Below are 115,000 nucleotides of genomic sequence, written 5' to 3'. Positions count from 1 at the left end.
AAAAAAAAAGTAATGAATATTGGAAAATAGTGTTTTATAATGAATAAATGAACGAATATGGCTGCGTTGTCTCTGTTGACACTTGTGGTGAACTATGTGTGTGTTGCTTCCAGTGCGTTCAGTCTGTTCTATTGTCCAGTTAGTAATTTGTTTCTATAAATCTCTGTCTAGTGCAAGTGTTCTTAGCTTTTGAATGTCATCACGTGTGTTAAGGAGCTGAGGCAATTGGATGTTTCCTTGTGTTGTTGAAATCAGTTCTTGGATTGTTGTTTCTAAATATATTTGATATGTTTTTAGATCTTGATTCAATGTTGCTGGAAGTGAAGTTGGTGTACAGACGCCCTCTGTATTTGGCTCCTTGTTTGAAGAAATCATACATCGAGGTTTCTGATGGAATATTTACATCTCGTCGGAGCACATGACCGAAAAGTTTCCATCTTTGCTGCTGTATTCGCGTACTGACTAGTTGTACTCTGCATCTGTCATATATACATCCTCATTACCTGATTTTGTATCCCAATAACTCGTCTCAATTGCTTGCGATGAAGGGAGTCCATGGTGTCCAAATTCTTTTTTTTTTTGTTTTTGTTTGTTTGTTTGTTTGTAAGACCCCACATACCACAGATGAGTGTTTTATAAATCCGTGAAGATATTAAAAAGTTTATATACAGGCAACATTCATTGAACATTGCCATTATCTAGGACATGAGTTCGAATTCTCATCGCCGCAAAGTTTTTTATTCTCTATTGTCTTCTGGCACTTTTCTATGCATTTCATTTCTTGTTCTTATCAACATAATTGCCTGCTCCACCCATTTTTATCTAAATAAACATCTAGGACGAGACATGTCGCCTCTTAGGCGCTATTAAAACGATTTGTTTTTCGACAGAGACAATTATGTTAACGGCCATGTAGATCATTCACACACGCACGTACGCTGCAGTACCTAATCATGGTAATGCGCTATACAAATGCTATATATCATGAGAGAATGTGAGTGAAGAGCCTTTTCCAAGGATTCAATTTTGCGCCGCTTTCAGTCGGACTCGACAAAAGACCTATTGGTGGTTCGCGAAGTTCCAGGTTTGAGAGTTTTCATCTGATTATAACAATTACGAATCACAAAAACGACGATGGTATTTTAATGTTCTTGATGTTCTGATATTAGTTTTTATTAAGTTATCAGATGAAAAATGATCATTCGATAAGTATGATCGTCATTATCATAATGATGAAACAGAATGAAGAATGAATCTTGATACAGTACATTCGTAATACTATTAAATAATATTGCAGTCAATACATTTGGTATTGTTATTGTCGTTACGTCTTACACCTCATAGAATTATAGAATGAGATAGAACTTTAAGAGTTGTTGTAACCCATTGATCCTAAATGAAAATGTTATAGAATGAGATGGAATATTAAAAGTTGTAATCCATTGGTCTTAAATGAAAATGTTATTGAATGAGATGGAAGATTGAGAATTGTAATCATTTGGTCTTAAATGAAAAGAATATAAAATGAGATGGAATATTAAAACTTGTAATCCGTTGATCTTAAATGAAAATAATAAAGAATGACATGGAACATTGAGAGTTGTGATCTATTTGTCTTAAATGAAAATATTATAGAATGAGATGGAACTTTGAGAGTTGTGATCTATTTGTCTTAAATGAAAATATTATAGAATGAGATGGAACATTGAGAGTTGTGATCTATTTGTCTTAAATGAAAATATTATAGAATGAGATGGAACTTTGAGAGTTTTGATCTATTTGTCTTAAATGAAAATATTATAGAATGAGATGGAACTTTGAGAGTTGTAATCTATTTGTCTTAAATGAGAATGTTATTGTTTAAAGAATATTTCCATATAATCAAGATAAATCATTTCATAGTAATGTAATGTTGATGTTAATATATTATTAATGAAATTCTGTCATCATTGATGTGCGATAAACAATGTATTGGAATCACTTCTAAATGGGTCAATAAAATATTATCCAAGTTATAGAATAAAAAGTCCACATTGTCATAGATTATACGTGATGATGACGAATGTTTGTACTTAGAAGTAATGGGACAATAACAACGTTTAGCAACACGAATCAAAGCGTCGTTGAGATCACGTGATACATAGATAAATAGGTAGAAATCCTGAGGTATCACGTGATCAATACTATGCATTGATCCATCTTGCTTAAACTTACTAGTGCTACTAAATGTTACTACGCGTAAAAATCTTCTTATCTTCCAAGCAGGGATTTTGCCAGAGGCCATGGTTGTGCTACGAGTTAACAGTAGCGGTTCAACTTTGAAGGCCCCGCATGAAATACAAGACACAAAAAACGTCTGGAGCACAGACCTTTTATCGAAACACTCGGGTGTTTTTGAAGATTGTCTGTACAATGTTTGTACACGAAATGTTGTCTTTTTCATGCGTAAAATTTAAGACTTTACTTTTTATCGTAGCGGAAGCAAGTACCAAGCACACCATTGAAAAGCGAACCATAATATTCGCCAACTGACCTCCTGGTGTTGGTAAAGTAAATTCCATCCTTTGGATGAAAAATATAATATAACAGTTGATGATGATAACCAGTGAGCACATTTTAAGTTGTAGGGTTGAAATATCTTATGATATTATCATGTCAAATAAAAACAGTCTTGTTTGATGATAACTCTCGTCTATGTTTTGGATTATTTCAAAGTTGTCATGATGACGTCACAACGATACAACGGATTATGACTATTACGTAGAAAGACTTTGATGGGAATGAATCAATAAACTCTGCCAACGTCAACGGTAATGAACAGTTACAGGTACCCCTTTGTTATAATGCCACATTTTATGAGTTGGAAACCACACGACAATAATTAACATTAAGGTTGCCCATAATACGGATAGAAGTAAAGTTTGTCTCATTGGTACAAAATAAAACTTCAGATTTTAACATCAGGTGGTTATTTGACGCCTAAAAATTCATACAATTTTTATCCTTGTTGGGTCTTCTCTTTCTCTTCTTTAATTGGTTTCTTTTCTGTTCTATATCATCCTACTTTCGCCCCAACCCCCCCCCCCCCCCCCTATTACTATTTGTCTCCCCTCTTCCCAGAATTCAACACATCACATCATCCTTCAGAAGGTCTTACTGATGGTGTGATGATAACCTCATTGGCATCATCGAAATCAGTCGTGTACACCTCATGGTCATACAAGTTACGAATCGAGAACTCCTTGGCCACCCACCATTCCGGGGTTTCCGGAAGTACGAAATTACATCGGGCCTTCAGCGTGCCCAGAATGCTGTGCTCGCAAACGAGCCCCAATCTGCAGTCCAGGCACCAATTGCACGCGCCGACTCTCATTACGGGGGCTTGGGATATCGGTCGATCGCTTCTGAAATCCTGTCCGTGTTTGAATTTACGCTCACTATCGCTTCCTTGACTTTTTTTCGTGGATGATATGTCCGTTCTAATGATCCTCCCGTCGGCTGTTCTGGTAAATGGTGCATCCGGCGTTCCAACGATCCTCCCGTCGGCTGTTCTCATGAATGGTGCAGCCGGTGTTCCTACGATCCTCCCGTCGGTTGCTCTCATGAATGGAGCATCCGATGTTCCTCCGATCCTCCCATCGGCTGTTCTCATGAATGGAGCATCCGGCGTTCCAACGATCCTCCCGTCGGCTGTTCTCATGAATGGAGCATCCGATGTTCCTACGATCCTCCCGTCGTCTGTTCTCATGAATGGTGCATCCGGCGTTCCAACGATCCTCCCGTCGGCTGTTCTCATGAATGGAGCATCCGATGTTCCTACGATCCTCCCGTCGGCTGTTCTCATGAATGGTGCATCCGGCGTTCCAACGATCCTCCCGTCGGCTGTTCTGGTGAATGGCGCATTTGCTGATCCGACGAACCTCCCGTCCATCGCTCCCCTAAACGTTTCCTCAATTGGTCCGACGTAGCGCTCATCTCTTGATGTTCGGTCAAACGGTGCGTGCGCTTCTCCGTAAAATCTACCATCGGCTGTCCCCATGTAAAATGTCGACTGTGGATGCAGTTGAGACGACATTCGGAGTCTTCTCTCTTGTTGTTGTTGTCGTTGTCGTTGCCTCTCTGCCTCATCCATAGAATCGTCATAAAGGTCATACTTTTCTTCATCAAAAAGAAATCCCGAATCATCGTAATAATAGGGATATCCATCTTCATATGGCCGCGACTCGGTATATTTTTCAGTTGCATCTTTATAACCTCTACCGTCTTTCTCCTCGTCGACACGTCGGCGACGACCTCCACCACTATCACCATCACGACGACCACCACTACCATCACCATCACGACGACGACCACCACCACCACCACCACCACCATCACCATCACGACGACCACCACTATCGTGATATCGCCTTACCACACCATTGTCATCAATGAAGAGACCAAAATCACCGAGACTAGCCCCACCCTGATCATATCTTCTACCACCACCACCACTACCAGCAACACCACCACCACCATCTTGGGTACTGTCGACACTACCACTACCACCAGTTTGATCCAGATCCTTGTCGCCCCTGTTAAAATACCTAGCAACCCCACTACTAACAGGACGACCCCGAGCGCGATGAACAACAGCAGGGAAATGAAGAACGCCTTGAAACACCGGACTTTGTTTAAAATTTCGCATCTTTTTTAGAATCGCCCCATCTAAATCAGTGCCCTTCTCGAGTTCTCGTAACATAAATTCAGCCATCCTTTCCGTCTCTTGTTCGATTTTCATTCTAACAGCCCTGATTTCTTTCCGGATAGCAGCCATTCGCTTCTGCCTCATGGCTCTGTCTTTATCCAACTTCAGCCGCAAAAGATTCATGTCACTGATGAAGATGGACTTCTCGTAATAATACAACTCTTTATCCATATACTTGTACAACCAGTGGGCAATCCAATCGATGGGATCCGAGGGACGAATTGCAACCAACTCGGCCAGGCATTGGGCCAGGGGAGTTCCTACTGTACTTGACAGGAATAGAGAGTCCATACTCTATGGGGAATAGTCGGCAATCTGTGATTTAATATTTTTTATTTTTTTATTTTTATATTTACTCAAGGCGCTTTACAATGAAAATCAATGAATATCAAAGGTTTATTTTTAGGCAATTGCCAACATTATTATAACTGATACATGAATATAATACAATCTACAAATCAAAATAAGTAAAATCAGTAATAAAGCAAAGCAAACAATGATGATGATGATGATGATGATAATAATAATATTAATAATAATAATAATAATAATAATAATAATAATAATAATAATAATAATAATAATATAATAAAATAATAATAATAATAATAATAATGGTGATAATAATATAATATAATAATAATAATAATAATAATAATAATAATAATAATAATAATAATATAATAATAATAATAATAATAATAATAATAATAATGGTGATAATAATAATAATAATAATAATAAATAATAATAATAATAATAATAATAAGAAGAAGAAGAAGAAGAAGAAGAAGAAGAAGAAGAAGAAGAAGAAGAAGAAGAAGAAGAAGAAGAAGAAGAAGAAGAAGAAGAAGAAGAAGAAGAAAAAGAAGAAGAAGAAGAAGAATGATGATGATGATGATGATGATGATGATGATGATGATGATGATGATGATGATAATGATGATAATAATAATAATAATAATAATAATAATAATAATAATAATAATAATAATAATAATAATAATAATAATAATAATAATAATAATAATAACAATAACGATAATAAAATTATTTTTAAAATGTTATTAATAGATTCATTCTTTAGGTCCCAAATAAACTATCATGTTTGAAGAAACAACAGTTGTCTTGGTTTTCTTAAATTTCTTTTCCACAGAGGCAACAATGATAATGATACCGGCAAGTGCTCATTTTAAAGGAGGGGGGGGGGGGGGGCGAAGTGGCCGAGTGGTAAAGGCTTTGCATTGTGACCCGGAAGGTCCCGGGTTCGAGCCCCGATTCAGGAACTTTCGTTTTTTTCCTTGAGTAAGATTATCATCCCCCAATTTGCGCACTTGGACTACATGGGTGATTCCTGTTGACATCAGACATCTTGTTTGACGAATTGTCTATAGTCCTTCGTGGAATGCCTAGGCGACGATATCTTATGATGTCGTGGCGAACGGGCAGAATTTTTTCTCTCCTCATTTTAAACCTGATTGCATTAAAGGAATATGATTTAAAGAACATTTCCCAATGACTCAACGTTGCGTCTCTTTCAGCGGGACTTGAACCTACAGCTCAGAAGCCTTGTGTCACATCACAAGGCCACAAAGCCCCAATAATTAATGAAGAATTATTATATATGGGGTGGGGGGTGGGGGGGGGGTCCCGATAACTCACTTGGTAGATCACTCACTCCACACGCAAAGTGACCGAGATCGACCCCTGGTGCAGTATAGATTTTTTTTCTCTGACCCCCCCCCCCCCCCTGTTCACTCAGCGTTATTGGGTAGCTGGGTTTGTTAGATCTGGCGGAAAGTACTTTGCTGTAGACTAGCGTCCTATCCAAAGGATAGCAAGCAACTGCCATTGTCCGTTTCACGCTATAGAAACCGGGATAAACTCCGGCTCCATGGGCCTAATGGTTCTGAAGGACTACTTTTTAAAATGTATATATATATATATATATATATATATATATATATATATATATATATATATATAAATAGATTATAAATATAGAAACCTTGATGACATCTCATATTATATATATATATATTTATATATATATATATATATATATATATATATATATATATATATATATATATATATATATATATATATATATATATATATATATATATTTGCCTCTCCCCACCCAAACCCCCTACTAGATTTAAAAAAAAAAAAAAAAAAGTTTCCCCCCTCCCAAACCCCTTAAATTATTTGGGTCCCCGAGTTTGCGGTAGTACCGTTTTTCCTATTAGAGTTAGTTTAAAGGTACTACGTTTTATTTTTTCTTAGGGTTAGTTGAGGGAATATTTGGGTTGTTTCCATTAGACGAGGAGCTTTTGGAAGGCCTCCCAATATTATGTCAAAGAGGATCTGTCTATATCAATATCAATATTACCTTTGATGATGTTTCGATTTAAGGGATTGGTGTTATTCACCTTCACATTAATGATGAGACATAATTTAAGCGTTCAGGAAATGTTCTCTCTAGATATTGCACTTCATTGCGTGACGTCTTCCGGTTTACCTTTTTGGGTGTGATTTAAATACTATTGAAAACATTCTGCAAACCTAGAATGGAAATAGCAAGAAATGAAGTAAATAGGAAAGTACCAGAAGACAGTAGAATCACTTACTTTTCTGATATAGAATGAAAAAACTGGGTAATGTAAATGTTGCTGCTCGAAGCTCGAAGAAATAAATAATAATGTGAAATTGAATGTAAGCTTCCATTTAACTACAAAAACAGATCAAATGAACGTTTCGGGTTTCCCCTTTATCAACAAAACAGGATGAATGAAACACTACAGATGAATGAGATAATGTGGTAGTGTGTAGTTCATTTGATCTGTTTTTGTAATTAAATTGAAGCTTACATTCAATTTCACATTATTATTTATGATATAGAATGATGAAAATGTTGCTGCTTGAAACTCGAAGGGGACAAAATAACGATAAGGGTTGAAATGTAAGCTTCCATTTATTTATTAGACGAAGACAGATACTGTGGTCGTTCCTAGTTTCCCCTTTATCAACAAAGCACGATGAATGAAACACAAAGGACGAATGAGAGATGTGTGAATGGCGTTGCTACGGTGAATAAAGTTACGCCATTCACACATCTCTCATTCGTCCTTAGTGTTTCATTCATCGTGTTTTGTTGATAAAGGGGAAACCCGAAACGTCCCCAGTATCTGTCTTCGTTTAATAAATTGAAGCTTACATTTCATTACTTATCGTTTTTTGTTGTTGTTGTTGTTTAGCATAGAAAGAAATAACAATAGGGAAATTGAATGGACCGACGTGCACGCAATTGTAGGTCTGATAGCCCAATTCATTGTGGGCTCATTGTTGTCATTGAACTCTAAAATGTTCAAAATGACACAAAATATTTCCCATTACAACAATGTTAAACTCAGACCGATAATTGTGTTCGGATGTCAGACCTGCATATAAGTACACGTCGGAATGGAAGTTTCAATTTAGTTAACGAAGAAAGATAATGTGGACGTTCCGAATTTCCCCTTGGTCAACTAAAACGCGATGAATGAAACACTTTTCGTCTATAGTTATTATTATTTGTATTTCTTGCTTCGAGCTTCGAGCAGCAACCTTTACAAATGTGACCCATCGACTAAAAACGGTACATATTATATTGGGATGAACGAGACCCCGAAAAGTCAATTTTAGGATGAATAATATGATCATAGACATGGTTATCTAACTTCGTCCATTGTCCTTCAGAGCCATTAAACCCATGTAGCCGGAGTTTATCCCGGTATACTACAGCGTGAAACGGACAATAACAAAGTAATTGATATCCTTTGGATAGGGATAGGACGCTAGTCTATCGCAAAGTACTTTCCGCCAAATCGAACAGACCCAGCTACCCATTCACTGCTGGATGGACAGGGGGGTCAGAAAAAATAAAATCTCGACTGCCCCCGGAATCGATCTCGGTCCCTTTTCGTGTAAAACAAGTGCTTTATCAACTGAGCTATCGGTACCCTAACATAAAATGAGCATGAGCATAATTTGTCCATTGTAAGAGAGTATATTTATTCTCCACCATAATGTATAGATAGTATGCAAATGACGTCATTCAGGCCTTTGTTATTGTTTTTGCCATCCGCGTTTGTGAGTTGTTCTCACTAAACTGTATTAACCAGACTATAAAAGTTCATGGTTACACAGAGTTTGTGTGTTTGTCCGTTATACTTCCGGGTGGCAATGTTGTGAACTCCTTGGCCAAGCGCATTCTATCTATAGAAATTTGATATTTGTGGCTGTAAACTCAATAGGATTCAATAGTCTGATGTCACGTCCGCCCAATAACCAGCAGCTTGGTGCTCCTTATTCTTCATGCTGGCTAGAACTTTTTCACATGTCATGTGATCAGAATGTATAAAAGTCAAAACATGATCAGATTTATTTATCATGTTTTTCTCCCCTGGATACGCTTTTATGCTCGTCGGAGAAGTATTTCATAAGGGTGTCCGCCATTGTTCTGATAGTTTAGAACCAGTTACTAAGTTCTATGCGGCATTACGAGGGAAGTGACGTCACGACTATTGAGTCCATCTCGACAGACTACCACTTTGACACGGTGGATCACAAATTATATAGAAAGGAAAATTCAAGAAGAAATTAGCCCTCTTCGTGTCTTCGGATCGAACCTCGGACCCCCTGGTTACCAAAATGGCATTTTGTAGCAGTGCTTGGTAACCAGTAAAAAAAAAAAAATTATTTATTTATCTATTTTAACTTTCAGTTTTATATCCAGTCCAGTCCAATCCAATCCAATCCAATCCAAAATACATAAATGAAAACAAAGTGTAGGAAGCAATAGACCCAAAACTGGAAATAACGATACGTATAGAAATGGAAACTTTGATTTCTTGAACGAAGGCAGATAATGTGGACGTTTCGGTTTTCCCTTATATCAACAAAACACGATGAATGAAACACAAAGAACGAATGTTTGTTTGTTTGTTTGCTTGTTTGTTTTTGTTCTGGGTTTGTTTGTTTTGTTTTATTGTTTGTTTGTTTGTTTTTTTTTTTATATTTTCTCACTTCTCGTAAATGATAAATTATTGGGCACAAACGCTGTTGCTTAGAAGCTAGACATCTCTCATTCGTCCACTTTATGTTTCATTCATCGTGTTTTGTTGATAAAGGGGAAACCCGAAACGTCCATGTTATGTCTTCGTTCAATAAATTGAAGCTTCTATTTCAATACGTATTGTTATCATAATGGTAGAGGCTCCCTAGACACTTCCTATTATAATATATCCCTGCGAGTTTCAAGCAGCAACATTTTCACCGACACTCACGATCACAGGCTTCAGGCAACCCCTACCGTTTTCAACATTTTCACCAAGACTGCCCAATGGCCTGTTTTGATGGATTATCATTTATCACTCGTCGCGTCAATCCAGTATTAGATGAGGAAAATTGAGTCAAATTTCATAACAATCAGATTTTGAAAAGTTTGGTTTTGTTGGGGTTTTTGTTTTATTTGTTTGTTTGCTTGTTCGTTGTTGTTTTGTTTGTTTGCTTGTTGTTGTTTTTTTTTTCTTCCTTACTTCTCACAAATCCTAAAATTTAATTGGGCACAATAAATGCTAACGTTGGAAGCTAGAACTTTTTTAAAAAGAAGAAATTAGAATTAAGATATAGCGTTGTGTTTCGGATTTCCCCTTTATCAACAAAGTAGTCGATGAATTTGACATGGAATTTTAGAACTTTCAGTTTGTTTGTGTCTAAATGCTATCTCTTCTAACAGTGAATACCAACGTTGTTGCAGGGAAGGAAAGGAAAGAAAATAACTTTATAGTAAGAGTAAATAAGATAGTAATCTCACAGGAATAATCATTAGATCATCTTACATTTGTCTTCAGTATTGTGTGAAAAATCTGTCTACAATATTTTGTTTACAATAGGGAAATCACAGACATCCATTATACATAAAGGAAGCTTTTATTTCAAACTTTTCGCTTTAAACAATAAAAACTTTTCAAGACCTTAACTGGATAACTGTCGTGCTGTGGAAAAAACCCCAACTCGAATTGAAAAATTTGGCCACAAAACTCTTCCTTCAAATATCGATTGATCTAAATGACCCTCATCTTGGCAAAAACTCTCAAACCTGGGACTTCGAGGGGAATTCTAAAATGGCCTGACATATATGTGACCAACTATTTCAATCTGATGTTATGCCGGGATAAATCAGTGGTTAAAGCTGGGTTTGAATTGTAGATCGTAAATAAAAGAGAGAAATAAAAAACAAACAAAATAAAAACCCAGCTTTCTGGGCGGCGCGGTCCCCACGATGTCATGTATTCACTCGCTACTTAGGAGCGCTCTCTTTTGTTTGACTATTAATTGTGCGTCCCTGACATAATCAATCGCATGGTGAAAACTTTTGTTTTGCGTTTTTTTTTTTTTTTTTTGTTTTGTTTTGTTTTGTTTTGTTTATTTGAAAGTCCAATGTCTCCTGATCATTTTAATCTTTATTTGAAGCAAATCGGGTGATTTTTCATGAAGTTATGGTCAGATGCATGGGCTAGGGTGTGAAACCCAAGTTTTGACAAAATCGCTTCCAAAGTTGACAAGAGTTGATATTATATAATAATTACCTTCATTAAAAAAATAATATTTAGGAGTTGATATCAATTAAAATATTTCATCATAATGTAGAAAAATGTTTCATTTAATGATTTTTGATGAGAACTCATTTTCCATAAAAATTGACCTCTTGACTAAAATTGTCAATATCTCCGGTCAAAGCTTTTCACCATGCCACTGATTATCTCAAGGACGCCCAATTTAGTGAAACGCATTGTTTTGTACTTTTGACGGGGATTCTCAAGTTATGTAAGGCACCACTTGATTGTGTGTCGAATTCTCACTGCTCGGTGTTACAAAAAGTCAAGATGTCAAGTCAAGAATCCGAGAAATCGAGAAATTTGGGAAAGAAGGGCAATGGAGTTGAGATAGCCCAATGTTCCCCTTCTTTTACGATACAAATGTAAAAAATATTCATCTAACGCAAATATACTGAATTGTAATAAGGTGTGTTTGAAATTATTGCTTTCATAATACACTAAGCAGTAAACAAAGTTAAGATTTGAGATTTCTCTCACTCCAACAGTCAAGTCAGTATTTTAATTTTGCAGTCTGCTGGCTGATCATCAGTGACGACAGAAAACAAACTCAAAAACTGCAAAGACTCTAACAAGGGTGAGCCATGTTGACTCAATATTGAGAGCTTAGAGTTAGATATGTGATATGCGAGTGTAAAGGTTTTATTCTTCAGTTTTAAAAAATGTTGACATATTTGGCTGTCATCCCCAGACACCTGTCTGGGGATAACGAAATTTCGTTATCCGATCCCCAGACACATATTTGAAACTACACTCTTTTAAACAATTATCTACATTCCAGAATATGGAATGTTTCCAAAATGCACATAGAAATAAGGAAAGTTAATAAAATATCTATAAAAATAAAAACATAAAATTAACCAACATTAAATCAGTTGTTGCTACATATACACAATATGCGTCGACTTCGAAGTGGGTGTCATGGCCGAATGGTTTAGTCGTCTGCCCTGGAAGTTTTACGAGAATCGACGTTGTGGGTTCGAATCCTGGTTCCGCCATTTTTTTTTTTTTTTTTTTTTTTTAATTCCTTTTTTTTTAACAGAACGTTGCAAGGGAAAAATGTCGCATCCATCCTCCCCCCCCCCTTTAAAAAAAAAAATCTCTCTCTCTCTCTCTCTCTCTCTCTCTCTCTCTCTCTCTCTCTCTCTCTCTCTCTTAGGTTCCTTTCTAGTTTCTAGCAAATTGTCATATTCGTCCCCACTCCGATCTCAAAAAGTGTCTAAAAAGAATAAATAAGTAAAAAGCAAACAGAAATATTCAGAGAGTGACCAATTGGTCAGATAGAGAGAAAAAAAAAAAATAAAAAAAAAAAAAAAACAATTTTAAGAAATTCATGCTCAGAAACTGAACAAAAGGCCAAACAAAAAAGGAGAAAAGAATAGACTCGCACAAAAAAAAAAAAAAAAGGTGGGTGGGGGGGGGGGAGGATGGATGGGACATTTATCCCTTGCAACGTTCTGTAAAAAGAAGACGGAATGTTAAAAAAAAAAGGGGGCGGAACCAGGATTCGAACCCACAACGTCGATTCTGGTAAAACTTCCAGGGCAGACGACTAAACCATTCGGCCATGACACCCACTTCGAAGTCGACGCATATTGTGTATATGTAGTAACAACTGATTTAATGTTGGTTAATTTTATGTTTTTATAGATATTTTATTAACTTCCCTTATTTCTATGTGCATTTGGAAACATTCCATATTCTGGAATGTGGATAATTGTTTAAAAGAGCGGAGTTTCAAATATGTGTCTGGGGATATTGAAATTTTGTTATCCCCAGACAGGTGTCTGGGGATAACGAATTTTCATTATCCCCAAGACAGGTGTCTGGGGATAATCACAGCGGACATATTTTGTCAACAACAGACTTCAGTGACGTTAGTTCCGTGCCGCTGTTGTGGTGTGCATGGCTAATAGTATAGTAGCAATCTGAGTCTGATTGACAGTGAGTTGAAGTCTATATAAAGTGTACAATGCTGGAATATATGTATCTACTGATTTGGTTGAGAATAATTTTTTTAAACATATATATTATTATAGTTTAATGCAGCACATTTATCTTAGATAATTTATGAAGATGTCTGTTGTTATCGCCATCCTAGTGATAATTTTAGAGAACAGAAGGCAACTTTAAAAAAACAAACAATCATTTCTCTTAGAAATGTTATTGCTGATATCACTAGATTACAGTGCAACCTCTGATAACGACACTGATTTTTTTTTTCTTCAATATACTCTATTAATAATAACCCCCCCCCCCCCCCAAAAAAAAAAAAATAGCGACATACATTTTTAGTAAAAGTATAAACCTCTGTTTAGCGACATCAAAACAACAATAATCGGCAGTTGACACAGATGCTTGATTAAAAAAATCTAACCATATACTAATAGTTAGGCAACCTTGTTTCCTACCAATGTTAGCTCGTCCTTTTAGTCAATAAAAACTTTTCCATTGCAACTTAATAATGTTGGAGTATTTTTGTTGCGAATGTTGGGAAAACGACCTAATGGCACAGCCTCAAATTACTCAAATGATCTGATTTCTGGCCCCATCACCTCCAAAAAGGCAAAAATTATTGCAGCACAGCTTGGAGTGGTGGATTTCCAAGCAAGCAATGGTTGGCTCAATCGATTTAAACTGTGACAAGGCATTGTCCTTAAAATTAAAATATAGATCTAAAAAAATGTGTATGAAACATTACCCGACGTTTTTTTCCCGATCTTATAATAATAATAATAATAATAATAATAATAATAATAATAATAATAATACTTTATTGCATCCCAAAAAGGAAATTTTTTGTACAGACGTGTTATAATTTACACATAAGATAAAAATACAATGGAAATAGGATGTATATATATAAAAAAGGAGCAGCTCTATAACCAGAGCTGCGCTTTATAATATGAATAATTTCAACACTGTAAAATAGTTAAAACTGTCACTATAAATTGAAAATTGAAAAGATTGCAAAACAAATAAATTAATAAATTAATATTTATATTTTTAAAAAGTAAAAATGAGAAATAATTATATAAAATGATTATTGCTTGTTGTTATAAAGCCTAATACTGGACGGCAGAAAAGATTTTCGGTGTCTCTCTGTTTTCGTTGAAATAGAGAAAGGGCGACCACTTCTTTCTGACATAATAATTGATGGTCTTAGTGGATGATACTGGTCATTTAATATTTTAGTTATTTTATTTATACAAAATTTCTCGTATAAAAGATCTACATCGTCAACATCATTTATATAGCGTTTAATGGATTTTTTAATATTTGAATTTATTTTGTTCCTTTCCACTGCTAAGCAATTGCCTCCCCAAGCTGTTATACAAAATGACAAAACACTTTCGATTACTGTTCTATAAAATAATGTGCAGAGGGTTTTATCTATTCTAAACTGAGAGAGTTTCGATAAAAAATATGTACGTCTGCACATCTTATGCCTAATTATTTTCAAGTGTTCATCCCACTTGAGCCTGTCATCAATCGTTACACCAAGGTATTTGTAGTGAGGAACTCGCTGGACGAATTGGTCCTTTAATTTTAACGGTTCTATCGGTTCCTTCACTCTCCTAAAGTCAATCACTAGCTCCTTTGTCTTGCTTATGTTAAGCTCTAGGTGGTGGGCATCACACCAAGACACAAATCTATCAATTTCTTGCCTATAAGCCACTTCGTTGCCATTTGTTATGAGGCCTTGAAGAGCGGTGTCATCTGCAAACTTTATTAAAGGTACACTCAGGTTTTGACTTCTACAGTCATTCGTGTATATTGTGAATAATACAGGGGACAATACACAACCTTGAGGAGCGCCAGTATTTGTAGTTATACAGGAAGATTTGTTTTGCCCTAATTGAACATATTGTGCTCTCTCCGTAAGAAATTCGAGCACCCAAGCAATTATATACTTGTTTAAATTCAGACTAGTCAATTTTTGAACAACCAACTGAGGTTGCATTGTATTGAACGCTGAAGAAAAATCTGCAAAAAGCAATCTGCAATAGCTCCTAGCGTGATCTAGATGCCTGTAGATGTTGTTTGTAAACAGCAAAATGGCATCCTCTACGCCACGTCCTGGTTTGTAAGCAAATTGAGACTATCACTCAATGGCATAAACTGATTCCTAATTTTAACAAGAACAAGTTTTTCTAAAGATTTCATGACTATTGAAGTCAGTGCAACAGGTCTGAGATCGTTCATAGTTTCAAGTTTTTCTTTTTTTGGAACAGGAATAATTTTCGAAGTTTTCCAAATTTCAGGGATTGAAACGCATTGGAGGGACCAGTTAAAAATATGTGTATAAATGGGGGAAAGCTGGTGGGCACATTCTTTTAATAGTTTTCCTTTCAATCCATCCGGCCCAGCAGCCTTCCTCTCGTTTAGTTTCGAAAATACGAATCTCGTTTCCTCTTCACTGACCTCAACAGCCATTTCATCTTCCAAAGCCCTGTCTAATTTATGTTTTTCATTTTCAATATCAAATTTGTTTGCTGTGTCGAAACGTGAATAAAATTTATTTAAAGTTTCAATTTCGATATCTTCTGATATAATCGTGGGCTTTGGATTATAGTTTACAGCAGTTTTAAGCCCCCGCCACGTGTCCCGTATATCCCCAGAAGAAAAGCATTTTTCAATTTTATTTTTGTACTTGTCTCTACAACTAGATATTACCCTCTTTATCTCTTTTTGTTTTGTTTTCAGATCTTTTTTGTTTCCACTAGTATAGAGAGTTTTCTTTTGGTTCAATAAAAGTTTTAGATCTTTTGTTATCCAAGGCTTGTTGTTAGGATAATATTTTATTTCTTTTTTACAAGACACTAGCTGTTCACAGAATTTTAAATACTCACTCACACAGTCATTCAGCTCATCCACACTATCACATGATTCGATAAAAACATTCCAGTCAGTGCATTCAAAACAACCACGCAAATCTTCACACACACTTCCGTTCCAGATCTGTACACTTTTCTTTACTGGTTTTACACGTTTAAAAACAGGGCGGTAGGTGGGGAGTAGCAAGAGCATGCAGTGGTCAGATAAACCTAATGGGGCACGGGGTAAACATTTATAACTATTTTTAATATTACACAGGAATAAATCTAATGTTTTTTTGTCCCTTGTCTCGCAGTCCACGTATTGATGAAGTCCCGGGAGAGTAAAATCGTTACATTGGTTAAAATCGCCAGTGACCATCAATACGGCATCGGGTGACTTAATTTGAATGTCCTGTATTTCTTTCCTCAAAATATTTTTCGCTGTGGTGTTGTCTGATGATGGTGGAATGTAGACGTTGATGATGATGACATGAGTATATTTCCGGGGTAGGTAATATGGTCGTGACGAAACAGTAATAAATTCAATATAATCGTCACAATACATTTTCTTTATCTGACAGTTATTGGGGTGGCACCATTTGTTGTTAATATATGTGCACACCCCACCCCCAGTTCGTTTATTTACATTAGTCCGATCTCCTCGAAATAGTGAGTATTGTTCAATATCAAAACATGATGATGGTATGTGAGGAGATAGCCAAGTCTCTGTTAACGCTATTATGGAGGCTTGACGATAGTCACTATTAAAACGACACAGTGAAAACAGTTCATCAATTTTATTTTTCAGTGATCTTACATTACCTGTCACTACCCAGGGTAAAAATGGACGAAAAGGCCGTCTGTTAAATTTTGTTTTTATTCCTCCCTTTCTCCCCCTCTTTCTTACTTTAATAAACGATGTGTCAATAGTGGGTGGTGGGGGTGACACGGGTTGGAGGGATCGGAGAGTCTCTGGAGTATAAGTTATCGATAGGCTTATTTTGGCAGTAAAATCACAGGCTAAAACACCATTTATGCTTATAAATATACTAATAAATATAAAAATCAGGAACAATATATACTTCACATCCATATTGAATAAAAATTAGGCTTAAATTCCGACGATTGAATGATAAATGAATAAAAATATGTGTAGAAAATAGGTAAATATTCACAACACGTCTGTTGTCGTCTGAAGCCAGCGCCAAATCTTTAGCCTATACCAGTGCCTGCTCCGTAATTCATCATGTTCAATTATCTTTAAAGTAGCCTGTAACAAATCTGATGAGCACTGTTTAAGATTATTAAAATGACAATAAATCATTTTCTTAATTGAGTTTTTATATAGCGCAATATCCGCTAAACATGCTCAAAGCGGTTTTCAAGGGGTCCCCGGCCAACAGCAACACTTAACATTTAGGACGGCGGGGCGTGTGATGTCTGTTAGGCGATGTTGCAATTTTTTTGGACAAAGACAATGCTGTTAATGGCCAGGTACTCATTTTACACCTGAGTACGGTGAGAGAATGTGAGTAAAGAGCCTTCTCCAAGGAGAACTCAACTCTGCGCCAAGTGAGGCTCGAACCCAGGACCTTCTGATCCGAAAGCGAGTGTCATACCACTAGACCACATAGCCACAGACTATACATCAGAGAGTGGAACATATAACTGGTAAAACCTTTGTTAAGAGGAAAAATACACATTCTAACGTGGTTGGTATGTTTCTTATCACAGGCACTGGTTGACTGCCCATCTCATCACTATATTATATTCATGGATCTCACAACACCCCTGGATAAAGACATCGTTTTCTGCTCCTTGGTCATATCATTTTTCAGAGGTAGCACTAAGCGTAGGAACAGTATTTTGTTTTTTTATAAAAAATGTTCATTTTTTTTATTCTCAGCAGAAAATGGACCAGTATCTACATGGAGAGTTAAGACCTGATGACCAGGATAGTGATGACCAAGAGTTTCGTCTCTCTGATGATAATAATGAAGATGATGATGATGATGATGGTGATGTTGGTGAAAAAAAGTTTTGGCATTCATACAATGAAGAAGAGCAGCTATGCTCTAAAGATTATAAAATTGCCCCAGAATCAATTGACAACAATGGAAGCATGTTGAACCAAGTTTTGTCTGACGTAGGAGGGTCGCAGTCTATGGATCACACGGATGGAACTGATACAGGTGAGTTTGCATAGTATATTTTTGCTGTGCTGTCATGTAGATGTTTTGTACAATGGAGGGCCAAAACTTTTAAAGATTTTTTTTTTAATGCGTTCAACCCTTTAAAAATTAAAATTAGCTCTAAAACTAAAATTGATAATGGCAATTAGACCATACTTGCAAAATTAAAATCGATATTTAAACAAATGAATAAAGTCCCTCTTATTTATAGACTGTGTAATGTTATCTATAGCATCGACTACCATTATCCACCTATAAATCTGATATGACATTGCCAGATAATATTATATTGAACTATCTATATGAACATCTGGTTTAAGTACTCTAAAAGAGTGTATGGAATCCTTTTATAATAATAGAAATAGAAATAAGAAGATGCTTACAATCCTCAGCAAAATGCGTGTAATGAAGGAAAAAGTTTAACAATACGCATTTTTTATGTAAGGTTTGCAACACTGTATTGGTTTAATACAGCTAAACTACGATGCAAGTGGATTTTTAAATTAGTCATCGGGCTTTATTCATTTTCCAAAAGACAGCAGCTTCTAATGGTTTACAAGACAATGTTATGACAATCTATAAAATCTCTGAAATCTTTTCTACACTTGTTAACCATTTCGAAACCAAGCTGGTTGTTTCATCATAATGTAATGCTTTAACCGGACGCTCTGCAGGCTCTGGACCAATTTCTGATACCCTCTGGAGGTCAAGATCAACAATACTCTCTTTTTCTCTCTCTCTCTCTCTCTCTCTCTCTCTCTCTCTCTCTCTCTCCTCTCTCTCTCTCTCTCTCTCTCTCTCTCTCTCTCTCTCTCTCTCTCTCTCTCTCTCTCTCTCTCTTCTCTCTCTCTCTCTCTCTTCTCTCTCTCTCTCTCTTCTCTCTCTCTCTCTCTCTTTAAAAAAATTGTAATAACCACATTTTGAGGAAATTCTCTCTACAAATCAATCACAATTTTCCACACTATGTTTCAACCTCTTATTACTGATTTTTATGTTAGAGAATCTAATAAATACAAAGTTGCTGGAAGTGGTGGACTCTAAAAACCCTTCTTCAGTCAACAACAATAATAATTATTGGAAATATCAATATGAGCCATTTAGAAAACAGCCAATGTGATTAAAAATCTATTCCACCTTGCAGATCCTGCATATCAAATAATAACTTTTAATTTTTATTTATTTTTTTTTTTTTTGTTTGGTTTGTTTTTGTTATAGTCATTTTAATTCAACACTTATTATAGCAAAACCAAGGTTTTTTACTGTGCTGGGTCAGCACATCTGTTGTATATGGAATAAGTCTTGTTCTGCTCAAAAGCTTTTGTAAAATATTTTTTTCTTTATATTTTTCAGATGAAGTTTTCCAATGTCCTCTATGTCATGTTACATTTTCTGGGGATGAATATTTACAACGGCACATAAAAAGTAATCGATGTCCACTTTTGTGGAACAAAAACATGTTACCATACGATATCAAAGTCAAGAAGAAACCAGTAATTTGCAAGGAAGAAACTGAAGCCACAGCTTACATTAAAGAAGAGTTGATTGATGAGGAAAGCATGAAAAAAGAAATTTTGATTGATGAAGAAAGTGTGAAAAAAGAAATTATAGAGTACAATGATGATGGTGATGCAGTTGAAGAAACTGATGTCAGTGATAAACCTTCTGCACGTCACATGGACTCGTCAGTGGATTCTAGTATTGATGCAGATACTAATATTAATAGTGATGACGGAAAATTAGACAAGACAAAACAGCAAGCAGATGATGATCCCAAGACACGGTTTAAATGTGGAGTTTGTGGAAAAGCTTTTCAAGCCAACTATAAACTTGAAGTGCACATCCGGATGCACACTGGGGAAAGGCCGTTTCCTTGCCCGACATGTGGCAAGGCTTTTACAAGCCATTTCAACATGCAAACACACTTGTCAACTCATTCAGGAGAAAAGCCTTACAAGTGTACTGTTTGTGATAAAAGCTTTGCCAAGAGTAATTATCTAAACATGCACCTCAGGCGACACACAGGTTACAAACCGTTTGAATGTGAAATATGTGGGAAGCGTTTCCATCAGCAATCTCATTTACATTTGCACACTAGGGTTCACACAGGAGAAAGGCCTTACAAGTGTACGACTTGTGGAAAAATGTTTGCTCATTCATCTCACCTCAAAACGCACAACAGAATTCACACAGGCGAACGTCCCTACAAATGCTCTGTATGCGGCAAAGATTTTATCACAAATAATGATATTATGATGCATATGAAGAACCATACTGGTAATAAAGAATTTAAATGTGAAGAATGCGGCAAAGCATTTGGCAGCAATAGTAAATTAAGAGATCACATGAGAAGTCATTCAGATCTGCGTTCATATCATTGCCAGATATGTACAAAGTCTTTTAAAAGTAACAGCACTTTGAGAATGCATCAACGAATACATCTGCCAGAAGATTTATTAGACTGTCCAAAGTGCAATAAAAAATTTCAAACAAACAGCCATCTTCAGGAACATTTCATGATTCACTCCAAGGAAAGAGACAAACCTCATCAGTGTTCGGTTTGTGAGAAATATTTTTTTACGAAAACTCATCTAAGACAGCACCTGATGATTCATAGCGGATTGAGACCGTTCAAATGTGACATGTGTGGATCAGCTTTCACAAAAAAATCCACTTTACTGTCTCATCTAGGTACTCATACCAGAAATATGCCTCACAAATGTACATTCTGTGGGAAATCATTCCCATATGCTTCAGGTCTCAATGTCCACATAAGAGGACACACTGGTGAAAAGCCTTTTCCTTGTTCAATGTGCGATAGAAGTTTCAAAAGCAATGCCAGTCTAAAAGCACACATTAAAACACATACGACTGAAAAGCCGTACGAATGCACAGTATGTGGTCACAAATTTACAACCAGCAGTTCTCTTAAATCCCACATGCGTTTTCATTCGGGTGAGCGACCATTTCATTGCGAAGTATGCGACAAAACTTTTCCAACTGGCAGTGCAGTCACGAAACATATGCGTGTTCATACTGGAGAACGCCCTTATCCGTGTGAGTTGTGTGATAAAAAGTACACCAGTAGAAGCCATCTGAAGGAACACATGAGGAATGTACATGGCAGAGAATTGGATTCCTTTTCATTAGACGCAGAAGAGGAAGATGGCAATGATCCACAGGACTCCATTGATGGAACTTTTCAAAACACCTGACTGTAAGAAAATGCTAGAGTTGATTTTGTATAAGTACAAGTTTGAAATAGTTTTGTATAAGTTAATTTTTGAAGTAATTTTGTTTAAGTGCAAGTTTTGAAAGCAACTGAATGTAAGAAAATGGAAGCAGCTGATTGTAAGAAAATGAAAGCAACTGAATATAAGAAAATGGAAGCAGCTGATTGTAAGAAAATGAAAGCAACTGAATATAAGAAAATGGAAGCAACTGATTGTAAGAAAATGAAAGCAACTGAATGTAAGAAAATGAAAGCAACTGAATGTAAGAAAATGAAAGCAACTAAATGTAAGAAAATGAAAGCAACTAAATGTAAGAAAATGAAAGCAACTAAATGTAAGGAAATGAAAGCAACTGGTTTTATGTCAGAATGACCTATCCAAATGTTACAGATTGAATCCATTGTCCAGATATAGAAGGAAGGAAATTGACATCACTCAGCTCTTTGTTATTGTTTTTAGACAACAAAGTTAATGATCGGTACTCACTAAACTCTATCAATCATACTGTAAACGTTTAAGGTTATACGTACAAAGTTTTCTGTATTGGTACGCGATATCGGACTGGCGGATGTCATAAGTATTTTTAACTAAATGCATAGCAAAATAGAACTAGACCAGGAACTTTTTAAACTGTAAAAATGTTGAAATTACGCATATATATATATACAGGGCACCTGGTCTTTTTGATTTTCATTTCACTTCCCAGCATCCCCTAAGACAAGTAGTCCGTCAGAGCCATTAGGCCCATGGAGCCGGAGTTTATCCCGGTCTCTATAGCGTGAAACAGACAATAGCAATTGCTTGCTTCCCTTTGGATAGGACGCTAGTCTATTGTAAAGAATTTTCCACCAGATCTCATTTACTGCTGGATGGACAGGGTCAGAAAAAATCTAAACTGCATCCGGAATCGATCTTGGTCCCTTTGAGATCACTGAGCTATCACTACCAGGACCCCCTGCATCCTCCCATAGTGGGCAGGTAGGTACATACTGTGTCTTCTATCCCCTTATATCTGTTTTCCAACATGCTTTCTGTCTTTGTCTTGGAATGAGATAACTTGGTTTTGTCCTGGCCCTGGCTGGGAGGGAAACAGTTAAATGCATAGTTACTGTTTTGGGAGATGATATTTTTTTCCTTGTAAATCATCTCTCTGTTATGCATTGTATTATGTTTAGTTAACATTTTTATTATATGTAGACATTTGAGTGTATTCCTCTTAGTTGGGACCTGTGCTTCTGTCTGGATGAGACTTTTACTTTTAGGTGATCTCAAACTAAGTACTTTGATAGTGTGCTTTTGGAATCTACATCTGTTCCCTATTTGAACCTTTTCTTTTGTGCTTTAGTTGTAATTCTGGAACTTTTTACTATCCCATTTTCTTCCTTTTTACTGGTGCTGATATGACCTTAACCCATAGAGGCCCGGTGTTTACTAAAAAAAATTCCCCTGAGGCCCAGTGTAAGGGGCATAACTCTTAACAAAAAAATACCAACACAAAGTTAAAAAATTATTAAACGAGAACCAAATGACATAAAATTATAATTTTAATTCCTTTTTATAGCCAGATAAATTTGCTTTCGAATGATATATAACATGACATGTTTTGATTTCAATAAATTGGGGAAAAAAATATTTTAAAAAAAACTCGTTCCCCGCACCCCCATTCCGTCATTTTCGTCAATCTCGGACTCCGATTCAGTGTCCGAATCACCTTGATCGGGTGCTAATGCCTCGTCTTGTCCATCCCCACCATCGTTTACATCTTCTCTTTCTAGTTTGATATCGCTTTCATTTCCAAAATCCTCTTCATCGTCTACACCACTCTCCAAAACATTTCTAGCGCCACGCAACAAACTCGTGAGGTACGGGAATGCCATTTTTCTGAATTCGATTACTCACTTGCTATCAACGATATAAACGTGCGGTAAAAAGGAAACGGAAATAGAACGATCGCATTACGTTTACGATGTTTCCGGTTTAGAATAAAAACGAAGTGATTCATTGCAATAACAAAGTAAACATGATCCGTTTTTTCTCGGGGGCCGCGGGCGATGACGGGCGATGCGGGCCTCAACGGTCGCGGGCGACTCCAGGGGAAGCGGGCCTCTATGGGTTAATGTGTTGCAAGCGCCGTAAAACCCTTAAAAACAAAAAACAAAACATAAACGACCCCCTGCATCCCCTGATAATAAACGGAAGTTGTTTTCTCATATGTTTTCTCTGTTACTTTGGATGCGCTGCAGAGGATAACAATGAGGGGATAATAAGCCACAGCAGCATCACATCATGGTTGAACTTCTTGTCTTCAAATTCCAGAGAGTTTTTGTGAAGCCAAGGATCCGGAGATAATTTTGATATATCCTGATTCAAAGTTTTGTCCAGTGTATCTCTCTTGTAGGGGTAAAATGATAAAATAAGGTAAAGAGTAAGAGTAAAATTCATTGCATCATAAAATCTATTTTTAAAAACAGCAAAAAAAAATTTAAAAATTGACCTTTTATACAGCGCAATATCCACTAAATATGCTCAAAGTGCTTTACAAAGGGTCCCTGACCAACAGCAACACGCAATATATAGAACGAGATGTGATGCCTGTATTTTCTGACAGAGACAACGCTGTTAACGGCCGGGTACTCATTTTACACCTGAGTACAGTGAGAGAATGTGAGTAAAGAGTCTTTTCCAAGCGCTGAGCGAGGCTCGAACCCAGGACCTTCCGATCTGAAAGCTAGTATCATGCAATTTTTTTAGACTAAATTATTTTCCTCTTAATTGGAATTATAAGATTTAAATTACTTTGCTCATCCATTGTTAAGGAAATACATATTTCATTGTACTCCCTCTCCTTTCTCTCTCTTTCTCCCTCCCTCTCCTCTCTCTCTCTCTTTTTTTTAAAAATTGTAATATTATAATATAATATATATTATGAATCTCTGCAGAATGTCAGTGTGTCTGATTGTTTTTCTCATGCGTAATATGGTTTGATACCTCATATATAATGTATTAAAAGTCTTGAGGCCTGTAACTCGAGTGCATATCCGTTAATACCACGCTATCTTTCTTTATGCAAGTCTTGCTATCAGGGCCTGTGTAACTTGTGGCCCAAAAGTGCTGCAAGTGCAAGTGCAAGCTCTCTGAGCTACGCTGCCCATGTGGCTGGGGAGAGAGATCCTCTCTTTCAGTACATTATTTCATGATAAGAGTACTCCACAAGCGCCCTTTCATAGTGGCTTTATGAAGTCGATTTCTGACAACACCCCCCCCCCCCTCCTGTGTCTGCCTAGAATTGGGTGGCTTGGTCAGAAAGTACTTTGCAATAGTCTAGCGTCCTATCCAAAGGATAACAAAGCAATTTGCTATTGTCCGTTTCATGCCATAGATACAGAGATAAAATTTGAGTCCCATGAGCCTAAAGGGTATTTATTTTCCATCGGATCAACTTCTATTCATTACTATGTCTTCTATACCCCTAAATCTGTTTTCCAACTTGCTTTTTGTCTTTGTCTTGGAATGGGATTACTTGGTATTATCCTTTCCCTTGTCGGGAGTCCTTGGCTGAAAGGTAAACAGTCAAATGTTTTGGGAGATGAGATTTTTTTTCCCTTGTAAATCATCTCTGTTATGTATTGTTATATTTGTTGTTTTGAATGTATAAGCATTTGAGTGTATTCCTCTTAGTGGGATCTTGTTGCTTGGATTTGGCTGGGTGGGGTTCCTGACCTCCCATAGTGGGCAGGGGGGTACATACTGTGTCTTCTATCCCCTTATATTTGTTTTCCAACGTGCTTTCTGTCTTTGTCTTAGAATGAGATTACTTGGTTTTGTCCTGGCCCTGGTCGGAGTCCTATCTGGGAGGGAAACAGTCAAATGCATAGTTTTTGTTTTGGGAGATGATATTTTTTTCCCTTGTAAATCATCTCTCTGTTATGTATTATTATATTTGTTATTTTGAATGTATAATGTAAGCATTTGAGTGTATTCCTCTTTGTTGGATTTTGTGCTTGTGTCAGGATGAGACATATGTGATCTCAAACCAAGTACATTAATTGGTAGTATGCTCTTGGAATCTACATCTGATCCCTATTTGTTCCCATTTCCCCTATGTCTTTCTTTTTCTTGGGTGCTTTAATTGTAATTCTAGAACTTTTCACTATTCCATTTTCTCCTTTTTACTGGCGCTGATATAACCTAAATGTGTTGCAAGCGCCGTAAAACCCTTAAAAACAAAACAAAACAATGTGTCTGGATGAGACTTTTAGGTGATCTCAAACTAATTACATTGGTGATGTGCTCTTGGAATCTACATCTGTTCCCTATGTTTACCATTCCTCTTTGTCTTACTTATTCTCCTGTGCTTATAATCCAGATTTTTTACTTTCCCATTTTCATCCTTTTTTTCTGGCGCTGAAATCACCTGAATGTGTCACACGATCTGTAAAACCCTTAAAAACATAAAAACATTTAGTGGTTAAAATATTGCACTGTGACCCAAAAGGTCCCGGGTTCGAGCAAGATTATTAACTCACTAGACCCTAACACCGACTATATCCGTAGTTAAACTGGTTTAACCCCATGCCTATTCATTACATTTTTCTGAGGCAAATTATAGACGTAGTATCAAAGCTAATGTTTTTAGTTTTTACATGTTAATGATAGTTGAATAAAACTATCTATGTACTATGCCCTGGGTGGGGTTCCTACCTCCCATAGCGGGCAGGGAGGTACATACTGTGTCTTCTATCCCCCCATATATGTTTTCCAACATGCTTTCTGTCTTTGTCTTGGAATGAGATTACTTGGTTTTTTCCTGGCCCTGGTCGGATACCCTGGCTGGGAGGCGGTCAAATGTATAGTTTTGGGAGATGATATTTTTTTCCTTGTAAATTATCTCTCTGTTATGCACTGTACTGTTTAGTTAATATTATAATTATGTATGATTTTGTAAATATTTGACTGTATCCCTCTTAGTTGGGACCTGTGCTTGTGTCTGGATGAGACTTTAAGGTGATCTCAAACTTAGTACTTTGATTGTGTGCTCTTGGAGTCTACATCTGTTTCCTATTTGAACCAATTCCCCTTTGTCTTACCTTTTCTTGGGTGCTTTAATTGTAATTCTAGAACTTTTTACTATCCGATTTTCTTCCTTTTTACTGGCGCTGATATGACCTTAATGTGTTGCAAGCGCCGTAAAACCCTTAAAAACAAAAACATATGTACTATGCTCATTTTTAATACATTTTTTCCAATTTTGAAAAGTAGCAAAAATCTCTGGGATTGAGTGAGTTAACTCCCAATTTTTTTCACTCTGGACAAGAAAGGTGATTCCTGTTGACATCAAATATTTGTTTTTCGGATTGTCTATATTCCTTCATGGAATGCCTAGGCGACAGGGCATAATTTATTTTGTTTTTATATATATTCATAATAATAATAATAATAATAATACTTTATTGCATCCCAAAAAGGAAATTTTTTGTACAGACGTGTTATAATTTACACATAAGATAAAAATACAATGGAAATAGGATGTATATATATAAAAAAGGAGCAGCTCTATAACCAGAGCTGCGCTTTATAATATGAATAATTTCAACACTGTAAAATAGTTAAAACTGTCACTATAAATTGAAAATTGAAAAGATTGCAAAACAAATAAATTAATAAATAAATATTTATATTTTTAAAAAGTAAAAATGAGAAATAATTATATAAAATGATTATTGCTTGTTGTTATAAAGCCTAATACTGGACGGCAGAAACGATTTTCGGTGTCTCTCTGTTTTGGTTGAAATAGAGAAAGGGCGACCACTTCTTTCTGACATAATAACTGATGGTCTTAGTGGATGATACTGGTCATTTAATATTTTAGTTATTTTATTTATACAAAATTTCTCGTATAAAAGATCTACATCGTCAACATCATTTATATAGCGTTTAATGGATTTTTTAATATTTGAATTTATTTTGTTCCTTTCCACTGCTAAGCAATTGCCTCCCCAAGCTGTTATACAAAATGACAAAACACTTTCAATTACTGCTCTATAAAATAATGTGCAGAGGGTTTTATCTATTCTAAACTGAGAGAGTTTTGATAAAAAATATGTACGTCTGCACATCTTATGCCTAATTATTTTCAAGTGTTCATCCCACTTGAGCCTGTCATCAATCGTTACACCAAGGTATTTGTAGTGAGGAACTCGCTGGACGAATTGGTCCTTTAATTTTAACGGTTCTATCGGTTCCTTCACTCTCCTAAAGTCCTGGGTGGGGTTCCCTACCTCCACAGTGGGCAGGGAGGTACTTACCGTGTCTTCTATCCCCGTATATCTGTTTTCCAAATTGCTTTCTGTCTTTGTCTTGGTGTGAGATTGCTCGGTTTTGTCCCGACCCTGGCCGGAGTCCTTGACTGGGAGGGAAACAGTCAAATGCATAGTTATTGTTTTGGGAGATGATGTTTTTTTCCTTGTAAATCATCTCTCTGTTATGTGTTATTTTTAATGTATAATGCAAGCATTTGAGTGTATTCCTCTTTGTTGGATTTTGTGCTTGTGTCCAGATGAGACTTATAGGTGATCTCAAATTAAGTACTTTGGTGGTATGCTCTTGGATTCTACATCTGATCCCTATTTGTTCCCAGTTCCCCTATGTCTTACTTTTTCTTGGGTGCTTTAATTGTAATTCTAGAACTTTTTACTATCCCATTTTCTTCCTTTTTACTGGCGCTGATATAACCTAAATGTGTTGCAAGCGCCGTAAAACCCTTAAAAACAAAACAAAAACAACTCTCCTAAAGTCAATCACTAGCTCCTTTGTCTTGCTTATGTTAAGCTCTAGGTGGTGGGCATCACACCAAGACACAAATCTATCAATTTCTTGCCTATAAGCCACTTCGTTGCCATTTGTTATGAGGCCTTGAAGAGCGGTGTCATCTGCAAACTTTATTAAAGGTACACTCAGGTTTTGACTTCTACAGTCATTCGTGTATATTGTGAATAATACAGGGGACAATACACAACCTTGAGGAGCACCAGTATTTGTAGTTATACAGGAAGATTTGTTTTGTCCTAATTGAACATATTGTGCTCTCTCCGTAAGAAATTCGAGCACCCAAGCAATTATATACTTGTTTAAATTCAGACTAGTCAATTTTTGAACAACCAACTGAGGTTGCATTGTATTGAACGCTGAAGAAAAATCTGCAAAAAGCAATCTGCAATAGCTCCTAGCGTGATCTAGATGCCTGTAGATGTTGTTTGTAAACAGCAAAATGGCATCCTCTACGCCACGTCCTGGTTTGTAAGCAAATTGATGACTATCACTCAATGGCATAAACTGATTCCTAATTTTAACAAGAACAAGTTTTTCTAAAGATTTCATGACTATTGAAGTCAATGCAACAGGTCTGAGATCGTTCATAGTTTCAAGTTTTTCTTTTTTTGGAACAGGAATAATTTTTGAAGTTTTCCAAATTTCAGGGATCGAAACGCATTGGAGGGACCAGTTAAAAATATGTGTATAAATGGGGGAAAGCTGATGGGCACATTCTTTTAATAATTTTCCTTTCAATCCATCCGGCCCAGCAGCCTTCCTCTCGTTTAGTTTCGAAAATACGAATCTCGTTTCCTCTTCACTGACCTCAATAGCCATTTCATCTTCCAAAGCCCTGTCTAATTTATGTTTTTCATTTTCAATATCAAATTTGTTTGCTGTGTCGAAACGTGAATAAAATTTATTTAAAGTTTCAATTTCGATATCTTCTGATATAATCGTGGGCTTTGGATTATAGTTAACAGCAGTTTTAAGCCCCCGCCACGTGTCCCGTATATCCCCAGAAGAAAAGCATTTTTCAATTTTATTTTTGTACTTGTCTCTACAACTAGATATTACCCTCTTTATCTCTTTTTGTTTTGTTTTCAGATCTTTTTTGTGTCCACAAGTAAAGAGAGTTTTCTTTTGGTTCAATAAAAGTTTTAGATCTTTTGTTATCCAAGGCTTGTTGTTAGGATAATATTTTATTTCTTTTTTACTGGACACTAGCTGTTCACAGAATTTTAAATACTCACTCACACAGTCATTCAGCTCATCCACACTATCACATGATTCGATAAAAACATTCCAGTCAGTGCATTCAAAACAACCACGCAAATCTTCACACACACTTCCGTTCCAGATCTGTACACTTTTCTTTACTGGTTTTACACGTTTAAAAACAGGGCGGTAGGTGGGGAGTAGCAAGAGCATGCAGTGGTCAGATAAACCTAATGGGGCACGGGGTAAACATTTATAACTATTTTTAATATTACACAGGAATAAATCTAATGTTTTTTTGTCCCTTGTCTCGCAGTCCACGTATTGATGAAGTCCCGGGAGAGTAAAATCGTTACATTGGTTAAAATCGCCAGTGACCATCAATACGGCATCGGGTGACTTAATTTGAATGTCCTGTATTTCTTTCCTCAAAATATTTTTCGCTGTGTTGTTGTCTGATGATGGTGGAATGTAGACGTTGATGATGATGACATGAGTAAATTCCCGGGGTAGATAATAAGGTCGTGACGAAACAGTAATAAATTCAATATAGTCGTCACAATACATTTTCTTATATGACAGTTATTGGGGTGGCACCATTTGTTGTTAATATATGTGCACACCCCACCCCCAGTTCGTTTATTTACATTTGTCCGATCTCCTCGAAATAGTGAATATTGTTCAATATCAAAACATGATGATGGTATGTGAGGAGATAGCCAAGTCTCTGTTAACGCTATTATGGAGGCTTGACGATAGTCACTATTAAAACGACACAGTGAAAACAGTTCATCAATTTTATTTTTCAGTGATCTTACATTACCTGTCACTACACAGGGTAAAAATGGACGAAAAGGCCGTCTGTTAAATTTTGTTTTTATTCCTCCCTTTCTCCCCCTCTTTCTTACTTTAATAAACGATGTGTCAATAGTGGGTGGTGGGGGTGACACGGGTTGGAGGGATCGGAGAGTCTCTGAAGTATAAGTTATCGATAGGGCAAAATCACAGGCTAAAACACCATTTATGCTTATAAATATACTAATAAATATAAAAATCAGGAACAATATATACTTCACATCCATTTTGAATAAAAATTAGGCGTAAATTCCGACGATTGAATGATAAATGAATAAAAATATGTGTAGAAAATGGGTAAACATTCACAACACGTCTGTTGTCGCCGGAAGCCAGCGCCATTCATAATGCATGAATAAATTATGATCCACACACCCTGGTGCCAGTGTTGAGTTCTCTTTGGGGGGAAATCTTTTTTTTCCCCAATTCTATCAATAAGGTTCAACAGTCGTGATGTCACTTTCCTCGTAATGACTCGTAGTAACTTAGTAATGGGCTCTAAACTATCAGAACAATGGCGGATGCCCTTATGAAATACTTCTCCGGCGAGCATAAAAGTGTATCCAGAGGAGAAAAACATTATAAATCTGATCATGTTTTGACTTTTATACATTCTGATCACATGACATGTAAAAAATTTCTAGCCAGCATGAAGAATAAAAAGTACCGATTTTCTTTGTTTAGAACCAAGCTGCTGTTTGCAGGGTGGACGTGACATCAGATTATTGAATCCTATTTTTTAAGGAAGATGAAACTATCCATGGGAAAGCCCCGATTATTTTGGTATGGTTGTCATTTTTCAACGATTGTTATGATTTAATAAACATGATGGCGATAATGGGTGTCATAACGACCTTGATGATTATTTCAGTGGTCATTGTGATGTGATGATGATAAGAAATGGTAAGAGATGATCATGACCATGAAGAGGAATGCAACTATTTACTGACAAAAAAAACCCCAAAGGATTTGCTGACTTAGAAAAAAAAAACATAGTCCTTCAGAGCCAATAAGCCATGAGGCCAGAGTTTATCCTGATTTCCATAGCGTGAAAAGGACAATATAAATTGCTTGTTACCCTTTGGATAGGATGCTAGACTATCTCAAAGTACTTTCCACTAGATCTAAGCTAATCAATTGCTTGGAGTGGACAGGGGGGTGGGGCGTCAGAAAAAAATCTTGATGCACCAGGATCGATCTCAGTCCCTTTGTATGTGAAGCGAATGCTCTACCAACTGAGCTATGTACTACTGTTAAAGTTAAAGAAAAACAGCCTTCATAAAACAGCAAGTATTGAACAAAAATGATTCAGAACAAAACAACAAATGCAGAACATTTCGGGTTTTGAGCTCCTGTGCTATTCCATGTTTGGTATTATGTTGGGGTTTTTTGTTTTTTTTGTAGCCGATATAACCTCCCATAGCGGGCAGAGAGGTACATACCGCCTTCTATCCCCCTATGTCTGTTTTCCAACATGCTTTCTGTCTTTGTCTTGGAATGAGATTACTTGGTTTTGTCCTGGCCCTGGCTAGGAGGGAAACAGTTTTGGGAGATGATATGTTTTGTTTGTTTTTAAGGGTTTTACGGCGCTTGCAACACATTTAGGTTATATCAGTGCCAGTAAAAAGGAAGAAAATGGGATAGTAAAAAGTTCTAGAATTACAATTGAAGCATCCAAGAGAAAGTAAGACATAGGGGAACTGAGAACAAATAGGGATCAGGTGTAGATTCCAAGAGCATACCACCAATGTACTTAGTTTGACATCACCTATAAATCTCATCCGGACACAAGCACAAAATCCAACAAAGAGGAATACACTCAGATGCTTACATTATACATTAAAAATAAATATAATAACAGAGATGATTTACAAGGAAAAAAATATCTCTCAAAACAATAACTATGCATTTGACTGTTTCCCTCCCAGCTAGGACTCCGGCCGGGGTCGGGACAAAACCAAGTAATCTCATTCCAAGACAAAGACAGAAAGCAAGTTGGAAAACAGATATAAGGGGATAGAAGACAAGTATGTACCTCTTTTTTCCTTGTCAATCATCTCTCTGTCATGCACTGTATTATGTTTTGTTTACATATTATAAATGATTTGTAAACATTTGAGATATACCTCTTAGTTGGGACCTGTGCTTGTGTCTGGATGAGACTTTTAGGTGATCTCAAACTAAGTACACTGATAGTGTGCTCTTGGAATCTACATCTGTTCCCTGTTTGAACCAATTCCCCTTTGTCTTCCCTAGTTTTGGATGCTTTAATTGTAATTCTAGAACTTTTTACTATCCCATTTCTTCCTTTTTACTGGTGCTGATATGACCTTAATGTGTTGCAAGCGCCGTAAAACAAAAACAAAAACAAAAACAAACTTGATATCGTTCTATTCCTACTTGTTAATTACTTTTTCCAATCCACATCTTCTTGAAGCTTAGTATCACTTCAAACTTAATACACAATACAACAAGTCTGTAGAAACGCTTATCCCTTTTGGGAATGGGCAACCTTTCCACACATACAACAAGTCTGTAGAAACGCTTATCCCTTTTGGGAATGGGCAACCTTTCCACACATACAACAAGTCTGTAGAAATGCTTATCCCTTTTGGGAATGGGCAACCTTTCCACACATACAAGTCTGTAGAAATGCTTATCCCTTTAAAATATATCCCTTTTGGGAATGGGCAACCTTTCCACACATACAACAAGTCTGTAGAAATGCTTATCCCTTTTGGGAATGGGCAACCTTTCCACACATACAACAAGTCTGTAGAAATGCTTATCCCTTTTGGGAATGGGCAACCTTTCCACACATACAACAAGTCTGTAGAAACGCTTATCCCTTTTGGGAATGGGCAACCTTTCCACACATACAACAAGTCTGTAGAAATGCTTATCCCTTTTGGGAATGGGCAACCTTTCCACACATACAAGTCTGTAGAAATGCTTATCCCTTTAAAATATATCCCTTTTGGGAATGGGCAACCTTTCCACACATACAACAAGTCAAGATTAAGATTAATTATTTTATTTTATTTTTAAAAAATCATTTTATTTATATACTTCAGGATCTCATCATTGTACTCTCTCTCTCTCTCTCTCTCTCTCTCTCTCTCTCTCTCTCTCTCTCTCCCCTCTCTCACTCACACTCTCTCTCTTTCTCTCTCTCTCTCTCTCTCTCTCTCTCTCTCTCTCTCTCTCTCTCTCTCTCTCTCTCTCTCTCTCTCTCTCTCTCTCTCTCTCACACACACACACACACACACACACACACAATCACATCATCATCTTTTCTCCTCCCACCATTTATGTACACAAGATTGAATATCACCCAAGTTACTTCCCCTGATGGAAAATTTCATCACCGACTGCTCCACATTCTTAGAAGCCATTTTACCCTTGACAGGACCACATGTTTGCAGCAGTTCCAAAATATCTGTCATGTCTTGTTCTGGCGTGTTCTGTGGATTGTAGTAGTAGTAGTAGTAGTATTAATAATAATAATAATAATAATAATAATAATAATAAAATAATAAGTAATTATAATAAAAATAATGATAATAATAATAATAATATTAATAATAATAATAAGAAGAAGAATACTAATAATGAAAATATTAATAAAATAATAGTAATTATAATAATAAAAATAATAATAATAAAAAATAATAATAATAATAACAATAATAATAATAATAACAATAATAATAATATAATAATATATATAATAATAATAATAATAATAATAATAATAATAATATTAATAACAATAATAATATTAATAATAATAATACACTCGAGCACGGAAATCTCGAACAAGTCCAAGTCGGGACCGGGCCTGTTTGTGATTTCCGTGTTTTGGAGTTTTCCGTGTTGATTATTTTACAGGGGATATGACTGAGGTAAATGTGGGTGGTCTTGATAACAGTCATATTGTAATGATAACCCTCCGTTATTGTAAACTCTGTCAAGGGTCGATAATGAGACAATTCAATTTCTTTTTCTCTGCCGTCTTTTACAAAATTTCGAAGAGAGTTTTCACTGGTGTTGTGTTTGGTGCGTCTTGTCTTGTTCAATTACAGAAATTGAATGACAATTCCCACTGCGTGTGCTTGATAAAAAGACAAAGCCAGCATATTGCATTGTGGATTACACAGTCAGCACGCGACGTCATTACCTGCGAATCCAGTACCTAAAACTAAAATCACTACTATCACTATCACTCCTCACCAATGCCCTCTCTGATTGCTATGCTCCTCACTTAACACCCTCTTACCCATAGCAGGCTAAAGAGAGAGGGAGGGGGAGGGTATTTCTCTCACTCCACCTTCCCCACCCCTAATTGTATATTTTTAAATAGGTGACAGTTACTGCCTAAGGTAATCACTGCTAAGTCTCCCGTCCGGTCATTTTGCAGTGGTACTGGCACCTCAGATTAAGTAATATAAAGTGAGGTAACAATGGAGATGTCGCTGAGTCATGGGCGTGGGACGCTGGTCAAACATGCTTCTCAAAATTGCCTCTCAGTTCAGCATACGCACACACACACACACACACATAAAATATGCCACACACACGCACACATAACACATTAACTGACACTTAACGAACAGGGAGAGACGTGGCATCTTTCGTTTCTGTTCAACACAAACAATTCGTGAAAAAAAATTCAACAGACCGCAACGGAATGTCCAGTTTGTTCGAGATTTCCGTGTTGGCCCCAGAAAGTCTTTGAGATTTTTGTGTTGCCAATACTAACGAAATAGAGGGATTAAAACGGGGGAATTGTACCGAGTTTGAGATTTCCGTGATTCCAAGATTTGCGTGTTAGAGATTTCAGTGCTCGAGTGTAATAATAATAATAATAATAATAATAATAATAACAACAATACAAAGCTCACTTTAACTGAGTCACAGGGTAAACTAAGAACGATATTCCAGTCTGGTTTGCCTTCCTGTAACAGGATGAGTGGTTTGATAGATTTGTGTTTGGTTAAAACCTTGAGTACCTGGAAGACAAAATAAAGGAAAAACATTGACATTCTACAGTCAATTTGTATTGAATTAGTTCATACAGGCTGATTTGAATTTTTATCATGATTTTTTTCTTGTATTTTTCATTCAGCTTTTCTGGTACGATTTCATAAACAGCTTTTGAATTGAAAAATCCAAACAAAACTAATGAGCTATAAAGTGGAACAGGGGGTCCCGATAGCTCAGTTGGTAGAGCACTCACCACTCCACACACAAAGGAACCAAGATCGATCCCAGGTGCAGTCAAGATTTTTTCTGATCCTCCTGTCCACCCAGCAGTGAATGGATGTGGCAGAAAGTACTTTGCGATAGACAAGCGTCCTATCCAAAAGATAGCAAGCAATTGCTATTGTCCGTTTCACGCTATAGACATCAGGATGAACCCCGACTCCATGGGCCGAATGGCTTTGAAGGACTACAAAAAAAATGAATAAAGTAGAACCCATGTATAACAGGTCAGGATATAACAGATTTTAAAAATCCTCCTTTTTTCTCCGGCTATAGCAGGTACTTCTACATTAAAGAGCCTAATCGGTTATAAAAAGGATGCGGAAAATCACTCAATATCTCCAAATACAATGCATTCATCCACATTGTGCTAAGTCCATTTCGTGAATACTGTGTTTGTGAGAAAGAGAGAGTGGGGGGGGGGGGGGGGGGGGGGGACAGATAGAGATGGTGATTTTAGGCCATTTGGGTTATTTCCCTTGAAATTTGGCATTAACAACAGGAATTTTAGGCTGATCACACCATCACTGTTACACTGATGTTCCACTGTACATTCAATCTTCCAACTCAAGCATGGAGTTAAAAATATGTCATGACACGACTTACTTCAATTCCATGTTTTAGTCCCTTAGTCACATAGTATATGTCTAAGAAAAAGAAATAATAACCATCCGAATTTTATTTCAAATGTTTGGTTTTGTCTTCTCATAAATGAAAAAAAACCCTGACCTGTCTGGGATTCATATCTGGGTCAACAGACACAAAATTAGGTCTGACGTCATATCCGTCTTTCTCCACTTTGTGCAGAATCTGAAAAGATACAGAATAGACCTGACCTGCAAATGAGCTCTACAAAAATAGACTGAAACTCTTCGTAATTCGTCGTAGCGGAAAAATCCAAAGAATCGAAATGAATAGTAAACAGCAAGCCCGCTTGAGCAAAACGATGGCAGAAAACTAATTTGCACGGGAATTAATTATGTTACTTGCCAATATAATTAGGTACCCAATCAGTGAAGAAACTAGAAATGGTCAACCAGTTTGTTTACAATGTGAGGCAATCGAGATGTAGTGTAGCAATCCCTAACTTTCGATCTGAAAGTGCCTACATAACGCACTTCGGCTTTCGCATTTTACTTTTTTCATACTTTCCCTCCAAGTAAATGTGGTCAATTTTGGCTTAGACGAAACAGTGAAATTTATCGCTCAGCTCAGTTAAAATTGGCTACCATTGGGATCACGACAGGTTTGGAAAGTGAAAAAATAACTTCATGAAAGCTGTGTGAAAATACACTGGGATGTGTTCAGATACGGCAATTCTAAAAAGTGTCACTTAGCCTTGGCAACATATCCATCGTTAATATAAACGGCCCATGAGCTATACGTAGCGCTGTGGAACATTCCTAATTACTTTACGGTCATTTGACTACAATTGATGAATTCTTTCTTTCTTTCCTTTTTTAAAATATTTGAATTTGACGAATTGACTGATTTCAGTTAATTGACTGAGAATTTACAGGTCTAACAGAATTCAATTATTTTTTCAAATGCTCTCAGTGCCTCCATTCCCTCCCCTCCTCTATGCAGCTTTGGGGTCTTGCGGTGATACACTTGGCACCTGACCTTTAGATCCCTGGCTCAAGTCCTGTTATGGGGCTGCACAAAGTTGAGTTTTTGGAGGAAACTCTTCGCTCACACTCTTTCACCTTCTTCTCTTCTTCTAGGTTCCATGCCTGGTCCAGGCTTCGGATACTGCATGAATTATCTCTCTCCATTCCTCCCTGTCTCTTGCTTTTTCAAACAGCTCTTGGATTGTTAGGTTGGTGAAGCCCTTCAGTTGGTCTATGAGTGTTTTTCTTTGTCTCCCCCGGGCGCGTTTACCAGGTATTTTTCCACAACTTGCCAGGTATTCATTCTTATCTTTCCTTACTATGTGTCCGAAAAAGGATAGTTGTCGATCCACTATTAAGGGCATTAGTTTCCTTTGTTGGTATGTTTGTTTTAGCACTTCTTCGTTCGTTTTGTGTGCGGTATACGATATTCTCTGCATCCTTCTCAAGCACCACATTTCAAAAGCTTCAATGTTCTTTTGTGTTTCTGCATTTGTAGTCCAGCTTTCGCATCCGTAGAACAAGATTGGCCACACGTAGCACTTCAAGACTCGGAATCTAATCCCGAACGACATCTGTTTGTTTTTCAAAATGTTTCCCAGGTCCATGAAGGCCTGTTTGGCTTGAGTTATTCTTGCTCGTATGTCTCGGTTACATCTTCCATCTGTTGTCACTATTGAACCTAGGTATTTAAAACTTTCTACGTTGGTAAGCTGCTCGCCGTGAATCGTTATATTGCAGGTGTTGTTGTTTTCGGGGTTTTTCTGTATTACCATGCATTCTGTTTTGGTGATATTCACTTCCATTCCCTTGGCTTCACTATCTACTACCACTTTGTCAACAATCTTTTGAAGTTGGATTTCTGATGTTGCAATGAGTACCGTATCGTCTGCGTATCTTATATTATTTATGTTGTGACCTCCTACTTTTATTCCCTCCATATTATTTATGCCCTCATGATTGTTTCTTGGTATAGATTAAACAGATCTGGTGAGGCAACACACGCTTGACGGACTCATTCTTAATAGGAATGGAATTTCCTGTAGAGTTTCCGATTTTGATAGATGCCTGCTGGGTGTAGTATAATGTTTGCATGAGTCTGAGGTCTTTCTCATCAGCGCCAATGGAGTGCAGTTGTTTTAGTATTTCTTCGTGGCGTACTCTATCAAAAGCTTTTTTGTAGTCGACAAAACAGAGGTATAGTGGGGTCTGAACCTGTATAGCTCTTTCACTTAAAACACGGAGGTATATTGCGTTCCTTGTCCCTCTGTCAGGTTGGAATCCATATTGTTCTTCTGCGATTTCGGGGTTAATCTTATTCCTTAGCCTGTTGATAATTATACGCAACAGTATTTTGTTGATGTGACTTATTAAACTTATAGTTCTAAAATTTTCGCATCTGACTGCACCTGCTTTCTTTGGTATTGCTATGAAAATAGAGTTACAGAGATCTTCTGGAATTTTCCCAGGTGTAAAATGAGTACCTGGCCAGTAACAGCGTTGTCTCTGTCATAAAAAGATTGTAATATCCCTAACAGGAACCATGTCTCGTCCTACATGTTAAGGCACTGCTGTTGAATTGGGCCACCTTTTGTTTTAACGTTTTTTTGTAGTTTAAACATTTTTAATCCAGTAAAGAGAACACTTGTCTGTGATGGACAGGCTGCTTTTTGTTTGTTTTTTTAGGTCTTTTGTTGTTGTCAAAGGTCCTTTCTTGTTTTTAGATATTTTTTTTGTGGAGCAAGATGTATAAATACCTACCTTTTTCAAATCAGCAGCCTTGTTAGCGTTGACCAAAGCCCGTACCTTGTGTTCCATTTCCTGCACACATGTGTGTATGGTGTGTCGTGATGTCTTGGGAAGAAGCTCCAAGTGCTGGCACTGGAAATAATAATACACGACAACCTCAAACTTAAAAAACAAAACTGAACTCAGAATTGGAAAAGAAACAAAGAACGTTTCATGCTCAAATTACTCGAGAGAAGAAATAACATGAAGTCACTTAATCACTTAAATTTATCTTCTTAACATATAAACTTAAAATTCATTAACTCTCTCCTTACCAGCCATTTTCAGAATTTTCCCTGAAACTTCACACCCACTCAACACAAAAACAGATTTTTTTCTACTCAAACAGAAAAGCAACAAGTCCATTCCATACATATAATTGTCCAGTGTCTAATTTTTATCGCTATAACAAAATATTTTCTTTATAATTTGTGATGTACAAAGGATATCAGAATGAGAAAATTGTTGGTTGCATCGTAACAAATGTGACGATTTTCCTATGGATGGTAAGGAGAGCGTTAAGTAAATTTCTACCATGGAATCTGCATAAAGTCAACACGCTTAAAGACAACTTCTGCTTAAACTTAAAGACAACAGATATCATTGGTCCCAAATTTTCTGCTATAAGTGTTCCATTGATATGGATAAAGTCAATCAATCTTTCTGTTCCAGCCGTTTCAAGATTCCACTGTACCTGTGTTTCAAAACTGCAAACCGTATTTGTTTCAGTGCAGCTGTGATGGGAAACTAGAGACAAATCAACATGCCAGTATTATTATTATGTAAACCTATTAACATTATTGATTTTCTTCATCCAAATAGTAAATAATAATGTGAAATTGAATGTAAGCTTCAATTTAATTACAAAAACAGATCAAATGAACGTTTCGGGTTTCTTCTTTATCAACAAAACAGGATGAATGAAACACCAGATGTGGTGTTTCATTCATCCTGTTTTGTTGATAAAGGGGAAACCCGAAACGTTCATTTGATCTGTTTTTGTAATTAAATTGAAGATTACATTCAATTTCACATTCTTATTTATTTCTTCAAGCTTCGAGCAGCAATATTGACTTCATCCAAATAAGAGTGATATTAGACTGCTAGAATCTGTGGACTGTAAAAAGTCATCAACAAAATGACTAGAACAGCTTCAAGAAAGAACAAAATACAAAACACGGAACGTTTCGGGTTCAAAATCCAACAAAAAACTAATAAAGACATAAATACATTATTGAAATTTCTTTGTCGTCGATCTGGAATTTAGTAATGTATTTATGTCTTTATATTTTTATATTTTTGTGCATTTGCATATATTATATATGTATACGTTGTGGACATAGATTCTCAACTTTGTGTTTATACATTTTCATGCATGCCACGTCTGTAAACGAATTTCCATTTTTTTGGATGAATAAAGTATATATTATTATTATTATTATTATTATTATTATTATTATTATTATTATTATTATTATTATTATTATTATTATCATTATTATTATTATTGTTATTTGTTGTTGGCCCAAAACGTTCCAAATTTGATATTTTGTTGGGTTTTTTAAATCTGTTCTATTCATTTTTGTTTATGACTTTTCATCCAAATAAGATGAACAAGATACATTTATTTTTTTTAATCTGCCCAAAAATTATCTGAAAGGGATAGGGAAGAACAAACATCTGACAAATAGAATAAAGTCGGCAATGAGTATTTTACCTGATGGATAGTGTCCACTAGGAATTTCATGACACTAACACATTCCTTTGTCTCCAATGGTCTTGCCTGAAGGGGCCGAATTCCGCCGTGTAATGAATCTAGAATTGGTAAAATCTGTCAAGAGGAAGATAAAAATATATTATAATATTTATATATGAACATATTTTAGGCCATGTCTATTGTAAAGAAACCTGGAAAAATTTAGGAGAAAAGACAAGGTGGAAAACAATTAATGACTTAGCTACACACACAGTTTACAAGATCCATTTCCTTCCCTCACAAAATAGTCTGTTTAAATGTACTTTCTGCCATATCTAACAGACCCAGCTACCCATAATCACTATTGGATAGATGGGAAATCAGAAAAGACAACCCCTATTGATTGACATTGACATCACGTCCCAATGTTTGTAGGGTGGATTTTGACATTTAAAGTAATAACAATCACCATCCTCAAATCAGTCACAATTTATTCCAACTGGGAAGCGTATGAGTTAAACTTAAAATTCAATTTCAACAACATAGTCACCCAAATATATCACTATTTTAAGAAGATTGGTCACATTTTTACTTAATCAAACTGTATGTCGTTTTAATTATCTTATGCCTCACTTTCTGAATATCTTCTTTGGTGTTGTCAAAGACATCTGTGCAATCGGCCATCATCTTTAGAGAGGAGTCCTTTAACTGAAATAAAGCACAAACTGATCATAAGGTACATTTTCTCTTGTACAATTTGATTTTTTTCTTTACTATTTTTTTTAATTCCCAAACCTCGCTCTATTTCAAAACTTATGATTATGTGCCAAATAAATTTAACAACAACCACACTAACTGCGACAAAAACAATAATAATAATAATAATAATAATAATAATAATAATAATAATAATAATGAGATGATGATGATGTGATGATGATGATGATGATGATGATGATGATGGTGATGATGATGATGATGATGATGATGATAATAATAATAATAAGAAGAAGAAGAAGAATGATAATGATAATAATAATAATAATAATAATAATAATAATAATAATAATAATAATAATATAATATTTATCTCTTGACATTGGTGTCTTTGTTTTTATTATCATTTTGAAAAATCTCTTTGCCAATTGCATGATAACAAAAATATTCACCTTTTCAACCTTAGATGTGAGGGAATGAGTCATATCGATGACTGCGTCAGAGTCTGTGTTACCATGAATATAAGTGTGTAGTTCTTGTAACAAACTACACATTGTTTTCACGACATCTCCATTTTGGAATGCCTTTAGGAAATGGGGAAGAGAGGAGTAAAGAAATAGTGAAAATGATACATTAAATGAGGAGGATGATAATAATAATGATGATGATGATAAGGAAAACAAGACAGGCAAAAGTCATGGGACATAATACGAGAAGAAAAAAGTTTGGGAAAATTTGATAACTACAGCAAAGTTGGGACAGAATAAGAGCACCTAGCTGGCAGCAACAAAAGATATTGAAAGATTCGACAAAATGGATGGGGACAGAAAGGAACAGCACACACATTGCAGAAGATGTCGGAAATAGTGGAGTGGAGAGCCTTGATTGTCTTAAAAATTGAGCTTTTATATAGCGCAATATCCACTAAACATGCTCAAAGTGCTTTACAAGGGGCCCCTGGCCAACAGCAACATTTAACTTATAGAACGAGACATGACGCCTGTTAGGAGATATTGCAATTTTTTTCCGACAGAGACAACGCTGTTAACGGTCAGGTACTCATTTTACACCAGAGTGAGAGAAGGTGAGTAAAGAGCCTTTTCCAAGGACTCGACTATGCACCGAGCGAGGCTCGAACTCAGGACCTTTCAATCCGAAAGCGAGTGTCATAACACTAGACCACATAGCTTGCACAATGCCTTACATGCTTGATGATGACGATGAAGACAACAGTATCAATGTCCACTTACGAGTACAGCCTGAGGTCCAGTCACACAAGTGACCCTCTGGACATGTTGAGACTTTGCACTGAGTCCAGTGATACAAAAATCCATCAGGTCTGCCGTGTTGACGACGTGACTGGAAATGGAAAACAAATGCATATCGAAAATGTCCATGTATAAAAATGGTGAGATTATCAAATTGTTTACCGGTTATCATTTGGAATGTTTGTTTAACAAAATGTATCTGTTTTGTTAACTAAATTTGAAGATTCCATTCCCTTTGAGGATCCCGATAGAGATAGCTCAGCTGATAGAGCACACACACCTCACATGCAAAGATTGATCCCAGGTGAAGTTGAGATTTTTTTACTGACACTGACACCCCCCTGTCCACCCAGAAATGATTGGGTAGCTTGGTCGGTTAGATTTGGGGAAATGTACTTTGCGTTGAACTAGCGTCCTATCGGAAGGGCAGCAAGCAATTGCTATTGTCTGTTTCATGCTACAGAAACCGGGATAAACTCCAGTTCCACGGGCCAAATGGCTCTGAAGGACGACTTTTAAAAAATCCTATTCCATTTTATTATTGTTATTTATTTCGTTTACAGCTACTTCATGCATGTACAGCAGTATTATTTAATACAGAGTGGATAAATACATTGTTACGACTTTTGAACCACGATTTCGAAGTTTGGTTTTTATAAAAATTAATTTACAAATTTCAATTTTGCACTTCTTAAGTCGTTGATACACACATAAATATCTTAATGTTATTCCATTCTGTTTGCTTAATTTTTGTGTCAAACTCTGCTGAGCAGTGCAAGCACAATGTGAAGGAGGTAGAGGAGAAAGAGAAGGGGGAAAAGTAGGGTGTGTGTGTGGGGAGGGGAGAAGTAAAAGAGAAAATTAAATATAGCTGAGTGACATCCTGATATCTGACCCTGTGTCAAAAGTCTACCAAGTGTTAAGGTAACAAATTTAATATCAGGCACTAATGTAAGATGAAGGCCTGATCAAGTGTGTATGAAACACTGGCAGGCAAAGCTGAAAATAAATACAAGACGAAGAAAAAATCAGCCCAACTCGACTTTTCTCTTTGCTTCATCTGGGACTGTCCTATACACACTTTTCCAGATCTTACTAAGTGTTACTGCCCATTCTTGTATATCTACAAATGATCTGTCATCATGACTCAATACTCACGTGCCACCACACAGTTCCTGTGAAACACACCCTGTGTTACAGACCTTGGATCCAATTGTGACGACTCTCACATGGTCTGGGTATTCCTGGGAATGGATTGAAATGTTTGATGAGACTGTAGGGTGCATATATTTTATGTATGGATTAAGTTACGTTAAAGTATGGAGTCACTTCAAATGTGAAAAGACTTCAAGGGAAAAAAGCTCTCTCACCAACTGAAAAACAACAACGATAACTCTTTATTTTCTCTTCTTAAACTTACATCCTTCTTTCCATAGATAGTATGCACTTGGCTAAGAAGCTCACAACATTGCCATCCGGAAGTATAACTGACCAACACACAAAATTATGTGTAACCGTAACCGTGTATAGTCTGGTTAATACAGTATAGTGAGAATTACTCAGAAACGCGGATGGCAAAAAAACAATAACAAAGACCCGAGTGACGTCAACTTCATTCTATCTGTAATTCATTTATCAAAGTTATCCTGTCTTTCATCCACTGACAATTCCTGTGTCCTAAATTGGTGACCCCGACCCTGTCATAGGGCAAAACAAACAAACAATGATGATCTGTTAAGCCTTTTACAGCAGTTTTTCCTTCAAACCCAAGGGGGCGACCTTTTTAAAATTGCCAGGATTTTGGACCAAGTCCCTAAAGTTGGGTTTATCTGCATTGAGTTGCACGTTAACACTCGTGGAACCACTCAAAACCAAACAAAATAATAATATATTATCATATATTGCTTGGACCCATGTGCTCCTGTGAGTGTGAGAACTACAAGGACAAGTTTGTTTTTTTTCTTCTTAAACTTACATACCTGTTTCTGTGATACAAAGCTGCTAGAAGCTGTGGACTGTAAAAAGTAATAAACAAAAATGATTATAACAGCTTCAACAAAGAACAAAATACAAAACACAGAATATTTCGGGCTCAAACCCTTCTTCAGCCAACAATAAAAAACAATAAAGACACAAATACAATACTACATTCCAGATAGATTCCTATCTGGAATTTAGTAATGTATTTATGTCTTTATTGTTTTTTTGTTGTTGGATAAAGAAGGGTTTTGACCCCGAAACGTTCTGTGGTTGGTATTTTGTTCTTTGTTGAAAGCTGTTATAATCATTTTTGTTTAATACTTTTTTCTGTACTTTATTTATCAAAGTTAAATGTTACAGTGAATGACATCATCAGTCGGATGGTGAAAAGGTTTGAACTGAGATATTGTCATGTTTAGTTAGAAAGTCCAATTTTTATCAAAAATGAGTTCCCCTCATAAATGATTAAATCAACCCTTTTTGTACATCTTCGGGAAATATCAAAGCTTAATTTCACTTCTAAATATTGTTTACAGCTAGTCAAGTTGATAAAGTATGAAATTTGAGAAAAGTTGCTGTATACCTTTCACATACATCAATTTACTTCAAATAAAGATTAAATGCTCTGGGGAGCATATTCTTTCAGAAAATGCAAATCCAATATTTTCACTTTCCGACTGATTATGTCATGCACTGACACGTATATTTGTCCATGTCGTCTTCTGTCCACTGACAGTATAGGACACAAGAATCAAACAATGATCATCTGTATGGCCGTTGACAGCAGTCTCTCCTTCATCAAACACAAGGTACAACACCAAGTAATTTGTGCGACTATCTAGTCAAGTGGTGTCACCCTCGCCTACGGACAAGAAGGTCCAGTGTTCGAGTCCCGCTCTGTGCAGTGCATAGTTGTCTTGGAAAAGGCTCTTTACTCACATTCTCTCACCATACTCGGGTGTACATATCTGTTGTTAACATCGTTGCCTCCGTCCAAAGAGAATTGTAATATCACCCAGTTAGCCTCATGACTCGTCGTCCTACATGTTAAGTTTAGCTGTTGCCAGGAACCCCTTGTAAAGCACTTTGAGCACGTTGAGTGGTTATTGCTCTATATAAATGTTCATTTATAAAAAAAAGTATGCATTATTTAAAACTGCAAGAATTTTGGACCGAGTCTAATACAGTAGAACATGAAAGTAACGTACTCGGAAATAGCGAGAACTCGGAAATAGCGAGTAAAATCTAAATCCCCATTTTTTCCCCTTATTTGAGTCAATAAAATTAGCATGAAAGTAGCGAGTATGAAAAAGAGGTCAACTCGGAAATAACGAGCATTTCCTGCCCCAGCCTAGGACTGCAACGAAGTAAAGCAAAACAAGAGACAATGGCAATTTAAATATTTTTAGCCTCCTTTTCTTTTCTTATTTTTCGTTACGAGTAATATTACATAGTAGCCTAGTCTGTAGTAGTACATAATAGGCGAAACAAATTTGGGTGGGGGTTGGGTTTGTGTGCGTGTGTGTGTATTGGGGTGGGGGTCAATTATTCACCTAATGTGGTGCCACGCGACGCGCGAGGTAAGCACATGTCAACATGCCTCACTTCGCAGCATCGGTCAGCGAGTAGCATCGTTAACGAACGACACGATCAGCGAGAGAGGGGAGTGTGGAACCATATTTCAATGGGTCAGTGATTGAGTGATGCGCTTGCTTACCTCATCAAACATGCCGAGTGCATACAAACACTCGCGCGCACACGCACACACACACACTTCTATGTTCTTGTTTTTTTTCTAGTCATGATTTTACTTGAAAATAAAAACAAAAAACCAAGCATTCTGCCACTTCTGTGAAGAAATTGAAATAGGGGCGACGGCTTTTACTCGAATTACACACTGAGGGGAATAACCAGCAATATTATTATAACCTTTCCTGGCAACTCGGGAATAGCGAGAACTCGGAAATAGCGAGTAATCAGGAGTGGACCCGTCGAACTCGCTATTTCCGAGTTCTACTGTACTAATAAAGGTTGGTTTGCCTGCATTGAGCTGCAATTCAACACGTGTAACACCACACCATTTGATGCTAATACTTACCTCATTCTTATTCCAACCGATCTCTGGATTATCCTTTGCCTCTGTCAAGGTCATTTCAGTGCATGTCACAGAATGACCTTGCCTAATAATGTCCTTGACCTTTGATTGAACGGCCTCCACATCATCTATCTTGGACTAAGAATGAAGATTAAAATGTGAGAAAATATTTGTAAACATTAAACCGTCTAAAAGTTAAAAGTATTGATTGATAATGTGATGTTACAGATTTGTAACAAAATACAAGAAAAAGTCATTTTCAATTTCATATTCTCTACCTTCGTATATATTTGACGAAAGTAACAGATTGCAAATGTAAAAAAAAAAAAAAAGAACAAAACATTTTATACAAACGTACTAATAAACATCATTTCATGAGGCAATCTAAATGGCTTTTGTTTACTTTTGAAGATAGCACGGTATTTGTTTTTGACTGCTTGTAAAAAATTAATAGATTGTTTAAATTTGATATTATCTTTAAATCCTTTTAACCAAATGAAGGAATTAAGATTCATCCAGGTTAAAATCATTGAAATCTGTTTAATCACTGCACACTTTCTCTAATAAACTGCTTCTGGTTGCCTTATGTCTTCTCTGTGTAGTTATCGGAGAAATGAAAATTGGGGTGTGAGCAACACAGAATATTGCTGCAAATTTTTTTTAAAACATTTTTTAAAATATTGAAAAAAGAAAAAAAATTAAATAAATAAATGCCAATATGACAGTTACCAATGCTAAGAAGTCAAATGTGAATCTGTGAGGGTTGATGTTAGATCCTTCTTGCTGCGTCGTGGATAACACATCCAATAGAGCTGTGTTCACCAAGTGTGTTCCTGTGTGATTGCGCATGTTGCCCTCTCGACATGACTTTACACAAAAACATAAAAGACTAATAAAATAGAAAGTGGAAATGGATGTATACATTTTTTTTTTTTAAGTAGTCCTTCATTGCCATGAAGACCATGGAGCCAGAGTTTATCAAAGTTTCTATAGCGTAAAATGGACAATAGTAATTGCTTTGCTTGCTACCCTTTGGATAGGATGTTGTCTATTGCAAAGTATTTTCCACCAGATCTTACAGACCCACTGCTGGGAGGACAGGGGAGTCATTGTAAAAAATCACTTGGGATTGATCTCAGTCCCCTTGCGTGTGAAGTTAGTGCTCTACCAACTTAACGATCAGGATCCCAATATTTCCTCTAATCTAATCAAATAATGATTTCTCTAAATAATTATCTTAATATGTTCCTAGATCTACCCACTTTGATCAATAGACGGCCATTGTAGGTCAATTTGTGAGGGAGGTTAGGTCTCTGAGTAATAATAATAATAATGCATCATTACTGTCTCTGATATATCTTGGAAGGGAGTTCCAGATAAGGGGTGCCGAATATTCAAACGCATTGCTCGCCAATTTTGCAAGTCATTTTTGGCTTCACAAGAATGTGATTAAGACTTTGATCTCAGATTTCTGGATGGGATGTAGAGTTTAAGCATGTCATTACTGAATCCAGGACAATCAGAGTACAGTGATTTAAAAACAATAATACAGATCTTATATTCTATACATTTGTCAACGGGAAGCCAGTGGAGTTCTCTTAGCAAACCTGATGCAAATTGATTTCTCCTCTTTCTATAAATAAGCCTGGCAGCATCGCGTTCTGGGCCACCTGAAGGGATTTTATTCTGTCTTTATTTATAGAAGAGAGGAGAGAATTGCAATAATCTAGCTATGACAGGATTAGAGAATTAACTAACAAGGCAGAGATGTCTCTTGTAATGAGATGTCTAATACTACATATTCTTCTCATTTCCTAACGATAAATAACTGGGAAAATCATTATTTGATCAGGATAGAATACACTCAAACCTTGTTGATAAAGGAGTAAGTACACATCACTGTAAAATGTATAAATCTACAACAGAAGGAAAAATAAAACCTTTCCATGGTGCACAGTGTCTAAAACATCTGCATTACACTTCAATATTCTGGGTTTGATTCCAGGTCAGGTCAGACTCTTCACTATTAAAACAATTTTTGAAATTTCCTACAAGGGAATTTGTCACGACTGAATAGGGTTGTACTTACAACAGATATTTCAGGCACAATGTCTTGACCAATGGCAATATGACCCTGTGTCACCTGACCAGAATGCACCACGTAACCTTTGTGGTCCTGGACATCCTCTACTAGAAACGTTCCTGTCTGAAGGAGAAACAGACAAAATAAATCTTTATCAACTGATTGACCAAAAGCAGTACGAAGCCGACTTGTTTTTTTCGAATTTGAAAAAGATTGAAAGGTTTGTATTTTCAACATATTAATAGAATGTAGCAACAACCAAATACCACGAATCACACATCATTATTCCTCACTCTTGCATATTCTATGGTCAAAAAAAAAAAAGCGATTTATCAACATTTCTTTATGAAATTGAGAAACTTGAAAATAAAGACGCATTTAGTAATATTCAGTATTCCTTGACGCAGTTAAACTAGTGGAAAAACACAATTTCTGCTGTAGATGTGCCACCCTGTCTTTGACACACAAAGGATGTTGTTACACACATTGCTATTAAAACAAATCCTCGAAAATCAGGGGCTTGTCAGATGTGCCACCCTGTCTTTAACACACAAAGGATGTTGTTACACACATTGCTATTAAAACAAATCCTCGAAAATCAGGGGCTTGTCAGATGTGCCACCCTGTCTTTGACACATGATGGATGTGTTACACATTGCTATTAAAACAAATCCTCGAAATCAGGGGCTTGTCAGATGTGCCACCCTGTCTTTAACACACAAAGGATGTTGTTACACACATTGCTATTAAAACAAATCCTCGAAAATCAGGGGCTTGTCAGATGTGCCACCCTGTCTTTGACACATGATGGATGTGTTGGTACACGTATTAAAACAAAACCTTGAAGTTCAGAGTCTTGTCAGATATGTCACTCATCTTGGGTCAGCAGTATATATATCTAGTCAGCTGATCCTGCGTAGGACGTTGCTTCCCGAACTTTCTTGCGAAACAGATTACGGTTTTCCGCCAGTCTACTTGCTTGAGTTGTTGTCATTCCCAGCCATTCACATATATCGTGTTCCCAGCTTCTTGTTGGTCTACCTCTTCCTCTCTTGCCGTCTACCCTTGTCTGCAGAATGTGCTTTTCTAATGATTCGTGGCGAGTCGTGTGGCCAAAATAGTTCAGTTTCAATTTCTTTACAGTTTGAAGAAGAATTGGTGATTTTATTCCGATCCTTCTCAGGACTTCTTTGTTTGTTTGTTTTTCAGTCCATGAAATTCTGAGTATTTTTCTGTAGCATGCCATTTCAAAAGCTCTTTGTGCTCTCTGCTTTGCTGATAGTCCACGCTTCACAGTATAGTACAAGATATTTACAGTCTATTGCACTGGCACTGTGCAGCTATGTAGTCTAGTGGTATGACACTTGCTCTTCACTTAAATTCTCTCACCGTACTCAGGTGTAAAATGAGTACATTGGCAATGTGCAGCTATGTAGTCTAGTGGTATGACACTTGCGCTTCACTTACATTCTCTCACCGTACTCAGGTGTAAAATGAGTACATGGCTGTTAACAGCGTTGTCTTTGTCCAAAAAATTGTAATATCGCCTAAAAGGCATCATGTCCTGTTCTAAATGTTAAATGTTGCTGTTGGCATGTTTAGTGGATATTACGCGATATAACAAAAAAGCTCAAAGCTCAATGTGTTCTTCCTTATTAACCCTTTAACTGCGGAATTTTTTCACTAAAAAGTTATGTATATATTTTCATGTCCGAAAAGGGCATGGGGGTACACCTAATATAATGACATTGTGAGAACTGTGTTGGATAAGAAGACCGAAATGTTTGGTACCAAAATAAAGATGAATGAATGGACAATATGATACTGTGTAATAGATAATGATTAGATGAGACTAGAAGGGACACTGCTATCTATCACACCTTTTCTCCTCCTCCCCCCATCTTTCCTCCTGCCTGCCACACCCCCAAAGCATGACGACAATGATGATAGCACTGATCGTTCTCTAGATCTAGATTCAGACTCACTTTCGTCACTACTACCACTGTTACCATATTCTAGATCTGAATCTGATAAATCAGTATCACTATCATTTAGAGTTTGAAACAAATCAATAGCCTGTTCAGCTGTGAGGCGTCTAGGTCTACCACACGAACCACTCGGACCAGCTGTATCTGGTCATAAACACATAAACACGCGAGGTCACGATCAATGGAAAATCGTAAACAATCGTCTAAAAACGTTCAGTAAATCAGAAAAACCGCTTTCAACTACCTTCAAGTCAAGAACGACCACTCTCAATGACTAAGTAAAAGGAAAAATGTGGAATAAAAAGTCTAACCTGCTAAAATCTACGAAACTATAAAGAAAATGCAAACAACGCAGTCTACGTTACTCCGCACAGAGCGAAGAGACCGATCAACGCATGACGCGTTGCTCAGCAGCTATTGTTTTAAGCAGGTAAAAAGTTTTTTTTTTGTTTTTTTTGCTGCCATTTAAAAAAAACATATGAAATACTAAAAACAGGATTGTGACCTGTGAATGTAGAAATCCCCTGTCTGCTTCCTGTCCGCCAGCCTCTGCATAGAAACATGTATTGTCAAGAACTATCTCCCCTTTGTGGCCTTCCTCCAACAGGTGGCGTGACGTCTGTCCTTGGTTATATCCCAGCATGCCTTGGATAGAACATGGGGAAGTTTTGGCCGCCATGACTGAAAAATCTAGGAGAAAAAAAACAAACAATATTTCGATTTTGAATCAACATCTTTCTTTTTTTTTTCTCCTTTTAAGTTTTATTATCTTTTGTTTGTTTGTTTGTTTCAATACAGAAAAGTGAGTGGAGCAGGCACTTATGTTGGTAACAACAAGATATGAAGTGAGTAGAAAAGTGCCAGAAGACAATAGAGAATAAAAATTTTTCGCGGCGGTGGTGGGGTTTGAACCTGCGACCTTATTGGTACGACAACTCCGCCTGGCAGGTGAGAGCGTGGCTCTACCGTGTGAGCTATCCACGAACACAAAATATTCGTTTCAAACCCAAGTCATTTCTAGATCCCTCTCTCACCCCTTCTTGAGACCGCCGATTCGTTCGCACACCACCATCGCCAAGTAATTTTGACCAGCAGTTAAGCTTAATAGCCAATATTCTCAACACAAACATATAACATAGAAACGATTGAGACATTGAGTATGCTCCGGTGTATGGGGTGAATTTTTAATTCAGAAAAGTGAGTGGAGCAGGCACTTATGTTGGTAACAACAAGATATGAAGTGAGTAGAAAAGTGCCAGAAGACAATAGAGAATAAAAATTTTTCGTGGCGGTGGTGGGGTTTGAACCTGCGACCTTATTGGTACGACAACTCCGCCTGGCAGGTGAGAGCGTGGCTCTACCGTGTGAGCTATCCACGAACACAAAATATTCGTTTCAAACCCAAGTCATTTCTAGATCCCTCTCTCACCCACTTCTTGAGACCGCCGATTCGTTCGCACACCACCATCGCCAAGTAATTTTGACCAGCAGTTAAGCTTAATAGCCAATATTCTTAACACAAACATATAACATAGAAACGATTGAGACATTGAGTATGCTCCGGTGTATGGGGTGAATTTTTAATTCAGAAAAGTGAGTGGAGCAGGCACTTATGTTGGTAACAACAAGATATGAAGTGAGTAGAAAAGTGCCAGAAGACAATAGAGAATAAAAATTTTTCGCGGCGGTGGTGGGGTTTGAACCTGCGACCTTATTGGTACGACAACTCCGCCTGGCAGGTGAGAGCGTGGCTCTACCGTGTGAGCTATGGTGGTGTGCGAACGAATCGGCGGTCTCAAGAAGTGGGTGAGAGAGGGATCTAGAAATGACTTGGGTTTGAAACGAATATTTTTGTGTTCGTGGATAGCTCACACGGTAGAGCCACGCTCTCACCTGCCAGGCGGAGTTGTCGTACCAATAAGGTCGCAGGTTCAAACCCCACCACCGCCGCGAAAAATTTTTATTCTCTATTGTCTTCTGGCACTTTTCTACTTTGTTTCAATAGTTTTAGCATTAAAAGAAAAAAATTATATTTTCTTTCTGTTTCCAGCTTTAATTTACACCCTTTAAAAAAGATGAGCTTTTATAAACTACAATATCTACTAAATGTGTATCAAGAACACTAACAATTGAGCTAAAATGTAGATCTTTAGTCTTCTTCTACCATTTATTTAAGAAAATATGGATAAAATGTGACAATTAGCTGATACCCGGGTGCATCAATTAGCAGGTCTAATAACCGAATGCAATTAAGGGCCTGTTTTAACATTGTTGTAATGGACAATATTTTTCTGTCGGTTTGAGAGTATTTTCATGACAACAATGAGACAATAAATATTTGGGTCATCAGACCTGGCAATAAGCAAACGTCGGCTGATACAAATTAAAGACACTTTTGTCACAGGAACATTTTGGTGTAGAAAACTTGTACGGGTGAGCAGCACTGGTGATGGAAAATAAATGCAATGATTTGCCAGCCTGATTACCAGACGCAATGATGGGCCTGTTTGAACATTGTTGTAATAGATGGAATATATTTTGTATTGGTTTAACAAGATTTCCATTACAAAAATTAGGCATAACAATTGGAGTTATCACACTTATTTTTTAAAAGGACCCTTCGGTGTTCTGTACAATTCATAGATAGACGAATTCATTGAACCCCAAAATAAAGCTTGGTCTTCCTCTACCATTTAAGAATTTGTGGGTAAATATTTCTACAAGGGCTGACATGAACCATTTGGTGTAGAAAAGCGGTACTTGTATGCATCATTTGTGACAGGGATTCCCTGTTCTATTAATAGATTTACTCATTCATTGAATTATAAAATAAATAGGTCGTTAGTTTTTCTCCAGAATTAAGAATTGGTGGGTTAACATTTCAATAATGGCTGATACACATGAATAAGAGACACTCACCACAGTTTGGTTAGAGAAACTACTTATATGTGTCATTGGTGATGGGGATTCCCTGTTCTACTAATGATCTACTAATTCAATGAATCCTAAAATATTAGACCTTAGTTCAAGCACTGGTGTGTAACATTTTAAAAATGGTTGATAGAAATTCAGAAACTCACCACAGGTACCGTTTGGTGTAGAAAAGATGTACTTGTATGCATCATTAGTGGTGGGGATTCCCTGTTCTATTAATAAATCTACAAACTCATTGATTGGTGATTGGCTGACTGCTGGTACGGGGTGGGAAGGAGATGTGTGTTTAGAATCCTCCTAGTGGGATAAATGTAAAAAAAAAAAAAAAACCATAGTAACAAAGTTGTAAATACGTTTCAATCTATAGCATGTCTCTGGCCAAATAAACATAAACTTTGCAGTTCTAAATAAATGTGGCCAGAAAAACACAAACTTTGCAGTTCCATATAAATGTGGCCATATAAATATAAACTTTGCAGTTCCAAATAAATGTGGCCAGATAAACACAAACTTTGCAGTTCCAAATAAATGTGGCCAGATAAACACAAACTTTGCAGTTCCATATAAATGTGGCCAGATAAATATAAACTTTGCAGTTCCAAATAAATGTGGCCAGATAAACACAAACTTTGCAGTTCCAAATAAATGTGGCCAGATAAATACAAACTTTGCAGTTCCATATAAATGTGGCCAGATAAATATAAACTTTAAATATAGAGGAGTTGATACCTAAAGGCAACAATAAACTCTATGCCTTTGCTGAGATAAAATAGTTTTACCTGGATTCATTTTTTGTTTCAATTCAATTTGTATCTCGTCTCCTCTGAATTAGGAACAATGTGACAGTGACCATCGGATATGCATTGTTTGTGATAAATGTCAGATTTGTGATATCACAAAAGGTGAGGCAAAATTTTTGTCTCAGACTAGATACAGAGGTACATTTCTTCTATCGTCTAGTTTGGTCTTATTTTCCTAGTGCTTAAATGACATTGTAAATGTTGCTGCTCGAAGCTCGAAGAAATAAATAACAATGTGAAATTGGATGTAAGCTTCAATTTAATTACGCAAACAGATAAAATGGACGTTTTTGGTCTGTCGTGTTTCATTCATCCTGTTTTGTTGATAAAGGGGAAACCTGAAATGTCCATTTTATCTGTTTTCGTAATTAAATTGACGCCTACAATCAATGTCACATTGTTATTTAAATGACATTGTGTGTTGCCATTAGGTTTTTAAACCAAACAAACATCTGTGATCAAGACAGTGAAAATTGAGTTTTGAACGTCTAAATTGTGAAATCTTTAAGAAAAAATGGGCTTTTCTAAAGAGTGATTTTCACTAAATGTGCTCAAAACTCTTTACAAGGGGTCTGAAATCAACAGCAACACTGAATATGTAGAACGTGACATGCAGCCTGTAAGGCTTTTTAATTGTAATTTCCTTTTGACTGAGACAATGCAGTTATCAACCAGGTACCATCGTTTCTCGAGTCAGAAGGATGCCTGCCTACCCATCTATACCAGAGTCTGTTGAGAAAATGTAAACAAATAAAAAGAGCCTTTTCCTGGGACTTCACTTTGCACAAAAGGATTCAAACCTGCTATCTATAGCGTGCAAGTTGAGTTTCAAATCATTGGACCCCAAAGCTGCTCAAACAATATTATAAGCTTGTGTTTACCCTGGTGCATTGTTGGTATTCCTCCAAGGCCAACGTCATCCCGTGCTGCTCTGCAATCTCCACTATCGTCTCCAGGGACATGGCACTCCCAAAATGGCCTCTCTCTAAAGCTGAGATCACTTCCCCTGTAACACGATTTCAGAACAGGAAAACAACATTTTCAGAATATGTTCTGGTCATCTTTCGGACTATTGTCATTATCATCACTAATATGACCATTATTATTATTATTATTATTGTTATTATTATTATTATTATTATCATCATCATCATCATCATCATCATCATCATCATCATCATCATCATCATCATCATCATCATCATCATCATCATCATCATCATCATCATCATCATCATCATCATCATCATCATCATCATCTATCATCATCATTATTATTATTATTATTATTATAATTATTTTTAAATTCTTTTTTTAAAATCATCATCATCATCACCGTCATTGTCATCATCATCATCCTTATTATTATTACGTTATAATAATATAATGATATAATAATCAATACAAAAACAAAAGTCCTCGGCAACGATAAAGAAACCAAATAACTGACAACAAACCTGAAAGGCTATCAGTTGGTTTGACCCTAGCAAGCATCTTGTTGAAACTGCGTGTGGAGTGCTCCATAGTCTTGTCGTAATGGCCAATGGCTGACGATATCACATCTATCACCTGACATCAAAATATATTTTTAAATATATAAATTAAAAATAAAATTTCCATTTAACTCATCCCCAGGGGAAATTTTTTCAATAAGGTCTACAAGGTCTACCCCTCTGTTAAATTTGTTTGTTTTATTGGAGAGAAATACCATTTATTCTTGATTCTTATCGAACAAAAAACTAAAAATTCCTATTTCTAATTACAGTCCACTCTGGATAATCGCAACTCGGTTAATCGAAACATTTCTCAAGAAACGGAATTAATTCTATACAAAAGTCACTGGTTAATTGCAAGAAATTTTGGTTAATCGCAACAAATTTTCAACCTCGAAAAATGGTAAATTCAAGAAATCAATTAAAAAAAAAAAAAAATTTCATGATTAACTTTCATCATGGGTGAAATCATGACAGGTTGAATAATCGAGATGGGCGGGGTTCAATGCTACAGTAGTGTGTCACCATTCTATTCGAGACCAAAGAGGGAGGGGCAGGTTTTGCAGTATGGGTTTGGTGCTTTCTTAGGGAAATGAGTGATGTCAAACACAAAGGAAAATGATGGAATTTACAACCAGAAAAAGAAATAAAAATATTTTTTTAAAAACAAAACACACACACACACACACAATAAAGAAAAACTCAAGCAAAACAACAACAAAAACAACAAAAAAGCACATGTTTATTGCGGCCATGGACGGTCCCAAACCTGTGTCAACTCAGAGGAAAATGTTGCAATCGTGGACAGGAATCTCAACTTTGGTTAATCGCAACATTTTCGCTGATCTCAAGGTGTTGCGATTATCCGGAGTGGACTGTATCTTAGCCTTCATGTCCCTTTCTGATATCTGGTATGTCCTGACATCCCACCATGTAGAGGCAATGAGTCACACATACAGAGTTGTCAACCCTTACCAATCACAATGTGTGTAATGGAGGCCAAAATGACTAAAAGTTTGTTGAGAAAATACCAGGGTTGCCAATTCAGGAGGCAAAAATTTCCTAGAACTTTTACACAAACACTTGGATCAACCCCTTTCTGAGTGCGGAAATCCAGTAAAAAAGACAATACGACTTGCCTTTTTTTTTTCTGTTCAGCAGGTGTTTGGATAATACACTGAAGGTTTATAACAAACTGAATTCCGTAAGTATACGGAAAATGGGCAACTTTGAAATATGTACAATCTTGAAAACCTTAGTAAGTTCTAATTCTGATGATGAGCAATTAATGAATAAACTAGTATCAACTACCAGAATGGACTTCAACAGTAATGACATCACTTCCCTCATAATGACGTATAGTAACGTAGTAACTGGTTCCAAACTATCGGAACAATGGCGGATGCAATTATTAAATACTTCTCCGATGAGCATAATAGTGTATCCAGAGGAGAAAAACATTATAAATCTGATCATGTTTTGACTTTTATACATTCTGATCAAAGACATGTGAAAAAGTTCGAGCCAGCATGAAGAATAAAAAGTACTGATTTTCTTTGTTTAGAACCAAGCTGCTGGTTGATGGCCAGACGTGACATCAGACTGTTGAATCCAATTAATGAATAAACTAGTATGAACTCCCAGAATTAACGTATAGATCAGATATGACCAAGCCAGATAATATTTTATTGAACTCCCAACATGAACTTCCGGGTCACATAATAAATAAAAAGTGTTTAAGTACATTAAAAGAGTATATGACTTTTTTTTTAACTGTTTAAACTATAGAAATTGAACAATGCATAAGAGCTTCAGCAGAAAGCGTACAATGAACAAAAATGCGTAAGAATGTTGGCAGTACGGCACATATGTAAAAATAAATCTAATATAAACAATATATGTACCAAACCCGACATGCACTTATTTGCAGGTCTGATAAGCCAATTTATTATGGGCTCATTGTTGTAGTAATGGAAATCTCAAACAATGACGCAAAATATCATCCACTACAACAATGTAAAACTAGGCCCATAATTGTGTTTGAATGTCAGACCTGCATAGATGTATACGTCCATCGAACAAATGTGACCCATCACCACAAAACAGTTTTAGATAGGAATGAACCAGATGTCTCAAAGACATTTTTAAATGTTGAAATGACCAAAAATGTGACGATTTTGTCGGTTTGAGAGACTGTATACATTTTCAAGACAGAGTTTAGAAACAACGAGTCATGTATTATATCTACTTTCTGGACAACTGTTTAATTTACCTTTCCCTGGTCCTGTAAAAGCTCTGGATAAGCCTCACCCTGGATGGAATAGAATTTTTAAAAAGTAAAACATGGATTAAGTGTCAACTTGGAGTTGAATAAAACTCTTTAGCTTCATGTAGCATTAAAATATATAAATATATATATATTATTGAGCTTTTATCAAGCACAATATCCACCAAACGTGCCTAAAATGCTTTACAAAGGATCCCTAACCAACAGCAACACGTAACATGAAGAATGAGACATGAGGCCTGTTAGTTGATATTACCATTTTCTTCCAACAGAGACAATGCTGTTAACGGCAATGTACTCATTTTACACCTGAGTACTGTGAGAGAATATGAGTAAAGAGCCGGCTTGAACCCAGGGCCTTCCAATCCGAAAGTGAGTGTCATACCACAAGACCAGGTAGCTGTATTTATGGTGTCTATATGAATATGGACAGTTTTAAAACATTTCATGGAAATTGCGCTATTTAAAAGCTCAAGTTTTGTAGGGTTTTTTGTTTTTTATTGTTTTTTTTTCTAAACATTGTTCCCTCAATAAATTCTAACATACAAATGAACACATATACTTCTCATAAAATGGCATATGAACATTGCCACAAACACATACATATATATGTGCACACTTACAGACACAAATATATTCCCTCAAAAACATATAAAATTACACACATACACATACAAAAACATTCACAAACAAACACACACACACACACACCCACACACACGCACACACACACATACACACACACGCACACACACACATACACACACACCCACACACACACGTACACACACACACACACACAAACACACACACACACACAAACACACACATAGACATTGCTCTTTGACTTAACACAAAAAAAAGTCCCATAATGCAACCATACCAGAGATGTGACCACACCCTTAATCATGGCAGGCAACAAGACATAGGGGTCGGCACGGTAATGTTTGCGACACAGATGGATGCACTTGTGAAGGATGATTCTTACTTTGTGTCTGGGGTTGAGAAAAGAAATAAACGATTCATAGAAAAAACAAAAGGTGAACATGCTCAAATCACTTTACAAGGGGTTACTCCTGAGTATGGTGAGGCAGTGTGAGTCAAGAGTCTTCTCCAAGGACTCAACTTTGGGACTCAAGCTGGAAACTTGCAGGTCTTTGTAAAGTGAATACTTAGCTGAAAAAAGTTGTAGACTGTAAAAAGTGATGTAAAAAAAAAAAAGAAAAAACTATAACGGTTTCAATATAGAACAAAATATTGCCGAGCATAGAATGTTTCAGACTCAAAACTCTTCTTCAGCCAAGAACAAAAACAGTAAAAAATGTGAAAAATAACTCAGTTGGTAGAGCACTCGCTTCACATGCAAAGGGACCAAGGTCGATCCAGTCGAGATATTTTCTCACCCCCCCCCCCCCCCCCCCCCCCCCCCCGGTCTACCCAGCAGCTCTATTAGATTTGGCGGAAAGTTCTTTGCAATAGACTAGAGTCCCATCCAAAGGATAATAAGCAATTGATATTGTCCGTTTCACATTATAGAAACTATGATAAACTCTGGCTCCACGGGCCAAATTGTTCAGAAGGGCTACTACTATATTCATGTTATTTATTACTTTTTACTCCACAACTTCTAGCAGTTTAGTATCAATTTTTTAAAAATATATAATTATATCTAAAGCAGACCTATCAACCCTTCAAATTCCAGAAGTGGAAACAGAAGATCAGAAAATAGGAATTTGAGACCAAAAAAAAAAGGAATTTTTTTAACAATGGATAATTCTGTATCGAATTGACCATCAAACTTTCCCACCAAACACATAAGGACAGCATTCTGGCACAGCTGGGAAAACTACATAATATCACATATATCAGGTAATGGAATGGGGAAGGGGGAAAGGAGTGACATTAATTTTCCTACTTAATTCCCTTTTGGCAATCTTTTTTTTTTTTAATTCACCTCTTTACCAACCCCCCCCCCCCCCCCACATCCCCTCCATATTTTTCTTCTTACCATCATCATCATTATTTTTTTAAAATTGTAATTTTAGAGACAATGCCGGAATTGTAGAACAGGAAGAGTGAAAATAGGAATGATTCCGCCAAAAGTGGAAGGTTGGCAGGTATGCTAAAGTGATACATGTCTATTTACCCTAGATTGTCATTACTAGGCAACAGTCCATCGCTGATAGCCATGGTCAACATCCTGGAATGGTCAGCAAGTATTCTGTATGCTGTGTCTTCGTTTGTCAGCTGACCTTGGTAAGGCTTGAATTTGGTTATCTGGGATTGGAGCATCCAGGAAGGATTTTATGAGACAAATAAATAAATCTATTAGAAGAACATAATACAAAGTGCTTTTTTTTAAATATTTTAAATTGCCTTTAATCATCCCCAAGGGGAAATTTGTCTTTAGGGTCTTTTCCAAGGGAAGACTGGAATAACCCAGGCATCAGCTGCAGTGCAGCACCACAAGGTGATCTAGGGCGAGGTGGCTTGCTCAAGGCCACACAATGAGGCGGGCAGTCAAATTCAGCACCTTTTGGATACGAAGCAAAGACATCAAAAGCTTAGCTATTAGAACTTCTCAACTTTAGTCAGAAGAGTCACGTGACAAATCACATGATCTAAAATATGATAAATATGAGTGCAAATTAGTCCCAAAGTCGTGGGTTTTTATATTTTAATTTTTAATTCACTTAAAATTAGAAAAGAAAAAAAGATGTCCTTTAGAGTCAATAGGCCCATGGATATGGAGTTTATGCGCGTTTCTTGCTACCCTTTGGATAAGACACTAGTCTATAGCAAAGTACATTCCACAACAGACCCAGCTACCCATTCACTGCTGGGTGGACAGAGGGGTCAGAAAAAAAAAATCTCAACTGCACCCAGGATCGACCTCGGTCCCTTTGTGTGTTAAGTGAGTGTTCTACCATCTCAACTATTGGAACCCCCCCCCCACTTAAAATGAGAATGAGTATAATTTTAGGCACCTCACTTTGAATTTCTGGCCTGCAGAACTGTTTCTTTTCTCCTATTCTCCTCCTCCCTGGTCATAAATTCAAATATTAGGTGAGATAATAATAATAATAATAATAATAATAATAATAATAATAATAATAATAATAATAATAATAATAATAATAATAATAATAATAATAATAATAATAACAATAAAATAATAATAATAATAATAATAATAATAATAATAATAATAATAATAATAATAATAATAATAATAATAATAATAATAATAACAATAACAATAATAATAATAATAATAATAATAATATATAATAATAATAATAATAATAATAATAATAATAATAATAATAATAATAATAATAATAATAATAATAATAATAATAATAATAATAATAACAATAATATATGGTTTTATGTGCTTGGCTAAGAAACTCAAAACATTGCCTTCTGGAAGTATAACGGACCAACACACAAAACGATGTGTAACCTTAAACGTTTATAGTCTGATTAATACAGTTCAGTGAGAATTACTCATAAACGCGGATCGCAAAAAATAATAACAAAGACCTGAGTGACATCAACTTCATTCTATCTATATAGTGCCTTACCCAGTATTTCAACAAGCACAAAGCACTTGACATGACAAATTTCACTCAAACATGCAGCATGAAACAAAGCAAGATAACTCTATAGTGTTACATATTACAGAGAAACGTTTTAAGAGGTTTTTTAAAAGATTTCTGGATCATTACTGTCTCTAAAATATATTGCCTCTAAGACACAAAAAATTAAAACCATTTTTGCTTTTACATTGAGTAAAACACTCACAAAACACAAAATTATGCGTAACTGTGAACATTTAGTGATAACTAATCCATGCAACTGGGGATCACAATAGCTCAGTTGGTAGAGCACTCACTTCACACACAAAAGGGACCGAGATCGATACAGGTGCAGTCGAGATTGTTCCTGACCCCCCTGTCCACCCAGAAGTGAATGGGTAGCTGAGTCTGTTAGATTTGGTGGAAAGTACTTTGCGATAGACTAGTGTCCTATCCAAAGGATAGCAAGCAACTGCTATTGTCCATTTCACGCTATAGGAGCTGGGATAAACTCCGGCTCCATGGGCACAATGGCTCTGAAGGACGACTTTTTTCAAGCAACTTGTTGTATAAATATAAGAACAACGAGTCGAGTGATGTAGGTTTCATTCACTCTATAGAGGAGAGGAATAATCTATAATCACCTGATGTACAACATCAAAAAGAGGCATGAAGAGATCAGTCTTGTAGTTGTCCGACATCCCATTCATCACGGCCACCATTCTCTCTAGACCCATACCAGTGTCAACGTGATGACTTGGTAAGGGACTCAACGATTGGTCCACATGTCTGGAGGAAAGGTGGAAAGGAGGTGGTGGGGGGGGGGGGGGGGGAGAAGAGAGAGAGAGTCAAAAATGGAAAACAAACATAAATAAACCTAATAGACAAAAATGAACGTAAGTTTAAAAAAAAAAAAAGAACAAAATACCAAACACAGAACTTCTCAGACTCAAAACCCTTCCTCAGCCAACAAAGAATAGAAAAACACAACGAAAACATAAATACGTTAGTAAAAACACAAATTGACGAAGAAAAAACTCTGGCAATATCAATATAGAAGGAATGCACTGCAGTTTTTTTTGGTAAGATTATGATTTGTTTTTCTCTCTGATTATTTCAATATATAAGGGTTGCACTGTAATTTTGTTTTGTTTTTGTTTGGGAGGGGGGGGGGGGGGGGAAGGGGTTGCACTGTATTTTTTTTTTGGGGGGGGGGGGTTACGTATATGTCAATATAGAAGATCTGCAATGTACGTTTGTTTTTTTTTTAATGGCAAAAGACTAAAGTTTGTCGTGATCATTTTGACTTCAATCTCCAAATTAAAACATGGGGTCCACAATGTGTATCAGACTCGATTCAACCTCACCTGTTATGCTGCATAAATACCAAGTTCCAAATCTCCACAACGTTGGGTGACCCTGTGTTGACCTCTGACCCTGCATACCTGCCACCCCCCACATGGTCATAGTGTATTTCTGTGCAAGGACCACACGGACCTGTAACGCCCATGTCCCAAAAGTTGTCTCTGGCACCAAACGGTAGTATTCTCTCCCTTGGTATACTGTTGATATTTGAAACAAAAATAATTATAACTAAATGTAAAAATGTATATTGGGGGGGCAGTGTTGCTCAGCAGTGCGGTCCTTGCTTCGTACCCGAAAGGTACCGAGTTCAATCACCCGCCGCTGTGCTGTGTGGCCTTGAGCAAGTCACATCGCCCTAGCTCAATTTGCGGCTGACGCCTGGGTTATTCCAGTCTTCCCTTGGAATAGACCCTTGAGACAAATTTCCCCTATGGGATGAATAAAGGGAATTTACTTTACTTTACTTACTTAAAATGCATATCTATATATTTCCGCACTGTCACCAAACATTTTTTGAGCTTCAAAATGCTTCATTCATTCCCCCAGTAGGTCTTGTAGAACAAAGAAATATAACTTTTAAAAAAGAAAAGAAAAAAAAAAACCCAAAGAAAATCAGATCTAAATAATTGCTGATTTATATTTAATAAAACATTTTTTACAAGGAAAAAAAAAAGGTGAATAAATATCCACAAATTGTGCTCAAAGCCTTTTACAAGAGGTCCCTAGCTAACAGCAACATTTAACATGTAAGACGAGACATGACGCCTATTAGGCGACATTACAATTTTATTTTATTTTTTTTACGAAAGAGACAATGTTGTTAACAACCAGTTTCTCATTTTACACCTGAGTACGATGAGACGACTCAACTATGTGTTAATAATCTTGCTTAAGAAAAAAAAACTAAAGTACCTAAAGTGGGGCTTGAATCTGGGACCTTCCGGATCCTGTCAATGCCTTTGTCCACTCTACCATTTCACTCCCACTAGACCTAAAAAGCAACTCTAAGAGAAGAAGACAACTTACCCGAGAGAGGCCCAAATGTCCAGGCATTCCTCATCGGCTGCCAGTCCCATTGACTGGTCACCTCCAAAATAGGTAAAGTACAATCTGTCCTCTGGGACGGCCAGATGATGAGTCAGCAGCTCATAGGCCATTCGACACGCCTCTCTCTGGTTACAGAAATAATAAGGGAGAATGACTATCACGGAAACAGGCGTTATTTTTTACGTCATTTCAAATGATATCACAATATAATCTTGTGTGTTGCTGTCATGTAGAGGTGCAGCCCTGTACTCAAAACATGACAACGTGAGAAATGCTGCTATGTGGGCTTGTGGTACTCAGTGTACTTAGTTTGAGATTACCTAAATGTTTCACCCAGACACCAGCACAAGATCCCAGTAAGAGGAACACACTCAAATGTTAACCAAAAATAATCATATGTTAAAAAAATTTTAAAAATAGCAGTACATAACAGAGAGATGATTAACAAGGAAAAAAATATCATCTCCCAAAACTCTAACTATACATTCAACTGTTTCCCTTCCAGCCAAGGACTCTGGCCAGGGCCAGGACAAAACTAAGAAATCTCATTCCAAGACAAAGACAGAAAGCAATTGGAAAACAGATAAAGGGGAATAGAAGACACAGCTAGTACCTCCCTGCCCAACTATGGGAGGTCGGGAACTCCACTCAGACACCAATTAAACAAACACATGAAGACAATAATACGAGGGAGAACGAATGAGAAGAAGAAGAATTCCACCAGCGTGTTGTTGGCATGACTGACCTTGAAGTAATCCCCAAAAGACCAGCTGCCCAGCATTTCAAAGAATGTGTGATGAGTCCAATCATGGCCGACGTCTTCAAGGTCATTGTGTTTCCCTCCAACACGGATACACTTCTGACTGTTGACGGCACGTTTGAGACCCCAAAGCTTGGAGGAAGGGTCACACTGACCTAGAAACAAGGGCTTGAACTGAAAATAGAAAGAAGAAGGGAATACAAGAAATTTACAAAGGACTTGCATCTTAACTCCTGCTTCTATGCCAATATAGACAGGGGAGGGGGGGGGGGGAGGGGGGGGGGTGTAATGCATGTCTGCTGATTTGGCTGCAGTTGGGTGGCCTTGCTTTCATAACAGCACCTGTCAAAATGGGTGATTCACAATGAGATTCTCTTTGTTATTATCTTTTATTTTTTAGTTATGAACGTCAATTAAAAGAATTCTCAATGTTAATATATCTAACTTGTCCTACGTCATATTTGACTTATGTTATTAACCAATTAACTGCTGTACTCTGGATAAACAAAAATGTATAAATTTGGCCAGAAAACTCATCCTTCAAATATCGCTCGATTTAAATGACCCTCATCTTGATAAAATTATCCTAATGTGGTAACTTTTCCATTGTAAACATGATATGCAATATATATGGGGGAGGGAATTAGTCCTTCAGAGTACAGCCATCGGATTCATGAAGTTGGCACTCGTTTTGGTTTCTGTAATGCTAATGGAGATGATATGTTGTTGACTGTTGACAATTGATTTACAAAGATCTGATGAAATCCCACTTGGATTGCAATAGTTTACAATTGCTTATACAAATGTTGCTTTACACTTGTTGATGAATTGTTGACTCCCGATAAAATTAAAATAAACTGCTAATAGACGATAACAATTGCTTGTTACCCTTCAGACAAGACGTTGGTCTTTGGCAAAGTACTCTACACTACCCTATCACTGCTGGATGACTCAAGGATCAGAGAATGTAGATCTTCAGAGTCATGAGGCCAATGGAGCAGAAGTCTATCCCTGTTTCTGTAGCAATAAATTAAATTGAGCTTTTATAGAGCGCAATATCCACTAAATGTGCTCACACTCACAGCGCTTTACAAGGGGTCCCTGGCCAACAGCAACATTTAACATTTAGGACGGAACATGACGCCTGTTAGGCTATGTTACAATTTTTTTCTGACAAAGACAATGCTGTTGACGGTCAGATACTCATTTTACACTTGAGTACGGTGAGAGAATGTGAGTAAAGAGCCTTCTTCAAGGACTCAACTATGCACCAAGCCAGGCTCGAACCCTCGACCTTCCGATCCGAAAGCGAGTGTCATACCACTAGACCACATAACCAAACAAACAGACAGTGGCATGTGATGATTGCTCTCTTTAACAAGACAAAGACTTGAGAGTCAACAACATGATATGGTAAGGTGACCAATTTCTTGCCACATTGACGTTACATTGTTAAACATGTCTGAAAAAAACAAAAAAAACAGGAAAAGACTGCCCATGATTTTTTACCTGATTCATCCCAGAATTGGTGAAGTAAGTCCCATCTCCCTTCTTCGGAATGACAGATGATGACGGGTAATTCTGATGACCTTGACTCTCGAAATATTCAATGAACTTTGATCTGACGGCTTTTGAGGACCATGAGCATGCTCTGAGCCACATCCAGTGGAAACGAGCTGATTTCCCAACACTTTGATGATAAGAAAGAGGATTTATCACAAGAAAGTCAGAGGCTTGAACAGATTATTGAATATTTATTGAAAATATGTGCAGCAATGTGGTCTACTGGTCTGACACTCGTCTTCATATCGGAAGGTCCTGGGTTTGAGTCACAATCTGGGCAGTGTATAGTTGAGTCCTTGGACAAAACTCTTTACTCACATTCTCTCACTGTACTCAGGTTAAAATAATGTGTACCGGCTGTTAACAGCGGTCTCAGTTGGAAAAAAAATTTTTTTTTAATCTAACAGGCGTCATGTATTGTCCTGCATGTTGAGTGTTGCTGTTGGCTAAATAGCCATTGTAAGTGCTTTGAGCACGTTCAGTGGATATTTATTGCTCTACATAAATGCTTTGGTCTTAGCCTTCCTTTTATAACATTCAGTTTTTCACGAACAGACAACACTCGACAGCTTTGTCAATCGATTGGCCGTTTTTGCAAGTGGGCTCCAAGATTACTTCTCTCTGGCTTAGCAGTAAGGTCTTTGCTTCATACCCAAAAGGTACCAAGTTCGATCACCCGCCGATGCATTGTGTGACTTTGAGCAAGTCACCCTGCCCTAGCTCAATTTGTTATGCTGCACTGCGGCTGATGCCTGTGTTATTGAAATAGGCCCAAGAGACAAATTTTCCCTATGGGATGAATAAAAGGAATTTTATTTATTTATTTCATTTACTTATATACTTGTGCGGCTATGAGGTCTTGTGGTACGACACTCGCTTTTGGATCAGAAGGTCCTGGGTTTGAGCCTCGCTCGGCACTTCGTTGAGTCCTTGGAAAAGGCTCTTTACTCACATTCTATCACCGTACTCAGGTGTAAAATGAGTATCTGGCAGTTAACAGCGTTGTCTCTGTTGAAAAAAAAATTGTATTATCGCCAAACAGGCATTACGTCTCATTCTTTTGCTGTTACCCAGGGATCATTTGTAAAGCGCCTTGAGCATGATTAGTGGATATTGCGCTAAATAAAATCTCTTTTTTTTATTTATAAATAAACTAAAGCTTCCATACAACATGGGAGTCCCAAAAGCACAGTTGGCAAAGGACTCACTTTCCACACAAGAGAGACGAATTTCAATCCTGGTTCAGTCATAAACTAAAGCTTCCATACAAATGGGAGTCCCAAAAGCACAGTTGGCAAAGGACTCACTTTATGGGAGTCCCAAAAGCACAGTTGGCAGAAGGACTCACTTTCCACACAGAGAGACGAATTTCAATCCTGGTTCAGTCATAAACTAAAGCTTCCATACAATGGGAGTCCAAAAGCACAGTTGGCAGAGACTCACTTTATGGGAGTCCCAAAAGCACAGTTGGCAAAGGACTCACTTTATGGGAGTCCCAAAAGCACAGTTGGCAAAGGACTCACTTTATGGGAGTCCCAAAAGCACAGTTGGCAAAGGACTCACTTTATGGGAGTCCCAAAAGCACAGTTGGCAGAGGACTCACTTTATGGGAGTCCCAAAAGCACAGTTGGCAAAGGACTCACTTTATGGGAGTCCCAAAGCACAGTTGGCAGAGGACTCACTTTATGGGAGTCCCAAAAGCACAGTTGCAAAGGACTCACTTTATGGGAGTCCCAAAAGCACAGTTGGCAGAGGACTCACTTTATGGGAGTCCAAAAGCACAGTTGGCAAAGGACTCACTTTATGGGAGTCCAAAAGCACAGTTGGCAAAGGACTCACTTTATGGGAGTCCCAAAAGCACAGTTGGCAAAGGACTCACTTTATGGGAGTCCCAAAAGCACAGTTGGCAAAGGACTCACTTTATGGGAGTCCCAAAAGCACAGTTGGCAGAGGACTCACTTTATGGGAGTCCCAAAGCACAGTTGGCAGAGGACTCACTTTATGGGAGTCCCAAAAGCACAGTTGGCAGAGGACTCACTTTATGGGAGTCCCAAAAGCACAGTTGGCAGAGGACTCACTTTCCACACAAGAGAGACGAATTTCAATCCCTGGTTCAGTCATAAACTAAAGCTTCCATACAACATGGGAGTCCCAAAAGCACAGTTGGCAAAGGACTCACTTTCCACACAAGAGAGACGAATTTCAATCCCTGGTTCAGTCATAAACTAAAGCTTCCATACAACATGGGAGTCCCAAAAGCACAGTTGGCAGAGGACTCACTTTATGGGAGTCCCAAAAGCACAGTTGGCAGAGGACTCACTTTATGGGAGTCCCAAAAGCACAGTTGGCAGAGGACTCACTTTATGGGAGTCCCAAAAGCACAGTTGGCAGAGGACTCACTTTATGGGAGTCCCAAAAGCACAGTTGGCAGAGGACTCACTTTATGGGAGTCCCAAAAGCACAGTTGGCAGAGGACTCACTTTCCACACAAGAGAGACGAATTTCAATCCTGGTTCAGTCATAAACTAAAGCTTCCATACAACATGGGAGTCCCAAAAGCACAGTTGGCAAAGGACTCATTTTCCACAGAAGAGAGACGAATTTCAATCCTGGTTCAGTCATAAACTAAAGCTTCCATACAACATGGGAGTCCCAAAAGCACAGTTGGCAAAGGACTCACTTTCCACACAAGAGAGACGAATTTCAATCCCTGGTTCAGTCATAAACTAAAGCTTCCATACAACATGGGAGTCCCAAAAGCACAGTTGGCAAAGGACTCACTTTCCACACAAGAGAGACGAATTTCAATCCCTGGTTCAGTCATAAACTAAAGCTTCCATACAACATGGGAGTCCCAAAAGCACAGTTGGCAAAGGACTCACTTTCCACACAAGAGAGACGAATTTCAATCCCTGGTTCAGTCATAAACTAAAGCTTCCATACAACATGGGAGTCCCAAAAGCACAGTTGGCAGAGGACTCACTTTCCACACAAGAGAGACGAATTTCAATCCCTGGTTCAGTCATAAACTAAAGCTTCCATACAACATGGGAGTCCCAAAAGCACAGTTTGCAAAGGACTCACTTTCCACACAAGAGAGACGAATTTCAATCCTGGTTCAGTCATAAACTAAAGCTTCCATACAACATGGGAGTCCCAAAAGCACAGTTGGCAAAGGACTCACTTTCCACACAAGAGAGACGAATTTCAATCCCTGGTTCAGTCATAAACTAAAGCTTCCATACAACATGGGAGTCCCAAAAGCACAGTTGGCAAAGGACTCACTTTCCACACAAGAGAGACGAATTTCAATCCCTGGTTCAGTCATAAACTAAAGCTTCCATACAACATGGGAGTCCCAAAAGCACAGTTGGCAAAGGACTCACTTTCCACACAAGAGAGACGAATTTCAATCCCTGGTTCAGTCATAAACTAAAGCTTCCATACAACATGGGAGTCCCAAAAGCACAGTTGGCAGAGGACTCACTTTCCACACAAGAGAGACGAATTTCAATCCCTGGTTCAGTCATAAACTAAAGCTTCCATACAACATGGGAGTCCCAAAAGCACAGTTGGCAGAGGACTCACTTTCCACACAAGAGAGACGAATTTCAATCCCTGGTTCAGTCATAAACTAAAGCTTTCATACAACATGGGAGTCCCAAAAGCACAGTTGGCAGAGGACTCACTTTCCACACAAGAGAGACGAATTTCAATCCTGGTTCAGTCATAAACTAAAGCTTCCATACAACATGGGAGTCCCAAAAGCACAGTTGGCAGAGGACTCACTTTCCACACAAGAGAGACGAATTTCAATCCCTGGTTCAGTCATAAACTAAAGCTTCCATACAACATGGGAGTCCCAAAAGCACAGTTGGCAAAGGACTCACTTTATGGGAGTCCCAAAAGCACAGTTGGCAGAAGACTCACTTTCCACACAAGAGAGACGAATTTCAATCCCTGGTTCAGTCATAAACTAAAGCTTCCATACAACATGGGAGTCCCAAAAGCACAGTTGGCAAAGGACTCACTTTATGGGAGTCCCAAAAGCACAGTTGGCAGAAGACTCACTTTACACACAAGAGAGACGAATTTCAATCCCTGGTTCAGTCGTGATTGTTATCTGACCCCTCTGCCCATCCAGCAGTGATTAGACAGCTGCTGTATCTTTTAAATTTGGTGGAAAGTACTTTGTGATAAATCAGCGTCCTATCCAGAGGGTAGCAGACAATTGCTCAACATTACATAAAGTGGGATAAACTTCAGCTCCATGGGCCAATATGAATAGGCAGGACTGCTTCTATACAACATTCACTTATGCCATGCATTTGTAAAAAGGTCATCATAAAATTATATTGTTTTTTTAATATGAGCTTTTATATTGCGCAATATCCACTAAAGGTGCTCAAAGCACTTTACAAGGGGTACCTAGACAACAGCAACATTTAATATGTAAGACGAGACACGAAACCTTTTAGAAAATATTACAATTTTTTGTGGGTTTTTTTTACCGAGACATTTCTCTTAATGCCAGGTTCTCATTTTAAACCTGAGTATGGTGATAGAATATGAGTAAAGAGCAATTTCCATGGACTGAACTACGTGCTGCCCAGAGTGGGACAGGAACTCTGGACCATCTGATCCGAATGTGAGTGTCATGCATAACACTAGACCACATTGCTGCAAAAAGATTTTAAGGATTGATGTGAGATTTTTCCCTTGGTATCAATTTATTTTTAGAAGAGATAACCTTGACCAAGAGTGCAACTCATTAACAATGTCTTCCTACATCTCAATGTTATTGTTATGTTGTTACAAAATGTACCTTTTTAGTGGCAATAAAGCTGTCCTGACGACCATCTTGTTAAATGTCCTTCAATGGTGAAGACACCGTGATCATTTCAATCCGTCACTTCATCATAAAGCTGTTTAGAATCAAGACGTAATGGAATCAAAATCTAAAAAAAATCAAACAAAAAAAACAAAACTATGGAGCATTTATATATATAGCGCTATATCCACTAAGCGTGCTCAAAGCGCTTTATAAGGGGTCCCTGACAAACAGCAACAATTAATATGTAGGAAGGGACATGACACCTGATAGGCCACATTACAATTTTTGCAGATAGAGACAAAACTGTTAAAGGCCAGGAACTCATTTTACACCTGAGTACGGTGAGAGAATGTGAGTAAAGAGCCTTTTCCAAGGATTCAACTATGCGCCAAGCAAGGCTCGAACCCAGGACCTTCCGATCCGCACCATGCTGCTGACCAGAGCTCAGTGCTGACCCTAAGGTTAGAATATAATGTCAAAAGGAGGACAGAAGAGGACTTTGCTGAGTGACACGATCTTAAATAGCAAGTTAACGATTAAACCTGAGCTTGGGCTTTTATGTAGCGCAATATCCACTAAACATGCTCAAAGCGCTTTACAAGGGGTCCCTAACCAACAGCAACACTTAACATATACAATGAAACATGACGCCTTTTAGACGACCCTACAATTTTTTCCGACATAGACAACACTGCTAACGGCCAGGTACTCATTTTAAACCTGAGGACGGTGTGAGAGAATGTGAGTAAAGAGCCTTTTCCAAGGAATCAACTATGCGTCGAGCGAGGCTCGAACCCAGGACCTTCTGATCCGAAAGAGAGTGTCATACCACAAGACCACATAGCCGCACAAACGATTACATTCCAAACCTACATCAATCGACGAACGGCATGAAAGAAAACGAAGATCTGTCCTCAGTGTCTTAGACTTAGAACAGATCTTCGTTTTCTTCCACATCGTTGGTCAATCCAATCGCTTTAGGTTAGGAATGTAATTGTTAGCTAATCTTGTCAAGCAACCAGTTTGCCAATTTTAGTTTATTTTCTTTAATCTTCAGGGCAAGGGAATAGAAGAAGAAATGGGATTTTTTAAACATGACTAACATTAGCAGGATGGAGAATTTTGGGGGTTTAAGGAGAAGCAAATAAAAGAATTAAAACTAAATTATGACTGTAAGAGGAGAGCGAGGCGGGAGGGGTCTCTGGAGAACCCCCCCCCCCTCCCTCTTCTCCTTTAACTTTTCATGGGAGAACAATTTCTGAATATAGGCGTCTACACAAATTATGAAACTCGCGTTAAATTATAACTTTTTAAAAAAAAGTAATGTTGACACTTTGTGTTCAGTGACTCAAATTACATAAAAATATAAAATAAATATGTGACTGGCGATAATCAATAATACTCTAGAATGTTTTTATTCTGAAAATTGTTCATTTTTTTTTCTTCAGCAAAATGAAATATCTGGCTAATAAATCTCTATATGTTAAGATCACGGCGCCAAGACTCGAGAGGGACCATCTCTTTTGTATTTGTATTAGTATTATGATTGTCTGTGAAAATATTGGATGGTAGAGCAGACCCCGGACTCTGTACTAATACTAAGAAGAGTCTAGATAACTCTCTCACTGTTTTCAACTCCACTGTCAACTACATTTTAGCATGCATAAGAGATTTTCGGGATTTCCAATTAATAAAATAAAACCAGTAGCTAAATAAGACAAGACGACCTCATCAAAGAGAAAGTAGAAAAAGACCCTGAGGTCGATTGATGTTTTTATTCTCCTCTCGAAATATTACAGTTATTCCCCTTGAAAAGTTGACCCATGACTTACGAACTATGACCTTTGTGTTTACTTTTTGTAAGTTTCTGACTTTTGTTGTTGTCAGTAGGTTATTTATTAGAGACTTTTCATCTTGTTTGGTGTTTACCGGTCTCCCGTTGTTTTAAATATTTTCATCCAAATATTATCGAATTGATCAAAAACTATCTTTACAATGGTACTATTACTATTACTATTACTCAAAAGTAAGAACAGCAACTCACTAACCTCCAAATCCAACTCCAACCTCGTTAACTCAAATAAACCAACGAGTTGAGTGCCAATAACCGTAATAACCTACACGCGTCAACACAAACCAAACATGCATTCATCACCGATCTAATTACTTGTTGTCGCCAACCGGTGTAAACTTATTTGCAGGTCTGATATCCGCGAAAGAAATTATGGGCTTGTTTTAATATTGTTGTTGTTTGTAATTGCAATGGACAACATAATGTTGCGTTGATTTGTTGAAAGTGTTAACCAATAATAATAGAATAATAATAACAATATTAACAATAGTCTATAGTAATAATAAGGGTAATTTAAGATGTTAATTAAATTTTAATACCTGGATACCTCTGTATAGAGCTTTTAGACTTGGTGTAGTCTCCTTCGCTCCTCCTCATCTATTAATGATTGGACCAATTTTTATAATTGAACTTGTTTCCTAGGGTGTTGCTTATCTCCAACTCTGCTTTGAATTTATTCAAATTTTTTGCTGATACTGTGGTTTCTTGTAGTTTATTCCAGTTATTTACAATTCTAGATGAAAAAAACTTCCTTCTTTCATTTGTTTTAAAACGTTCTTTTTTCAGTTTCTTGCTGTTTCCTCGTGTCTGAATGTTCTTGTTTGGTTTAAGGAATCCTGCCTCTACCCTGTCTATTCCCTTTACTATTTTATATGTTTGGATCATATCTCCCCTTCTTCTCCTGTAATCTAAGGTCTAATAAAAGCAATTTAATAAAAGCAAAAATAGAAGTTTTGGTTTTTTTTCCACCCACAGAAATATTCAAAGTGAATTCTTCCTTGCATCAATTGTCAACATCAAAATGTCAGGGGAGAAAAAAGAAATTGTACTGCTAGATGGAGGGACGGGAATGTCACTTGTTGAAATGGGACACCCAGAGCTCGATGTCAGTATAAACAGAGTATTTATTCGGAATTTAATTGTCTTCTAATTCCTCTTTCATATTTTCATCATTATTTATTTTATCGCAATATAAACAGATTTTGGACTAGAGATATAATAAGATCTGGAATGTAGTATTGTATTTGTGTCTTTATTGTTTTTTGTTGTTGGCTGAAGAAGGGTTTTGAGCCCGAAACGTTCTGTGTTTGGTATTTTATTCTTTTTTGAAGCTGTTATATTCATTTTTGTTTATTACTTTTTACAGTAAAAAAGCTTTTTGGAGCTTATATCACTTTGGCTTCTTTTTAAATCCCATCTCTCGGGGAATGAAATTCTGTCTAGATGATTCTTTGGTTGAAAGGAATTGATTTCAAATACCCTCAGGAGAAGAGACATATGTCTTTGGGTTGTTTTTAAATCCCATCTCTCGGGGAATGAAATTCTGTCCAGATGATTCTTTGGTTGAAAAGAATTGATTTCAAATTATACCCTCAGGAGAAGAGACATATGTCTTTGGGTTGTTTTTAAATCCCATCTCTCGGGGAATGAAATTCTGTCCAGATGATTCTTTGGTTGAAAAGAATTGATTTCAAATTATACCCTCAGGAGAAGAGACATATGTCTTTGGCTTCTTTTTAAATCCCATCTCTCGGGGAATGAAATTCTGTCTAGATGATTCTTTGGTTGAAAGGAATTGATTTCAAATACCCTCAGGAGAAGAGACATATGTCTTTGGGTTGTTTTTAAATCCCATCTCTCGGGAATGAAATTCTGTCCAGATGATTCTTTGGTTGAAAAGAATTGATTTCAAATTATACCCTCAGGAGAAGAGACATATGTCTTTGGGTTGTTTTTAAATCCCATCTCTCGGGGAATGAAATTCTGTCCAGATGATTCTTTGGTTGAAAAGAATTGATTTCAAATTATACCCTCAGGAGAAGAGACATATGTCTTTGGGTTGTTTTTAAATCCCATCTCTCGGGAATGAAATTCTGTCCAGATGATTCTTTGGTTGAAAAGAATTGATTTCAAATTATACCCTCAGGAGAAGAGACATATGTCTTTGGTTGTTTTTAAATCCCATCTCTCGGGGAATGAAATTCTGTCAGATGATTCTTTGGTTGAAAAGAATTGATTTCAAATTATACCCTCTGGAGAAGAGACATATGTCTTTGGGTTTGTTTTTTTTTGTTTTTAATTTTTTTTTCTTCTTATTTCTGACTTGTCTAACTGATTAGCTTATGATTCTGTTGTCAATACCTGATTGAAAATGATTAAGTAATAATATGATCCAAACAACAGGGCTTATTTTCATAAACTAGTAGTAAACATTGCAACTGAGACTGAGAATCACATTAATCACTTTCAATGAATTGTCATTTATGATATACTTATCTGTAGTTCTATCTGTTCATTCCAGATGTACTTACTTAAGCTCAAGCTGCTGACGGTATAAAGATGAAATCGATGTAGAATTATTGGAATGTTTACAATTTTTAAATCCCCAAATTCACCATGGCCAAATATGTCCTTCATTTATCGTTTTATTTTGGTTTTCACACACTCTTGCATTGATTAGCACAACTTCATGCACATCAATCAACAAAACACAGGCATAACAATACAATGTACAAATTAATACAATCACACACGAGAATATGTGACCCTACGCCTCGAAGCGGTATTAAGTGGGGATTTGGAAAACGAAGAAAATCGGTTTTAAAGTGGAAATGGTCAAAATGATCAAATTTCAGTTTTTGGTTGTTTCAGAAACTACAATAATTTTTCTACATGAAAACATAATAATTCAACAGAAACATTGACGATAAGTTATATAAATTTCAAGTTTAAAAATGCAACTATCAGTGACACATTCAAAACGAGAGTAGACTTTCTCTCAGAGAGCCACCCTTTCCAAGGCTTAGTAATACCGAGTCTTTTTCTCCACCAATAAGATGTAAGATATCACAGCAAAGGGCGTGTCTTTATCTATCTCAGAGAAAGCATGACTGTTTCCACAATTTCATAGTTCAACCAATAATGAACTTTAAAAACTGTAAACAAGTCTAGGTTTTTCCCTGACAACCTTACAAATGAATGATTCTGATTGGTCAACACTCATCACATGCGCTGTGGCTGTAGGCCATAATGCTCGGGCGATGCTTCATGACGTCAACATGCGTGTGTTACATATGTGTGTGTTTGTGCATTTGTCTAGCTACATTGGTTAATGATCGAGGTGAGGTACCTCCTTTGTCCCTCTTTCTTTATTCATGAAATTATAGGACATGCTTAGACTTAATAGGACAACAGTTGCCTAATCTTACACTTACAGAGATTGTTGTAGCATAAACATTTATTTTAAGTACAAAAGCAGAATAATAAATAGAGCCTTCAACAATTAATGAACTGTAACTAAAAAATGAAATGGATAGACAAACAGACAGAAAGATAAACCTTTAACGGATAAATAGATAGGTAGATAGATAGATAGAATAGATAGATAGATGAAAGGGGAGAGAGACAAACAGAGAGAGAGAGAGAGAGAGAGAGAGGAGAGAGATGGATGTTCGTTTTGTCGTGCTTTCTTTGTATACTGAAAGAAAAAAAAGGGGGGGGGGGGGGGGGAGTCTTTTTAGACAATGAACAATGTGGTGGAACACTAAGGAAAACTTGAGAGATTCAATAACACGTTTTCATGTAAGTCACTACACAATAAGCCCCACCCCTCCCCTTCCAGCTGTCATCTGACTCAAAATGGAAACAATGCAATGATTGATTTGACCAGCCCATTTCTTTAATTGCAATCTCATTGGTCAATATGTTTCCAGTTGATTGACTATGACTTACTTTGTAACTAAATGCTTTCTTTAAACTATAACTATCCCTACAATTCTTTGCTCCGCCTCCATCCCTTTCTTCATGTCTACCTCACTCTCTCCGTCTCCCTTTAGTTTCTTTCACACATACAAACACACACACACACACACACACACACACACACACACACACACACATACACTTATACAGGTTTCAATCTTTATTCTATTTCCCTCGCGTCCTTTTAATTAATGCACAAGCAGTCTCTCTCCCCCCTCCTTCTCTCGCTCCTCTTTTCCTCTAATATATAATATATACATATATATATATATATATTATTCTCTCTCTCTCTCTCTCTCTCTCTCTCTCTCTCTCTCTCTCTCTCTCTCTCTCTCTCTCTTTCTTTCTTTTTCTCTCTCTCTCTCTCTTTCTTTCTTTTTCTCTCTCTCTCTCTCTCTTTCTTTCTTTTTCTCTCTCTCTCTTTCTCTCACATGTGTTTGTGTTTGTGTGTGTGTGTGTGTGTGTGTGTGCGTGCGTGTTTGTGTATTTTACTCTCTCATTCTATCTCTTCCTCTCTAATCCTCTTTCTTGATAATTCTTTCCCTGCCCACCCGGCTTCACATAGTTTCAAAACTGTACTTGCAAATTATAAGCCCTTCTTTAACTTGTGGCATTTTGAAATCGTATTTTCTCTATTAAATAAGACAAAAATTTCACATTAATAATTCTTATTTCATTGATTCTTTATTAGATATCAAAAATTCTTGAAAAGAGCAATTGTCGGTATTTTTTTCCAGTGTTTTCTTTGTTTTAAGAACATCTTACATAATAATGAATAACTACAAAAGTAATAATTGAATTGTTTCAAAAATGTGTAAGTACATTTTAAATGTATAATCTAAGTTCATGCCAAATTTCACTATTCTCGTCAAATTTTCGATGCCCGTATCTAAGGAGTTATCTTTGCCCATTGATTTGACTGTGCGTGAAAACGGTGCCTCACTTCAAAGTCGATTTTCTCAAAACTTGGTTTTCACACTCTCCCTACTTCAAACGGTCATATCTCGGCAATGAATAATCAGAATTGTATAAATTTGGTATCAAATTTTAAAGCATAAGATAAGCTATGATTGGGTACCAAAAACCCAAAATTGAAAAATCCGACTTAATACCGTTTCGAGGCGGAGGGTCACTTATAAGCAGTTTTTTTATCCTAAGCCCATCAGAGACTGTAATGGCAGACCACATAAGTTAAAGTGAGTACAAAACATCATTAGAAACATACATTGGGTCTCAAGAAAATTGATTTTTTAAAACTCGGATTATGTGTGTCAAGAATGTGTGGATCTGAATTTGTGTGTTGGAATAAGTGGTGTTTCTTGTTCTTACTGTGGGGTTGCTATACTTAAAAAACCTGCCCACAACACCACAAGACAGGCTCTCACATGGAATCCCCAAGGAGGAAGAAGACCAGGGAGGCCAAGAAATAGTTGACGACGAGCACGATGAAGGATGTATAAATGGGTGGATACACATGGAATCAGGTGGAGAAGACAGCCCAAGAATGAGTCTAATGCTGAAGCATAATCAATGGCCGATGTCCCGGCTGATGTTTAGGCTTAAGTCATATCAATACACCAATGCAGTGATGAGCACAAAAGTATTGAGTCTCTTGCATCACTTTAGGGCCCTCCCGCACTAGGACAGGACTGTCCTGGGACGAATTTGTCCTGTCCCACTGAAGTAAACTTCTATTCAAAACAGGTACCGCACTAGGACAGGACTGTACCAGGACACACCTCGCGTATCGTTTGCGCAAATGCATTATCAATATGGATGAAATAGAGGTTGCATATTTCTGTGAAATAGTAGTAGTAGTAATAGTAGTAGTAGTAGCAGTAGTAGTAGTAGTGGAGGTAGTAAATAAATAGGAAAACAAAAATTGCTGAAGTAGAAAGATGAAAAGTTGAATGTAGGGATGCGCCGCCAAGTCTGGGACTTTTTTGTCCTAGTGCGGAAGGCAGCTACATTTTTCTACTATCACAAATGATTTGAACACGGGACTGGGACAGTCCTGTCCCGTTGATTTTGAATCATTTCACAACGGTTCGGGACATATTAGGACTGTTTTGTCCCATCCCAGTAGATGCGGTAGGTTTCACTTTATTACATATGTTACAGGACAGTCCTGTCCTAGTGTGGTACCCCTCTAAGACCCTATTCATTGGGCATGAAAGACAGCAGCAGCAGCAGCTCATTATAACTGTATAGTATGGACCTGGGTGGGGTGACCAGGGTCTTTCAATTACTGGGATGAGTTGATTTAGTATGCATGCGAGGGATGAACAGTGAATTGCATGCAGACGTCCTATTAATTTGCTCTTCAAGGGAATACCGGCACCTTAGTGTACAGTTGAGCCCCCTCACCATGATAATACAGAAAAAAAAGATCAATAAGAATTGAATTGTAAGCTTCAATTTATTCGACAAAGACAGATACTTTAGACGTTTCAGGCTTCCCCTTTTAACAACAAATTCATCCTGTTTTGTTAATTATGGGGAAACCTGAAACGTCCACAGTATCTGTCTTCGTAATCTCATTCGTCTGTAGCATTTCATTCATCCTGTTTTGTTGATAAAGGGGAAACCTGAAATGTCCACCGTATCTGTCTTCGTCTAATAAATTAAAGCTTACAATTCAATCCTTATCATTATTTTTTCCTTCAAGCTTCAAGCAGCAACATTTTCATGATAAGACACCAACGGTTTGAGAAGTGTATCTTATCTACTGTTGAGTGAAATTATGAGCTGTGGAAAATATTTCAAAGATATAGGATGAAAGTTAGTCTGCCCATAATTTGGGTCAAAGCACACAACAATTATATCACCTGCATTTGCTGTGATCGGAGTGAAGAATAGATACGTAAATGTCAACGATATAAAAATGTTTGAGATAAGATCAAAGCTGTTTATCTGAAGCAATTAACCCTTTCAAGATTGGACTAAGAATAAATGAGATAATGTCATAATAAAGTGTTTGCTTTGAATGAGTTTTTGTTAAAGTTTGATGTAACCGATACTTTATGTAATTAACTCCTTTTATTTTATTCTCCATTTTAATGGCTGATTTAAATTTAAGCACCTCCAGCTTTTGGTATTTTTATGTACTTGTTGCCTACTGCCAAAATTTTTGTTCAAGATTTTGATTTTTTTTTCAAATAATTATTTTTAAATATCACCTCAAACAACCATATGTACGCAGTATGGATTGTATATTGAAGAGTCGTTGATTTATGTTCAATTTATACACATTTTCCAGACAGATCCATTGTGGTCAGCGGCCATAGTAAAAACGCATCCTGATGATTTGGTTAAACTGCATAAAGAGTATGTGAATGATAACATTTTTAATGTTCTTGTTCTTGTCGTCATTATTATCTCTCTCTTTTTTTTTTCTCTTAAGTCTGCATCTTTAATTTTAATGTGCAAATTGAAGCAGCACCTCTTAAGTTTGTGACTTAAACAGTGTGATGGAGAAGATCTAGTTTGAGTTGATTTTGTATTTTTAACTGTATTTTAATGTGCATATTTTTGAAGCAGTTCCCATTTTGATTAATTTGAACAGTTACTGTGATGGAGAAGATCTAGTTTGTTTTGGAAAATGTTTTGTTTGAATTAATAAATAATAAATCTTTTGTATGGCGTTCAAATTCCATGAATTCATGCTCTTAGTCGATTTACAATAAAACATGAATTCACAAAGCTTAGTTTGAAGAACATTAAACTAAATTAAGTAAATGCTATTTTAAACAGTTCAGTCTTTAAATTGGACTTGAAAGCGTTAAAAGGAGAGTTTCTGTTTGTGGGGGACAGGTAATTTTCAGATTTTTTGGAGCTGCATTCGAGAAGGATCTGTTGAAGAATTTTGTTCTTGATGTAGACCTTCTAGTTTCGAATTGAATAGAGATGGAGGATCGAAGATTTCTTGATAGTTTATTGACGTTTAAGAGAGATTTGATATTGTCAGAAGCTAGTCCATTTGAACATTTGTAGGTGATGCAAGCTACTTTAAATTCAGTTCGTTAGGCAATTGGAACCAGGGTTATTCTCTCACATCTTCTGGTCCTGGATATGACTCTAGTGGCGTTGTTTTGAGCCTCTTGCATGCAAATGCATTTGAGGTCTATCCTTTTGAACTGTTTTATTATGCTGTTGTTAGAAGATCAACATTAAAATTTGGAGCTCTTTCTTGTGGGAAAATAACCTTGTCTTTGCCTAAAAATGAAGTCGAGGAAGGCAGATTTTTTTAGGGTGTTTTTTTTTTTTTTTGTATTGTTCTTTCTTGTTTTTTCTTTCACTGTTTCATCCACAATTTTTCTGATTTGTATCTAAAAATGAAATAAAATCAGATGATTTAAAGACTCAATCAAAGATGTGTTTCATAGATTAGGTAAAATGAGACAAAAATCTGTATGAGCTGACTCTTTACGTTGTACAAGCTTTCACTAGCAGGTCTCACACCTTTGTTATCATGTCAGAGGAATGCAGACCCGAAAATAAAATTTAACTCTTTCAGCGCCATTGGCCACACATTCGGCCAGAGCAGAATCTGTTCTATTGACCATTGGCCGCACAGTGTAATCCAATCCTACTTTATACAAAAGTACTGTAAATTGAGCCAATGGTATCATTTCTTTCATCAGAACATTCAATTGGCCCTAGGGGGGGGGGGGGGTATTTTAACTGAGATTTTGTGCCAAATTCGAATGTCGTTTTGTCTTAGCTTGTCATTCTTATGCTGCCTCAATCAGGCGTCAGCCTTTTTGTGACAGAAAATTTCTAGCCTCAGCGCTGAAAGAGTTAAGGCCTAAATTATTTAATCTGCGTTTTGAAAATAGATAATTGAATGTTGGTTTGTAAACTGAAAAAGAACAAAAACAAAATATAACAAACAAACATACTCAATTTACATAATTTAGATTACTTTGACTTGTACTTCAACATCTGGCTGGGTCATCTTTCCACAAAACAAGATGGAATGGAGAGGTCACATGTGTTACATTCACATAGGCTAGACTAGACTTCTGCTCAATGGCAAAGCCCTATATTATTCTCTGCATCCACCCTGAAGTCTAAAAATGACTGTTACTGTTACGTATTGATTTAAAATAAATTTTTTAAATAGAAAACTTGAAAACACTATATTTGTTTATGCATTGGTGTTGATAAATAGTTTTATGCCTCTCCTTCAGAATTAGGTTTTACCAATATACATAATTAATTGTGGTCATACACTTTGTTGTGGCCTGGCAAAAATAAAGGGAAATTATTATTTTCAAGTACAACATTGGATAAACACTATCTCTTTGTGCAAAATTTATTAATAGAATTGATAAGAGATTAAAAAAAAAAAAAAAGAAAAGGCATAATTTACAAACACATTTTACAAACTATGTCGATCTTTATCCTATTTTCACATTTTGTTTGTTTTTGTTTTTGTTGTTGTTGTTTTGTTTTTTGTTTTGTTTTTTTTTTTCAATTAATTAATTGTTATCTTAAATTGTTAACATTAGATAGATATAAATAAGGCAATATATGTCACGATTCAGATAAGTATCTCACTGTTATACTACTATAGAAATATGCTTTTTATTATACTATCCTTATCTTTACTTTGTTTCTTCTATCACAGATTTTTCCTTGCAGGATCAAACGTAGTTGTCACCGCGACATACCAAGCATCTATTCAAGGTTACATGTCAAGGTTCAAGATGACTGAGGAGGAGGCCATACATCTTATCAGGAAGTCTGTGACCTTGGCCAAGGATGCAAGAGATCAAATAGAGAATTTCTCTGGTATTTACCTTTTCTGTATATAATGGGTAGGGGAGGGGGGGGGAATGAGAGAAGAGAATGGATATATATATATATATATATATATATATATATATATATATATATATATATATATATATATATATATATATATATATATATATATATATATATATATATATATATAAAAATGAGGGGGGAGTGGGGGGGGGGGAGGAATGAGAGATTAGAATTTAATATGTGGTCTTGTGGTATGGCACTTGATTTTGGATTGGAAAGTCCTGGGTCCGAGCCTCTTTACTCACATTCTCTCACCACACTCATGTGTAAAATGAGTACTTACTTGGCCTTTAACAGCGTTGTCTCTGTCAGAAAAAATTGTAATCTCGCCAAACAGGCGTCATGTCCCTTCCTACATGTTGATGTTGGCCAGGGACACCTTGTAAAGCGGTTTGAGCACTCTTAATGGATATTGCGCTATATAAAAAAGCTCAATTTAAAAATAATTTAATTTAATTTAAAGGAAAAAAAAAAGAAAAAAGAAAAAAAAAAAGAAATAAAGAAAAAAAAAATTTTTAATTTAAAAAATGTATGTATATATATATATATATATATATATATATATATATATATATATATATATATATATATATATATATATATATATATATATATATATATATATATAATACAGTAAAATTACTTTAAACCGAAAGAAGCTAAACCGAAAAATACCTTAAACCGCAAAGAATTTAAGAAATTGTACTAGTTTCTTCATTATCTTTGTACTAATTCTTACGATGAACCGAAATACTTCTAAGCAGGACTTTCTTTAAACCGAAACAACTTGAGAGCACCTTCCTTTTTTCTCTCTCTATTTTTCTTTTAAAAGTCGGGAAGGTAGCCACACGTAATAATGCCCGGCGATATTAAACAAAGAGCGTAAGTATAAGATGAAGGTGATGGGTGGGGTGGGGGGTAGGCAAACGCTTCAATTACTGCACTTGGGCTTGGTCAACACCAACACCACAATCGCACAGACTGGGGAAGACAGCGGGTGACTGGCAGGCGAAAATGAGGAAAGAGGGGGAGTTGGGGTGTAGAATCACGAAAGCGAGATGTTCTCGCTAGTGTGTTGATGCTTTGGAACTTTTCAACACGACAATAAGGAGGAGGGTGGTAGACGACTTACCATTGACATGCCATTTCATTTCCACTTTGTTTAAATGTGTGTATGAGGGGGGGGGGGGGGGTGAGGTTCTATGTAATTAGGCCTTTGAACCTCATGGCAATTCAACAAAAGAGAGACGTGTAGTAGACAGCTTAGCATTGACACGCCTTTTCATTTCCATTTCACTTCATCTCTGAGTAGCTGCGCATCATTCATTATCAATTATCGCACAAGAACTTTCGATCTTATTTTAGCTTTGCATTTTACTAAAAGATGTCTAAAAGAAAGCACTGTGCTTACACGTTTCAGTTTAAAATCAAAATACTATGTAAGTCGATGAAAAAAAAGTTGATCAAGACGGAGATATGTAGAATACACGGCATCCCAAACTCAACTCTTTCAACAGTTTTGAATTGAAAACAAAAACCCCCCAAAATATTTTTAAAACACAAAAAAAAAAAAAAAAAAAAATTTATGGTAACGGAGACTGCATTTATTCAACAACTCCATTTAACGAAAAACCCATGATACGATTAAATGAGCAAATTCCTTAAATAGTTACTACCCTTGAAAAACATTGCAAAACGGGAACTTGCTTTAAACCAAAATGTCTTTAAACCGAAATGGTTTAGAAGGTCCCCAAAATTTCGGTTTAAAGTAATTCTACTGTATATATATATATATATATATATATATATATATATATATATATATTATATATATATATATATATATATATATATATATATATATATTGAATCGTGTTTGATACAAATATGGTACGAAAAGTGCTCGACATGTAGTAATGGAGCGAATTATTATTTTTTAAAAATAATATATATATATATCAAAGATCAAAGATCGGGGATAGTTCATACAGTAGAGTCACTCTCTCCCCGGCCAGGCGGAGTTGTCGTACCAGTAAGGTCATGGGTTCGAGCCCCCATCGGTGCTGCGAAATTTTATTCTCTATTGTCTTCTGGCACTTTCCTACTAACTTTGCTCTTTCCTGTCTCATTCAGGTCACAGAGGATTGGTTGCAGCCTCAATCGGGCCTTATGGGGCCGTTCTCTGTGATAGGTCAGAGTATCATGGCAGATATGCTGATGAAATGACAAGGCAGGTTAGTCTTTTTGTCTGGTTTTATTTTTGTCTACCAGATGGATTCCAATCATTTTAGGTCCATGTTACTTTATAAACAATTACAAAAGAGTCTTGAAATGATTTATCTATATATTATGCTGACTGAAGACGTGGACGAAAGCCATAGAAACGTACGTCTTGGCCATATATAAGTGGGTGACATCATTTATATTTTATATATATATATATATATATATATATATATATATATATATATATATATATATATATATATATATATATATATATATATATATCTGCATTATTTGTCTTCCTTTCTTCTTCTCCTTTCTACATTACTTTTTGCTATGATCAGCACTGCTTTTTTAAAATTTTAATGCGGCATGTGTGTGGTTTCATGGTCTGATTGTACACTGTAAACTCACCTGGAAAACTACAAAAAACGTCTAACTTCTACGGCACAAGACCATAGGGCTAGAGCTCAGGTGGTCGCTGGTTCGGATAAGTAAGTAAGTGGTCTGACTCTCACCTTTCGGTTCTCAAGGTCCACGGTTTGGGTCCTGCTATGAGCGGTGTATAGTTGAGTCCTTGCAATAGTCTATTTACTCACATTCTCTCACCGTATTCATATGTAAAATGAGTACCTGACCATTAACAGTGTTGTTTTTGTCGGAAAAAGAAATGTATATATCGCCTAACAGGTATCATGTCTCGCACATGTTTGTTAAGTATTGCTGTCGGCTTTGGACCCCTTGTAAAGCACTTTAGACATGGTTAGTGGATATTGTGCTATATAAATGCTCACGTTTTGATATGAAAGAGTAAATTTCTGAAATAAAAGAAATTGTTGTTTATGAATTTACTTTAACCAATCAAGTAATTATCTGATTACTAGGTAATGACAAGGGAGAATAGTAGTTAAAAACAGTCCCAGATAAAAAGTACAAAATGTCATAGAGTCCTCTCCATGTAGACTGTAAAGGTGATACGGTTTTAGTTGTTTTGTTTTTTGTTTTTGTTTTTTTGTTTTTATGGTTATATTTTGTTGTTTTATTGTAATTAAATAATTAATAATATATTTTGTTTGATATGTTTGGTTTTTAAATTTATTTGGGGAGAGGGAAAGGGGTGGTATGTCCAACTCTTACCAACAGCCCAGAGTAGGTCAAGGCCAGTGAGAATATGAGTGAAAGATGATAAGACTAACTTGATTGATTAGGCGAAAATAGCATGGAGTGTGTGTGTGTGTGTGTGTGTGTGTGTGTGTGTGTGTGTGTGTGTGTGTGTGTTAGAAAGATTGGTCTATGGTTGAAGATATACACTATGGCCTCCAGTCTCGATCTGATGATGTGGTAGAATGAAGTTGGCACTGAATATTGAACATGAAATGGCTTTGGGTTGTTTATTGAAGAAAATTAATCTAATTCATCCGAGCTGACCTCCTTAAAATTAAAATTGAGCTTTTATATACCGCAATATCCACTAAAGTGCTCAAGCGCTTACAAGGGGTCCCTGACCAACAGGACGGGACATGACGCCTTTTAGGCAATATTACAATTTTTTTCCAGACAGAGACAACGCTATTAACAGCCAGGTACTCATTTTACACCTGAGTATGGTGAGAGAATGTCAGTAAAGAGCCTATTCCAAGGACTCAACTATGCGCCGAGCGAGGCTCGAACCATGACCTTCCGATCCGAAGGCGAGTGTCATACCACAAGACCACATAGCCGCACTGACCTCCTTCTCCTGATCCGGATGGTCATAGAGGAGACATGAGAGATGACATGGCCCTTCATGTAGTTCATTAATACTAAAATCATCATATTCATAATTCTTGTCATTTTGTGTTCAAAGTCATCGGTTCATTCCAACATAAAACTAGAAGGTGGGGTGTAAGTGGCAGGAGGGGGAGGGGGGCGCAGGGGTGGGGGGGGGGGGGGGGGGGCAGAATTTAGATGTATATAGACCTGCTTACTTTAATTTTATTTTACTTTGTAGTTCCTAGGGTAAAGTAATAAAGAGTAATCACTATAGTCAACTTTATAAATCATCTACAAGTATGATTAGATAATATTTCAATGTCTACAATATCTATATAATATCTGTATAATATATGTGCGATTATGCGGTCTTGTGGTATGACACTCGCTTTCAGATCGGAAGCTCCTGGGTTCGAGCCTCACTTGGCGCATGGTTGAGTCCTTGGAAAAGGCTCTTTACTCACATTCTCTCACCGTACTCAGGTGTAAAATGTTAACAGCATTGTCACTATCGGAAAAAAAAAGATGTAATATCGCCTTACAGGCATCATGTCTCGTTCTTCATGCTACTTGTAGCTGTTGGTCAGGGACCCATTATAAAGTGCTTTGGGCACGTTTGTTGATATTGCCCTATATAAAAGCTCAATTTTTTTTTTTTTTTTTTTTTTGTATGTGCTCAGGCACCAAAGATTCTTTAATAACAATTCTTATTGAATCAAAAATATTTATACATTTCTGTTGTTGGAGCTGAGAAAATGTACATGAGCTTCTACGTATAATATAGTGCAATATAGTGCAAAACTTACTAAATTTTACTCATAGTGCTTTTCAAGAGGTCCCAAGCCACTAGCAACACTTAACATATGTCGGAACTGCTACAATTTTGTTTCAACAAAGACTGTCACCAGACAAGTACTACTCATTTTACACCTGAGTATGTTGAGAAAATGTGAGTAAAGAGCCATCTCTGGATTGGAAAGTCATGGGTTCAAGCCTCGCTCAGCACAGAGTTGAGTCCTTGGAAAAGACTCTTTACTCACATTCTCTCACCGTACTCATCGTGTAAAATGAATACCTGGCCGTTAACAGCGTTGTTTCTGTCTGAAAAAAAAAATGTAATATCGCCTAACAGGCATCATGTCTCATTCTACATGTTGAGTGTTGCTGTTGGCTAAGGACCCCCTGCAAAACACTTTGAGCACGTTTAGTGGATATTGCGCCATATAAAAGCTCAAAAAAGGGGGGAGGGATGGGGGTAGATACATATATTCGATCCAGTTTTTTGGTTCAGCAGTTACGCCTGTCCAGGCTATTGGTGCCTTTCGACCCAGCGACTCTGACTTTGGCCTGCTTTTCTGTTATGATGTGTTTCCTTAGCTTTTAGCCATCCAAGAATTTTCCACAAGACAGTGGCAGTTTTAATTTAGAGTTTTCTTCTCTTGGGTAGGTTGCCATCCGAGGCTTACGATTCCTGTCCAACCTGCATGCAACTTGACTATCCAATATTAATTTTATAAATTTTTTAAAAAATCTGACATATAGGAATTGAGTTCCTGGCACCTAACCAGAATGCAGCATGTTGCGTCAACTAACCCTGACCTTTTGGCCATTGAAACAATCCCATCAGTCAAGGAAGCTGAGGCAATACTAGATGACCTTAAACAATTTCATGGTCTTAAAGCGTGGGTCACTTTTCAATGCAAGGTAAACAGTTTTTGTTTGTTTTGTTTTGTATTGTTGTTGTTGTTGTTTTGGTGTACAGTCGAAGTTGCACTCATGGCCACTTGTATAAGGTGGCCACTTGCCATGGCGGCCAGCCTTCATGGCTGACCATCATTTTTTTCCTCTATTTTGTTACTCCATAAAACAGCCACTCCATAATTCAGCCGCGGCCGCTTATTTCCAGAACAAAAAAGCCCTTGGATCCCTAATTGATAAAATTGAACTATTTTACTAGTGTTTAAAGGATCCAGGAGTGTTACTCGATCCATGAAACTCTTTCAAATGGTTTCAGACGCTATCAATCTATCTTAAAATGAAAAATTACATAATAGGTAGTACTATATATCCTTCACACAGACAAACATGACTTTGGCTTGATGATAATGTGTAAAAAAAATATGAAGATAAATTACGTCTTATTGTCTTGCCAAAGTGATCTTGTCAACAATCAGATAACCAAGGACGTCGTGGCAGAAGAGTGTAATTTTTAAAAATTTCCACAATGAGAATCCGACTCGAGTGTCGTATCTCTCTCCCCGATTGAACGTTTACTGTATGATTGTCCAGACGATCATGCCCGTGGGCTAAATGACAAGCCAGTACAATGAGTTGGTAAAGAACACACGCATACAAATAGTGTTGGAAAATCTTTTTGTCAATTGACAAAGACCAAGGGCTATTTTTAGATCAAATCTACCAATGAAATAGATTGTATTGGGTTTCTGTTCTAGACTTTAAAAAAAAAAAAATTTTATGGTTTATTTCTTTTGTGTGTTTTTAAACATTAAAATTTTTAATCAAAATAGTTTTTTAGAATGCTTTTTTTTGCAGATTTTTTTTTCTAAATTATATTTCAGGATGGCCACCACACAGCTCATGGGGAAACTATCCAGGAAGCAATTCGTGCTGTAACCTCTAACCCTCATGTAGTGGCTGCAGGCGTGAACTGTGTTGAGCCCTGTCATGTGACCAGTCTTATCCAATCAATAGCACAGCTTGGCATCTCCGTGCCCATCATTGCTAAACCCAATACTGGCCAGTTTGTGGATGGAAAGTAAGCCAAATAATTGGTTGAAAATGTTTATTAACTTGCTGTCATGTAAACAAAGTCATTTCCCATTTGTTTTTGTTTTAATTAATGTACAGAAATAAATATAACAGCTTCATGAAACATAGAAGGTTTTGGGCTCAAAAACCTTTATCAGCCAATAACGAAGACAGTAAAAACGTTAATACATCACTTTAAAAGCAGACAAGATGGCAAAAGATTATTAAGCACGCCTAGTTGGCAGCAGCCTCTTATGGTTTTCACACTAGTTATGACGTGACCAATCGCAAATCTGGTCCGATTCGTGCACCAGACAAACCCGCGGTGCATCGTCAAACACCGTTCGACTAAGCCTGCCGTCTCAGGTTCTTGCCCACAGCAGGTAATGTTGGACAGGTCTTAGACCCCGATGAAGGCACTGGCCGTGAGCAGCTCCTCGACCGAAGCGATCGCTTACCATGCCTCATACGGTATACAGGGAACTCCACCACTAGGGTTACTCCCGCAATGGAGGTCCCGATAGTTCAGTTGGTAGAGCACTCACTTCAATGCAATGGGACAAGATCAAAACCGGTGCATTGAGATTTCTGACATCCCCGCCTCGCCCTGTCCATCAGCTGTGAATGGGTACTGAGTTTAGATTGGCGAAAGCATTGCGTGACTAGCTCCTATCAAGGATGCTTAGAACGATAAACTGCTCACAGATAATGACTCTAGACTCAGTTGGCATTGACAAAGTAAAACGTCAATCATTGGCATCGACAAAGTAAAACGTAAATCAAGGAATAAGTAAAACGTCAATCATTGGCATCGACAAAGTAAAACGTCAATCATTGGCATCGACAAAGTAAAACGTAACAGATAATAATTTTTGTTCGTGTTGCTTATTGTCGAATGTAAAACGTATTTGAGAGGGTTTTATCTGGATATTTGTTGAATAAATAATATTTTTTGTTTTGGTTTTGTTGTTTATTTGTTGTTGTTATGTAGATAAGCTTATCTTTTGTGGGGTTTTCTGGTTGTGTTTTTTACTTGTTATTTTTTAACTATCCTGCTATGGATTTTTTTAAAAACCTTTTTGAAGTGATAAGACCTACTCTGGGTCATCATGGGAATGTTGAAGAGACCTAGTCAATGTCACAGTAAGAAGGCATGACACGAAATGAAGGCAATCAGCCAATCCCTGCAACGTGCTGCTATTATTTTACAATTGTAATTAGTGTATCTTGGGTAAACATTATTTTTTTTCAGTAGCCATTTTTATCATTATAATTTCAATCATCATCATCTCATCATTGTCATCGCATCATCATCATCATCATGCATTCGACATTCATCATCATCATCATCATATCATTTCATTTTTTATGTCACATTTCATCATCATCATCACCATCATCAACATCTTCATCATTGCCATCGTATCATCATCATCATAGTGGTTATCATTGTTGTCGACATTTCATCATTGCCATCATTATCATCATCATTATCATCATCATCATCATCATCATCATCATCATCATCATCATCATCACCACCATCATCTTCTCTGCAACATTATAGAGTCACTCAGAAATATTAGTTATCTCGCCTTCCATAATCTGAAAATTTGGTTGGTACAACTGGCCTCAGATACTAATTTGTGACAATTCGGTGCTTTTGGTTAGTCGATAGAGCCAGATAACCCGAAACGTCAACAAAAGAAAAGAAAAGGGAAAAAACGAGAAGGATAGAAGGAGGGAACTCGTTGTTAAGTTCTCTTGGAGAGGAAGATCAAGCCGCTGCACTGGGCCTGGCTGAAACTGAGGGAAGAGCAAGAAGGGCCATGCTTCACGGCCAGACAATTGTAATGATAAAATAGATGGAGATCAAGGTTTACAGACACGATACATTTATTACGGAACTAAATAACATGTATAACACAAAATAGAATGATACAACTCTACTTATCTATTAATTTTAAACAATTTAACACGTAACACCATAAGATAAATGATAATAAAAAATCAAATAAAATTCCTTGATTCATCCCCAAGAGGAAATTTTTCTTTAGGGACTATTCCAAGGGAATACTGGAATAACCCAGGCATCAGCCGCAGTACAGCGCCACGAAGTGATCTAGGGCGAGGTTATTTGCTCAAGGCCACACAACGAGGCGGTAGTCCTGCTGCCCCCTAAAATGCAGGATTCATGGAACCTTTCATTCTCTACCATAGAAATTGAGATAAAAACAATTATCAAATTTATTTATGTACCTGAATTGGTGGCTCAGCATTATAATCTCAAAGGCAAGTAATATTAAGTGTAGTCGGTGACAAGATAGATGACAGTGATTGTAAAAAAACAATATTGTGTCTGCTCTGATTAAGGCACTTCACACATATATTACCCCACTCGATAAGCATGAACGAGTAACTATAGGCAGTGATGTATATTGTAAGAGTGTCGGTTCTAAAAGTATGCTTAATAGGTGACTGTTACTGTATGAAATTAATATTTTCATAAGGCCTGCAGGGGGAATAAATAAATTATTGGTAAGCCCATTGAGCATGGTAAAATTATGGAGATGCGTTATAAAAATGTTCATATTTATTTATTTATTGATTCATTATTTATTCATTTATTTATTTTAACTGTTGTACGTGACAGAAACAGTGACAAACACAAGACAGTCATCACAGACATGGTGGAGGATTGGATATCAGAGGGCGCCACATGGATTGGTGGATGCTGTTTCATTGGTCCATCGGATATACGAGACATCAAGAATAAACTGGACGCAAATCCATCGATAACTCTTGTTGATGCCAGCTACACACTTGGGTTATGACTGGACGCAAATCCATCGATAACTCTTGTTGATGCCAGCTACACACTTGGGTTATGACTGGACGCAAATCCATCGATAACTCTTGTTGATGCCAGCTACACACTTGGGTTATGACACCACATTATGGTGGTATTTGAGAGGGGTTTTTGGAGGGGTTTTTTAAAATGTTATTTCACAAGTTGCTTCCCTTTTCAGTAACTCTGTATTAACATAACATAACATAACATAACATATTATGGCATAGGGCGAAATAGGATCAAATCCCTTGAATGCCCTTAATATTAATTGTAATACTAGAAATCTATTGATTGAAAGATTACAATAATGATACACGTGGTAAAGATAGTATATCAACTTAAATGGATGCATGTATGTGTGATTTTCTTTTCTTTTTTTAAAATGATTTTGATGTCATTATTATTATTAAATTCAAAGTTTTTTTTATTGACAATGAATTACACCAGTCCAGAATCACAATAAGGGGGTCCCAATTGTTCAGTTGGTAGAGCACTCGCTTCATATTTTAAAAAGACCGGGATCGATCCTGGGTGAAGTCGAGATTTTTATCCCTTGTCCTGGGTAGCTGGGTATGTTAGATCTTGTCCTATCCAAGAGGTAGAGAGGAATTGTTATTATTTGTTTAACGCTATAGAAACCTGAATAACCAGCGGCTTTGAGGTCTAGTGGTATGACACTCTGCATCAAATCAGAAGGTCTTGGGTTCAAGTCCTGCTCTTAGTGGTGCATAGTTTAGTCCTTGGAAAAGTCTCTTTACCCACATACATGCAAATTTCCCCGTCTATCTAGCAGTGATAGAGTAGCTGGGTCTGTCAAATCAGGCGGAAAGTATTTTGTAATAGACTCATGTCCTGTCCAAAGGGTAGCAAACAGTTGTTTTTTTTTTACCGTCCAGTAACGCTATAGAAATCGGGATAAACATCAGTTTGATTGGATTTATGGTTTTAACAGACAATTTTGATCTAAAAACAAAACATCAATCTTTGTTTTTAAGTATTTTGATTAACAAAAATGATTATAACAGCTTCAAAAGGGGAACAAGAAAACCTGTCATCTGCATTATTTGCGGCCCCAAATGGCATTTGCGGCCGCAAATATCAAGGCAATCCGCAAATTTTGGCAAATTTCCAAAAATTGGCAAAATTTGGCAAATTTTTGTAAATAAAAAAAAAACCAAAACAAAATAACGAAAAAAAGGTGCTTGGAATTTTTTAAGGATACTAGGATTGTCAGTCCAAAAAACATTCCGCTTATGCCTAACAGTAACAGCGTATCTGCATACACTGCAATTCCTGATTTTTGTCATCTTCCTCAGCATGAGTTGACTAGATATATTGAGAAACTGGGGCCCAGTGCTGTGTGAGAGTCCGATACTGGAATCATTGATCTGACTCTTTTCTGGAAGTTTGTGGCAGATCATGTTCCAGCTCTCATGCCTTGGCGTCCCGGTATGCCTTCTCCAAAAGCTCATCAGCTGATGCTGAACGAAGTTTTTCTTTATATAATCTTGTTTTGTCTTCTAGAAGGCGTAGACTCACAGAAGACAACATCAAAAGGACTAGTTTTCCTTTACTACAATAAGTTCAGTGATGCCTCTTTTTTTACTACTGGGTGGGGTTCCTGACCTCCCATAGTGGGCAAGGAGGTACATACTGTGTCTCCTATCCCCCTATATCTGTTTTACAACTTGCTTTCTTTGTTTTGGAATGAGATTGCTTGGTTTTGTCCTGGCCCTGGCCGGAGTCTTGGCTGGGAGGGAAACGGTCAAATGCATAGATATTGTTTTGGGAGATGATATGTTTTTCCTTGTAAATCATCTCTATTATATATTATGTTATTTTGAATGTTTGATGTAAGCATTTGAGTATATTCCTTTTAGTCTGAGGGACTACTTTTCTTGTATTGACCACGTGACGAAGTCGGGAGATGGACTCAAGATAGACATGTACACATACATACTTTGTTTTAACTCACTCAATCTTAGAGATTTTTGCTACTTTTAAAAATGGGAAAAAAATGTATTAAAATTGAGCATGTACATATAAAGTTTTATTCAACTACCATTATCATGCAAAAACTAAAAATATTAGCTTTGATACTACGCCTATAATTTGTCTCAGAAAAATATAATAAATGGGCATGGGGTAAAAGTAACCCGGGTAGACTACAGATATAGTCGGTGCTAGGGTTGAGTGGGTTAAAATCCTTATGGCTCTGAGAGACTACTTTTTTGTGTGTGTGTTGACCACGTGACCTCAAGAAGTCGGGAGAGGGACTCTAGGGATGGATGGTGTCTCTCTCTCACTGCCAGCTGGAGGGTGACGTAAAAGTGGCGTCTCGGGTTCAACTCCATCACCGCACAAGTTTTTATTCTCTTTTATTTTCGAGCACTTCTCTTACTCGCTTCTGGGTGGGGTTCCTGACCTCCCATAGAGGGCAGGGAGGTATTTACTGTGTCTTCTATCCACCTATATTATCTGTTTTCCAACTTACTTTCTGTCTTTGTCTTGGAATGAGATTACTTAGTTTTGTCCTAACCTTGGCCGGATACCCTGGCTGAGAGGGAAACAGTCAAATGTATAGTTAGTTTTGGGAGATGATATTTTTTTCCTTGTAAATCATCTCTCTGTTATGCACTGTATTATGTTTTCTTTACATGTTATATATGATTTGTAAACATTTGAGTGTTTTCCTCTTAGTGGGGACCTGTGCTTGTGTCTGAATGAGACTTTTAGGTGATCTCAAACTTAGTACTTTGATAGTTTGCTCTTGGAATCTACATCTGCTTCCTATTTGAACCAATTCTCCTTTGTCTTCCCTTATCTTGGGTGCTTTAATTGTAATTATTCTAGAACTTTTTACTATCCCAATTTCTTCCTTTTTACAGCCACTGATATGAATATCTTACTCGCTTCGTTTCTTGTTATTAGAATGCTATGAGTATGAGAAAATAATAAACAAACAAACAAACTGAATGCTGAAAATTGCTGATTCAGTGCAGTCTTCCATTGGTTTTATCTCTACGTTATCTTTGGGTCACCTGTAAGTACCCTTCTGTAGGACAGAACATAACATATGGTATAGGGCAAAATAGGATAAAATCCCTTGAATGCCCTTAATATTAATAGTCATGCCATACATCTATTGATTAAAGATTACAATAATGATACACATGGGAAAGATAGTATTTCAACCTAAATGTATTCATGCAAATGTGGTGTACAAACATATATCTTTAACCGTGACATGCAAAGCACACACACCCACACACACACACACACACACACACGCGCATATAGAAGATAACCATAATAATATAACAATGCATAATATATACATACAAGACTGAAAGCCCTGTCAACAGTAGTGCAAAAAGTATTATTCGTCATATATAAATCTCTCATCATATAATTCCCTGTCTACTAACACCTTGAAATAATCCATAGATTTTGCATTCTTTGTTTCAAATTTCAAACTGTTCCATTTCTGAACAATACGAATTCCGAACCAGTTTTGTCTTATGTTTGTTTTGCATCTAGAGACAAAAATCTTAAACTTGTCCCCTCTAGTAAAAGTAATATTAGAATATGAAAAAAAAAATCAGAAAAGTCAATCCTATCCAGACCATGTACCAATCTATAAACCTGAATTAAATCCCCACGAATTCTTCTATATTTCAAACTCGGTAAGTCAAGAAATTCTAACCTTTCCTTATAAGATAAATACTGTATTGCATAAATCTTTTTGGTAGCTCTCCTCTGCCCACTTTCAATACTAATAGATTGTCTTTTGTAGAATGGGCTCCAGATGCAATTTCCGTATTCGAGAATTGGTCGAACGAGCGATTTATACAAATATAAAAATATGGTTTTATCAAGACGTATAAAAGTTCTATATATTATTCCCATCATTCTGTTTGCACGGCTTACACAATTATCAATAAGTACCTCAAAATTCAAAAGTGAATCAAAAGTAACTCCCACATCCTTTTTCATAAGGCACAACGGAAAGTAGATTTGACATAGAAGTATCGGTAAAATAATTATTGACATGGATTATTTTTTCCTATATGTAATACTTGACATTTCGAAACATTAAAATCGAAATGCCATGTTGTAGACCATTTAATTTGAAAAGTGAAAATATATCATTTTGTAGAATGTTATATGTTACATGTTTCTAATAATTCAACTCCTTCAAGTTATGACAATGACAAGGCCGTGGCTACTCTCTTCAATGATAAAATGACTTTTTTATTCTGTATTTTGGCGAACATTAAATTTCATATAGAAGGAACGAAATTTACGTCATTTAGCTCTTTGGTATTGTTTTTATTTTAGCCAGCTTTTTTTTATGAGTAGTTCTCACGTAAATTGTAATTAATCAGACTAAAAACGGTTAAGGTTACCCATAGTTGTGTGTATTGCTCCGTTATATCCGACTGGTAGATGTTGTGAGCATATTGACGAAACGCATAGCATTCAACACCAGCCCTCTATCTATGTGCTGTCTCTTCTCCATTCCGAATTTACGGTACTTTTCAAAAGCGGGAAAAGCGGGTGGTTGGATGGGAGCATCACCCTTGAATCATATACCTATGATGTTCGCATGGGTGTACGATCCGATAGTGATGTCGTTTCTTCTTCTCTTTACTAGCCTATCCTGCTTCTTTGGTTTGTGATTGTATTTTTGACAGGGGATATTTTTTTTCCTGTAAATCCTCTGCCTGTTTGTTCTTGGTTATTTATAATTTAGCTTATGATATCTTTAGGTTATGATTTTGATTGACATTTGTACTATTTTTGTTAGATTGCTTGTTTTTTTGTTTCAGCGGTCTCTCATATAACCTCAATTGTGTTGGAAGAGACCTAAAGCAACAAACAAACAAAAAAAAAAGCGGGAAAAAATTTTTTTACTTAGTCTAAAAGAAGTTTGTCATATGTTCAGTTTTATTTAGGGAGGTCCCGATAGCTCAGCAGTTGGTAGAGCACTCGCGTCACACGCTGAGGGACTGAGATCAAATTCGGGTGAAATCGTGATTTTCATTCTGACCCCCCCCCCCCCCCCCCCCCCCCCCGTCTGTCCACACTCAGCAGTGATTGGGTAGCTGGGTCTGTTAAAACTAGCGGAAAGTAAGTTACATACAAACTGACCAACGTCTTATCAAAAGGGTAGCAAGGAATTGCTATAGTCCGTTTCGTTTCACGCTGTAGAAACCGGGATAAACTCTTACTTAGCCTACTCTATATATGCCCAATGTCTGTGAAAGACTACTCCTTACTTACTGACACCTGATTATAGTAACACAGGTTTGTTGAAGTTTGAAGTGCTAATATTGTAGATAAGGCACGGCTTGATTGTGAACAAAGAGATTGTCGCCGTCAACATTGTCGATTACGCAATGGCACACGACATGTTCGTAGGTCATGCATTCGGCAAACATGTATGGATTTTAAAAAAAAAAAACTTGATTATTTATATAGCGCAATATCCACTTAACGTTATCAAAGCGCTTTACGAGGGGTTTCTAGCCAACAGCATCATTTAACATGTAAGACAAAGGCATGACGCCTGTTGGGCGATATAACCATTTTTCCCCCGGACATAGACAGCGTTATTAACTCCTTTTACACCTGAGTACGATGAGTAAATGAAATGTAAGGAGCCTTTTCCAATGAGTGCTGTACCATTAGACCAAATAAATAATAAAGTGAAATTGAATGTAAGCTTCAATTTAATTACAAAAACAGATCAAATGAACGTTTCGGGTTTCCCCTTTATCAACAAAACAGGATGAATGAAACACTACAGATGAATGAGATAATAATATGGTCATAGCATAGTTAACTACGCCATGACCACATTATTTCATTCATCTGTAGTGTTTAACTACGCCATGACCACATTATTTCATTCATCTGTTGTGTTTCATTCATCCTGTTTTGTTGATAAAGGGGAAACCCGAAACGTTCATTTGATCTGTTTTTGTAATTAAATTGAAGCTTACATTCAATTTCACTTTATTATTTATTGCTTCGAGCAGCAACATTTACATGACCATTAGACCATAATATGACCGCACATAATATATCGCAGAGGAGTCGAAGTAACGTTTAATTTGGTTAATCCCACAGATCTGCCGTACTCTGGGGAAAAATACTTATTTTTAAAAAAAAGAGAAAACTCGTCCTAGGTTTAAGAGTTTTTGCCAAGATGAGGGTCATTTAAATCGAACGATATTTGAAGGACGAGGTTTCTGGCCAAATTTTTTAATATTATGGGGTTTTCCAGAGTACGGCTGAGATGTCAATCTGTTATAAGTTATAATATGTATCTAGACCAGGTGGGGTTCCTGACCTCCCATCGTTGACAGGGAGTTCACCTGTGTCTTATATACCCCCCCCCCCCCCCCCTTTTTTTTTTTTTTCCTTTCTCTTTTTTTTTTTTTGCCTTGGTTTTGTCCTTTCCCTTGTTGGAGTCCTTGACTGAGGGGGAAACAGTCAAATGTATATAAAGTTTTGGGAGATGATAGTTTATTTTTTTTTTTCCTTGTAAATCATCTAATTGTTATCTATTTATATATTTTTGTTTTGAATGTATAATGTAAGCAGTTGTATGTGTTCCTCTTAGTGGGATACTGTGCTTGTGACTGGATGGGATTTTTAGATCTCAAACTATGCAAATTGTAATATCGCCTAACAGGCGTCATGTCTCATTCTAGATGTTAAACGTTGCTGTTGATTAGGGACCCTGGGTGGGGATCCTGGCCTCCCATAGTGGGCGGGAGGTACATGCTGTGTCTTCTATCCCCCTCTACCCGTTTTCCAATTGTTTCCTGTCATTGTCTTGGAATGAGATTACTTAGTTTTGTCCAGACCCTGGCCGGAGTTCCTTGGCTAGGAGGGAAACAGTCGAATGTATAGTTAGAGTTTTGGGAGATGATATTTTTTTCCTTGTAAATCATCTCTCTATTATGCATTGTATTATGTTTAGTTTACATATTAAATTATTTGATTTGTAAACATTTGAGTGTATTCCTCTTGGTTGGGACCTGTGCTTGTGTCTGGATGAGACTTTTAGGTGATCTCAAACTAAGTACTTTGATAGTGTGCTCTTGGAATCTACATCCGTTTCCTATTTGAACCAATTCCCCTTTGTCTCACCTTTTCTTTTGTGCTTTAATTGTAATTCTAGAACTTTTTACTATCCCATTTTCTTCCTTTTTACTGGCGCTGATATGACCTTAATGTGTTGCAAGCGCCGTAAAACCCTTAAAAACAAAAACAAACGATTAGGGACCTCTTGTAAAGCGCTTTGAGCACATTAAGTGGATATTGCGCTATATAAAAGCTCAATTTTGTTTTTTTGTGTTTTTTTTTTTTTGTTTTTTTTTTTTTTGTTTCTTTGGTTTTGTTTTGTTTTGTTTTGTTTTTTTTTTTTGTTTTTTTTTGTTTTGTTTTTTTAAAGGCGTCTCCATACATTATCCCTACTGTGATTTTTCCGACTTTGATAGGGTCAATGCTTGACCTGTACGGTCGTATCGGACAAACACGTGCAATTTTTATATTGACAAATTTATCGATCGATTTCAATGCCTTCTTCTTGGCAAACACTCTCAAACTAGACTACAGAAGTCTTCATAAGGACGAGTTTCATGGCCATTTTTTAAAAAGAAACATGTTTTATTATACTATTAGACTTATTTTTCTATTATTAATATAATTATTATTATTATTATTATTATTATTATTATTATTATTATTATTATTATTATATTATTATTATTTTATTATTATTATTATTATTATTATATTATTATTATTATTATTATTATTATTATTATATTATTATTATATATTTTATTATTATTATTATTATTATTATATATTATTAATTATTATTATCATTATCATCATCACCATCATCATTATTATTATTATTATTATTATTATTATTATTATTATTATTATTATTATTATTATTATATTATTATTATTATTACTATTATTATTATTATTATTATTACTATTATTATTCTTATCATCATCATCATCATCAACACCATCATCATTATTATTATTATTACTATTATTATTATCATTATGTTTTGTTTTGTGTTTGTTTTTTGTTTTGGTTTGGTTTTTGCAGAGTATGACATGCTTAAGGCGTCTCCAAACATTCCCCCCTGGGCTTTATCATAATTTGATAAGGTCAGTGCTTGATAAAGCCTGTGATATAACAACATTGTTACCTACAGTAATATATAATCTCACAAGTTCAAGTTTACAAGGGTTGGTACGGGTGACACCAGTGACGTAATTATACAGTACTCGCCGGATTATGTCACGCTCTCGGGAAAAGCCCCCAAGCGCGCTAGTGCTAGAATCCAAACGTGCCGAAATCCGATGTTCGCTGGGGTGGGGGAGGGGGGGGGGGGGAGAGTAACCAAATACATTCGGTCATCCGAACCTAACTTGTCATATTGTAAAGCGTGCTGGAATTCGGTGTGCTTGATCGTAGCCATCGTCTTAGTTTACGATTGCTACGGCTAGATCCGGCGTCTCATACGGTATAATAATTATGAGTGGCTTAGTAGCTCGGCTGTATTGTGTCTCGTCTTGTCACAAAAGCCAAGCAATGTTAAAGGTGGCCAGTGGCCAGATGGGTAAAGTGATCGTGAAAGATTATGTCCCCAATGTTGTGCTCTTGGGTAATGCATTATACATATACTACCCAATTCGATTGAGGTGTGAATGAGTACCTGGCTACAGGCATTGTCATTGACAGATATTGTATTATTGTTAGTTTTAAAAGGACGCTTAGCAGGCGACGGGTACTGTGGTGGAGAAATCATGTGAAGCGCGTTGAGCATGGTAAATCCGTGGAAATGAAAAAAATAACAAACCCACAAACACGAGACTTGATGGAATAGAAATGGAATTTTAGTTTTTGGACATTTTAAGAAAAGATATTCATTCTTCTGAATAAAACTATCGCGTCTATGTAGGAGAGTGGCAAGTAGGAGTAGACAAATAGGAGTCAGATAGTTTCCCCATAGACACGAGTTATCTGGTGCCGCTTTATTTATTCCCCTGTTATAGTCGGGTTAAAGTTCCTGACAACTCGACTGATCGTAAGAGATGTTTTTAGGTGTAAGAAATAGGTAGTAGAAGTAGTGGTAGATTATTGGCACGTTATATAGGGATAGGTAGGTTCAGAAGGCAAGTATTAATCCCCGTTAAAGCAGAAGTACTCTAATATAAATCAACAGAATTGCCTCATACAATAACAAGTCAACACATAATTAGCCAAAGAATAATAGAGCTGGTTTTAATTCATTAAATTTAGGCTATGGGTAGTTAATTTCATCCCGTATCACAAACTATTCATTTTTTAAAATATTTTTTGTAAGAGTGCTTATCTTGTTGGATGTGACTGGTGGCGGCGCTAAGGTTTCTCTTGTTTAGTTGGAGAAGGAGCCGTTTCCATTCCAGTTGTCTCAGTGGATCGGTTGTTAGATTCCACTCTGTATCAACTTGTAGCCAACAGACATTTACTTGTTCTCCAGTTTGACGTCAACTTTTAGGTTTGTGCACCGTCTAGTGAGTTGCCGTTAGTAGTGCTCAAAGAAACAAGCGATACCACTGGTTGAACTACTGATTACAACTCACGATTTGTTTTCTTTTGTGGCCACAGACTTGTCTTTTGACGTCATTCTTTGGTCAGTGTCGGGCTATAAGTTCACGATGACGACGGCTTGACACTGACCAATAAAATGACGTCAAAAGACAAGTCTTAGAAAACAAAAGAAAATAAATCGTGAGTTGTATTCAATAGTTCAACCAATGGGATGGACCTATACGAGAGAGAGACCAAAAATGCGTGTGATCAGTTAGACTGAAAGATTCCAAGTGATCGGTAACTGGAGGGTTCATCACTCGTATGAAATCACAGTTCGACCAATTAGGCTATGTTGTAGAATCACCAGTTTCCTTGAGCTCTACTAACAACTCACTAAGCGGTGCACTAAAATAGAAATGACGTCAAAAGACTAGTCTTAGTAACGCTTGGCTGAGACGTTCACAAAATTGCTATCCGGAAGTATAAATCGTATGCGTTCGACTAAGAAGCTCACAATATTGCCATCCGGAAGTATAACGAACAAACACACAAAACTATGTGTAACCTTGAACATTTATAGTCTGGTTATAGCTTTGTGAGAATTACTCATAAACGCGGATGGCAAAAAACAATAACAAAGACATGAGTCAACTTCGTTCTATCGATAACGGACCAACACACAAAAATGTGTGTAATCTTGAACGTTTATAGTCTGGTTAATACAGTTCAGTGAAAATTACTCATAAACGCGGATGGCAAAAACCAATTACAAAGACCTGAGAGACGTCATTTTCGTTCTATCTATAAGTCGATAAGCTCAATTTCGGGAGGCCTTCTGAAAGCTCCTACATCCCCAGTATTCTTGTTCTAGTAGTGGGTTTGGGAGAGGGGAAACCTTTTTTATTAATGTTCTAGTAGGGGATTTGGGAAAGGGGGGGGGGGGACTTTTAAAAAAAAAATTCCCCCCTCCTAAACCCCCTACTAGAACATTATCAAAAACAAGAATACTGGGGATGTAGGAGCTTTCGGAAGGCCTCCCGACATTTCTACTCCGTAATAGTGTACCTGCAAGAGGTCTGGGTCAAAGTTCACTGACCAAAATATAAATGTTTTGTAAGGGTATTGGCTTTCCATACACAAGTACTGATTTAGACTTCATGAAGGCGGCTAATAGGATTCAATAGTCTGATGTCACGTCCGTTCAGCAACCAGCAGCTTGGTTCTAAACAAAGACAATCGGTACTTTTTATTCTTCATGATGGCTAGAACCTTTTCACATGTCATGTGATCAGAATGTATAAAAGTCAAAAGACGATCAGATTTATAATGTTTTTCTCCTCTGGATACACTTTTATACTCGTCGGAGATATATTTCATTAGGGCGTCCGAAATTGTTCCGATAGTTTAGAACCAGTTACTAAGTTACCATGCGTCAATACGAGTGAAGTGACGTCACGACTGTTGAAGCCTATTATAACAATGCGGATGTTATGTATTTGTAATATGAACAGAAGAGTTCAAGTACAATACATATTATAAGAGAGTTTAATTTATATTGAGTGTGTTAGAGAGAAGAATGAGGACGAATAGGTGGAGGAGGTTGAAGAAGATGATGATATGAAGAAGAAGGAGGAGGAAGAGGAGGAGGAGGAGGAAGTGCTGATTTACGTTCTATGGAGACTGCAAGATCCCATGGAGCTATTCAATTATTATGATTGTAACATGATGTCAATGTATTTTGTAATACAACACAAACCACTATAAAACACACAAGAAAGCTAGATGGTAAACTGATAATAATGTTATACTGGCTGGTAACACACACACACACACACACACACACACACACACACACACACACACACACATAGAGAGAGAGAGAGTGGGGGGGGGGGGGGAGATACATGAGAGAGAGACATTGTAGACAGCTGTACGAGCCATAAATCATTGCTGTTTACTATTTTCATGTACGATGTAACGGGGAAATCACAGGATATGCAGACCTCTATATAATTTAATTGTAATTAATAGGACGATTCTGTGAGTGCAGGAGCTGGCAACTTTTGTAAAACGCTCGCGTAGTGTGGAGAATTATTCCACCAAAAAAAAAAAAAAAAAATTTATAAAAAGTCTACCTCCACCTTAAATATCACATAACATATATTGAGACTCTCGCCATGGATTTTATTAATTATAAATTAATCATCTTTGGATTTTATAACTTAAATGGGACCCTTCACATTTAATTCAAATTAAGTTGAAAGTTAATTTTTTTCCTGGGGTGTCATAGAAATAATTAACATTCCACCCACTATTTTAATCAAGTATTTAATTATTCAAATTCATTGGGAACAACACAACAAAGCACATTATTTATTTATTGCACTTTGAATTATTGCATGTATTTAGATATATGCTATTTACAAATCATATTATATACATAATATTATGAGAGTTTAAGTAACAATTACTTTTTTTTTAAACAAAAAAAAAAAACAACAGTGTTAACAGAGTTGTCTTTGTCCGAAAAATTGTAATATCGCCGAACAGGCGTCATGTCCTGTCCTACATGGTAAATGTTGCTGTTGGCCAGGGACCCCTTGTAAAGTGCTTTGAGCACGTTTAGTGGATATTGCTCTATATAAAAGCTCAATTTGTGTTTTTTAAGTACTTAGTTATATACATTGCATTATTCTTTACATTATCTTACTTCTCACTTTGCTTATCTTGACTTTGGCACTTCTTACTTTCATTATATACATATCAGTGCATCCTACTCTTTGTAATATTATTTAACTTACTCTCAGCATACCTATCCTTTGTAACGTCTGATTCCCTCTCAGTCTATCAATCTCTACTCTATTCATATCTGGGCGCTTCTTTATAGTCAGTGTTTCACCACCCCTGCCTCCACTGTTAGCAATTTAACTTGGTTAGCCTCATACTTATTAGTAAATAACAAAAGGAAAAATCAAAACCTTCATTACTATTAACTACAAACATGGTGACTGGAATAAAAATTCGAAAGGAGTATATTATGCAGATGGGCATGGAACATCGCTGGCATAGCACGATTTATACAAGGAAATTAAATGATCAGCGCGACACCAATGCAGAGATGCAAAGAGAACGAGATAGAAGGAATCATGAGAAGGAATTAAAGGAAAGAGATACTATGATATTGATGGAGGAAGAGCTAGAGAATGAGTGGGGAAAACGTCAGCGTGAGAAGGATATGAAGGCAAAGAACTGGAGATGGACATAGAACAAAGGACAACAACGGGATCGGACACCTCGGATAATGGAAGCGAAGGCCGTTCTGCGCCACTCAGGATGACAGGATGCCACATTGGCTTTTGTCATGCCAAACTTTCAGCTACAAGTTGAAAGTATCGATCTCTTTATCGATCGGTTCTGTGAGCTAGAACAAGCTTATCAACTGGATGAGGAGAAATATGCCATAAAACTCTCTATGCACCTGACTGAAGAGGCATACCTGCTTTTTAAAAACCTGCCACCAGGATCAAACGACAACTTCGACGAGTTGAAAGCCGCCTTACTTCGCCACTGTGAAATATATGCCAACTCGTATCGGAAGAGGTTTAGAAAGCTCGGAGTCAAAAAAATGAAATGTAGGTACCATCAGCTGGTTGACAGACTTCAGATCAGTCTTTAGAAATGGCTAATCCTGTCTGATTTACCAGAGATGTATGATGGTTAATTTGAACTGTGCATGGCAGAGCACATGCGCGAGGCCATGCCGACTGAAACACGGCACTTCCTCGAGGAGCAAGGGGCCCAGACCCGAGAGGACCTCATCAAATATGCAGACTGCTATATAATACAGAGGCACAAAATGCGGACAAGAGCATAAAACCCAATGTCTACTCAGGAACATTATCCAAACCACAGGAGACCGAACGTACATCACGCCCGCCGAACGCTCAACCCGGAGTCATGTCTCGTTCTACATGTTACGTGTTGCTGTTGGTCAGGGACCATTTGTAAAGCGCTTTGAGCACGTTTAGTGGATATTGCACTGTATACAAGTTCAAGCTATTTGTTGTTTTTTTTAATGTTGTTTTTGTTGTCGTTGTAGTTAATGAACATAATAACATTATCAAACAGGGCAGGCTAATGAAGGCCACGAAAGAACGGATGATAATAAAATAATAATAATAATAATACTGAAAACTTATATAGCGCTATAACTCCGAGACACCAGACTCTAAGCGCTTAAATTACAAATTACTTTGGCTGAAACATACTCATTCACACACACAAGCACACACACACACACACACACACACATACACACACACAACACAACACACAACACAAACCAAACCTATCTTGCTTCTCATACCATCTACTAAAATCGAAACAAATATGTTTTAAGCGAACGTTTAAAAATAGACAAAGATTCTTTTTCACGAATGCTCTGCGGTAAGGCGTTCCAAATAGAGGGTCCGAAATGAGAAAAGGATCTCATTCCAGCATTTTTTCCGAATTCGGGGGACAACTAGTTTTGTGGAATCACTGGCCGAACGTAAGGGGCGGGGTTTTGAATATCTTTCAATTAGTTCTGAAAGGTAGGAAGGGGCAGTACCTTCAAGACAACGATACACTAAAACACAAGCTTTGAATTTAATTCTTTTCTCAACAGGCAGCCAATGCAGGTCATGAAGTAGAGGTCCGGCAGAGTCGCACCTACGCTTCATAAATACTAGTCTGGCAGCGCTGTTTTGGACAATCTGAAGACGTTTCAGATTGTATTGCGAAACGCCAAACAACAGAGCATTACAATAATCCAATTTCGATAGTACGAGGGACACAACCAGGTGCTTGGTCACATCCTCAGATATGAACCGTCTAATGGAAGCAATCTTTTTTAGTTGGAAAAAGAGAGATCTAACCAAATTATTAACCTGATGCTCCATCGACAGTCCAGAGTCTAAGAATGTGCCAAGGTTTTTCACTTTGTCAACAATTTGAATAGAGGCATCCCCCAACTTCAAATCTGTTTCACTTTTTCACTTCCTGTTCCCCACATACAGCACCTCCGTCTTATCATCGTTCAGTTTCAGTCTGTTCTCATTCATCCATTTCTTAACACTTTGGATACAATTTTTACTATTGGCTGATACTTCTTGTAAATTTCTCATATTGGAAACGCAGTACAATTGCGTATCATCAGCGTATTGATGGTAAGACAGACCAAAACTTCTGATGATTTTAGACAGAGGGCCAACGTACAAAACAAAAAGAACGGGTCCAAGTACTGAACCCTGGGGAACCCCACAATCAAGAAAGATTTCCTCCGATCTATATTCATCCACCGTAATAATCTGTTTACGATTAAACAAATATGACCTAAACCAATCAAGCGCTGCACCAGACACGCCATAAGTAATTTCAAGACGTTTGAGAAGAAGATTGTGATCAATAGTATCAAAAGCAGACGATAGGTCAAGCAAATTCAGCAAAGAACATGAACCATTGTCTATAACAGAGAGGAGATCATTAACAACCCTAACAAGTGCGGTTTCCGTCGAATGATGTTGCCTATAAGCAGACTGAAATTTTTCTTCAAGACAATTATTTTTAAGATGAGACAGTAATTGTTTCAAAACAAGCTTTTCTAAGATCTTAGAGAGAAAAGGAAGATTAGAGACAGGGCGATAGTTTTTTAAGTTCTCTTTATCGAGATCAGGTTTTTTCAAAAGGGGTTTGACATGAGCAACTTTGTAAATGTCTGGTACAGCACCTGACTGCAACGAATTATTAACAATACATGTAAATGGTGTTAAAATTACATCAATGCATTTTTTTAAAATGGCAGTATTTAAGGGGTCTAAATCACAACTTTTAGTTGGAGACGACATAATGCAATCACGTAAGTCAGCTTCAGTAATCTTTGAAAAATGTGTTAACGAATCACCATGAAACTTGTCAAATGTTTTAGGGATCGATTCAGACGAGAGTTCCTTCCTGATGGTATCCGTTTTTTCTTTAAAATATGACCAAAGCGAGTTGGTAGATCTGCACGATCGATTAAAGATGGGAGAGCTGGTTGCGTCTGTTGTCCCAGCAGTTCCTTGGTCAAGGCAAAGAATTGTCTCGAACGTCCCACGTTTTTGAGGCTTTCTTCATAGAATTTCTTTTTGGCCCTGAAATTGACGGCTTTTGCATCATTTCTAGCCGCGATGTATTGCTTCTTATCGACAGCATCTCTGGACTTGAGCCATTTTCTTTCTGCCCGCCTCCTGGCTAATCCATTCAATTTTATTTCGGTATTATACCAGGGTGCTTGACGTCTCACTTTTACTGCTCTAGTTGTTAAGGGAGCATGCTTGTCCACCGTACCAACAATTGACTCGTGGAGACCATTCGCATTATGTTTATTTTTAACGTTATGGTCAAGGTCTTGTTTAAAAATGTTCATGTTTATATTCTTCAAATTACGAGATGTTATCATCTTTTTTACTTCGTGCTTCATTGGAAATAAAACGCAAAACACAATTAAATGATGGTCAGAGATTAATTTATCAATATTTGAGACAGGTGAAGAGAGAGAATGTTCAATGTCTGTAATGACATGATCTATTGTGTGGCCATGGTTGTTTGTAGGACCGCTTACAAGTTGAATATAGTTGTTTGTGTCAATAATCTCCCGAAATACTTTCGATTCATTTTTGTTTCCGAAATAATCAATGTTAAAATCACCCATAAAAATATTATGATTTTTGTTAATGGATTGCATAGACATAAATTCTCCGAACTCAGATAAAAAATCAATTGTTGATATTTTGTTTTGTTGGCTTGGTGGTGGGCGGTAGACACAGTGAAACGACTTTTTAAAATTATTTTCATGAATGGCAAATCCAGCGTATTCAAAACTTCTAAAATTATCATGGTGAAATGATATCTTGTCAAAGAGTGACAAGTTGTAAATAATTGCAATACCACCTCCTTTCCTCCCAATGCGTGGAAATGATTTAATACAAAAGCCTTCGGGTGTAATTGCTTTCATAATTGGATCATCATATGAATGATTAAGCCATGTTTCCAAGATGACAAAAATATTAATTTTATGATCTTCAATAATGTCGATTATGTCTTGAGTTTTATTACGACACGATCTAACATTTAGTAATCCAATTTTTAAACTGATATGATCACTACGTGCAGGTTGTTGTTGTTGTTGTTGTTGTTGTTGTTGTTGTTGTTGTTGTTGTTGTTGTTGTTGTTGTTGCTCAAGACGGTGCTGTTGCTGCGAGTTGTTGTCATGGTGGTCGTTAATTTCATACTGACTGTCACGGACAGTGTTGACATTTGACAAGGAACGGTGAGGATTACTCATTGAAGTGATTAGATTGGATGGGGGACGAGTGTTGATAAATTGAAGCGAGGATCGAGGTCGTAGGGGGAGCGGGCGTGGGGTTGGCCGATGACCAATGACGGTGGTTATAGGGCGTTGTTTTCGTCTACCCCCTCTGAGTCTGTTCACAAAATTAGTATTATAAATAGATCGATGTACACGGTAGTTGTTAAAAGTTGTAAAATATAGCACAGTGAATAAAGTTTCCAATATGGCTGTAAACAAATAGCAGTTTAAAACTATGTTCGACTTTGGAAAATCCATACTTAAATTTTAAAATTTTAGAAAAATCCTCTGTTAGAAATCGTTAAAATGTATATCAATAAAACCACAAGACTATCACAAATCAGATGGTATTAAAATCCAGGCGAAATGTCAGATAAAAATCACTCAAAACACGTAAATGAAAGAGCCAACAAAAACAAGACTCGCCGGTCAGGCGTGTTACAATATGATAACGAGATCTACCTGTTTCTCTTAGCGATCCAATTTTGGGTCAATAACCTTGACTGTCGTAGTCTGAAAAAAAAACCAAACATATTGAAAACTTTGGCCAGAAAACTCGTCCTTCAAATATCGATCGATTTATATGACACTCATCTTGGCAAAAACTCTCAAACCTGGGACTTCGCGAAGTCCCAAATTGACGGGTACATGTTTGAAGGTTTTAATCCGAAGGCAATAATGGGCATTGTTTGATATTGATGTAATGGATATTATTTTCGTTTGAGAGTGTTTCCATTACAACTATGAGCCTTGGACAAATTTTGGGCTATCAGAACTGTAGAGAAGTGCTCATGGGCCATCTTGATCCAACGGTGTTTGAAACGTTCGTTTTCTGGCCAAAGTAGGAAAATGCTTTTAGTTAGTCTGTGGCAGTGTAATATTATTACCCCTTATGCATTGAAGTAGTAACCAGCTGACTGCCGTGCTCTGCAAAAACTTGTATTTAAAAATTTGGCCAGAAAACTCGTCCTTCAAAATATCGATCGATTTAAATAATCCTCATTTTGACAAAAACTCTCAAACCTGGAACTTCGGTAATGTCCCCGGTTTGAGAGTTTTTGCCAAGATGAGAGTCATTTAAATCAATTGATATTTGAAGGACAAGTTTTCTGGCCAAATTTTAAATACGATTTTTTTTTCATAGTGCGGCAGTTGGCTGATTAAAAGGTATGGTTACGGTATGTGATTTTCCACAGAGTGAAAGTCAGTTCAGGAAGGTTAAATGCTAACAACAACGTGTTGTCCTCGTCGACCGACAATTTCGCCATTTCGCCATTGGTTGTTGACCAGTGACGCACAAGATTTGACAGTGACCTTTGCCTTGTCGCTGGTCGGACAGTGGCCTTGCACAGGCCTTTCAAAATACCGTGGGCTTTGATCATATTCATATTCGGATTATATACCGTACATACGTACCTACTGGCCAGAATTATCGGCCCTCCATATTGATGGTATGCGTTTAAGTAAAATACCAATTCTGACCGCCTGATGAATCGTATGAACACACATAGTAATGTGTAACCTTCAACTTAATTATTGTTTGATTGAAAGAATTTACTGATAACTAATCACTTAATTGGTGGTCTGAAAACAATAATAAACAGCCGAGATGACTTCCTTCATCCCATATCAGATAATATCATATCATATCATATATATCCTATCAATACATATCATATCATATCAAATCAAATCAAATCATATCATATCATATATATCCTATCAATACATATCATATCATATCAAATCAAATCAAATCATATCATATCATATATATCCTATCAATACATATCATATCATATCAAATCAAATCAAATCATATCATATCATATATATCCTATCAATACATATCATATCATATCAAATCAAATCAAATCATATCATATCATATCATATCATATCATATCATATCATATCAAATCAAATCATATCATATCATATCATATCATATCATATCAAATCAAATCAAATCATATCATATCATATCATATCAAATCAAATCAAATCATATCATATCATATCATTTCATATCATATCATATCAAATCAAATCATATCATATCATATCATATCATATCATATCATATCATATCATATCATATCATATCATATCATATCATATCATATCTTATCATATCATATCATATCAAATCATATCATATCATATCAAATCAAATCATATCATATCATATCATATCATATCAAATCAAATCATATCATATCATATCAAATCAAATCAAATCAAATCATATCATATCATATCATATCATATCATATCATATCATATCATATCATATCATATCATATCAAATCAAATCATATCATATCATATCAAATCAAATCAAATCATATCATATCATATCATATCATATCAAATCAAATCAAATCAAATCAAATCATATCATATCATATCAAATCAAATCAAATCATATCATATCATATCATATCATATCATATCAAATCAAATCATATCATATCATATCATATCAAATCAAATCATATCAAATCAAATCAAATCATATCATATCATATCATATCATATCATATCATATCATATCATATCATATCATATCATATCATATCATATCAAATCATATCATATCATATCATATCAAATCATATCATATCATATCATATCATATCAAATCAAATCAAATCATATCATATCATATCAGTTACAGGGCTTTAAAATGGACCAAATGACAAATGTATTTAAAACTATAAATAATAATACTCGTACAATGGACATTACATAATATTGCAAATTCTTTGAGTTAAAAAAAATTAAAGGGAGAAAGAGATAAAAGCTTGGAAGAAAATTTAAAATAAACCAAACCAAACCATCCATTCATATTATTGACATATTATTAGGAATGCTCAGTCATATCATGTAGTATTTTAAAGCAAAAAGTTCTCTTTCGAGGGCATTTTTAAATTCATTAATATCTATACTGCCGTACTCTGGAAAACCCCATAATATTTTAAAATTTGGTCAGAAAACTCGTCCTTCAAATATCGATCGAGTGAAATGACCACATCTTGGCAACAAAAACCTCTCAAACCTGGGACTTTGCGAAGTAATTTGTGTTTTAAATGAGAAAAATCCTTTTTAATCGTGCGAATTTATATTACAAATGCTGTTGCTTTACTTTATATTATTGCTACTTCGACTGTAAGGTCCCTTGAGTTCGTGAAAACGCGATGGGAGAAACTCGTACCCGAATATCCGAGCGAGACGAGGATTTCAAGAAAGGATTTATATAATTAGATGAAATAGAAAAGGATTCAAATTGGCTTAAATGTATTATGCATTTAATTTCTGACTGTGTTAAATCGGAACCCAAGCTCAATGTCATAATTCGTCTTAAATTTAGGCTTTAAAATAGACGGTGAATACGATAGGATGTCCGAATTAGAACACCCCTACCCTAATACTTTTTTTCTTCTTTTTCTTTTTCTTTTAAATCTGTTTAAACACAAGCTGTTATATAACTCTTCCACCTTTGAATTTAATGATGGTTTTATATAAACGCTTGTTATAGTTATAAATGAATGATGGGTAGGTGGTATAATAGCTACACTACAACATTTAAAGGTTATGCTCACATCTCTTCTTCCATCCCCCTCTCTCTCTCTCTCTCTCTCTCTCTCTCTCTCTCTCTCCTCTCTCTCTCTCTCTCTCTCTGTCTCTTATATTGTCCAACACACAGGCTACACACACACACACACTCTATACTTCACACACACAACACACACACACACACAAACACGCATGCACACACACTCTTTCTCTCTCTCGCTCTGTCTCTTATTGTCCAACACACAGGCTACACACACACACACACACACACACACACACACACACACACTACACAAACATTTACACATAGGCCTTGTTATTTACTGTCAATGTTATAATATGTGCACTGAATTTTTAAAAATCATAAGAAAGCGTTTGCATTACAAAACTATCTGTGCTTGTGTTGTGTTATGTGTGTATGTGCCTGTGTGTGTATGTGTGTGTGTGTATGTGTGAAAGAGTGTGTTTACACTGTGATTCACACCATAAAGTTCGTTTAGTAGTACTACTTGGAAATAAGTAAGGCTCTGCGGTTGGATTTCAGCCAGGTTTCTGTAATTTTAAAATGGATAGGGTGACAGCTTATCGCATCGCACTTTCCATCAGCTTAAACTATGACCCAAGAACCCATTCACTGACAATTGAGTGGGAATTTGTGTGTCAATCATAATTATGTTCCTATTAGTATTACATTTCACTAGAGAAAAATTTTCACCGCATTTGCCTATTCAGATCAGCTTTTGTATTGGCTTCAAAGGGTGATGAGAAGGGGTTGGGTTGGTGGACCATTTTGATTGCATTGTCATAACCTGGGCACCCGGAATATATTGATTTAAGGGGATGGGCGGGTCCTGAAGGCGAAATTCTAAAATGTAATAAGTAGCTGACTTTTAGTGGTAATTTTAGGTTATGTACATCCTAATTAGAGGAAAAAAAATTGAAAACCTAAATTTCAATTTTTGGTTACCATGGTAACGCCGCCATTTTGAAATTTTATACCCTATAATGAAGTAGTTTTCAAAATGCTAAGGCTTCGCCAAATGACAAGTTATTGACATGAAAATAGGTATACAAGTAGTATTTGAGCCATTCATTTGAGCTAAGCATCGGTTTTCTAATATCTACAATAGTATTATTTTTATTGATTTTCAAAGTTCATCAATTTTGAAACATCAAAAATTGACCCATTTTTGGACTTTTGACCCTCATTTACGCAAAATTTATAAAATAAATCTGAAATACAAATGCTCAGTTTTATGAAGCTAGTGATACTGTATGCACATGCGAAAAATCATTCAAAAATGTTTACAAATAAAGGAAGAGTAGCAAAATAAAGGTAGAAAAAGCACAAACAGAGAAAAACGCATTCAAAGTTTCAAGCACAGGAAACTCAGACAAGATCATGCATTCATGCGTCAAAATGACCCTGCTTGATGAGCAGGCCCTCCCTCTTCAGCC

The 115,000-nt window shown here is 36.7% G+C and overlaps 4 protein-coding genes across 12 annotated transcripts; 2 read left to right on the top strand and 2 right to left on the bottom strand.

Annotated features, from left to right (window-relative positions):
• Nucleotides 1–1,140: 1,140 nt before the first annotated feature.
• On the bottom strand, nucleotides 1,141–7,210 carry LOC144956045 (uncharacterized). The gene is made up of 2 exons (XM_078886347.1): nucleotides 7,143–7,210; nucleotides 1,141–5,062 (listed from the first exon to the last, which is right to left on the bottom strand). Exon 2 carries the CDS (start codon nucleotides 5,036–5,038, stop codon nucleotides 3,137–3,139), a length of 1,902 nt encoding a protein of 633 aa, XP_078742473.1. The 5' UTR covers nucleotides 5,039–5,062; nucleotides 7,143–7,210; the 3' UTR covers nucleotides 1,141–3,136.
• A 4,099-nt stretch (nucleotides 7,211–11,309) lies between these two features.
• Nucleotides 11,310–21,922, top strand: LOC144956044 (uncharacterized). Of its 4 annotated transcripts, none has more exons than XM_078886344.1 (3): nucleotides 11,310–11,818; nucleotides 18,139–18,421; nucleotides 19,772–21,922. In XM_078886344.1, the coding sequence occupies exons 2-3, from the start codon at nucleotides 18,142–18,144 to the stop codon at nucleotides 21,631–21,633; spliced, it is 2,142 nt and encodes a 713-aa protein (XP_078742470.1). In that variant the 5' UTR covers nucleotides 11,310–11,818; nucleotides 18,139–18,141; the 3' UTR covers nucleotides 21,634–21,922. The 4 variants fall into 4 exon arrangements, with proteins under 4 accessions (XP_078742470.1, XP_078742472.1, XP_078742468.1 ...); XM_078886346.1 differs by having other exon boundaries at nucleotides 18,136–18,421; XM_078886342.1 differs by having other exon boundaries at nucleotides 11,310–11,986.
• Nucleotides 21,923–33,552: 11,630 nt separating this feature from the next.
• LOC144956040 (alanine--tRNA ligase, cytoplasmic-like) lies at nucleotides 33,553–76,090 on the bottom strand. 2 transcript variants are annotated; one of them, XM_078886335.1, is made up of 26 exons: nucleotides 76,072–76,090; nucleotides 71,680–71,779; nucleotides 66,801–66,981; nucleotides 65,277–65,465; nucleotides 64,511–64,656; nucleotides 63,487–63,681; nucleotides 62,764–62,908; nucleotides 60,685–60,815; nucleotides 59,422–59,533; nucleotides 58,524–58,562; nucleotides 56,216–56,327; nucleotides 55,640–55,764; nucleotides 54,105–54,255; nucleotides 51,530–51,714; nucleotides 49,043–49,159; nucleotides 47,683–47,820; nucleotides 46,957–47,091; nucleotides 44,037–44,122; nucleotides 42,861–42,969; nucleotides 42,063–42,194; nucleotides 41,527–41,601; nucleotides 40,915–41,028; nucleotides 39,171–39,290; nucleotides 36,529–36,609; nucleotides 35,439–35,546; nucleotides 33,553–33,998 (listed from the first exon to the last, which is right to left on the bottom strand). In XM_078886335.1, the coding sequence occupies exons 2-26, from the start codon at nucleotides 71,712–71,714 to the stop codon at nucleotides 33,822–33,824; spliced, it is 3,138 nt and encodes a 1,045-aa protein (XP_078742461.1). In that variant the 5' UTR covers nucleotides 71,715–71,779; nucleotides 76,072–76,090; the 3' UTR covers nucleotides 33,553–33,821. The 2 variants fall into 2 exon arrangements, with proteins under 2 accessions (XP_078742461.1, XP_078742460.1); XM_078886334.1 differs by lacking the exon at nucleotides 76,072–76,090 and adding an exon at nucleotides 73,315–73,444.
• LOC144956041 (betaine-homocysteine S-methyltransferase-like) lies at nucleotides 73,490–95,930 on the top strand. Of its 5 annotated transcripts, none has more exons than XM_078886336.1 (8): nucleotides 73,490–73,547; nucleotides 74,516–74,645; nucleotides 80,781–80,848; nucleotides 83,154–83,317; nucleotides 85,490–85,590; nucleotides 88,877–89,038; nucleotides 89,914–90,110; nucleotides 92,757–95,930. In XM_078886336.1, the coding sequence occupies exons 2-8, from the start codon at nucleotides 74,562–74,564 to the stop codon at nucleotides 92,935–92,937; spliced, it is 957 nt and encodes a 318-aa protein (XP_078742462.1). In that variant the 5' UTR covers nucleotides 73,490–73,547; nucleotides 74,516–74,561; the 3' UTR covers nucleotides 92,938–95,930. The 5 variants fall into 5 exon arrangements, 4 of the variants coding, with proteins under 4 accessions (XP_078742462.1, XP_078742465.1, XP_078742463.1 ...); XR_013641858.1 differs by having other exon boundaries at nucleotides 73,541–73,574; nucleotides 89,914–92,265; nucleotides 92,396–93,458; XM_078886339.1 differs by having other exon boundaries at nucleotides 73,541–73,574; nucleotides 92,757–93,458.
• The last annotated feature ends 19,070 nt before the right edge of the window (nucleotides 95,931–115,000 follow it).

The sequence above is a fragment of the Berghia stephanieae genome, chromosome 10 (genome assembly GCF_034508935.2).
Source record: "Berghia stephanieae isolate SIO BIC M18660-M18661 chromosome 10, UCSD_Bste_1.3, whole genome shotgun sequence".
Classification (NCBI taxonomy): Eukaryota; Metazoa; Mollusca; class Gastropoda; order Nudibranchia; family Aeolidiidae; genus Berghia; species Berghia stephanieae.
The sequence above is the reverse complement of the archived record's forward strand: the minus strand, read 5'-3'. Positions and strand labels throughout refer to the sequence as shown.

Coding starts and splice junctions, on each gene's coding strand:
- LOC144956045 (XM_078886347.1), bottom strand. CDS start 5,038: ATGGACTCTCTATTCCTGTCAAGTACAGTAGGAACTCCCCTGGCCCAA.
- LOC144956044 (XM_078886344.1), top strand. CDS start 18,142: ATGGACCAGTATCTACATGGAGAGTTAAGACCTGATGACCAGGATAGT. Junction 18,422..19,771: donor CACGGATGGAACTGATACAG/GTGAGTTTGCAT, acceptor TATATTTTTCAG/ATGAAGTTTTCCAATGTCCT.
- LOC144956040 (XM_078886335.1), bottom strand. CDS start 71,714: ATGGTCGTCAGGACAGCTTTATTGCCACTAAAAAG. Junction 55,765..56,215: donor ACCAACTGATAGCCTTTCAG/GTTTGTTGTCAG, acceptor ATCGTGTTACAG/GGGAAGTGATCTCAGCTTTA. Junction 47,821..49,042: donor TTGTGCCTGAAATATCTGTT/GTAAGTACAACC, acceptor TTTTGTGTAAAG/TCATGTCGAGAGGGCAACAT.
- LOC144956041 (XM_078886336.1), top strand. CDS start 74,562: ATGTCAGGGGAGAAAAAAGAAATTGTACTGCTAGATGGAGGGACGGGA. Junction 74,646..80,780: donor TGGGACACCCAGAGCTCGAT/GTCAGTATAAAC, acceptor CACATTTTCCAG/ACAGATCCATTGTGGTCAGC. Junction 90,111..92,756: donor GGCCAGTTTGTGGATGGAAA/GTAAGCCAAATA, acceptor TGTACGTGACAG/AAACAGTGACAAACACAAGA.